This window comes from Lathyrus oleraceus, chromosome 3 (assembly GCF_024323335.1).
Source record: "Lathyrus oleraceus cultivar Zhongwan6 chromosome 3, CAAS_Psat_ZW6_1.0, whole genome shotgun sequence".
Taxonomy (NCBI): Eukaryota; Viridiplantae; Streptophyta; class Magnoliopsida; order Fabales; family Fabaceae; genus Lathyrus; species Lathyrus oleraceus.
In genome coordinates, this window is record NC_066581.1 from 58272296 (window position 1) to 58416474 (window position 144179).

The following is a 144179-nucleotide window of genomic DNA, read 5'->3' on the forward strand; positions in this document are numbered from 1 at the left end:
TGGTTACGACGACCATTATTCCATTTCCAAAAGGTTTTATCGATATTTTCCTATTCCTTCATTGAGATAAATAAAGTTCAGTGGCGACTCTGTTCGAACATTATTTTCTTCCGCGACCATCGCGAGGAATCGTATTTTTCGAGATGCGACACTAGGGTACATAGTGGTTTCAGGTAAAAGGGTGTTATACACCATTATCATCATGAAAATAACTTATGACACTTAGCATAACATTCTATATAGTATTCTCATAGCGGGTCAATCCAGTATAAATATTACTCTAAATATTCATACTTATGTTTAAGACTTGGTAACTCCTTATCCATGATCCATGAGATTGGATCATCAGTCTATATATATAATAATCTTAATGCTTTAATGTTATCCCACTTCGCAACAAAGCTCGACTATGGATACTTTAAGAATAGTGTCCTTATGTTTAATGGGATCTCATGATGTAGTCACACTTGATACATTAAATGGACTAGCTATTCTAGGGACTTTATTAAACAAACATAATAAAGAAAAAGCCTTTTATTATTAATAAATAATTAGTTATAAGTACCAAAAGTATTGGCCTATAGGGCTTACACCAACAATCTCCCACTAGCACTAGAGTCAATCAAGCATACCCTTAATGCCCATAGATCTAGTATGACCATCATTCTTCTGTTGTGCAAGAGGCTTTGTCAGTGGGTCAACAATATTGTCAAGTGTAGGTACTCTGCATATTTCCACATCTCCTCTATCTATTATCTCTCAAATGAGGTGATAACACCTAAGTATGTGTTTGGATCGTTGGTGAAATCTAGGCTCCTTAGCTTGTGTGATAGCACCATTGTTATCACAATAGAGACCAATGGGATCCACAATGCTAGGAACTATGTCAAGTTCACTAATGAACTTTTTGATCCAAACAACTTCCTTTGTTGCACTTGAGGCATCAATTGTATCTTGCTTTGAACTTTTCCAGCTCACAGCGCCATCGTTTAAGTAAAACACATAACCAGATTGCGATCTAAAGTCATCCTTATCTGTCCGGAAGCTAGCATCGGTGTATCCAATTACAACAAACTCTTCCTGACCTCCATATATCAAGAATGAGTCCTTAGTCCTTGTTGGTTCTATGCGTTGGCATCAATTTTGGTAAAACTTAGGGTTATCACAAGTTGTCACGCGTGTTGTCTTGACATGTGATATCAACTTCCTGCAAGATGTTTAAATATGGTTGTGCAGGATTTAGCTAAGATGTCAGACCCGATGTTAAGAAATGTGTATACAGAATATTCAGTCTGAATGTTATGTATCTTGAGATTGCGCTTTTCATGTAAATCTGTGTGTGCTTATGTGGAGATTGAATGCGCTATTCAAGGAGTAATTTGATTTAAAACCAGAATGGTCTATTTTCCAATAAGGGATGATTAGCTGCTGTTTCTTAGAAGATACGCAAGGAAAATAGAATTAGGGTTTTATGCTGCCCAGGCCCATTCAAAAGCTTCTATTTAAAGGCTATGTAAAACCTGTTTTAAAGACACAAGAAACGAACGAAAGAGTGAGAGAGTTTTAGGGTTTTAGTCTTGTGTAAGCTTTTGTATTGTGAGCCATTCATTCATCTTAGTGATGTTTGAATTGGACTGACTTTTGTGTTGTAATTTGTCCACTCTAAGCTTTGAAGCACGAGTGTTTGTTTACTTGGTTGGAGCTTTTAAGCAAGATCAAGTATGTGTCTTTGAAGAGTGTCTTTTTTCTTTGTAATATTTGTTTTTATATCACTGTTGTGATTGAGGGGGAGTGAGTAGGGTCTCATATCTAAGAGTTCTTAGATAGAAGTCACACGGGTAGAGATTAGGTGAAAAGACTGTAACTTGAAGTTGTTTACTGAGAGTCTTTGAACTAATTTTGTTTAGTGGATTTCCTTCCTGGCTTGGTAGCCCCCCAGACGTAGGTGAGTTTGCACCGAACTGGGTTAACAATTGCTTGTGTCACTTGTTCAATTGTTTCTTTGTTTTTATCCTGTTTATATTTTAGTTGTTGTTCAGATATTAGTGTCGTGACATTACCTTAGACATCTCATATCTGATACCCGAATTTCAATTGGTATCAGAGCAGGCATCCTGCTCTAGTTCTGGGTGAGATCTTGGGATGTTACTTTCTGGTACTATGGATAGAGACGGAGGATCTGTACACAGACCACCAATTCTGGATGGATCTAACTATGACTACTAGAAACCTTGAATGGTAGCCTTCTTGAAATCTTTGGATAATAAGGCTTGGAAGGCTGTTCTAACAGGCTGGGAAAATCCCTTCACTACTAAGGAAGGAGAAGTTACAACTGATAAGAAGCCTGAGGAAGAATGGACCAAGGAGGAGGATTAACTAGCTCTTGGAAACTCTAAAGCATTGAATGCTATATTCAATGGGGTTGATAAGAACATCTTCAGACTGGTGAACAACTGTGAGGTGGCTAAAGATGCTTGGAATATTCTAAAAACCACTCATGAAGGTACCTCTAGAGTGAAGATGTCTAGATTGTAGTTGCTTACTACTAAGTTTGAGAATTTGAGGATGAAAGAAGATGAAAGTATTCTTGACTTCCATATGAGTATCCTTGAAATTGATAATGCCTCAAGAGCCCTAGGTAAGAAGATGTCAGATGAAAAGCATGTAAGGAAAATTCTCAGGTCACTTCCCAAGAGATTTACCATGAAAGTGACAGCCATAGAAGAATCTCAAGATATCTGCAAGATGAGAGTGGATGAGCTAATTGGATCCCTCCAAACATTCAAGTTGGGAATGAGTGATGGATCTGAAAAGAAAGTCAAAAGCATAGCCTTTATGTCAAACACTGAAGAGAAAGAGGAAGATAGTAGTCAGGATACTGATGAAGATCTGGCAAATGATGTAGCATTACTTGGGAGACAATTCAACAAACTCCTGAAGAGGATGAATGTAAGGTCAAAGTCTAATGTCAAGAATAACTCATTTGACATCAGTAGGTCCAATGATGCTGGAAGAAGAACAAAATCTGAGGAAAAATCCAAACAGGGCAAAGGAATTCAGTGCCATGAATGTGAAGGGTATGGACACATTAGAGCTGAATGTGAGACCTATCTTAAGAAACAGAAGGAGAGTCTTGCTGCTACTTGGTCTGATGACAATTCTGAAAGTGAAACAGAAGGAGAGTCTGCCAATCTTGTGACTGCCTTGACTGGAAGATGGGATTCTGATGAAGACTCAAGTGATGATGAATTAACCTTTGATGAATTAGCTACTACCTACAGGAAGTTGTGTTTCAGAAGTGAAGAAGTTTGTCAACAAGTGGAGAATCAGAAGAAATTGATAACCCAACTAGAGGATGAGAAGACAAAACACTTAGAAACCATTTCTAAGTTGAAGATCGAAGCCGTGTTCCTGAACTCCAAACTGGATGAGATGGCGAAGCATGTCAGAATGCTAAACAGTGGATCTGACACCTTAGACAAAATCCTCCAGACTGGAAAGATGGCAGGAGACATGACTGGCCTTGGGTTCAATGAATCCTCTCCTGATTGTAGTCCCATTGGTAGCAAACCAAAGATGTCACATCAGGTGTCTCAACATCACAAGGAAAGATAACATAAAGGAAAACACCAAAGATGGAGATGTCATTACTGTGGGAAATTTGGCCACATAAAACCATGCTGCTTTAGGCTGTATGGTTATCCTAGTCCTACTCATCATCAACCTAGACCCAAACAACACATCCCTGTTAACAGAAAATAGTGGGTTCCTAGGGCTGGTGCTACTAACTTGATAGCTCACACCTCCTTCAGAGTCTCAGCCAAAGAAGATTGGTACTTTGACAGTGGATGCTCCAGACACATGACTGGAAGCAAAAACCTGCTAATTAACCTCCAACCTCATGCCACCAGCTATGTAACGTTTGGTGATAGAGAAAAGGGTGAAATCAAGGGGATTGGAAAGATGAACTGTCTTGGAGTCCCTAACCTTGATAATGTGCTGCTTGTTAAAGGATTGACTATAAACCTGATAAGTATCAGTGAACTATGCAACCAAGGTCTAAATATGAACTTCACAAAAACTGAATGCTTGATTACTAATGTAAAAAATGAGGTGATCACGAAAGGAGTCAGGTCTAAGGATAACTGCTATATGTGGAATTCTCAAGAAACTAGCTATTCATCAATGTGTGCTCTAGCTAAAGAAGAAGAAGTGAAACTATGGCATCAAAAACTGGGTCATCTACATCTTAAAGGAATGAAGAGGATTATATCTGTTGAAGCTGTCAGAGGAATCCCAAAATTAATGATTGATGAAGGAAGAGTTTGTGGTGATTGTCAGATTAGAAAGCAGACAAAGATGTCACATCAGAAGATCAAACATGACACCACATCTAGAGTGCTAGAACTTCTCCACATGGACTTGATGGGACCTATGCAGGTGGAAAGTCTTGGTGGGAAAAGGTATGCTTATGTTGTGGTGGACGACTTCTCCAGATATACCTGGGTAAATTTTATAAGGGAAAAATATGATGTGTTTGATGTGTTCAAAGATCTTTGCCAAAGACTTCAAAGAGAAAGAGAGAGTCATCTTATCAAAATCAGAAGTGATCATGGGAAAGAATTTGAGAACATTAAATTTGTTGAATTTTGTTCATCTGAAGGAATTGGTCATGAGTTCTCTTCTCCCATTACCCCTCAGCAAAATGGTGTGATAGAAAGGAAAAATAGAACTCTTCAAGAATCTACTAGAGCTACGATTCATGCTAAGAAGTTTCCATACCACTTCTGGGCCGAAGCTATGGACACGGCCTGCTATGTTCACAAGAGAGTAACCTTAAGGAAGGGACCCCAACCACTTTATATGAAGTCTGGAAGGGAAGAAGACCTACTCTCAAATACTTCCATGTGTTTGGTATTAAATGTTATATCCTGGTTGATCGTGAACAAAGAAGGAAAATGGACCCCAAGATTGATGAAGGAATATTTCTGGGCTACTTAACAAACAACAGAGCTTTTAGAGTTTTTAATTCCAGAATAAAAGTTATGATGGAATCTATCAATGTTGTTATTGATGATCAAGAGACTGATGTCACAGACGATGTTGAAACATTTTTGAATGATGCCCCAGCTGATCTCTTGGACAAAAGTAATGAGAGTGAATTCACTCAAGCTGAACCTGAAGCTGATAAAGTTAATAAGGGACCCTCTATCAGAATTCAGAAGGATCATCCTAAATATCTCATTATAGGAGACCCAAATAAAGGGGTCACCACTAGATCAAGGGAAGTGATCTCACATGCTTGTTTTGTGTCCAAGATTAAGCCTAAGAATGTCAAAGAAGCCTTAACTGATGAATTCTGGATCAATGCCATGCAAGAAGAGTTAGGCCAATTCAAGAGAAATGAAGTGTGGGAATTGGTTCCAAGACCTGAAGGAATAAATGTTATTGGAACAAAGTAGGTTTACAAGAATAAATCTGATGAAAAAGGTGTGGTTACTAAAAATAAAGCAAGATTGATAGCACAAGGATACACTCAAGTTGAAGGAGTTGACTTTGATGAAACATTTGCTCCTGTAGCTCGCCTGGAGTCCATTAGATTACTGCTAGGAGTGGCATGTATTCTGAAGTTTAAACTGTTCCAAATGGATGTGAAAAGTGCCTTCTTAAGTGGCTACTTAAATGAGGAAGTGTGTGTTGAACAACCTAAAGGGTTCACAAACCCAAATCTTCTAAAGCATGTGTATAAGTTGAGGAAAGCCCTCTATGGGTTGAAACAAGCTTCTAGAGCTTGGTATGAGAGACTCACAATGTTTCTCATTGACAATGGATATAGGAAGGGAGGCATTGATAAGACTTTATTTGTCAAAGATGAAGGAGGAAAGCTCATGGTGGTTCAGATATATAGCAGCTGAAAGTAGTTGTTCTCAACTGGTGTGGATGAAACAAATGTTGAATGAATACAATGTCACGCAAGATGTCATGACATTATACTGTGACAACGTGAGTGCTATAAACATTTCTAAGAACCCTATTAAGCACAGCAGGACAAAACATATTGATAACCGTCACCATTTTATTAGAGAACTCATGGAGGATAAGATTGTAACCTTAGAGCATGTTGCTACTGAGATGCAGTTAGCTGATATTTTTACAAAGGCATTGGATGCAAATCAGTTTGAAGTCCTAAGAGGAAAATTAGGGCTTTGCATTTATGAATACTTGTAGCAATTATATATGGAGTGGGAAAAGTAAGCAAAGTAATGTCTATGTGGCTAAAATAAAACGCCCCCATTATGGTAAATCATCACCTAGTTTTGGAAATACCATATATTACCTTTTCACACGCAACCTCACTACCTACTCCAACTCTTCCAACTCCCTGCTTCTTCCTCACACTCCTCTGCTAGGGCAATTGCAATTTTTCCACAGAAACGTCAAAATGTCACAACATCAAACTACTTCTGCTTCAAAAACTACTAAGTCCACTCAAAAGGTTAGCGCTCCTTCCATGGACATTCACGATGATGAGATTTTGGATGTGGTTCCTCTATCAGTTATTCCCTGCGAAGCCCTTGATTTAAACCATCCCATGGATGCCTCAGCTTCTGCATGCCCCAATCAAGGTAACATCTCTAGTATCTCTTCTGGCTCAACTCATGCCACTAGTTCTAAGGAAGATATACACCACACTGATTGTGTCATAAGGAACCTAGTCACTAGAATCCTTAATGAAGGACATTCTGTGAAGGGAGTCTCTACTACCCTGTCTAAAATGTACCCCTCTCTTGAGGTTGCACAACATAGTGAGAAGAATAACAATTCCTCCAGTTCTAAGAAGGACATGGTTGCTGAAGGTTTGTGCTCTCTAGGGCAAACTGTTGTCGCATCCGCGAAAAACAACCGGCGGGCTAAAACAAAAACAAACAGAGCCGCCACCGTGCGTTATTTATCCCAAAGAGGGAAAGGAAACGCTCGAAGTAAACCTGGAAAGGACATGGTCTCGCGACCAAAGAGAATGGGATCGGGAGTCGGTTATGCGAAGGGAAGGTATTAGCACCCCTACGCATTCGTCGTACTCGACGGGATCCACGCTCAGAAGGAAAGAAAAAGGTTGCTAAAACAGAAGTTGCTCACAAACATCACACACACACTGAAAACAACACAGGTGGGGGAAGAGAGGAACGGGCTCGCTAGGATATCGCATCCTATGCCTACGTATCTCATCTGGAATGAGAATCAGAGCTACCGTAGTTCGGCTCACGCACGCCAAACAAAACACACGAGAAACAGGCAAACATGGAAATCGAATGCCAATCGCTGGACTTATATCGGACTCTGAACCAACAAACACCCACAGGAAACCAACTGCCAATCGCTGGACTTATATCGGACTCCAAGCACACAACAATAGGATACGGAATGCCAATCGCTGGGCTTACATCCATCTCCTAACACACAAGAAGGATAACACACAACAAGTTAATAGGGAGTCGGGAACTCGAGCCTAATAACTGTCAAGCAAACACACACAAAAAGAAAAAGGGTGCCCGGAGAGATCTCATACGACCTCCTGCCTACGTACCTCATCTGGTATGAGGATCAGGGCAACGTAGTTCCCCTTAATAGGGGAGAAACTTTCTCCTAACCAGAGACTGGGAAATGACAAACTAAAAGGGAGACTGACTCGAGCCTAATAGTTATCATATAATCCACCATGGTCCTAGGTTGAGGTTTCTATCTAACTTGCACAGGCAGCAAGCTAATCCTAAACAGGCAAAGCAAAGCATGCAAGCATAATCAAAACAAAGCAAACATACACAATTAGCACACACTATATACAGACAAAGTGGGCTCACACAAGGGTTAGGCTGCAAAAGCAAGCTAACTGTATCAGGTGATGTTAGCTCTTAACCCTAACATTGAGAGTTAGGGTGAAGCAGATGAAATGGGAAGTGAGGGGTGTGCCTCACAGCTCTTATCCCTGGTCTGGGAGAGCTTTAGACAAAGGAAGTGTGGGTTCAGAAAGTGGGAACCCTTCTACACTTATGACTGACTCAACATGGATCTTGGGTTAATATCCACAATGCATCAACACCAGTTGTGTGAGCAAAGGGATGACTCAACTGAATATCAGGAGATGGATTGCACATCTCTTGTGTCTTCCAATTGCCTTATTCAAGGTCTTTTCCTGCTTGGCACAAAGATAAACATACACAAGCATTGCCTCTTAAGGAGGACTTCAGACAGGTGCCTGACCAAATAACAGGCCAGGTCTTCCAGACTACATGAAGTCAGTGGGCTGTACCTCAATTGGTTAAGCAACCAAGCAACAGCAAAAGCAAGTTCAAAAGAACTATAGCAACTAATGTATCTGGAAACAATCCAACACAATTAGTATTCAAGTCAAAAAGTCAAACAGACAGTTACAAGTCAACAGTTAACTATACACAAGTAATGCATCAAGCCAAGCACAAGCTCAACTCAAAGGAGCTAAAGCAACCTAAAAAAACCAATCAATGTTAGCCAACATCAAACAAATATCAATCCAAATGAGCAAATGAATCAAACTCCTCAAGGCCATATGCTCTTTGTCCTGAAAACACAACTCAAACATAAGCAAACCCCTAGGACAAGGCCTAGGGTCAAAGAGGGAGAAATAATTCAAAACAGAACATGCAAATTGGCATAAATCAAGTTCAATCAAATGAGAACAATGTCCAATTGGTCTCACATTCATATTATACACCAATTTCATTTCACAAGGCATCTAAGGCAAAGCATGCAATTTCAAAGCTCATTGAACCAAACAGAATGAATCAATCCAAATCCAACCAAAAATAATTCAATAAATCTCAAAAAATATCATGGCTAAGCAGCATTCATCACATGATCATCATATCAAATTTCAAGTCATTTGGACAAGTGGAAGCATGTCAAATAAATCCTATAAGACAAGGTATGCACAAACAAGCTCAAATGAGGCACAAAATCATGCATCAACTTCACACAAGCACAAAATAGAATCCACAAATGATAAATGCATCAAACCAAAGCCATGGTAAACTTTAAAGTGTCTAGAATCAATGTGCAAAATTTCAAGTTCATCCAATAAACATCAAGCATTTCACAAATCTTTTAAATTCAACACTCATCAAAAGTCCAATCATGACCAATCATTAAATAAAATCTCAACCAAATTGGAAATGCATCCAAACATTCCACAAAAATTCATGAGTGATCCTAACATCCAGAAGAATCAACATGCAAAAATTCACATTATTTGGAGTTCATATGGCATGGCAAATAAAATCAGCAAATCAAGCAAGCCATGGTGTGACACAAATTGTCACACCTATATTCATCACATCATATCTCATCAACCAGGAATGGGAAAAATGCAAAATCTATACCAAAATGTCCCTAAGGATGTCTATTTTAAGCATGCAAAGTTTCAAGAATTTTGGATAAAATCTCATCATTTCACAATCAAAATGGCAAAGTAGGTCATGGAAACATACACATACACAATCCCTAAGCCAAAAAAAATTCCATCCAGGCACAAATCATGGAAAAATATTCATTAAATTCTAGACATCATGAGGAGAATGGTGCAAAAAATCCCATGTCATCTGGATAATTATTCAATGAGTTATGGAATTTTGAATGAGGGGAAAAATTAAAAAATCACATGAAGCATGTACATGAACATGTATGAATTAATGGAATAAAATGCCAAGCCAAATTTGAAAGTGTGCTCGCCCGGATTCGAAGGGAGGATGCATTTGAAATTAAGTGCGCTCACTAATGGCCAGGACACGTGGTCCAATTGCATGGCCAGAAACATGGAATTACATGCAAAGCGCGAAAACATGGATCAAAGACACTTTATGGACGCGAAAATTAGGGTTCATATAATGTTCATCATCATTCATCAGCTCAAGAACATTTCATCACCAAAATTCACAAACCTTATATCATTGGAAAGATCTTCTAACAAGCAACACGAATCAATGATCAATGTAACCTAATTCGTCCTAAATTAAAAGATTCGAAGGAAAACATATTCACACATGAAACTTCTAATCAATGTAACTTGTTCATTTCTCAACGAAATTCAATGGTTCAAACTGCAGATTAACCTACACTCAAAGATCTACCAAAAGCATGTAACAATTTTAAGAATCATTAAGGTCGAATCCTAACCTTCTTTGAAGTGCAGAACCGGATTTGATGTTTTCAGGCCTTGGCAATCAAAAACAGAAGCTCTCCAGCTCTCATATGATGCTTTGGATGAAAGTTTTGATGTTAATTGTGCACGATCTAGCTGAAAACTCAAGATGCCATGGATGAACACATGCTTCAACAGTTCCAAATTCAGCATCAAATCCTTCGAATCTTGCTTCTATTCAACTCAATTATGCCTCTTGATGATGATTTGATCAAGGAAATAGCAAGGCTTGTGAAGAAAATTGGAGAAAAGTTGAGAGGAAAAATGAAAAGTTCTTGAGATCTAGATCTAGATTTCCAAATTCTGTTATGCTTAGCAAGAAAACAGTTGCAATTTAGCTTTTATATGTGTTGTTAATGATGTTACTAATCATGATTAGTGCTAATGCAAAAGATTAAGTGATGTCAAGTGTTATGACCAATTTTGCATTTCACCCTCAAGTGCATGAAAACCAATGTAACAGTACCATTTTCTGTCTTGGATCACTTGGAAATGTGGTTTGGAGGCAAATGCATGTGATTGGAAGTGAATTCAAAGCATAATTTTCAAATTGCATTTTCCCTCCAAAATTCCAATGGAAAGTCCAATTTTTTGGTGATGGAAATTCATGGTTTTTGATGCTTGAATTGGATAGCACATGATAAGAGAAGAATGTTGCAAAAGACCCCACTTCATTTGGCCTTTTGATTCAAAAGTTATGCACTTTTGAAGTTCAAATTTCTTGACCAAGATTGATCCATAACTTGCCAACCACACATGATACATTCATGTTCTTGGACTTTTTGGACAGGTGAGAGCAATATCTACAACTTTCATGTTGGACAAAATTTCATTTGAAGCATTTTTGGACATGTAATTTTAAGGAGAAAACCTTTCCATTTTTGGCAATTTTGAATTACAAGTCACTTTCTATTTTTGGAAAGTTTTCATCTGGCTTTATTTTCTTCATTGTTGATGTTTGAAATGTCAAATGAAACTTATTTGGACATGAAGGAAGTATTTCTAACCCTCTCCCACTTCCAAATCCATCATTTGACTTGTGGTTGACTTTTGTTGACTGATAGATGAATTGGCTATGCACAGATGATCTTGAGCCTCAATCTCCTGATGAAATGGCTCAAACATGAAACCCTAGCTTCCATAAGCTCAATAAAACCATATGATGACCTCTCAGCTCAATGAAGACCTCATCTCCTTAACAAGCCCTGATTGGCACAATACAGATGATTAGGGTTGACCAGAGGTCAAAACCCTAATCCCAAGGCATCTGATCAAGCATAATGAACCTCTTGGTGATGACAAGACCATGATGATGATGATATAACACTTCAACCAAGATAATTATCAACCTCCTTGGGGAACCAAGAAACCCTAATTTGAAGCACCAACCCTCAGATGATTAGTGATCAATTCATGAAACCCTCAAGCTTGCATCTCAACCTCTTTATCTTCTGATCAAGACCTAGAAGGATGACTTGCTTAATGTTACCACATGATATGCAAAGATGCAATGCCTAATGACCTAAAAAATGAAATGCAACATGCTAAGCTAGTCCCAAGAGAGGAGGGCAAATTTTGAGGTGTTACAACTGTGTCTGGTAAAGGAAAATTTGTGGCATCTAAAACGGCCAATGCTTCCTATTCTGAGAAGCATGATGTTGCAAACGATGTGATTTACCTAGAGGATGATAGGTATGATGAGCAAGAGGATAACTTACTTCATCATTTAAAGTCAAGTGTGGTTAAGCGTATGAAGACTCGAAAAGGAAGATCTGTGGCTGAAATGCTGTCAGCTAAAACAGCTAAGAAGACTATTGGTGTTGGTCTTTCCAAATCTTGGAGCAAGTTTGAAGTGAAGAAGAGGAAGGTTAGAGAAGTCTCTAAGTCTGGAGAAGGTTGAGGAAGATGTCCTTGATATCTCTCTTGTGAAGAAGACCACTGTGAGGAAGTCCCCTGTGAAAGTTGTTGCTGTGCATTTGGATAATATCTCTTTCCATCTTGAAGATGGAGTTGCCAAATGGAAATTTGTGCTTCATAGAAGGGTGGTTGTGGAAAGGGAGTTAGGAAAGGATGCTATTGAAGTCAAGGAGGTCATGGACCTAATAAAGACTGCTGGGTTGATGAAGATTGTGGTTGGGTTCTCTCAGTGCTATGAGGGTTTGGTTAAGGAATTCATTGTCAACATTCCTGAGGATAATGCTGATAAGAACAGCAAGGAATTTTGCAAAGTATTTGTGAGAGGTAAGTGTATCATATTCTCTCCCACTGTCATTAACAATTTTCTGGGAAGAAGAGTTGAGGGTCCAGGTGAATTGGAAGCTACAGACAATGAGGCATGTAGAGAAATTACAGCAAGGCAGGTGAAAAGGTGGCCTATTAAGAAGCATCTTCCTGCTGGGAAGTTAACTGTCAAGCATGCAATATTGCATAAAATAGGAGCTGCAAATTGGGTGCCTACCAATCACACTTCCATAATTGCTAATACCCTTGGAAGATTTATTTTTCCTGTCGGAACCAAAATGAATTTTGACTATGGTAGATTTATGTTTGAACAAATTATCAAGCATGCATCTACTAATGCAGTTAAGCTGCCTATTGCCTTTCCCTCTATGATTTGTGGGATTATCCTGAATCAACACCCTGGTATTCTTAGTTCTAATGACTTACCAAGTAGAAGAAAACCTGCTCTGTCAGTGCACTATAAATTGTTTGAAGGCAGTCATGTCGAAGACATTGTCATGACATCTGCTATGAAAAATCCAGCCTTAAAAGTTGGAACTATTACTGAGCTGAAGGAGACTTGTAAAGAGTTGGGTGAAGGGATAAGGGTAGCAACAATTAGGAAATAATCATTGGAAGCCCTGATTGCAAGCTTGGAGCAAGTTGAAGGTGAGAATATTGAACATGCTAAGGAAGTTGAAGCCCACACCTTTAGTGAGAGGTCTGTGTAGCGAGGATTTTGTTACCTTATGGTTTATTGACTAAACCAAAAGTAAACATACAATTCGAGTCGTCATCGCACTTTTATTTGATCAAAGGAAGGGCTAAAAAGCGAACAAAAGCCAAGTAAGAAGTTTTATCAAATCAAAAACTAATAAAAATGTCAGAGATCTAGGTAAGGGGTTGGTTATGAAATGGGAAGGTTTTACGCACCCAAAACATCCTTAGTACTCTAAGGGAACCTCTTTTTGAAAATGTGTGTTATAGGTTGGTATTTGTGAAAATATGTGCAAAAGATTGGGGGGATGAGAGGAGAATAAATTATATTTACAATTTTGTTGTTTGAATGGATGAACCCATTGCCTACGTACCATTCACAAAGGTAGGATCAAAACCTCGTAGTTCGGGGTAAAAAACTCAGATTGGTGAATTGATTTGATCAAAAGCCTTAAGGTCTTTTGTTATCAAAGGGAGAAAACTCAACCTAAACCAACATACTAGTGAGGGGTTAACCCTATAATAAGTATGGAAGACTTATAGTCCAATCACTAAGGATAAGGTGAGGTTTACATCAACCACTATGATAACTCAAACCTATGACTAATGTTTATGAAAAGGTTTTAACAAAGGTGGCCATTGGAACCACAAAAACAACTTGAAGTGAGTTGTATTTACAAGTTAGACTTATTTATAAAATGAAGTCAAAGTTGGATTAAGATTTATTCACAATGAGTATTAATGAAAAGAGTTTGAAAAGTCAAAGGCATAAGGCCTAGGTTTCTAATTTGAAAACAATGTCAAAGTTTGAACAAAAGAGTTTGGCTTGGCTTAGAGTGGAGAGAAGAAGAGAAAGGTTAGTCCTAAAGCATACAAAGATAAGAGAAGAGATAAAACCCCTTGGAGTTCCTTTTCTTGAAATCATAGAGATGATTCAAGATGCTCCTTTCCTTTGGACTTAGCAAACAACAAACAATCACACAATATTTAGATTTAAGCTCCTAGGATCTCCATTTGGCTTGTCTCTCTTAGCTTTGCTACTCATGACAATGGTCCTTCTTACTATCTCAAGATGGAATCCCTATCACACAAGAGCAAACATCAAAAAGTTCACAACACAATAAGGGGAACGGACAAAGAATAAGTTTAGATGAGAAGTCCTTTAAAGTCAAATTTGAAATTTAGCATTCTAAAGGCATGAGGCCTAGTTGCTCTTGAACAAGTTTAGCATTCTAAAGGCATGAGACCTAGTTGCTCTTGAACTCTTTTAAGCATAGGTAAGTCCTAATTCTAAGTCCTGTCTCCTTTTTGCATTAGGTTCACACAAAACAAAAGCAAAACCAACACAAGACAACAATATATTTATATACAATAATGAGCTCAAATGAGCAAAAAGGAAAATGGCATAAACATAAAATATGTGCTCAAGTGAGCAAAGGAAGAAGCAATATGAATAAATGAGCAAGAAGTAAATTGCATTAAAGTAAATTGCAAGAAATTAAATGCTCAAATTAAAGTTAGTAATTAGTGGTTATGTTAGTTTGTCATAAGACAATTTAGCGCTATGTTAAGCAATCGTAAGTGGACTAATGTAGTAGTCACACCTATCTGAGGTCGATCAATAAAACTATAGGCAAATAAACACAAATTAGAGATCATGACTAGAAAGCCAAGCTCCTAAAACTTGCCATGCCAAAAGAAAAGAGAAAGGCCTTGTATGGACTTTAGGTTTTTTGTTTGACCAAGAAGCAACCTATCTTGGACACAAAGCAACTCACTTGATCTTGGATCAAGTTGAGTTTGATTTGGATCAAAGAAGGTTAAACCTCTCATATGTCAAGACCAACCATAAGACATTAACTCATTGGCCAAAATAAATAAAAAATGAGATGAAGATGAAATGAATGGAAAAAAAATTCAAGTGTCAAATACAATTGGTCAAAAGTGAATCAAATCATCATCAACCAATGTAAAACATAAGAGAAATGAAGATCACAAGTCAACAAGTCAAACATATTTTTTTGGTATTTTTGAATTAAAAATAAATGCAAAAATAAAATGGACAAAATATGGTCAAACCTCAAATTCAATTCAAATCAACTTCAACAAGTCCAATTAAATTCTCATAGGTCTAACATGCTCAAACAAGCTTTGACAATTTTTTTTAACGATTTTTGAAATCAGAAACTATTTTAAAATAATTAAAAACAACAAAAATAACACAATGTGAATCAAAATATCAAATAAATCTTAAATCAATTAAGAAATTGATGAGACTATTTTTCATTGACTTATCATGATCCATAAGTGTTAAGAAAATATTTTTTGATTTTTCAGATATCAAAAAGTATTTTAAAATGATTTAAAACTATTAAAAACCAAATAATTCATAAAAAAATATTAAATGAAGTCAAAAAAATGATTAAAAATCAAAATATGAAACTAGATTTTTCAAGAATTTTTTTGGCATTGGTCATATTTTTGTGACTTCAAATAAAATATTTATGAATTTTTGAAAATAAAAGGAATTAAATGGAATTAACAAAAAATAAGAAAAATAGCAAAAATGCGTTGCCATTGGATCACTTCATTAATTGACGCGGTCATATGGTATACGCGAGTCAAGCGCATCACACATTGATTTAAAACAAGTCAACCAAATGAAAGGCCGAGATTATAACATTTCATCAAGATCCAATGGACCTGGAGCTCCCACGTGGGGATGGTGGTGGAAAACACCATCTTCTCCGACCAGACAACTGATTCCGGCCACCACGTGCAGGGAATTAAACTTTAACGAAAATGAAAAAGCAAGGTATCAAAATGAAGCTGAGGTGATGTGATGTACATCACACCTGTAACCATGGATTCTCCTCAAAGTTTCTATTTAAAGAAAAACATGAGCTTGAAGATCATGGTGCTTGATCTGAAATGACACGATTTGCAAAATTGAGACCACCACTGGCCTGCCTCATGCTTGAGGACTTTAGAAAACAACAAAAACCAAAGGAATTCACATCATATTGCAAGATCTAGATCAGGAAAAATTGAGGTTCTACCTCTGAAATGCAGCTTCAAACAGCTCGAATTCTCCAAGCTTTTGATCCAATCTTTCTCTGGAAGTGTGATGATGATGCAAGGTTAAGGAATAGATCTGTGAAGATCAACTAAGGATGTTGAAATTCAAGCTTGAAATTGAAAATGAAAACTGAAATTCCTTTAGGTGAGGGTTTGGTTTTCAATCCAGCAGCGTTTCAGATCTTCTTGTGGTTGATTGTTGAATGAGCATGAGCTTTTATTTATAGCTGGAATGGATGCAAAGTGGTGTTTGGCTCATGTGCATTAAACTTGGATCCTTCATGCATGGGCCTGTACAGGTGCGTGCAAAGCCCAAGAATAAATGGAAATGCATGCTAAGATCAAATGTAGTTGAATTGGACGTGTACAAGAGGCTGCACAAGCTTGCATTCCAAGTTATGATGTGAATTGCAAAAATGAGCATAAACATTAAGCTCTTCGAAACTCCCACATGGAAAATCCAAAAATGGTCATGTGAGTAATGGTTGGAAAGCTCTCGGAGTAAGGAATAAAAGTCATGTTGGAAAAAAATTCATTTGGAGTTTGGAAATTTATGAAAACTGGCTGTGAAGTTTTGGGTACAAAACATGTCTAGGTTCCCTTTGAAAATTTTCAACAAAAGCAACCACTTTCGAGCCCTTTTGTTTTAATGATGAAAGCCTCAAATGGAAAAACCTCCAACATAAAAGTTGTAGATATTTTCAATATGATAAATTTAGACTTAAATTTTGCATCATTTTGATGTTTAATGAGAAATTTATGGGCACTTGAAGTTGGACATTTTTCAAATTCAATGACTTAGATCCAAAGTGACCTATAATGTTTTATATTATCATATGTGTTTATTTTAGGATTATGAAATTTTGTCCAACATAACATTTGAATCAGACATCTTAAGCTTTCCAATGCATTTGGTCTAACCTCAAAATCATAAAAATTAAGGAAGTTAGATCCTTGGGAAGCTTACCCAAAATTAGGGTTTCAATCAAAATGACCTATAATGTTTTGAAACGAATGATGACCTTCCAAGATTCAAATGGATTTTTGATGAACATGAAAGTTGTTCATATGGTTCTTAAGAACAGTTTTTATCTTGGGGTCATCTTCATTTAGCAAATACATCAAAAGTTATGTCTCAGTGATCCTCAGTTTAGTCAGATGACTTGACTGGTCAACTTCTCAAGGCCAAACTTCAAATCTTGATGAATGAATGATTGAGGATACTCACATAGGCTCATATATGCATAAAATAATGAATGAAATAACTTCCCTTGATTAAATTTGATCATAGATTGAGATTGCTTCATGGGCAAGGCACAGTCAAAGCATAGTGGAATTAGGGTTTCCTTGGGAAACAATCTTCAAGCCCTTTGGGTTATCTTGATCAAATTGGTAAATTGAGATACTTGGGAGACATATATGATGATTAGGAACTTTGTGGACCATTGTCATGCTTTTTCTCATCTTCATCTAGCCACTTCATTGAGCTTAGGAGCCTCCTAGTAGCATTGGAACACATGATCACTTGAGCTTCAAAACAAAAAAAAGTTAGTGACATATTTTTGTACTTTTGGTTAGTAATAAAAATAAGAAAAGCAATAATATACAATACAAGCATGCTTGGTGGTGTCAAACCACTCGCAGAAGTCCTACCCCTAGGGTTAAGGAGCCACACATGCTATGATCCTTGAGGCAATGCATTGAGCAAATGATTTGATGTCATGAGGGATCTTAGGGTCAAAATTAGGGTCTTACAAATACCCGTATTTAAGGTCATTCTAGTCGGAGATATGAAGGTTAAAATCTTTGTCTCGACGAGGTAGAATGGGCTTAAATAATAACAAAGAGACGAATTTTGGTCCCTAAGAGACCTCATGATGCAAATGTATGTATGCAAAAAGTAAAATCTTCATGGTGAATAATTGCCACAAAGGAAAAGAAATCGGGAGAAACTGAAAAATCCGTAGGAGTAACACACTCACTAGGGAGACAAAAACTCTGGGGAAAAAGGTAAGAATGTGTGAGCAGGTCACGACTTGAAAACTTGCTGGGAGACACAAAGGGATTCCATGAAAATAAATCAATGGAAAGACTCGAGCTGACGCAAAGATGCATGTATTGGGGAATATGCCAATACAACAAAAACTATCCACAAAGGATACCTCGGATAAAAATCCGGACTCAGACGGGGATGTCCACAAAGGACTCAGCTGAGGAAGAAACAATGAGATACTACCGGTTACTGGGTAATAAACTCAAAGAGAGACATGTTATCAAAAAACTGATTACTGGGTAAGAGAATAACACGCTCAGGGAGAAAGAATATCTAAGACTGATATAAAGGTGAGAGATATCGATCATCTGAAACATCTGAGGAGGACCTAAAAGGCACACCTCAACTTAGGAAAATCTGACTCCACAGGGGACAAAAAGTCATAATAGGGAGCAGAGGGAAGGAACACCAGGGATACCGATTACTGGGCATATAATAGGTGACCAACCAGACGTGAATTGAGAAAATATCCAAGACACTCATCATCCGAAAGGAGAGCTGAAAAAGCAAACTCGACTTACAGGATGAGCATTCGATTCCATACGGAAATACGAATCTTACTCGAATAGGGAAGAACAAAGACTTCGATTGAAGAGCGCATGAGATATATTATCTATTACCGTCATAACGTAGATAACATACTCGCATGGAAGATTATCCACAATCGGTTACTGAGTTAATAAAGGATAAATCTACTGAAAAGAAAGGACATCGGGATACCGGTTACTGGTATAAAATGATGACCAATCAAAGGAGAAACAATCATTACCAAACAAAAGGGTAAATGAAAGATAACTCGGCGGGGGATGAATTGCTTGACAAACACAATCATCCAAGAGATATATCACCGGCTACTGGGTGGTATACTCGAAAGCGAAGGAATATCAATACCGAATATTGGATAAAGATAACCAACAAAAAGGGGATTACATCTACCGGTTACTGGGTAGAAAACCACATAAATAGGACTTACAGCTACCAGTTACTGGGTAGAAGGCCACTAAAATCCACTGGGGAAAGGATGAACAATTACTGGTTACTGAGCAATTAAACCATTAAACCACAGGGAACTGCAGGGGAAAAACAAGACGGGAGTCAATCTAGGAACATACTAGAAAAACACAATTAACAAGACTCAACCCGATGAGGATATAACTTAGGGGAGTAATTCCATCCCAATACAGAACTGGGGAGGAAACTGAAACAATAATCATCCACGAGGACATAACTCAGTGGGGAATAAAGAAGGAAAGATAGACACTTTCTGCCTATGGGGCTGACTCTACATGGAGAGATCAGACACAAACATCTGCTTAGGGAAGAATATTTCACCAATATCAGGAGATAATAAGCAAAGATATATGGCAAAGAATGCATCATGAATATCTGAATGCTATGATTATGCATGTATATGAGTGGTTTATGTATGATTGATGCTGACAAACAGACATATCTAACACAAGCAGGTCCGAGAATTAATGGACGGACATCCGGTATAACATCTCAAAAGAGAAAGGCCAGGCCCACAGGAGAAACTCAGCTCTGGCGGGGGTGATCTAATACCAGGAGACACAGACCACCGCTGGGGATAGGCAAAGTCTCAACTGGGGAACATGCAGAGTCACCGCCAGGGATTTTCCAACAATTCTCGGGAATAGGTGACTGGATACTAATAAGATCCGTCATAGAAGAAACTCTACTGGGGAACTTATCGGGAAATGAGATGAAACACCGTGGGGAACAACCGCCAAACAAATACTCATCAATCAAAACACTCCTTTCTAACCGCTGAAGAGACATATCTGCTGAAGGGAGAAGGAACCAATTGCTCCGTTGGGGAAGGAAATAACACATCTTACTCATCACCGTCCAATATTGGAAGGAATCTTCAGACTCAAAGGGGATACGAATTATCAAGCTCGGATCAGGCAACTCCACTGGGGATTGAACTGTAGGCGACCATACTAGGGATAAACTGCCAACATTCTCAAAGGAGATACTTTGGCTGAGGGTATCGGAAACGAATCCTTCGTCAACACGTGCCATGCTGGGGATGAAAAGGGAAACAAGCCCTTCACCAACTGCTCTACACAACTTCATGCTGAGGAAACAACTTATTTGGGAAAGGCAGTTATGCAGGGAACAAATGCTTACTCCGCCGGGGACTTCTACTCATACTGGGGAAAGACAAACTTCCTCGTGAATAGATAACATATCAACTTTTATCAATCTATAAGGGATTTTAGGTCAGTCCGCATAAGGGATGACAACCATATAATTGATAAAACACAAATGCTAGTGTCAGACTTTTGGGAAGTTGATGATGTATCACTCTTCTGCGCTCGCTGGGGGAGACAACCTTGAAAGCTGATGAAGAGGATATAGACATGCCAGAATATGAATAAATTTCTTACCATTTTGGAAATCGTACTATCCTTGAGAGAGCACTGAAGACGTTCCAACTATCATTTTAGTCATCGTGAATGTTCACTTTGTTTAAAACAGTTTATAAAAACTTTATTCGTTTAAAACAATGATATTTATCAATTAAAACATGCAAACATTTGTTAAACAGAAACAAATAAGAGTGCCAAGAATTGGATAAAGGCTCAAATTCATTTAATAGAATGGTAGTCCGCAAATGACGAGACTCCATGGATCTTTACAAATTTGAAATTGGTGATATATATTGGAAAAAGGGCTACATTGAACATAATGACCGTTTCTCCACCAACTCTGAATCCAATGCATTTGAAGCTTCAGTTGATGATGACTGAGCGAGAATCTTTGACATATGACAGTTATAGAACGAAGTCTTGTCAGGATGCAGTTACTTGCCAAATCCCTAATTTTTGCCTAGATTTCCCCAGGGTAAGGTACTCAATCTAGCGGGATATATATATAAATATATATATATATATATATATATATATATATATATATATATATATATATATATATATATATATATATATATTCATATCTCTAACTTTTGCCTGGACCGCCCTTTCGGGTTTTCAGTCCACCGAGACGCTCATTTTTGCCTAAGCCGCCCTTTCGTGTTTTCAACTTAGCGAGCTATTCTGTTTTTAATTTTAGGCGAAGTATTTCTTGTCTGCATCTGAATTCACAGGACGAGTGAAATCCTCCCCATCCGTAGTTGTAAGCAACAAAGCACCGCCTGAAAAGGCTCTCTTAACAACATATGTGTAACACCTCAAAATTTGCCCTCCTCTTCTTGGGACTAGTTTAGCATTGCATTTCATGTTTTAGGACATTAGGCATTGCATTTTGCATATCATATGAAAATAAGAAGATCGTCCTCCAAAGTCTTTTTCAGAAGATGGAGAGGTCACATGATTCAAGCCTGAGGGTCTATGTGAATTGATGATCAGCCATCTGAGGGCATGGACTTCATTTAGGGTTTTCCTGATCCTTCAAAGGTCTTGAGCATTATCTTGTATGCAAGGATATATTATCATCATCATGGTTATGTCATCCTCAAGGGGGTTCATTGTTCATGCTCAGGTTCCTCTGGATTAGGGTTTTGACCTCTGGTCAACCCTAATCAATGGCATTCTTTCAGCCAGGGTTTCTCAAGGAGATGAGGCATTCTATTGAGATGGAGATCACATGGTTATATTATTGAGCTTACATGAGCTAGAGTTTCATTTCTGAGCCATTTCCTCAAGTGGTAAAGGCTCAAGCTGATCAGAGCATGTCAAGGTCATCTGAGGACCTATACAGTCAACTGTGCAAGAACTGAGGGCTTTGAGGTGGGGAAATGAGTTTCAACACTTCAATCATGTTCAAAAGAGGTCCATTTGTCATTTCAAACATCTACCTTGAAGGCTTTGAAGTCAGGGCAAAAGTTTCCCAAAATGGAAAGTGACCTGTAATTGAAAGTTTCCAAAAATGGAAAGTTTTTGGTCCACATTCAACTTGACTTTGCAACATCAAAGAAGGTTCAAATGGATTTTTGGTGAACATGAAAGTTGAAGGTCTTTCTCTCCTCTTTTCAAAAAGTCCAAGATCATGTCCATCTGATGAATGGTTGAGAAGTTATGGCCAAATGATCACAAAGTATACATGGAATTTCAAAGTGGCATAACTTTTGATTCAAAACTCCAAATTGGTCCACTCTTTTTGCAAAATGCTTGTCTTGACCAATACTTTTCAAATAAGCCATTGCATTGCATGAAAAAAAGTTCACATGACCATGTGTTCATTCATATGCATTTTGGAGGGAAAATTGACAATTTAAATTTGGTGAATCACATGAACAAAATACCACTTCCATTGTGTTTATTAGGTGATTTTGAGTGGATTTGGACCATTGCATGGCACTATTCACGTATGGTTTATGCATGCACCCTCATTCTTCATTTTTTTCAAAATACTCCATATTTCCTTAATTTTAATTAACCAAGCCTAATATGGATTAGCAAAGTGATTAGTACATGGTATAAATAGATAATCATAACAGAATTTGCTCATAATCACAATTCTAGATCTAGAATGCATCTTTCCCTCCAAAACTCTCTCTCCTTGGATTTCAAATTTTCTTCACACAACCACAAGATTTCTTCATAGATCCTTCATCCTCATGGAATTTTAAGCAGGAATCATCCATAATTCGTGGCATTTAAGCAAGATTTCATGTAGATTCAAGCACTCACATGTTAATGGAAGTTTGGAATTAAGGCAAATTCAGAAGGTTTCAGCTATTCATTTGTGCACAAAGCTTCACAAGGAGATCATAGGAGAAGAATTGGAGCTTTTGGAGCCTTGAATACGTGACTTTGAACACTGCCATTCCAAGTAAGCTTGAAATTCGACCTTCACTATTTACCATTTCATTGCTATAATCTTGTAGATCTTGTTGTGGTGATGATTCTGATGTAAGTAGAATTAATTTTGGTTGAGAATTGAGTGAGATATATGGATTTAAAGTTTGGTGCATGAAACTTCTTTGCTTCGATCCAGAAAATATATAGTGAATTAGGCTTAGATAATAGCATATTCATGATGTACATGAAAAGACCTTTCCAACGGTATAAAGTTTGTGGAATTCTGCAAAAATTGACGGTGGCGCTCCGCCTGGCTGGCCGGAGAAGACGGTGGAAACCACCGTCCGCCACCGCCTGCAAATGGCCTAGGGCTTCTAGCTCAAAACGGTTGCGTTTTGGCCATAGCACCTTCAACCGAGTGAAAGTGAGTTCGATCCTGGCAGCGCAATGTTTTGCTATTTTATTTGATTTCTTCATGGACCTGGTGCCCTTGAGGTCGATTCCCAGCGAGCGCATGTTCTTGATTTATTTGAGCGCTTATTTTACCATAGCTTCCTGAGTTCGATTTTGGTTAGGTGTTTTGTGAAATTTATTTTGTTGAGCGCCTCTTGTGGACCTTGTGAACCTGTGTTCAACTCCTGGATGATGCATTTTCTATTTTTTGCATGTCAAAATCCATTTGCTATTATTTCATGTTTATTTCAAATATTTTCATCAACTTGCAAAAATCACAAAAAATAGAAAAATGATCCAATTTGATCCTAGTTTTTTTTCATATTCTTGTTGTGATGTCTATTATTTTGTGATGCTAATTTCCTGATTTTTGTGGTTCTGGATTTTTAATGGTGATTTGTCGATTTTGGTTAGGTGATTGTAAAATGCTCATAGTTTGTCCAATTTCCTTGAAATTTGACATGCTTATTCATAACATGTAACATGATCTTTTGGCTTTTGTTTGGCATTTTTACCATTTAATTTCACTGTTTTAGACACATGGACATATGTTGTAACATTTGGTGTCACATTCTTGACCTTATACTTGGGCACTTTTATTCATATGCCATTTGTTGTCTTCTGGACTTAATTTTTGGTATGATTCTTGTTCATAACATGTTAAGTGCACATAAAAATTTTCATGATCATTGGATTCATTTCTGTTTTAATGTGGATTTTCTATGTTTGATATCCAATTGTGATCACATTTTTTGCCTTTGCCTTATCTTGATTAATTGATGGCTTTTCCTTTTGATTTGGCTTTGGTCCTTTTGAGGATACTTTCTTGTTTGTTTAAATGTGCTTCATGTGAAATATTGACTTCTGTTTTGGTCATTTGACTTGCCTTTGACCCTAGTCTTTGTACTAGTGGTTTGTACTCACCAATTGTGTTTGTGTTTCAGGTACTTAGCACTAATGGTTGGTTTGCTCATTATTTGAGATACAAGTTGTTGTTTAATAACTCTTGTTGTGTTGTAGGTCCATTGATATGATGAACTCACTTGAGTGCTTGCATTTGAGACTTGCATTGTGTATAGTTGCATTGGTTCCACTGTGTGTTGTCTGTTTGATTTGTCTGAATACAATACTAACTGGTTAGCTTTTGTACAGGTACATTAGCCGCTTGCTAGCTAGCTTTTGCTTTACTTTGGTGTGTGGTTGATACACCGCTGAGGTAGTTTAGCCTTCTAACTCCATGTAGTCTGGAAGCCCTGTCGCTTTTTTGGCAGGCGTTTGGCTGAAGTCCTCCTTAAGAGGCAATGACTGTGTTTGTTTATATTTGTGCTGAAGACCTCCTTGTTGAGGCATGTTACTTGTTAAGTCCTCCTAAGTGAAGAGGCAATTGACAGATAGAAGGGACTAGCAGCCAGTCCCCTGTTATTCGTTGAGTCGTCCATTATGCTCGCACTACGTGCTGATGCTCTTGGACATGTACCCAAGATCCTGTATAGAGTCAGTCAAGTGGAATAGGGTCCCTCTTTCTGGACCCCCATGCATTCTTTGATTTGAGCTCACCCAGGCCAGGGTTAAGAGCATGAGTTCTAACCCTCATTACCACCTTTCATCTGCTTCACCCTAACTCTCAATGTTAGCGGTTAAGAGCTTCAGCATACCCCTACAGTTTTGGCTTGTTTGTCGAGGTTGATATGACCCCTTGACTAAAGCCTAACCGTTTGTCTGAGCCTCTTGTTTGCATATAGAGTGTGATGATTGCTTGTGTGATTTCTTTTCATACCTGTTGATTTGCTGTTCGTTTTGACTTGCTTCCTGTGCGAGTTAGGTTCTGATTAGATACCTCAACCTAGGGCTATTATGGATTGCATGACAACTATTAGGCTCGAATCAGTCTCCCTTTTAGTTTGTTATTCCCCGGTCTCTGGTTAGGAGAGAGTTTCTCTCCTATTAAGGGGAACTACGTCGCCCTGATTCTCATACCAGATGAGATACGTAGGCAGGAGATCGAGCGAGATCTCTCCGGGCGCCCTTTTCTTTTTTTGTTGTGTTGTGCTTGTCAGCCTTTTGTTTCTTTTGACGTCTCAGTGTCTCTTTTTGTTTGATTGGTAACTATTAGGTTCGAGTTCCAGACTCCCTATTAGTTTGTTGTCTCCTTTCCCCTGTTAAGGGGAACTACGTCGCCCTGATTCTCATACCAGATGAGATACGTAGGCAGGAGATCGAGCGAGATCTCTCCGGGCACCCTTTTTCTTTTTAACCTTTTGCTTTTTTGTGTGTGTTTGTGTGACAACTAGTAGGATCGAGTTCCAGACTCCCTATTAGTTTGTCAATCTGAACCTTTGTCCTTGGTGTTCGCTGGTTAGCGATTGTTACTCGTTTGGAGTCGGATGTAAGTCCAGGTATTGGAATTTTGTTTCCTTTTTGTTGTTTGGAGTCAGATGTAAGTCCAGGTATTGGCATTCTGTTTCCTTTTTGTTGTTTGGAGTCGGAAGTAAGTCCATCTATTGGCATTCTATTTTCTTGTTGAGTTTTTCTTTTGACGTCTCAGCGTCTCTTTTCGATGTTTTGTTTCGGCGTGCGTTAGCCGAGCTACAAGTGCTCTGATTCTTTCTCTGGATATAGAAGATACGTAGGCATAGGATGCGATATCCTAGCGAGCATGTTTCCATTTCCCCGAACTACATTGACTCTGATGTTTGTTTTTGACAAATTACGTAGGCCCAGGATGCGACATCCTGCCGAGTCCACTTCCTCCGTCTTCTTCCACCTGTTTATTATTCCAGTGTGTGCAGATTTCTTTGAGCAGTTATTTAGCAACCTTATTCTATTCTTTTGAGCGTGGATCCCGTCGAGTACGACGGACGTGAGGGGTGCTAATACCTTCCCCTTGCGTAACCGACTCTCGTGCCTTGCAATCTCTGGTCGTAAGACCGTTCCTTTCCCGTTTCTTAGGTTAGTCCAGCGCTTCCTTTCCGTCATAGGATGAATAGCGTCGGTGGCATCTCTGTAAACTTGTTTTTTCCGCCGGTTGTTTTTCGCGTTGCGACAATATGGACCTTCATAGTTTGGAGTCCACTTTCCCCTGAAATCGGGTGCGAAAGACAAGACTTTCTTGAGCACGAGGTCACCTTCTCTGAACACACGAGGCTTGACCTTCTTATCAAAGGCTTTCTTCATCCTTTGTTGATACAACTGACCATGGCACATGGCAGTTAATCTCTTCTCTTCAATTAAATTCAGTTGGTCATAACGACTCTGAACCCATCCAGCCTCAGTCAACTTGGCTTCCATCAAGACTCTCATTGATGAGATCTCAACCTCCAAGGGGAGCACAACCTCCATGCCATATACAAAAGAGAAAGGGGTTGCCCCTGTTGAAGTGCGGACAGATGTACGATAACCATGCAAAGCAAATGGCAACATCTCGTGCCAATCTTTTTATGTAATAACCATCTTCTGGATAATCTTCTTGATGTTCTTGTTAGCAGCTTCAACAACCCCATTCATCTTGGGTCTATAGGGAGAAGAATTATGATGTGCAATCTTGAACTCGCTACACAACTCTTTCATCATCTTGTTGTTCAAGTTAGATCCATTATCAGTAATGATCTTGTCTGGCACACCATAACGGCATATAAGCTGGTTCTTGATAAACTTCACAACCACCTGCCTGGTCACATTCGCATATGATGCCGCTTCAACCCACTTGGTGAAGTAATCAATTGCTACGAGAATAAATCGGTGACCGTTTGACGCCTTCGGTTCAATCATGCCAATCATGTTAATTCCCCACATGGATAAAGGCCATGGTGAGGAAATAACATTCAAAAGTGTCGGGGGAATATGAATCTTATCCGCATAAATCTGACACTTGTGGCATTTCTTCACGTATTTGCAGTAGTCAGACTCCATTGTCAGCTAATAGTAGCCTGCTCTCAACATCTTCTTCGCTATAGCATGTCCATTGGAATGAGTACCAAATGAACCCTCATGGACTTCAGTCATCAACAGGTCTGCTTCGTGTCTATCCATGCATCTGAGCAGAACCATGTCAAAATTCCTCTTGTAAAGCACATCACCATTAAGGTAGAAATTGCCAAATAATCTCCTCAAAGTCTTCTTTATCTTTAACAGATGCCCCAGACGGGTAAGTCTGACTTTGGAGAAAGCACTTGATATCATAATACCATGGCTTATCATCTTTCACCTCTTCAACTGCAAACACATGAGCCGGTATATCCAAGCGCATCACGGTAATATTGGGGACTTCATTCCAAAACTTGACAACAATCATTGAAGCAAGCGTAGCAAGAGCATCTGCCATCCGATTCTCATCTCGAGGAATATGATGGAAGTCAACCTCAGTAAAGAAAGTTGAGATCCTCCTCGTGTAATCTCTATATGGGATTAGGCCAGGCTGATTCGTCTCCCACTCACCCTTAATATGATTAACAACAAGGGCCGAATCACCATAAACATCAAGATGTTTGATCCTAAGATCAATACACTCTTCTAAACCCATGATACAGGCCTCATACTCCGCCATATTATTGGTGAATTTGAAAGTTAGCCTTGCTGTAAAAGGAAAATGTGTGCCCTGAGGAGTAATAATCACTGCCCCAATACCATTTCCATACTGATTAACAACGCCATCGAACACCATGCTCCAACGGGAACCAGGCTCTGGCCCTTCTTCGAGCGTAGGCTCATAACAATATTTCATCTTCAAATACAGAATCTCCTCGTCAGGGAAGTCGTACTGAACATACTGATAATCTTCAATTGGTTGATGTGCTAAGTGGTCAGCCAAGATACTACCTTTAATATCTTTCTGAGCTCGATACTCAATATCATACTCGGATAACAACATCTGCCAACGGGCATTCCTTCCAGTTAAAGCAGGCTTCTCAAAGATATACTTGATTGGATCCATTTTGGATATCAACCAAGTTGTATGATTCAACATATACTGGCGTAAACGCTTAGCATCCCAAGCCAAAGCACAACATGTCTTCTCAAGCATTGAGTACCGAGACTCACAATCAGTGAACTTCTTACTCAAGTAGTATATTGCATACTCTTTCTTCCCTAATTCATCTTGCTGACCCAATACACAACCCATGGAGTCGTCAAGCACAGTCAAGTACATAATCAAGGGTCTCCCTTCAACAGGCGGAGACAAAATTGGAGGCTCGGACAGATACTCTTTGATACTGTCAAAGGCCTTCTAGCAATCCTCGGTCCAATCATGACGTTGATCTTTCCGAAGAAGCTTGAATATAGGCGCACATGTGGTAGTCATATGGGATATAAATCTCGAAATATAATTCAAGCGGCTAAGAAAACCTCGGACTTGCTTCTCAGTTTTGGGCGCAGGCATCTCCTGTATTGCTTTGACCTTGGCAGGATCAACTTCAATACCTCTTTCGTTGATAATAAAGCCCAATAACTTGCCGGAACGGACTCCAAATGTACACTTGTTCGGATTTAGGCGGAGTTTGTACTTCCTCAAATGCTGGAAAAGCTTCAACAAGTGCTCTACATGTTCAACTTCCATTTTCGACTTCGCAATCATATCATCAACATATACCTCAATCTCCTTGTGCATCATATCATGAAACAAGGTAGTCATAGACCGTTGATGCGTGGCTCCGACATTCTTCAAACCGAAGGGCATCGCTCGATAACAGAATGTTCCCCAAGGTGTGATGAATGTTGTCTTCTTCATATCCTCGGGTGCCATTTTAATCTGGTTATAACCGGAAAATCCGTCTATAAATGAGAAGACATTGAATTTAGTTGTATTGTCTACCAACATATCAATGTGTGGTAGAGGAAAATCATCTTTTGGACTAGCTTTATTCAAGTCACGGTAATCCACACACATTCGGACTTTTCCATCTTTCTTAGGCACGGGCACAATATTGGCCACCCATTGAGGATATGTAGAAGTCACTAGAAACCCCGCATCAACTTGCTTCTGAACTTCTTCTTTAATCTTCACATCCATATCAGGATGAGTTCTTCTAAGCTTCTGCTTTACAGGTACACACTCAGGCTTCAATGGCAAGAAATGTTGCACAATATCAGTATCCAGACCAGGCATGTCTTCATACGACCAGGAAAATACGTCGACATATTCTCGTAGCAACTCAATCAACCCCTTCTTAATAGACTCTTCCAGGAGTGCCCCAATCTTCACTTCACGGACGCAGTCTTCAGACCCCAAGTTGACTGTTTCCAGATTCTCAAGATGCAGCTGAATGATCTTCTCCTCGTGCTCAAGCAGACGGGTAATCTCGTCAGGAATCTCTTCAACATCATCTTCTTCTGTCTCAAATACAGGGAACTCAAAGTTGGGAGATGGTGTTGGATCATTATGTTCAATGGGTTTGATCAACCTGCATAATGATTTTGAGTATAAAAGAGATTTCAGAATTCAAGCAAGGCAAATCATTATGCAGATGAAAAGATTGATTTTATTCTCTTTTTAGGGTTTTATGGTGATCACCAATTTCATGCAAAAAGCAAAAATAATTTGGAAAAACAAACATTTAACATGTGATTATTGAATGAATATCATTGTATTAATCAAATTTTGCCAACAATGTCTTCACTTCTCCTTTTGGCATGGGAGAAGGGTTTTCAAACAAAATGAACACATTACGTTGACTTATGGATAACTGTTGGAACATCAACAGCGACCCTATTATTGCAGATTCCGCCAGGTATGACAAATTTACCAAGGTCTTCCTCTTCATCATCTTCAACAATGGCAACAGCTTCCTGATCTTCAACCGTGTGGATGAATCCTCCACTCTGGAACAACCCACGCTCATTGGAAACACCGGAAGAGTACCTTATGCCAGCTCGGGATTTATTATATTCCAACTTGATCATTTCCCCCAAACCAGTAGTTGCACCATGCTCAATGGCCAACTTTGCGTCGTTGTAGGAGACAAATGAAGAAAGTCCTCTCCTCGAAGGCTCAACAATAGATAAGGCTTGGAATGGAGTCCCAACCTCATCCTCAGCATCAATTTAGGAGAAGGAAGATAAATGACTGACCAAGAGAGCCTTCTCTCCCCCTATCACCACCAACTTCTTGTTTTTAACAAACTTCAACTTCTAGTGTAGGGTGGATGTCACGGCGCCTGCCTCGTGAATCCATGGTCTGCCAAGCAAACAGCTATAAGACGGATGAATATCCATGACTTGGAAAGTGATATGGAAATCACTAGGTCCAATCTTGATCGGGAGTTCTAATTCACCGATCACAGTTTTGCGTGATCCATCAAACTCCTTCACAACCACTCCACTCTGCCTCATGGGAGGCCCCTGGTATGATAGTTTAGCCAGAGTAGATTTTGGTAACACATTGAGTGATGATCCTGTGTCCACCAACACATTGGACAAGGCATCATCCTTACAGTTCATTGAAATGTGTAGAGCCAGATTGTGGTCTTTTCCCTCCTCAGGAAGATCAGCATCACAGAAGCTCAAATTGTTACAAGCAGTTATATTTGCAACAATGCTATCAAACTGCTCAATTGTGACATCGTGGTTCACGTATGCCACGTCCAACACCCTCTGCAAAGCTTCACGGTGTGGCTCAGAATTCATCAACAAAGATAAGACAGATATCTTTGATGGAGTTTGCAGAAGTTGATCAATAATGTTGTATTCACTCCTTTTGATGAGCCTTAGCATCTCATCAGCGTCCTATTTTAATATGTCAGACTGGCCAACCAGGATAGGAGTTTTAACAGATTTATCAACAACAGGGTCAACACCCTTAACAACAGGAACGGAATTGTTCGAAGAAGAAGTCCCCACGGGACCGGCGGGATTAACAACAGTTCTTCTCACGACATCTTCATGGGGTTTCGGCTGCACCGAGAAAACACGACCACTACGGGTCACACCATTGACGTCTGAGATGCTCACAATAGAGGTTAAGGGCAACGACACCTCCTTCCCATCTTCTAGCATCACAACGTTGTATCGATAGGGAACATCTTTGTCTGATGAATACGGGACAGGACCCACTGGCTTGATCACAAGAGCCGATGATACTTTCTTCTTGCTGCCATCATACTTGACGACAATAGGCTCAGGAATATTAAACACTGGGGTGATAACATCGACTTCGTCCTCATTACGATTCTGAGGTATTTCAATCATCCCCTGATCAATCATCTCTTGGATGTCCTTTCTAACTTGTCGGCACCTATCATGGTCATGCTCGTAATGATTGTGTTCACACAACAGCTTATGCATCTCGACCAAAGATTGCCTTATATCATTAACATACAGGACTTTGTATTTGCCAGGGAAACCCTGGACCATGTTAACTGCAGCCTTCCCATGCTCGGGCAATGGGTTCTTCTTAACATTATGACCTACGTCCTTGAAAAACAATATACCACTTCTCACAAGGTCTTGCACCTTGGTCTTCAATGGATAACAGTTCTCCACGTCATGTCCGGGAGCACCAAAATGATATACACAATGAAGCTCGGGCTTATACCACCACTGAGGGTTGGTTGGTACAACGGGAGGATCTCGTGGAGTGTCAGTTTTCTATCTATCAAAGAAGGATAGAGTTCAACATATGTCATCAGAATCGGGTCAAAAGTGACCCTCTTCCTCTCGTAGTTGCTGGTGCTGGTGTTGTTGTTGTTTTGAGGCTGGTAGGCATGTTGTTGTGGACGATGTTGTTGTTGTTGTTGATGATGAACTTCTCTAAAAGCAGGTGCTATATGATCCACTTGGTGTTGGTTAATGGCAGGACGCACATTATTCCTCTTTACATAGGGCCTTCTTTTAATATGAGAGGACACATCATATGTCTTTCCCTCCTTCTTCTTAGAAAAGCCCCCATATCTCTTTGCTGAGGATCTGTCTTCTCTGGACAACCGTCCTTCATGGACCCCTTCTTCCAATCTCATCCCCATGTTCACCATTTCGGTGAAGTTTGAGGGAGCACTAGCAATCATCCTTTCATAGTAGAAAGAGATCAAAGTCTTTAAGAAGATCTTTGTCATCTCCTTCTCTTCCAGGGGTGGCACTATCTGAGCTGCCAACTCTCGCCATCTCTGGGTGTACTCCTTGAAGGTCTCCTTGTCCTTTTGCGACATTGCCCTCAACTAGTCCCTATCAGGAGCCATATCCATATTATATTTGTATTGCTTGACGAACGCCTCGCCTAAGTCGTTGAAAGAGCGGATGCTAGCACTCTCCAGCCCCATATACCACCGAAGCGCCGCACCAGTCAAGCTATCCTGAAAGTAGTGGATAAGTAGTTGGTTGTTATCAGTCTGTGTTGACATCTTACGAGCATACATCACAAGATGGCTGAGCGGGCATGTGTTTCCCTTGTATTTCTCAAAGTCAGGTACTTTGAATTTAACAGGGATCTTCACGTTGGGCACTAGGCACAACTCAGCATCATTTTTACCAAAGAGGTCCTTACCCCTCAGAGTCTTCAGTTCCTTGCGCAGCTCAAGGAATTGGTATTTCATCTCGTCCATCTTTTCATAAATATCTGGACCCTCAGATGGCTCAGAATGATAGATGGTGTCCTCGACACGAGGTAAGGTGTACACAACGGGAGGTGGCACAGAAAGGAATGGGCTAGATGTCGGCAAAGAAGCAAGAGTAGGAGAAAAACCCTCTGGCACAAAATTAGCGGGAATTCCCCAAGGGAACCCGGGTGGCATAGACGGAGCAAAATGGGTTGTTGCAGCAGGCACAGTCGAGGCAGCAACCTCAGAAATGACAGTCCTCACGGGAGGAGTTACAGGAGTTGGTGAAGCTTGGCTCTGAGCGGCCAGAACTGACTCCATCATGGCAGTCAGCCTAGCGATCTCTTCCTTCAATTCCCGATTCCCTTGCTCTAAATGCTCCATTATCCTTGGATGATTAGCTCTTGTGTTATACCGGTGCGTCAGCTTGTCTTCAAAATAAATGAAGAGCAAAGAGTTAGACCACTGATCAAGAGCTCAGAATAAAACCTGCTTATGCATATGATGCATGCAATGTTTGTGCATATGGTTTGTTTTTTATTAGAGGAACTTTATAGATATCTATTTGCAAATATTTGAAAATATTGATCTTTTAAGACATATATGGAATACTCATAGCAATAATATTTGGGAAATTTTTTACACCAAAGAAGTAGTACAGTTTTGGTAACCAAATACAATACAAGAGAAAAGGAGAATAAACATCCTATGGAGCCCTAGAAACAATCGTCCAAAGCTCTCGAGATCGGAAGATAAGTTGCACGAAGCCTCTTCACCTCTCTCTCATAAGCTGCTTCCATATCTGTCTTCTCCTTGGCGAGTCGATCATACTTCCTCTTCCAAAACCTGGATGACTGAGGAAGAAGAGAAGTAACCACATCATCAGGCTCATCAATAACCTGATGCTCTAGAAATTATATCACTGCATCCTTATCTATGAGTTGCTGAAGAAGTTCCTCTCGCTCACGAACCCATGCATGCGACCGTTCTCCATCTCTTAACTCCTCTACTCCTTGGTTAGGGAGGGTTGGAGGCCCAACCATAACCATAGGGGTAGGTCTCGGATAATCATAAGGCATACGGTACTCGAGAGCTCTCTTCCTCACCCAAGCGGTGTAGGGTTCCAAAGCGATGCAATTCTTCGGACCAAGCTCCCACCTTCCCTTCCTATGAACCTTGCGCCAGGCGCGGACCATCCTATCCTTCAAGTTCTGGGGATCTTTACCCTCTTGAAAGAATACACCTTCCAACAAAATGTTTTTAGGTTTATCCTTTAAGGAGAACCCAAGCTGACGGCGAGCCAAAACAGGGTTGTAGTTAATCCCACCACATGTACCAAGAAGAGGCACGTTAGAGAATTCACCACAAGAATCAATAATCTGAACGCCATCATACACACGATTATACTAAAAGATATCATCATTATTGACAGACATAAGTCTCGTGGACCACCGTAGACATCCCTTGTTCTCCTTGAAGGCGAGCGTCTGTGGCAAGTGAGAAATAAACCACTTGTACAACAGAGGCAGGCAACACACAATGGATCCACCACCTTTTGCATTCCTCATATGCAAAGAGAAATAAGTGTCACCCAACAGAGTCGGAATGAGATTAAGAGAAGAGAAAATCTTAATAGCATTCACATCCATAAAATTATCGATGTTGGGAAATAACACTAGCCCATAGATAAGAAGTACAAATATAGCTTCAAAGGCGTCCTCACTCATGGCCTTCCCAAACAAAGTAGCCTGGGCAATGAGAAAATCAGATGGGAGACCTTGAATTCCACCTTTGGTAGTCATGTGAGCAACAACATCAGATACATCTATATGAAGCATATCAGCAATCTCTTGGGAAGAAGGAACCCTCTCCAAACCACTGAACGGCAACTGATTCAGGATAGGTATACCCACATGATAAGCATACTCCTCAAGTGTAGGCAAAAGCTGGAAATCCGGAAAAGTGAAGCACCAATACAGATGATCGTAGAACTGCACCAACACACTCATCAGACCTTCATCCACCTTGGTAGAAAGAATAGACAGAAGCTTCCCATGGCGAGCTTTGAACTCCAAAGGCTCTAATACATAAGATGTCAAACTCCTTAACTCTTTCAAGTCGGGTTGTCTAAAACTGTACTTCTTCGTATTCCTTCTTTGCTTATCCATGTCTGAAAATTTTCAAATAGACCTCTTAAGTTCCTTGAAATTTTCATTGTTGATGATATGGATGCATATGAATGCATGAATGCATGGATGCAACAATCACACTCAAGGATCAAGCAAGTCACACCATACAAAGGTCACGGGATGGCTCACGTCATCCTCAATATCAATCATCCATTTTGGTGGATTATGGTTTACACCTTATTGACACCAAAGTTCCATTGATATTGAGGATATATGAGAACGGATAAACCACGAATCAAGGGTTTGTTGTAAGTCACGAGCATGGAGTCTCGGTTAAGAACCACCCAAAGGGAGTGTACTATGGTTAAACCTGACAATCATGTTCTAAAAAGGTCCTCATAGTCGTCATCTCATCTTTCGGATATTATCAGATAAAACGACTACTCGTATTCCAAAAATATTCTCAAGAGAGACTCTTATGAGTGTAGTATCGCGTAACAAACGTATCAAATCTTACACTTGAACGACCTTTGCACTACGTCCTAAAATAGGCTAAGATGGGCTAGGTATCTAAGGTCCTTGGCTTCTAAGGTTTATATTGGAAAGAGTAATGCCTAACCACGACTACTCATGTGACATTATTGAACCCAATAAGACCTCCACCAAGTGAATGGGCTTGCAAGTCAACTTGCTAAGGAATAACTCCACACAAGTCAACAAGACTATGCCATTCTCCTATCATAAGTGCACTCGAGTTCGGGTATAGAACTCTTCTCACAAAAAACCACCAAGCATACAAGCAATTGAGTATATCAAGCAATTCATACATTGCAAACAATACAGTCATCCCAAATTTGCACAAAAAATATGCCACAAATAAATATAAATATACAACACACACAAGCAAAAAGTAGGCTAAACCTACTGGCAATTTCTTCCCTAGCAGAGTCGCCACTTTTCTGTAGCGGGGATTTCGTTACCTTATGGTTTATTGACTAAACCAAAAGTAAACATACAATTCGAGTCGCCACCGCACTTTTATTTATCCAAAGGAAAGGCTAAAAATCGAACAAAAGCCAAGTAAGAAGTTTTATCAAATAAAAAACTAATAAAAATGTCAGAGATCTAGGTAAGGGGGTTGGTTATGAAATGGGAAGGTTTTACAAACCCAAAACATCCTTAGTACTTTAAGGGAACCTCTTTTTGCAAATGTGTGTTATAGGTTTGTATTTGTGAAAATATGTGCAAAAGATTGGAGGGATGAGAGGAGAATAAATTATATTTACAATTTTGTTGTTTGAATGGATGAACCCATTACCTATGTACCATTCACAAAGGTAGGATCAAAACCTCGTAGTTCGGGGTAAAAGTCTCAAAGATTGGTGAATTGATTTGATCAAAAGCCTTAAGGTCTTTTATTATCAAAGGGAGAAAACTCAACCTAAACCAACAATCCACCATGTGAGGAGAGCTTCAACATACTAGTGAGGGGTTAACCCTATAATAAGTATGGAAGACTTATAGTCCAATCACTAAGGATAAGGTGAGGTTTATATCAACCACTATGATAACTCAAACCTATGACTAATGTTTATGAAAAGGTTTTAACAAAGGTGGCCATTGGAACCACAAAAACAACTTGAAGTGAGTTGTATTTACAAGTTAGACTTATTTACAAAATGAAGTCAAAGTTGGATTAAGATTTATTCACAATGAGTATTAATGAAAAGAGTTTGAAAAGTCAAAGGCATAAGGCCTATGTTTCTAATTTGAAAACAATGTCAAAGTTTGCACAAAAGAATTTGGCTTGGGTTAGAGTGGAGAGAAGAAGAGAAGGACTAGTCCTAAATCATACAAAGATAAGAGAAGAGATAAAACCCCTTGGAGTTCCTTTTCTTGAAATCATAGAGATGATTCAAGATGCTCTTTTCCTTTGGACTTAGCAAACAACAAGCAATCACACAATATTTAGATTCAAGCTCCTAGGATCTCCATTTGGCTTGTCTCTCTTAGCTTGGCTACTCATGACAATGGTCATTCTTACTATCTCAAGATGGAATCCCTATCACACAAGAGAAAACATCAAAAAGTTCACAACACAATAAGGGGAATGGAGAAAGAATAAGTTTAGATGAGAAGTCCTTTAAAGTCAAATTTGAAATTTAGCATTCTAAAGGCATGAGGCCTAGTTGCTCTTCAACAAGTTTAGCATTCTAAAGGCATGAGGCCTAGTTGCTCTAGAACTCCTTTAAGCATAGGTAAGTCCTAATTCTAAGTCCTTTCTCCTTTTTGCATTAGGTTCACACAAAACAAAAGCAAAACCAACACAAGACAACAATATATTTATATACAATAATGAGCTCAAATGAGCAAAAGGAAAATGACATAAACATAAAATATATGCTCAAATGAGCAAAGGAAAAAGCAATATGAATAAATGAGCAAGAAGTAAATTGCATTAAAGTAAATTGCAAGAAATTAAATGCTCAAATTAAAGTTAGTAATTAGTGGTTATGTTAGTTTGTCATAAGACAATTTAGCGCTATGTTAAGCAATCGTAAGTGGACTAATATAGTAGTCACACCTATCTGAGGCCGATCAATAAAACTATAGGCAAATAAGCACAAGTTAGAGATCATGACTAGTAAGCCAAGCTCCTAAAACTTGCCATGCCAAAAGAAAAGAGAAAAACCTTGTATGGACTTTAGGTTTTTTGCTTGACCAAGAAGCAACCTATCTTGGACACAGAGCAACTCACTTGATCTTGGATCAAGTTGAGTTTGATTTGGATCAAAGAAGGTTAAACCTCTCATATGTCAAGACCAACCATAAGACATTAACTCATTGGCCAAAATTAAAAAAAAATGAGATGAAGATGAAATGAATGGAAAAAAAATTCAAGTGTCAAATAGAATTGGTCAAAAGTGAATCAAATCATCATCAACCAATGTAAAACATAAGAGAAATGAAGATCACAAGTCAACAAGTCAAACATTTTTTTTGGTATTTTTGAATTAAAAATAAATGCAAAAATAAAATGGTCAAAATATGGTCAAACCTCAAATTCAATTCAAATCAACTTCAACAAGTCCAATTAAATTCTCATAGGTCTAACATGGTCAAACAAGTTTTGACAAAAAATTTCAATGATTTTTGAAATCAGAAACTATTTTAAAACAATTAAAAACAACAAAAATAACACAATGTGAATTAAAATCTCAAATAAATCTCAAATCAATTAAGAAATTGATGAGACTATTTTTCATTGACTTATGATCCATGAGTGTTAAAAAAATATTTTTTGATTTTTCAGATATCAAAAAGTATTTTAAAATGAATTAAAACTATTAAAAATCAAATAATTCACAAAAAATATTAAATGAAGTCACAAAAATGATTAAAAATCAAAATATGAAACTAGATTTTTCAAGAAATTTGGTCTCATATTTTTGTGACTTCAAATAAAATATTTATGAATTTTTGAAAATAAAAGGAATTAAATGGAATTAACAAAAAATAGGAAAAATAGCAAAAATGCGCTGCCATTGGATCACTTCATTAATTGACGTGGCAATGATCTGAGGGTTCAGAGGCGCGGTCATATGGTATACGTGAGTCAAGCGCATCACACATTGATTTAAAACAAGTCAACTAAATGAAAGGCCAAGATTATAACATTTCATCAAGATCCAATGGACCTGAAGCTCCCACGTGGGGATGGTGGTGGAAACCACCATCTTCTCCAGCCAGACAACTGATTCCGTCCACCACGCGCAGGGAATAAACTTTAATGAAAATGAAAATGAAAAAGCAAGATATCAAAATGAAGCTGAGGTGATGTACATCACCCCTGTAACCATGGATTCTCCTCAAAGTTTCTATTTAGAGAAAACATGAGCTTGGAGATCATGGTGCTTGATCTGAAATGGCACGATTTGCAAAATTGAGACCACCACTGGCCTGCCTCATGCTTGAGGACTTCAGAAAACAACAAAAACCAAAGGAATTCACATCATATTGCAAGATCTAGATCACGAAAAATTGAGGTTCTACCTCTGAAATGCAGCTTCAAACAGCTCGAATTCTCCAAGCTTTTGATCCAATCTTGCTCTGGAAGTGTGATGATGATGCAAGGTTAAGGAATAGATCTGTGAAGATCAACTAAGGATATTCAAATTCAAGCTTGAAATTGAAAATGAAAACTGAAATTCCTTTAGGTGAGGGTTTAATTTTCAATCCAGCAGCATTTTAGATCTCCTTGTGGTTGATTGTTGAATGAGCATGAGCTTCTATTTATAGCTGGAATGGATGCAAAGTGGTGTTTGGCTCGTGTGCATGAAACTTGGATCCTTCATGCATGGGCCTGTACAGGTGCGTGCAAAGCCCAAGAATAAATGGAAATGCATGCTAAGATCAAATGTAGTTGAATTGGACGTGTACAAGAGGCTGCACAAGCTTGCATTCCAAGTTATGATGTGAATTGCAAAAATGAGCATAAACATTAAGCTCTTCGAAACTCCCACATGGAAAATCCAAAAATGGTCATGTGAGTAATGGTTGGAAAGCTCTTGGAGTAAGAAATAAAATTCATGTTGGAAAAAAATTCATTTGGAGTTTGGAAATTTATGAAAACTGGCTGTGAAGTTTTGGGTACAAAACATGTCTAGGTTTCCTTTGAAAATTTTCAACAAAAGCAACCACTTTCGAGCCCTTCTGTTTCATTGATGCAAGCCTCAAATGGAAAAACCTCCAACATAAAGGTTGTAGATATTTTCAATATGATAAATTTAGAATTAAATTTTTCATCATTTGGGTGTTTAATGAGAAATTTATGGGCACTTGAAGTTGGACATTTTTCAAATTCAATGACTTAGGTCCAAAGTGACCTATAACGTTTTGTATTATCACATGTGTTTATTTTAGGATTATGAAATTTTGTCCAACATAACATTTGAATCATACATATTAAGCTTTCCAATGAATTTGGTCTAACCTCAAAATAATAAAAATTAAGGAAGTTAGGTCCTTGGGAAGTTGACCTAAAATTAGGGTTTCAATCAAAATGACCTATAATGTTTTGAAATGAATGATGACCTTAAAAGCTTCAAATGGATTTTTGATGAACATGAAAGTTGTTCATATGGTTCTTAAGAACAGTTTTTATCTTGGGGTCATCTTCATTTGGCAAAAACATCAAAAGTTGTGTCTCAGTGATCCTCAGTTTAGTCAGATGACTTGACTGGTCAACTTCTCAAGTCCAAACTTCAAATATTGATGAATGAATGATTGAGGATACTCATATAGGCTCATATATGCATAAAATAATGAATGAAATAACTTCCCTTGATTAAATTTGATCAGAGATTGAGATTGCTTCATGGGCAAGGCACAGTCAAAGCATAGTGGAATTAGGGTTTCCTTGGGAAGCAATCTTCAAGCCCTTTGGGTTATCTTGATCAAATTGGTAAATTGAGATACTTGGGAGACATATATGATGATTAGTAACTTTGTGGACCATTGTTATGCTTTTTCTCATCTTCATCTAGCCACTTCATTGAGCTTAGGAGCCTCCTAGGAGCATTGAACACATGATCACTTGAGCTTCAAAACAAAAAAAAGTTAGTGACATATTTTTGTGCTTTTGGTTAGTAATAAAAATAAGAAAAACAATAATATACAATAAAAGCATGCTTGGTGGTCTCAAACCACTCACACAAGTCCCACCCTTAGGGTTAAGGAGCTACACATGCTATGATCCTTGAGACAATGCATTGAGAAAATGATATGATGCCATGAGGGATCTTAGGGTCAAAATTAGGGTCTTACAATCTGCAAATAATGATGAAACAAGTGGCAATTCTATTTCTGGTGCTGATGAAGCTGCAAGCTAAAGCTCCTCTGATTAGCTCCTTTGACTTTGGTCCCTAGTGATGAGATTGTGTTTATTGATGTGATGGTTTTTGTTGCTATTTTGATAGATTTTCTTGATTTTGGAAATTCTGTTTTGCTGTATTCATGTTTTGTTGGTTTGTATCTCAGCTTGCTTATAGCTGAATATGTACTTGGTTTTGTAACCCTTAACTTTTGACATTTTGGTTTATGACTGAATAGACATTTATTTTGTCTCTTTGGTCTCTTTTGGCTAAAAAGGGGGAGAAGTATCTATAGCTATAGATGATGTTGTATGTTTGTGTAAGACCCCAATTTTGACCCTAAGATCCCTCGTGTAATTTCATCATAAGCACTAGCATTGGGATCACACCTTGGCATCCTCCTTACCCCTCCTTCATTGGGTTTGTTTTGGGAGAGATCACCAAGCACTTTGTGATTATATCATACTTTTATTTTATCATTTCACTAACAAAAATACCAAAAATATTTCTTTGCATTTGTCTAACTCTTTTGTAGAAAGGGCATGATTCCATTTATTCATCAAGTTCACATCTAGGGTTTGAGACCCTCATGAACAAAGAGCATAACCAAGAATTGATTCAATAATGGTCATGAACATCATATATGAATCCCAATGTTCTCTACATGTTATATTGATCAAGTTTTCTTCAAGAGTTTGAGGGTGATTTGCCTTGGAAACCCTAGTTTGACTAGGTATCTTGAGTAACTTCTCCAACAAGCAATATCATCAATTGATCAAATTTCTAAAGGGAAACTTCAAAATTCATCATCTTATGCATATATCATCTACCATGAGCCAAGAAAGTCAAGAGGATTGGAAGTTATCAAGTTGGTTGATGATGGTTGGCCAGATGGATTCATCTGATCAAAACTGGGTCTCCCTAGACCCTATATCCTATAATTTTCACCATATGAAAATTATTCCAAGAGAAAACTTACTCTAAATGATATTCCAAACAACTTTGATGTTGAGACCTAGATCTAGTTTTTCTTGGAAAATCATTTTCTATGTTGAAACATTATAGGTCATTTTGTCTAAACCCTAATTTGAAAGTCAACTTCCCAAGGCCATAACTTGCTCAATTTTTATAAGATGAAAGATTTCCAAGTTGAACAATCAAATTCAATATGCCTATTTCAACTTTGATGTTTGGAGTGGAAGCTAATTCAACTTTTTTGAGCATGTGATATGAGGTTACATTATAGGTCACTTTTGACCTATACCATTGACCAAGTGATTTTTCCAAACTTCAAAAATGCATAACTCTATCATTTCAAATCCAAATGACATGAAGTTGGTGACGATTTTGAAGGTCTTTGAGAGAGATACAACTTTGATAAAGACACTTTTCTCATTTGAAGCTCATACAAAAAGTTAAGCAAGGTGGAATATTGAGACATATGGCTTGACACTTAGAAAAAATTTGATATGTCAAAAATTTCCAAACTTCCACCTCAAATTTCTCCGAGTTCCAAGATCCAAATAAAAAAGTGTTGAACATGAAAGTTGTTCCTCTTGATCTCACCTTTCCAAAGAGCTCAAATTCATTCATTCTGGACAAGGAATGCATAGGCTGTGCATGGCATGAACATGGTGTCATCACTTGGCAAGGATCAAACTTCAAATCCAAATGCACACTTGCCTTGCAATCCAAGCTGAATTCAGACTATCTAACATTCATTTGTGGACTTATTGCAATGATTTTGTGGGCATATGCGCATCCATGCACCCATGCATCATCAATGACCAAATTTGGAAAGTGATTTCAAGTGTGCAAATATCAATGGTTTCAGCTATAAATAGAGCCTCATATGCTCAGCAATCAACACACACTCGCGCCAGCTTTGATCCCCTATCTCTAACCCTCACTTTGCAAAGGATAAACCTGAGAAATTCATTTGAATTTGAGGTTGAATTTCCACTGTTTTGAAATTCAAATCTCCAGAAATCCACAGTCTTGTAAGTATCCAATCCTTCTTCTGCAAGCAAGTGGAGTGAGATCAAGCACAAGCAAGATCAAGATCAGTTGAATCTAGACCTCCATTGAAGGTATTTTCCAGAAATTTTGATCTCTTCGATTCTCTCAAATTCTTGCTCAATTCTATTGATTCTTTGGTTGTCTGAAGTCCTACCAATGTAGGCAAGAAGATTGAGTTGCTTTGAGGCCAAATCGAAGCAACTTAGTTCATGTACCTCAAATTTCAACTCCATGTATCTCTCAATATACTTGGAGTTAGAGTGAATTGAGGTCAGATTCGAGCTCAGTGCCATTTTTATTTTGAAATCATGTCCTTGTTTTTAATTTTGGTGATGGTTGATGGTGGACCAGTCCGGTGAGGTCCACCGGAGAAGAAGACCGGAGCTACAGCTTCGGCGATGTGTTGGCATCTCTCATAGCCATAAGATCCATCTTATTTGTTTTAATCACGATCGTCCCTTTTAAATACCAATGTTATGGTGCGCTGACTCATGTCAATCGCGGATAGCGCGTTTCTGGCCACTTGATCTGCCACCTCAATTAATGAGGGAGATCAAGTGGTCCACGTTTTTTCTGATATTTTAATTTTCATTTTTATTGCATTATTTTCAATAATTCATATTAAATTCAATATTGATCCAAAAAATATGGGACTTTCACCAAAAAAATTCAAATATTTTTCTCTTTCATATTCTGAATTAAAATTATTTTTTGGATCATTATTAATATTTTTCATGAATTAATTGATTTAGAATTTGTTTTTAATTGTTTAAAAATATTTTTAAATGTCCAAAAATTATGAATTTTTTCTCCAAGGTCCTTTGACCTTGTTTGACCTATGATAAATCTCATGGCCCTTTCTTTGGTGTTTTGATGAGATTTTAGGAATTGGACAAACCATATTTAATTTAAATGCACTATTTTAGTATTTTAATTTGAATAAAATGCCAAATAAATTTGTTGACCAATTGTGATGACTTGTTTATATTTAACTCTTGTTGTTGGGCCTTGGTCAAAGTTGATTTGACTTTGTCAAATTAATATCATTGGATTTAGGGGATTGATGGAATGTACATTCCATCTCCCAAAATGAATGGATGATATTAATTTGGTAAAAGTCCTCCTTTGACCAATTTGTGTTTTGATCCATTCCCCTCCCACTTCATCTTATTCCCTTTCTTCATTCATTCATTCCATTTGGCCTATGACATCTCAAAGTCCTAATGCTAGTTGATTGAAAAATTGACATGAGTATGGATGAGATTAGGCCACACCTTTTGCATATTCTTTTTGTGTGTGGTATGTTTCATGAGCATAGTCCATTATACTATGTCTCTAACATGCATTAACACCAAAATTCTATTGCTCGACCTCAAATAGTTGTGACTTTTACATAAGTCCAATTACGATTGCTTAACATAGCGCTAAATTTATGACATAAAAGGCATAAGCATTCTAGTTAGTGAGATTGTAAGTCTCCCCTCTTTCATGGTATTGTGTGGAAACTTGGCCTTCTTTCCTTCCTTTGGAAGATGTTTTAGCTCAAGGATTCATGCTTGTGATAAGTGGGTTGAGTGTTCTCCAAAGAATGTCTTGAAATGAAAAGCAAAAGCAAAATAAATACTAACTTCTAACTAATTAACTACTAAGTTTTAATTTCAAGCTTTTACTTTAATGCAATTTACTTTTAGCACTCTATTTCATTTGCCATTATTCATATCATTCTAATTGTTTATGTTAATGCAATTTTTACTTTGTCCATTTGGACCGTATTGTGTGATATATTTTGTTTTTGTATACTTTGCTTGTTTGTGTGGTCTTTGACCATTAATGTACATAATAATAACAAAAACCCTAAAAAACTTTTGAGTGGACTGTTGGCTTGATCTTGGACAAATGGACTTAGAATCTAGGAAACCTTCCTAAGCTAAAGGACTTGGTCAATGCCAACTTGCTGAGAAATCAAGTGCTTGTAATTTGAACTTCATCTGACACATCTTTAAAGACATCCCTAAGTTCATCTACAACATGATCATTGTGAAGCTGTTATTTTGAACCTGTGACTTGTGGAATTCATCTGTTACATGGGCTATTTTGCAGAAGATCATGGAATGGATAAGCTTGGATGTGGCCATCTTTATTTGATGCCTTGCTTTTCAAGATAATATAGTTGTGCATTTGTGTGTTGCTTGATTCTAAAAGTCCAAGGGAATTCTGGGTTTCTATTGACATTCTTGTCTATTGGATTGCTACCCACTTGGTCAGATCTTTTCAACTCTTAACTTTTAATTTGGTGCATAGGATAGTCTCTTCATCTTCTCCCCATTTCTTTAATTTCAAAATCTCTCCCTCCATTTTTCAAAATCTTCTTTGTGTGAACTACTTTTGTTCTAAACTTTGACCAATTTTGCAAAAAGATAGAAACTTTGGCCTTATGCCATTGCATTTTCAAACTTCTTTTCTTAATCAAACTTGTAAATAAACTTAACTATACTTGACTTAAACTTTCAAAAAGCAAAAAAAAAGAACTAACACATTCAAACCATTTTTAGGCCTTTGTGCCTTTCAAACTTAATTTTTGTTAAAAGTAATGCATCTACTTTGAAATTTGTATCGCGAACTACGAGGTTTTGATCCCTCATTTTTATGTTGGTACGTAGGCACAAGACCTAAGGTCTTGTCAAACACAAAAAATATAATTAATAAATTCTTTTCTCATCCCCCCATTCTATTTGTTTGTAAACATCACTTTATACCAAGTACATATGCACACAAAAAGGGCTCCCTAGGAGTACCTAGGACACTTTGGGTGCTAACACCTTCCCTCTGTGTAACCAACCCCCTTACCCATGATCTCTGACTTTTTATTAGTTTTGATTTGAAAACTTCTTACTTTTGGGTTTTGTTCGTACTTTTTACCTTTTCCCTTGAAACAATAAAAGCGCGGTTGCGACTCTTGTTATTTGATCTCTAGCTTGTAAATAGCTTAATGATCATGAATTTCCTACTATAGTTTGGTACAGAGAGGGAGAAAAGGGGGAAGTGTTCTGTCTGTGTGAAGCAGATTGGTGCTTGGTGTGGACTAGCTGAAGGGGTGATGTGGTGTGTTCTGAGCACAAGCGCGTGTGTGTTTACTAGTTGCTATTTTTGCTAGTATTGTGTGTATGTTTACTTCTGCTGCTGAACTGATACTTTATTTGATTTCTTGTGAATGTATGATCTGATGTATGTTTTAGCCAAAATTTGCCAAAGGGGGAGTTTGTTGGTTCTATGTGTTGGCATCAATTTTGGCAAAACTTAGGGTTATCACAAGTTGTCACACGTGTTGTCTTGACATGTGATATCAGCTTCCTGCAGGATGTTTAAATATGGCTGTGCAGGATTTAGCTAAGATGTCAGCCCGATGTTAAGACATGTGTATACAGAACATTCAGTCTGAATGTTATGGATCTTGAGATTGCGCTTTTCATGCAAATCTGTGTGTGCTTATATGGAGAATGAATGCACTATTCAAGGAGTAATTTGATTTAAAACCAGAATGATCTATTTTCCAATAAGGGATGATTAGTTGCTGTTTCTTAGAAGATACGCAAGGAAAATAGAATTAGGGTTTTATGATGCCTAGGCCAATTCAAAAGCTTCTATTTAAAGGCCATGTAAAACCTGTTTTAAAGACACAAGAAACGAACGAAAGAGTGAGAGAGTTTTAGGGTTTTAGTCTTGTGTAAGCTTGTGTATTGTGAGCCATTCATTCATCTTAGTGATGTTTGAGTTTGACTGACTTTTGTGTTATAATTTTTCCACTCTAAGCTTTGAAGCACGAGTGTTTGTTTACTTGGTTGAAGCTTTTAAGCAAGATCAAGCATGTGTCCTTGAAGAGTGTCTTCTTTCTTTGTAATATTTATTTTTATATCACTGTTGTGATTGAGGGGGAGTGAGTAGGGTCTCATATCTAAGAGTTCTTATATAGAAGTCACACGGGTAGAGATTAGGTGAAAAGACTGTAAGTTAAAGTTGTTTACTGAGAGCCTTTGAACTAATTCTGTTTAGTGGATTTCCTTCCTGGCTTGGTAGCCCCCAGACGTAGGTGAGTTTGCACCGAACTGGGTTAACAATTGCTTGTGTCACTTGTTCAATTGTTTCTTTGTTTTTATCCTGTTTATATTTTAGTTGTTGTTCAAATATTAGTGTCGTGACATTACCTTCGACATCTCATATCTGATACCAGAATTTCAGTCCTTCTCAAATACTTAAGGATATTCTTGACAGCTACCCAATGAGCATCACCGGGATCAGATTGGTACCCACTCGTTGCACATAAAGCATACGAGACATCTGGTCGAGTACATAACATGGCATACATGATAGATCCTATTGCAGATGCATATGGAATCTTATTCATGTGATCACTCTCTTCCTTTGTTGAAGGGGATTGTGTTTTTGATAGACACAAGCCATGTTGCATAGGTATGAATCCTTTCTTGGAATCATGCAATTAAAGCGTCTCAGCACTTTGTCTATGTATGTATTCTGACTCAGGCCAAGCAGTTTTTGTTATCTATCTCTATAGATCCTTATTCCTAATATATAGGTTGCTTCATCTAGGTCCTTCATAGAAAAGCATTTCCCCAACCAAGACTTTACTTGTTGCAGGGTAGGGACATCGTTTCCAATGAGTAATATGTCATCTACATATAATACCAGGAAAACGATCATGCTCCCACTAACCTTCTTGTATACACAAGGCTCGTCTTCGTTCTTGATGAATCCATATTGTTTTATTGTTTCATAAAAACGAAGATTCTAGCTTCTGGAAGCTTGCTTCAATCCATAGATTGATCTTTGTAACTTACATATCTTTTGGGCTTCTTCTGGTATGTCAAATCCTTCAGGTCGTGTCATGTACATATCCTCAAGAAGATTCCCATTAAGGAAAGCAGTTTTGACATCCATCTGCCATATTTCATAATCATGATATGCAGCGATAGCAAGTAAAATCCGAACAGATTTAAGCATTGCAACTAGTGAAAAGGTTTCATCATAGTCAACCCCATGAATTTTTTTATATCCTTTTGCAACCAGTCTTGCCATATAGGTATGTACCTTACCATCCATGTCGGTCTTCTTTTTGAAGACCCACTTGCATCCTATAGGGTTAACTCCTACAGGAGGCTCTACCAAGGTCCAAACTTGGTTTGTGTACATGGAATCCATTTCAGATTTCATGGCTTCTAGCCACTTCTTAAACTCTGGACCATTTATGGCCTCTTGGTAGGTCGCAGGCTCATATTGATCCATGAGTAATACATCACCTTGATCAGTTATGAGATATCCATATCTCTCAGGTAGGTGACATATCCTACTTGACCTACGATGGTCTTGTTCTACTTGAGCAGGTTGCTCTTCCACAACTACTTGTGTTTCCTGTTCTAATTCCTCCATAGGTGTATTAATGCTTTGTGATTCTTGAATTTCTTCAAGCTCTACTTTCCTCCCACTGATTCCTTTGGAAATAAAATCCTTTTCTAGGAAAACTCCAGTTCGAGCGACATACACTTTGCCCTCAGAAGGATTGTAGAAGTAATACCCTCTTGTTTCTTTAGGATACCCCAAAAATAAGCATTTGTCAAATTTGGGCTCAAGCTTAGTTAAAATTTGTCGTTTCACATAAACTTCGCAACCCCAAATCTTCATGTAAGACATATGTGGTTTCTTACCACTCCATATCTCATGTGATGTCTTCTCAACCTTTTTGGATGGAACACAGTTAAGTGTGCAAGCTGTTGTCAATAGTGCATGTCCCTAAAAGGAGTTTGGAAGATCGGCGTGACTCATCATGGATCGGACCATGTCTAACAAGGTTCTAAGATACACCATTCCATTGGGGTGTTCCAGGAGGAGTAAGTTGGGATAGGATCCCACACTCTTTCAGATGGTCATCAAACTATAGGCTTAAATACTCACCACCTCGATCTAATCGAAGAGTTTTAATATTCTTACCTAGTTGGTTTTGTAATTCATTCTTGAATTCCTTGAACTTTTTAAAGGACTCTGATTTGTGTTTCATTAAATACACATAACCATATCTACTGAAATCATCAGTAAATGTGACGAAGTACTAAAAACCTCCTCTGGATGGTATGTTTAGTGGTCCACATACATCAGTATGTATGAGGGCCAAAAGATCATTAGCTCTTTCACCTTTTCATGTGAATGGATACTTTGTCATCTTTCCAATTAAACAAGATCTACATGTCTCATATGATTCATAATCAAAAGAGTCCAATAGTCCATCTTTATGGAGTTTGGAAATGTGTTTCTCATTTATGTGGCCTAATCGACAATGTCAAAGGTAAGTTGGATTTAACTCATTAGGTTATATCCTTTTAGTATTAATGTTATAAATAGGCATTTCAAGATCAAGGTCATATAGTCAATTGTTCATTTGTGCAGTAGCATAGAATATATCATTCAAATAAATGGAGCAACAACTGTTCTTTATTATAAATGAAAACCAAACTTGTCTAAACAAGAAACAGAAATGATATTCCTGCTAATTTCAGGTACATAATAAAAATTCTCTAACTGAACTATTAAACCACTAGGTAAAGTCAATACATAAGTCCCACGACTAAAGCATCAACCTTTGCTTCATTGCCAACTCGTAGGTCAACTTCACCTTTTGCCAAATCTCTACTCCTTTTTAGCCCATGCACATTGGTACAAATGTGAGAACCACATCCAGTATCTAATACCCATGATGCAGAAGTAGATAAATTAATTTCAATAACAAAAATACCTGAAGATGAAGTCTCTACTTCATTCTTCTTATCTTCCAGGTACTTTGGGCGTTTCTCTTCCAGTGTTCGATCTTACCGCAATGGAAGCAGGTGCCTTCCTTTGCTATGCCTCCACTAGGCTTCAAAGCAGGAGCAGTGGGTTTAGGTTTGGCAACTTCCTTGCCTTTCCCTTTATCACCCTGCTTGGTGGGTCTTTTGTTCAGTCGCTTTCCATTTCCGATCATCAGAATGGACTTCCCTTTTGACTTCAGATTCTGCTCAGCAGTTCTTAACATGGCTAGCAATTCAGGAAGAGATTTGTCCATATCATTCATATTGAAATTAAGGACAAATTGACTGAATCTATTTGACAACGATTGCAAGATCAAATCAGTCGCAAGTTCCTTTCCAAGGGGAAAACCCAACCTCTCAAGGTTCTCCACATACCCAATCATCTTGAGCAGATGGGGACCTACAGAAGCTCCCCCAGCTAACTTGCCTTGAAAAGGGATTTTAAAACTTCAAACCTTTCATGCCTTGCTTGCTCTTGATAGAGCATCTTCAGGTGTTCGATCATATCGAACACTGCCATGTTCTCATGTTGCTTTTGCAACTCTGAGTTCATGGTAACTAGCATGAGGCAAGCAGGTTCATTGGCATCATCGACATGCTTCTTATAAACATCTCTTTCTACCTTAGGTGCAGAACTAGGAGGTTCCTATTCAGGAACAGGTTTCTCCAAGACATATAGCTTTCTATCATGTTTGAGGAGAATCCTCAGATTTCGGTGCCAATCCAGAAAATTTGTCCCAGACAATTTTTCCTTGTCAAGGATTGATCGCAAAATGTTGTTAGAGGTGTTTGTTGTCATGGTAATCTACATGAAAATAATGAAAATATAAGTATCAATAACATATTTAATTAGGCCTTTAATTAAATATGCTCCCACTATTTTACTCAAAACAAATGACCCTCACCATTTGATTCGGAAAATCCCGTTGGAAGATTTTTTAGTGGGTCGAGATCCACATTTCACTTTTTTTTAGGCGGATTACACAAAACTATGTTATTTAGGTAGGAACTCCTTCCAATTGTATCTAATACAACTCTCAAATATTTTTGTTGGGTGAATAACTCCTTATTCCAATCCATCACATGGATCATTTCCAACTCTTGCTTCTACACATATATAATCTTATTATAATTTGTTTAGTTAAGTTCGACCCATTGTTTTATCAATTGGATATTACAATTATCCCATCACACCTTACTAATATAGAATATGCACCTCGCGTAGGCGAAACCTACATTATTCGATACTAGTCTTGATGAGTGCTAAAACTTGGAAAGCATAAACTTAATATTTAATTTGAGGGAATTTGCAATTATTCTGATCTCATCGGCTTATTTATCATATAAATCATCTCTCACATGCATCAGCATACATTCACATGCATCAACATACATAATGAAACAATTATGGCCCCTAGCGCAATTGTTCTCCCAGGCCAATGAGAGAACCTAAGCTAACCTAATAACAATCTAAGTTGTCCTCCTTTGATATTGTATTCTTCTCTTTCTTCATAACATTACATAAAAGAAACTCGTTTTACATACGAGGGAGTGAGATGAGAAAATAAGTTACATTAAGAGATTAAAAGAGAGGCACGACACGCAAGTCGTATTTTAAAATCCCAAAACAAAATAAAGGAAAACTAAGGCCATAACCGATCACCACAAGACAATAATAATAAACACATTATTATTATTAATTTAAATTATGTTAATTAATTAAAACCAAATTAAATTTCGACGATCGATCACACTACGCAGAGTTAGCCGGGGGTTCCGCTGCCCGGTTAGCAGACGGGGGTCAAAGGGGCAGCGCCCCCTGCTGGGTTGCAGGGGCAGTGCCCCGACGCAAAATTTTAATGAACAATTCATTTGAAATCCACATCGTTTTTTGCATCAACACTTGATACTTTAAAGCACAACTCTTGCGCAGTCACAATCCTAATTGCATGACTCTTTGACAGCACAATCCTTGTGCTGTCATGAACCCTAATGCATCAATTTCAGACTGTCAAACACACCTCAATTGTTAATTCAATATGATTGATCAACATGTCATTGCTTCACCATACTAATGTCAGATCAAGAAGCAAATGACCATTGACCGCTCAAAGGAAAACAACTATTAAGTGTTTGAATGAATGAAACAGAAACAGTATATCATATATATATCGTATTTTACATCAGGATTACTTCAATCTCAGTGCTAGCTGCTAAGAATGAAGGTTTTGAGTGAGTGAGAGAGAGAGAGAGAGAGAGAGAGAGAGAGAAATGAAATTGCAACTACACAAATGCTTCTTCACAGGGGTTCTATTTATAGAACCACTTGTGTGGGCTGCAAGTTAAAAAGCCCACTCAAGTGTATGTGGCCCATATCTTATGATATGCCAAAATTACTTAAGCGTGTGGTACCTTACCATATTTCGTATTCTACTTAAGTACACTGTACCTTATGATGTTCTACAATTCACTTAAATGCACCATACCTTACGGTGTTCCTTAGTTACTCTATCTCTCATCAATCCGTCCTTTTGTGTGTGACCTTGTAGGTTTTCGTGACATTAGCAATTATATTAAATCATGTATTTAACATAATAAACAGTGAGCGGTATCTAGAAACACATCAATGCTACCCAAGACACGAAAATGTCATGTGATCTGACAAATCCTTTTGTGATAATTCTTATGTGTATAATTACCCTTTTACCCTTATGTCTATATTGAACACAGGGCATAGACCGTGTCACCCTTGTCCAGTTCAATATTGGGCCCGTAGACATTTATCCTATTACGCAGGATGGGCAAATTCCATCTAGGTCACTCATGTCCCTCAGCATGCTTCGTGGAGTACCCATCAACTGTCTTTATGGTCATCCAGAACAATGTTTGATCAGCAATAAGGCACTCGACTCTACATCTAGGGTACATAGTGGTTTCAGGTGAAAGGGTGGTATACACCATTATCACCATGAGAATAACTTATGACACTTAGCATAACATTCTATATAGTATTCTCATAGCGGGTCAATCCAGTATAAATATTACTCTAAATATTCATACTTATGTTTAAGACTTGATAACTCCTAATCCATGATCCATGAGATGTGATCATCAGTTTATATACATAATAGTCTTAATGCTTTAATGTTATCCCACTTCACAACAAAGCTCGACTACGGATACTTTAAGAATAATGTCCTTATGTTTAATGGGATCTCATGATTAAGTCACACTTGATACATTAAACGGACTAGCTATTCTAGGGACTTTATTAAACAAGCATAATAAATAAAAAGCCTTTTATTATTAATAAATAATTCGATACAAGTACCAAAAGTATTGGCCTCTAGGGCTTACACCAACAATATATTCTCTCTTTGGTCTTCTACCAAATTTCAGGTAGTTATAAATCCTATTTTGCTTCATTTTTCCCCAGTATGTTATTCTTACCCTGTAACCGGTAATGAATATTCCTCTTTTTTCCTCAGCGAGTCATCCTTGATATGTTTACCTTAACCGGTAACAGATGTCCCTCTTCCCGAGTGTATTATCTTCCTACCCAGTAACAGGTGGCAGATAATATATCTCTTTTACTCCTATGTTGAAGATTTTTCTTCCACAGTTGAGTTTGGATTCATATTTCTTTATGAAATAGAATTTCCTTTTGTTTGTTTGGGTACTTCAACTTCGTTTTAATTTACTCTCTTCCCCAAGCGAATGTTTCTTGTTGTGTTGGTGTTATCCTGATACATGCAGATTTCCCCCAATCTCAGTCTTTCTATTTATTTATTTTCATGGAAATTCCCTCGTGTCTCCAGCAGTTTTTAAGTCGTAGCTGTCGCATCTCGAAAAATATGATTCCTCGCGATGATCGCGGAAAAAATTTATGTTCGAATAGAGTCGCCACCAAACTTTATTTATCCCAATGAAGGGATAGGAAAATATCAATAAAACCTTTAGGAAACGGAATAATGGTCGTCGCAACCATATTCGGGTTCGGGAGTGGATTACGTAAGGGGAAGGTATTAGCACCCCTTACGTCCGTTGTACTCAATGGGAACCTTTTAGTTCTAATGTGCGTTTAGAGTGTTAATTTATGTTTGTTTGTTATCTTTGGGTTATAAAATATTGAGAATAAAAATGGATGAGAACCTCAGAAAGGGGAAAGGAGAGGTTTTTTATTAGTGTGCTCGCGAAGATACAGCAATCTCCTGCCTACGTATCCTTATGGTATAATAAGGAAGTCAGAGCATTCGTAGTTCGGGGACTACGGTTGGTTGGTGTTTTTTAATGAACAATTGTTTAGATCGCATCCTAAAGGTTAAACGTTGGCTTGTCTACTTGTTCGCTGTGAATTTTGGCGAACAACCTCTGGTTTACCAAAACTTGTAGAATTGGGTTACTTGCAGGACCAACCACACAAATCCTAGGACATGTGCAGATCTAGATGACCTTGAAGATATCTAGAACAACTTTTGTATCTTTCATTTTGGTTCTCTGAGTATTTTACGTCGAAAGATGTTGATTAAAACGTTTAAATAGATGTAAATTTGACAAGATAAGGTAAATGGCAAAAAATAACTGACGAAATATAAAGTGTCGAAAAGAAAGTGCAGAAAGATAATTGACTGGAAAACGTAAAGGAAATTTGTAAAGAACTTTAAACTTTGTAAAATAATAACTTTGAAAGAATTGGTGTTTGTTTACACATACATGTTCCAAATATGACTCTTTTCTCTCACACGGGTACTTTGAGTATTTTCAGGAATTTTGTACAAGTAAATTTTCACACACCTTCTTTAGATAACAACTACCCTATTTATATACAAATAACATAACTGTTACTAACGACCAAATCCTAAAACTGTGACACATGGCTTTCTTCCTTTCGCCAGATGCTTCCACGCGTTTTCTGCCAAACGTCACAACTCTTTTGAATTTGAAATTTACACTTTACGTCGAAATGACGTCTTTCTCCAGGCTTTGTTGAATTGTTGAAATACTACAAGATCCTCCATGTCTGTCAAAGGTGCCTTTCCAGCTGCAGATATCTTGTCGAAATGTCGAAGCTTCAATTTTGTCGAAGTGTCGAACAACACTTATCAACCAAACCGTTTATCCCATGTCGTCATTTGTCGAAAGAACCATTCTGCATATCAAATCTCATGGCGTCGAAAACGCATGTATACAAATTACCCCCCAGCAAAGACGTTTCGACTGTTTTTCTGGAGAAACAGTCATTTGTTGTCAACCAGTGTTTTGATGCCATGTCATTTAATCTTTATCAAATCCCAGTCTGATAATCTCAATTTCCAACACAGATTCGTCATTACACTTTCTCCAAAATGTCACGTCTAGCCCACGTTCAGAGTCTACCTCCATCATTTCCTCACATCATGGTCTCTTTTCAACTTCCACCTCTTTAACATTCCCATCAGAATCGGCCACGTGTCCCACTATCATCATTACCATTCTAAAGCGTTTCATCATCTTCTTCCTATAAATACCCATAAACCTTTTTTCCTTAAACCCTTTTCCGTTTCAGAGCATTTTTTCTTCATACCCATTTCTTAAGCTTTCACATTTCTCTGAGAAATCTTCTTAAATCCCTCCTAACAATGGCGCCTCAAAAACCCTCAAGCAGCAAACATTCCAAGAAGAAACAAGACTCAACTTTCTCTCCAGTGCACGATTTAAAAGGACCAATAACTATTGGAAATCAACAGTATGTTCCAGAACCTCCAAATGAGAAAGAAAAGGAATGCATATATAAATCCCAGGTACTAATCCCTGCTCTTATTTCTGGAAACTGTCATGCTATGTTAGGTCCCCTTACAAATCCATAGATTAAACCAGAACGTTTAAGAGAATTTTTTCCATCTTACTTCCACACAAAACCCATAGGCGCTGGAAGAAAACCTCAGCCTAGAGAGGACGTTGTAGAACAAAATGACCCATCAGATGCTGGAGAGTTGAACTTAGCTTATCTAAATCACAATAGGATATTTAGAACCTGTCCATGGTCGAAAGACCCCTCTGACTACGTATCTTGGTTAGATAAAATCGAAAAGGTTAAAGGAACTTTTTGGAAAGAAGTAGGCATTTTCGACCTTATTCAGTTGTCGAGAGTAGGACCCAATATCTGTCCAAATATGCTTTTGGCTTCTCTCTACTTTTGGGATAGTACTTACAACACCTTTCATCTCCCTTGTGGGATGGTTACGCCTACCCTTTTCGACGCGGCAGCCATTGTTGGCCTTCATCCCAATGGTGTAGATTTCGACCCTACTGTCCTTAATGAAGATACCATTGCTTTCGAGACTAGCCTTGCTCCCTATTCTTTATTTACGTCCCATTATCATGACAAGAGCACCACTGAAGTTTCAGATGTCGAACACATAGCTTTTCTGACTTTATGGTTGTCCAAATATGTGTTCTGCTCTCGCTCTCTTCAAGTTGCCAAGAGATTTATCACCATAGCCAATCAGCTTCATGCAGGCACGAAACTATGTTTGAGCGAAATGATTCTGGCGAACCTTTACGAATCTTTAAGTGAGAGCGTACATTTTTTGAAAAACACCAAAGCCCAAGGTAAAATCAACTTATCAGGACCTTTCTGGATCTTGCAATTATGGCTTAATGCCACTTTTGAGGCTTCTCTCCCTATAGAGCCAGAGATAGATGAAGAAGAAGTGAGAAATAGAGTTGTCGAATGGCCAAGGTTGATGCAAATAACGCCAACTGATGAAGGGATTAGCCTTCGACAAGCTTTCAAAAGCTACGTCATGATGTTTGCCAAGAGGTATCAATTTACTTCGACCATGGCACCTTTTGCTGATAGAAGAATTGGACCTAAGTGGTTCACCCAACAACTGCCTTTGGAAATGCAGAAAGATGAAAATACATTTCTGAATGTTTGGGAATCATTCTTAACCCCTAGGCTCCTTTTTTCTTACCGTAACACCACTAAAACTCAAATTGCTTTGATAGTTTATCAACCCAACCTTGTTTCTAGATAGTTTGGTCTAATCCAAATCAAACCTCGACCTATATTCCCCAAGAAAGGGTCTATCATCTTTTATAATTCCCTTCATACTGAGGATGAGGGCAGAGAACTGTCGAAGAAACTGACTGATGACTCTCTCGACATTCGACCAGTTATATTTTGACCATCATTCCTATGTACTTCTGAGTTTGATGAATGGTGGAAAGATTATTATTCCAACAGATTTTTCGACGTAGCTGCCTTTGCTACACACTTGACAAACGCTTTCGCTTTTGTGCAGGATCGAACGAAAAAAGGTATTCAAAGACACGTTAGAGAGATACAGAAATTTCAAAAATATTTCGAAACTGTGTATAGACCTGATGATCTTAGTCGAACCATACACGAAGCAGCAGCAGAATTAAAACGTAAACTGACGGAGAAGTTTGAAAAACTGTCATTGCCCTCAAATCTTCGACCAGAGGCGCGCTATGCCCTGGCTTTCAGTTGTCATCCACCAAAGTTTCCTCCTTTGCCAACTGCTGACTTTGGGGTGGCATTTAGTTTTCCACTTCCAGATTGGTCCCTTTGTGGGGATTTTATGAAAATTCTTCGTCAAAAGTGCAAAAAACCTGCTGAGCGTGTGGTTCCGACTAAGTATCATCTGGACGAATACCTAGGACACCTTCATATTGGAATAGAACACGTTCGCGTGGAAGATCCCAGTTTTGAAGGTGTTCACAGAAAACATGACTTTTTCTTTTGTTATTCTAACTGTATTATCATGTATCTCTTACATTCGTTTTTAATCTCCTTTCTTTCCTTAGCCGTGAAGATCCCTACTAAGAAAGCTTCTGTCGAAGCATCACCCAGTGTTGCCAAGAAACTTTCGACAAAGGTACAAACTTTTATTCTTCTTATTTATTTTCTCTTTTCTAACACTAACTGGATTTGGTCTGCATGACTAGGTAAGTCAAAAACCCGCAATAGTCCAAAAGAGAAAGGGTGAAGAGGAGCAAGAAAAAGATCATGTTCCTAATGAAGAATCTGGTGACGAATCTCCGGAGCTAATCCCCCCTCCTCCTCAGAAGAAGAAACTTACAAAGGTCTCTTCCCAAAGATCTATAGTTAAATCAACCAGGAAAGATTCCGCAAGTACTCCCACTACTAAACTTCAGTCGAAAGACACGGAAAGTGGGAGATCCAGCTTTAATACTGAGATTCCTGAGGTAAGTTTCCTATTTCGACAGTATATATTCACCTTCCCTGCATCTTTTCTTCTAAATCTTGGAATTATTTTCAGGAACAAGTGGATGTCGAAAAAACACCTGAGAGAATTCTGGTAGAAACAGTCCCAGAAGAAGATAACCCCGCAAGTGATCCAATCAGGCAAACTGTAGCAGACTTCGACGCTACAGTGGGTGAAACTTCTGAGGATGACTCTCCTCCTCATCCAGGATTAGATGTTGCCACTCATGGTGATGACGCTGACATGGAGGCTAGGGTCGAAGATGATCATGAAGACGAAGCTGCCAAAGATGGGGACGACCAGTCGAAACATACAGAGGTTGAGCAAACCTTAGAGCGAAACATTCCACCTGCTCCTGGCCAGACCCAAGGGAGTGGCAAATCAACTGGTTCGACTAGCTTCTCTCGCGAGGAGCTCGAAAATCTCAAAGTGAAAAGACCCTTAGAGTATCTGAAGGCAATGCTTAGCGCCCGTTTTAATTTCCAAGATTCTTCTCAGAGCAGTTCGACTACTTCTGGGGCCACTTCTGAAGCACCATCACTTGGCAACATCTTGACCAAAATTAAGACGAAAATCCTTGATGTTGATTTGTTCAAAATTTTGGAAGAGAATTCCCTTGCTCACTTTGAACTTAAAAAACTTTTGAAACAAGTTAATGTCTTGGAAGCTTCTGCTGAAGTTGGAAGTTTTGTGATGGCGCTGATGACCCTTATTGACCTGGCTACTGCAGATCTTCTTCGTCAGAGGGATCTTACCAATCAAATCTCCTCAAAGTCTGAAACTCAAACTGCTGAATGGGATGCCGTTTCGACTTCGACTGACAAAGTTTCAAGGTTGCAACAGCTTTCTGAAACTTATGTCAAAGAAGTTGCTGCTTGTGATGACAACATCCAAAAATGGGAGAAACAGATAGCAGCACTTTAAGAAAAGATCTCCCAAGAGAAAAAACATAAGGCATCCATACAGCAACCTAGGCAGAACGAGATTGACGACGAGTTGAGGGTGGGTATTCGACATGCAGAGAAGGCCCAGCAACTTAGTCAAGAGATTGAGACTCTCTCTACTCACAAGAGTCTTTGTGATCATCGAATCCAGTTTCAGAGGCAGAAGTTCGCCACTTTGAAGGACACTTTTGCCAGTCTTAATTTGTAGTCGAATTAATTTTAACAGCTCTCAGCCCTTTGAGGTTTTCTTTGTAATAACTTTGATGCCATTTTTATTTGGCAAATCTTATCACAATTATATTTGCAATTATTCTATTATTATTTTTACTTCCTGCAATATTGGCTTATATTTTTTCAAATACTTGCCATTTATCCTTAGGATTCTCTCGTCCTTTCCTATTTCTTCTATCTCATACGCGCCATTTGAAAATATATTCAAAATCTGGAAAGGTCCTTCCCACTTAGGAGACCACTTTCCCATTAACTTATCCTTTCGATCCATAGGAAGGATTACTTTCCACACAAGGTCACCAATTAAGAAGGTCTTGAATTTACTTTTTTATTGTAAAACCTTTCGACTCTCTCCTTTTGTCTTCTTATTAGATCTAGCGCACGCAGCCTTTCTTCGTCTAGATCAACTAATTCATCCATCATCATACTCCAATATATATCTGATGGGATTTCATGATGCCTTTGCACTCTGACTGACTGCAGATATATTTCGACTGGTAAAACTGCATCATGCCCGTACGTCAACTTAAATGGAGTCGAATTCGTTGCTTCTTTAGGAGACGTTCGACAAGCCCACAAGACTTGATCTAAAGTCTAATGCCAATTTCTAGGTTTTTTCCCTACATGCTTCTTAATCAAATTTATCACTACCTTGTTGGCTGCTTCAACCTGCCCATTTGCTTGAGCATAGTAAGGTGTCGAAGTAAGGAGTTTAAAACCTGTTTCTTGTGCAAATTTCTGCATGTTTTTGCCAGTGAACACAGATCCTTGATCTGTTGTTATTGTTTTAGGTATCCCAAATCTGTAAATTATGTACTTTTGGATAAAGTCTATGACTGCTTCTTGATCCACGTTTACCAATGGTATGGCTTCAATCCATTTAGTGAAATAGTCTATCCCAACCAAAACGTACCTTTGTCCTTTTGAAGAGGCTGGTCGAATTTCCCCAATCAAGTCCAAAGCCCATCCTCTAAATGGCCACGGCTTTATAATTGAATGCAACTCACTTGCAGGGACATGAGGTATGCCTGCATGTACTTGACATTCCTGACACCCTTTTGCAAATTCGACACAGTCTTTCAGCATTGTTGGCCAATACATTCCTTGTCGAAATAATAGCCACTTCTTTTTGTGACCTGCCTGGTGTGCGCCACACGCTCCACTGTGTACATTCGACAAAGCTATGTAGGCTTCGTCTTCACCTAAGCATTTCAACAAAACTTCTTCTGCAGTCTTTTTGAACAATTCGTTTCCAAACAATACATAACTCAAAGCTCTGTATTTTATCTTTCTTTCTGCTTTCTGATTTGGGTCTTGTAGATAACTCTTGATAGACTTTCTCCAGTCTGTAACTCCTGAATCATCTATGTTGAATATCTCAAAGTTTTGTTCCTCCCCGTATCCTAATTTTATTGACTCCAGATCTGATGGGGACAACTTGGTGGACACGACTCTTCCTCTGACTTCAATAGCTTCTTCTAACTTTCCCTTCGACACTTTATATCCAGATGCTAGTTGAGCAAGATCGTTCGCCTCTTGATTCTCCAGCCTGGGAATGTGCCTGAGGGCCACATTGTCGAATTCCTTGAGAAGTCTATTGGCTATTACAAAGTACATGATTAAATTTTCTTTCACGCATTTATACTCTTTCATCAACTGCTTTATCACCAGTTCAGAGTCACCCATTATTTCGACTCTTGTTGCCCCCAATTTCAACAAGATTTCAAGTCCAGTGATCAAAGCTTCATATTCTGCTTCATTATTTGAACACGGATTTTCAACTTTGTACTTGAATTTTGTTGGAATTCTGTCAGGAGAAATAATCAGCACCCCAACGCCAGTTCCATTTTTGTGACTGGAACCGTCGAAATACAGTTTCCAAGGTTCTAATTCGACATATTCCACATCTTCGTCTATAGAGTGGTCGGCTATGAAATCAGCGACCACTTGTCCTTTCACAGCTTTTAAAGGCAGATATTTTAAGGAATATTCTGTTAATGCTAAAGCCCATTTTCCAATTCGACTATGTAAAATAGATTTAAATAACATGTACTTTATTACGTCGAAATGGGAGGAAATGTATACATCAACAGGTTTTATATAATGCTTCAATTTCATACAAGAGAAATATACACATAGACATAGTTTTTCTATAACACTATATCTAGTTTCAGCATCATTCAGGACTCTACTGAGATAATAAATGGCTCTTTCGACGCCATTTTCATCTTCTTGACACAACATACTTCCTAATGTTTTGTCTGATGCCGAAACGTACAATCTCATACTTCTTTTTCTGCAAGGAGACATCAAGATTGGGGGACTAGCCAAGTATTCCTTGATTTTGTCGAAGGCCGCTTGCTATTCCTGCCCCCATGTGAAGTCTTCCTTCTTTAGTCGAAGTAGTGGAGAGAAAGCTTGCGTCTTCCCACTGAGATTGGAGATGAATCTTCTGAGAAAGTTGATTTTCCCTAGCAGAGACTACAACCCCTTTTTGGTTGATGGCGCTGTCGCCTCCATTATAGCTTTGGCTTTGTTTTCGTTTATTTCGATCCCCTTCTTGTGGACCACAAAGCCTAAGAAATCACCCGCCTGCACACCAAAAGCACATTTAAGTGGGTTCATTTTCAAACCAAACTTCCTCATCCTTTCAAAGGATTGTCGAAGATGATCTATATGACTTTTCCCTGAAACAGACTTAATCACAATGTCATCAATATACACTTGCATGAAAGTTTCAATGAAGTCATGAAAAATGGAATTCATAGCCCGTTGGTAAGTTGCTTCAGCGTTCTTTAAACCGAAGGGCATTACTACCCATTCGTATGTTCCTATTGCTCCAGGACAACGGAACGCCGTTTTAGGAACATCTTCCTCTACGATAAAAATTTGATTATAGCCAGAGTATCCATCTAACATACTTAAGTACTCATGGCCGGCTGCAGAATCTATAAGGATTTCTGCCACTGGCATAGGATATTCATCCTTTGGGGTAGCCGAGTTTAAGTCTCGAAAATCAATGCATACCCAAAGTTTGCCATTTTTCTTAATTACTGGAACAATATTTGCAATCCATTCGACATACCTAGTTGTGCGGATGAACTTGCATTTTAGAAGTCTTTCGACCTCTTCTTTTATTTTCGACAGAATCTCTGGTGCGAAGCGTCTTGGAATCTGCTTTACTGGCTTCTTTCCTTCCATTATTGGCAACTGCAATTCGACCAGGCTTCTGTCTAGACCAGGCATTTCGTCGTAGTCCCACGCGAAACAGTCTTTGAATTCTTTCAGCAACTGGACTATTTCGACTTTGAACTGGGGGTCCATTCGCGCGCTTATGTAGGTTGGTCTATGCTCCGCCCCCACTCCTAAGTTTATTTCTTCCAACGGATCCTGCGCCACCATCTTCTCGTTAGTTGACACTGGATCTTTTTCGAACCCTAAAGGTTCCTCGTCGTAAATGGCGTCAAGCTTTTGGTGTTGCCATTCGCCTATTTGGTTGTTATCATGATCTTCTGCAACGTCTCTTTGGGGACATTGTTTGTCGGAGTTTTCTTTCTTGGCTTCGACAGCCATGTATTTTACTTCAGCCTCAAGGGCCTCTTTGAGTTTGTTTTCGGCTATGTAAGCCGTAATTTTTTCGAGCGCCGATTCTTCACTCGTCATCGTCAAACTCGCTTCCCCATCTTGTTGGCGCTATGTGAGTAGTTCCCCACATGTAGGTTTCGCCAATCACTTCTTTATCCCACTGGAAACCATGCGTAGGATGAAGGTACATGGAGCAGTAGGCATTGTCTGTCGCCTTTAAATCAAATTCGGCTGGACTGCATGGAGGTATGTGAGCCAGGTTTTTGTCGAAGCTTTGGCTGTTGACATTGTTTATCTCTGTCATGAAGTAGCTTTAATCTTCCTCAATGTTTTCGACGATCCCGTCTGGCCTCCATATGGCTATTCGCTGATGCATCGAAGAGGGTACGGCTCCTATGCCATGAATCCACTCCCTTCCCAGCAGTAGGTTGTAGTTTGCCCTCGAAGCGATAACCATAAACATCGTTGGCCTCGTTATGGTTCCGACCGTCAGATTTACCTGGATAACTCCCATGGTGGTTCCTACTTTTCCTTCATAATTTGACAGCACCATGTTGTGAGGTTTCGCGTCTGAATCGTCTTTTCCAATCTTCTTCAGCATGTAATGGGGCATCAAATTCACTGCTGCTCCCCCATCCACCAGTATCTTATTCACACCGACATTCTCCACCTTTCCTTTTATGAACAAAGGTTTCAAATGCGCTTTCATGGAGTCGTCTGGTCTTTCGAAGAAAGCATTCTACTCTTCGACGCACCCGTTATTCATCACGTAGTAACAGACGGGCTTGTGTGCCATTGTTTCCTCTTCCATCTCGTCTTCTTCGTCTTCGACCTCCATGACTCTATCATAGTCTCTAGGGAGAACAGAGACCACGTTACAGATCACGTTGAAGGATGATTCTGAGTCAGAGTCAAAATTGTCGGTTACTTCGTCATCTTCCTGCATCTTCGCCTTCGACGCCACTGGTTCGACAGTGCTGCCCGGATTGATCTGGAGGGGAGTCTCTTTTCTGCTCCTTGTCTGACGATTGTTGTTAGATTCTGCTTCATCTTTTCCATTCATGTTCTTTTCTGCAGCCTCTATTTCCGCCCTCTTCTGCCTCTGGAACCTCCTCCATTGGGATCTGGACATGGGGTTTTTGCCTTTGTAATTCTCTGAAGGATATGGTCTCGGCTTGTGCTTTTCCGTTTCCTTCTTGCATTCCATTGAAGCGCCTCTTTGAACCTCAAATTTTCCCCATTTTTTCTGCCCTTGGGCATCTCTAATGGGTTGAACCCATTTGTCGTCCGTTGCTTTGTTAGACGGTTTATAGGTGTTGTGGCGTCTTTCTCCATGCCTCCACTGGTGGTGATCACTTCTCCTTGGGTCGTATCTTACTGTTCCCCAATTCTCTTTCCTCTTGGTTTTATCCACTGCTTCCAGGTTGGTCGCTGCCTTCCTGTCGAAGACTGCACTATAGCGTGGGCATAGCATTACTTCGGTTTTCATCCTTTGGCACCTCTTGATGAATTCTATTAAGTTTTCCTCCTCTTTCGGATACGCCAGCCTTTGGTACTCCTTTCGACGATGATCTTCGCCCACTTCGGCCTGGTCCTTCTGAGATATTTCCACCATATTTACCCCAACGCTTCATTCGTCAGCGATGCTTAATTCCTTCATCTTCCTAATGAGTCTCTCTTCTTCGCCTTCGACGCCTTTTGGTGTTTGGTCGAACTCTTTCTCTGGGCAGCAGCACCAAGATATGTTCTTGGGACCATGTTTGCAACAACATTTGTTCCAGTTTCTTCTGGGGTCTTCCATTGTCCTACGAAGAATCCCACTGACCACAGGCTTCGAAGGACCGTTAGCAGCTTCCGCTTTGATTTTTGTGACTTCTTTACTGAAAGGCCCCATAGTGCTGATGCAGTTTGCGACACCACCTTTCTTCGTTTTGTCATAATCAAGGCCTTCAGCAGCCTTGTTTTCAATAATGAGGTCTTCAGTAACCTTCTTTTCCTCAACTGTTTCTTCATTGTTGTCTGAAGAAACATCTCCCCAACCGCTTGGTTGGATTGTGTTGATGTCGATCTGAGAGCTTGCGGGCACATTGTACTTCACAAGATAATCATACTTCCCACTTGGCTGTCCCAAGCGGTCCCAGTTCTCTTCTTGTCGAAACTTCACATCTTCGACAGTATCATCATTATCCTTCTTATCGAAACCTTCAGTAGTTTCCATCCTTTTCTGGTTGTCGAAGCCTTCAGTAACTCCCACTTTGTTCTGGCTTGTGAGATCATCAGTAATCTCGACCATGTTGATGTTTGTGTCGAAACTTCCGGGAGCCTCCACCATCTCCAAATTGCCATCAGGAGCAACTTCGATCTCCACCATGTTCACGATGGATGGTTCAGCATAGTGGGCTTCGACTGGCTGCATGGGGTTTGAATCGACCCTCATCTGCTGTTTTGGTTTGTCACCAAACTTCAGCCTTCCGTCACGGATAGCATTTTGAACGAGATCCCTGAAAAGGAAACAACGAGACGTTTTATGGCCCAGAAAATTATGGTATTTACAAAAACCTCTCTTTTTCTATTGTTCCATAGGCGGTTCTTTAGCGCCTGGAGGTTTTATTAATTGACCATCTTTAACCAATAGATCGAAAATTTCGTCACATTTGGTGATGTCGAATGTATAAGTCCTTTTGGGGAACTTATCGTTGGTTTCGACTGGGTTTCCATTCGACGGAGTTAGTACTTTGCACGAATAAGGTGGGCCTTGCTTCAGTTCTGCTAGGTCAATCTCTTGTTCGTCGAAGTTACTTGGTTCGTTTTCGTCGTACTCATTATCTTGGCGAACCCCTACGTAGGCCACCCTTTCCTTTTTATTCTTATTTACTCTGACTTTTTCGTCCCTTAACCTTTCTACCTGTCTCACTCTATCTGTTAATTGTGCCATATCCCTCAGATACTGGGTATCTAGTTTCTTCCTTATAGAATAATCTAGTCCCCCTGCGGCCATTTCGACTAACTCATGTTCCGGCACCGGAGTGAAACATCTAGCCTTTAGTAATCTGAACCTATTTAAATAATCGTCTATTGGTTCTGAGTGTTTTCTCTTAACACTGGCTAATTCTTTCAGACTTATTTTCGTTTGTCCCATGTAGAATTATTCATGGAACAACCTCTCTAATTGGGTCCACGTATATACTGAGTTTGCAGGCAAAGATGTAAACCATGTAAACGCGTTTTTTGTCAAAGAACTGGGGAAATATTTTATTTTCAAATTTTCGTTACGGGCTATTTCTCCCGCTTCGATCAGATAACGTGCCACATGTTCTATGGTGGACTCACTAGTGTCTCCTGAGAATTTTGTGAACTTGGGGACTTTCCATCTTGGTGGCAGTTCTTCTTGCAGAATATATTCCGACAACGGGGAAGCGTAACTGGGCCTTTGTAGTCCCATGTTCATCCCATTTTGTGCCATTATCGTTTCGACCATGGCTACCAAGTTGTTTTCGACAGGCGGATTATTATACCGTATCCGTTGTTGCAACACAGCATCCGCGTCTTGGCCTCTCTGGATTACTATCCTTCTAGGCTCTTGTGGAATAGGGATTTCGACACGAGGCTGTTCGACTACATCCTCTTGGTTCCTGACGTTTATCTGAGGATTGTCTAACGGTATTTGGTTTATCGTAGGCTCTTCTTGGACCGCTACCCCTGGGTTATGAACCCCTGGTTCCCTGTGTCGAGTTTGAGGGACTCCGAAAAAGTCAGCAATGTGCGTCATTTGCGCTGCCAACAATTGGTTTGTTTGGGTGGTGTTTTGTATTAGGGGGTTAAACACCGCTCCCATTTGTTGTGTCAACATTTGGACCATATCATGATTACTCTTGTCCATTTGTTGTCTAATTACTTGCGCCGAATTATTTGTTATCGGCGGCACGTAAAGTGGTTGTTGATTTAGTCTACTCATGTTCCCTCCATATCCTGACCCTTGTAAAGGTGAAGACATATTGGCCATAGAATCAGAATACACTACTGGGGAATTGTGTAGATTTGCCATTACTGAAGTTGGCATTCCAAATGGTTGTTCCCTACCAGGCAGAGGCATGGTGAAATTTGTCATAAAGGGCCTAGAAGTATTTCCCACAGGAGGGGGTGTCCCAACGGGCATTTGTTGTGCCATGAAGGACGAACTAGGCGCATTTTGCGATATTGAAACCGCTGGTATTGATCTTGTTGACGAAGGTATAGCCTCTGACACCGGGACTGATCCTACGTTGCCTCCTGTCGAAGGGACCGGGTTGGATACTGGGACGACTTCATTTGGATTAAAATTATTTGGATTATTTGGCTGACTCGCCATTTTCCTTACTCTTGTTCTTTTAGGTATTTCTACGTCGGATACGGCCAATTACCGCTTCTTAGTCTCATACAACGAATAAACACTTTGACTAACGGTTATCTAAGTTTCTAGATTTCTGCACAGTCCCACTGGGCGTGCCAATTTGTTCGCTGTGAATTTTGGCGAACAACCTCTGGTTTACCAAAACTTATAGAATTGGGTTACTTGCAGGACCAACCACACAAATCCTAGGACATGTGCAGATCTAGATGACCTTGAAGATATCTAGAACAACTTTTGTATCTTTCATTTTGGTTCTCGGAGTATTTTACGTCGAAAGATGTTGATTAAAACGTTTAAATAGATGTAAATTTGACAAGATAAGGTAAATGGCAAAAAATAACTGACGAAATATAAAGTGTCGAAAAGAAAGTGCAGAAAGATAATTGACTGGAAAACGTAAAGGAAATTTGTAAAGAACTTTAAACTTTGTAAAATAATAACTTTGAAAGAATTGGTGTTTGTTTACACATACATGTTCCAAATATGACTCTTTTCTCTCACACGGGTACTTTGAGTATTTTCAGGAATTTTGTACAAGTAAATTTTCACACACCTTTTTTAGATAACAACTACCCTATTTATATACAAATAACATAACTGTTACTAACGACCAAATCCTAAAACTGTGACACATGGCTTTCTTCCTTTCGCCAGATGCTTCCACGCGTTTTCTGCCAAACGTCACAACTCTTTTGAATTTGAAATTTACACTTTACGTCGAAATGACGTCTTTCTCCAGGCTTTGTTGAATTGTCGAAATACTACAACATCCTCCATGTCTGTCAAAGGTGCCTTTCCAGCTGCAGATATCTTGTCGAAATGTCGAAGCTTCAATTTTGTCGAAGTGTCGAACAACACTTATCAACCAAACCGTTTATCCCATATCGTCATTTGTCGAAAGAACCATTTTGCATACCAAATCTTATGGCGTCGAAAACGCATGTATACACTACTCTCTGCGGAGGCTTAAGCACTGGTTTGTTATGCGCATTAGAAAGGATTAAATAGTGTTCTTTTTGAAAGGAGTTTTGATCACGCAAGGGTGACAAGCTGGATTAATATGTTGGATATTTTGTTTAACTGGTTTCAATCGCACGAGGGCGAGGACATATAAATTTGATGTGTTGAGACATTTTTGTTGGATGACAATTACTCGGATAGTCGAGTAAGACAACTCGTATCCTAATAATCGGGAAAGGGAATAGAAGACTCTAGACCACCTTCTTTTCATCCTTTTGAAGGATTTGGTAATAATTAAGGTGTTTTGAATGGATGACGAATACTCGGATAATCGAGTAAGACAACTCGTATCCTAATAATCGAGAAAAGGAATAGAAGACTCTAGACCGCTTTCCGTTTCATCTGAGTGATTATGAAAATAGGTTCGTGTACGGTTAACGTTTTTTTTAGAATAAACAACAAGTGCTCGAATGGCTGAGTAAGACAACTCATATCCAAGCATTTGAGGAGAGGAATTGAAGACTCAAGACCATCTCCCTTTTCATATAGTTTATTATGAAATGATTTGACTAATTTATTAATTTGCGGAAAAATGACAATTGTTCGACTGACCGGGTAAGAGAGCTCGTATTCAAACAATTGAGGAGAGAAGTTGAAAACTCAAAGTCATCTCCCTTTTCATTTAGCTTATCATAAAAGTATTTTGCTTTAATCGGGTTTAAATTTTTTTTAAGAGAAATGACAATTATTTGACTAACCGAGTAAGAGAACTCATATTCAAATAATCGAGGAGAGGAGTTGAAAACTCAAAGTCATCTCCCTTTTCATTTCCAAATTATGAAAATAATTTGATTAGGTTAAGTTTGGGCGAGATAGAAATGACGATTAATTGACTAACCGAGTAAGAAAATCCGTATTCAAATAATCGAGGAGAGGAGTTGAAAACTCAAAACCATCCCCCTTTTGATTTCTAAATGAAATAATATTTGATTGTGATTGGGTATTTTAATTGAGTGTGAATAAAAATGCTCGATATTAGATCGAGGTTTGAATTGGTGTTTGTGAATAAATTGTATTTTATTGAGTGAATCAATCATCTACTCGATTAAAATCGAATAGGTCTCATTGTAAGAAAGCCCAAGAGTAAGCTATGTGAGGTTGATGGCGATGCTTTTAAAAGCGATCGTCTTACAAGGGTGTCTAAAAATGGACTCGTTATTAAATCGAGAATTGTATGATTTATTTGTGGTTTGAAGTTGTTTTGAATTGATGAGATTGAAATGGTTTAGTTTAAGGAAATTGAAATGGTAGTGAAATAAATTGATCAATATTTAATTAACAAAATTAATTGATTAAAATTCGATTAAATCGTCTAATTAAGGTAATTAAAATTAATTATCAAAATTGTTTGATTAAAAATTAATATAATCAAATGATTAAGTTAATTAAAATTAGTTAACAAAATTATCTAATTTAATTCAAACTTTAATTAATTAACTTTAAAAGAAATAAGTGACAATATTGAATATAAAATATTAAATTGAATCGGCCACCATGTGCTCATAAACCGGTTTGTACATAGCGACAACGGAGTTGAAATGTCGTATGCAAGAACCGAAACGCGGTGAAATAGTCTGTTAATTTATTGAAATTTAGGCAGCATAACGGCATGAAATTGCCGAATCCAACGATTGAAATTTCGATTAAAAATGCAATGGAATTAAACAATAGCAATACACATTTATTTACAGCATCGTATAGTCATTACAATATTTAAATATTTAAATGTAATACATAATTTACAAGTACACAAACTCAACACCAAAACTGAAACGAAATAAAACTTGTATATGATGTGCATATGAGAATAAAATATAAGAATTATATTACTATCATATGATTAAGTTCCAAATTTTGAAAGAAAAAAAAAGTGACTAGTTTATTCTATATGAAATTTCTACTTTATACTAGCATATTATATGATCTGTATATATAATACCAAAAGCACTACACAACCACTTTGTAATTAAAGAAAAATGTATATACCTTTTTTAAAAGAAAACAATAGACAATTAAAACTATTAATATTCAAAAGTTTAAAAATAAATAAAATAATTTGAAAGAAAAGAAGAAGAAAAAGTTACACGGTGGATCTGAGTTGTGATATGGTTTTGCGTCACAGCGGGAATATGTTCAGCAGTGGTCTTGGTGGTTTCGTCGGTGAGGGAGCAAGGAGATTTGGTGCGTGTGGAGACGAAGAAGATGTTGTTGTCGATGAATGGTATTGATGAACGGAGGACGGGATGTGTTTTGGATGGAGGTTGTGACGGTTTGAACGGAGGAGCACGGTGGTGTCGTGGTGTTTTCGGTTGTGGAAGAGCAGATGGAGGCGGATGAGATGCTTTTAGGAGGCGGAGGAAACGATTTTCGGCTGGATTTAGAGAGGAAGATGGATGTGGTCTTGGTGTGTAGTGAGGAAGAAGAATGTGTGGTTGTGTTTGTTGTTGTTGCTGTTGACGGTGGTTTTGTGTTGAGTGAGAGAGTTTCTTTTAATTTTTCTTTTCTTTCTGTTTTCTAGAGAGAGTCTGTATGTGGAGAGTCAGTGGTTATGGGTGAGAATTATGAGTGAGTTCTTTTATTTCATTTTTTTTCTTTGTTACCGTTGGAGACTTTATTTATTTCTTTTACATCTTACCGTTGGAAGCTATGTATGAGAGAGAGAGAGAGAAATTTCTTTTACTTATTTTCAAATTTTCTTAAATAATAGTATTAACTAAATCCTAATTTTGATTGGATAAATTGGATAAATGTGGATTGCTAATAATGACCACTGATTAATTTGAACCGATGGCTTGGATTGAATCAAAGAAACACATCTTTTTAAATAAATTAAAATGCCTATAATATTGTTTTTATATGATTTAATCGTTTTAAAATAATTTAAATCAATTGAATCAAATAAAATTCACAACTTTTTAAATAATCATGATAAAATTAAAATAATAACATGGAAAATTTTATTTATTCAATTTGACTATTTTGACGAAAGAACAAAATTAAAACGACAAAAAATGAATAAAAGTCGGGCAAAAATTTGCTCAAAAAATTAAATCGGATGCATGAAAATGATCAGTGCAAAATATACTTATTGAAAAAATACAGCGTTCCTTCAAATTTTGAAATAAGTTTGCACCGGTTAAAAGGCTCAGGCGGGTCAAAACGCAACTGAAACAGCTGCTGGAAATACAACGAGCACACCAGGTTAAACTACATGAACTGTAGATTAATAATACTGGGGCCTGCAATTTTAATTTCGAAACTTTTTATCCGCTGATTTTGTTCGTACATGAGGAAATGATTCAACCGATTTGTCTGTATTTTCAATAAATTTATTTTGACTGATATTTTAGTTATTATTCATGATGGAATGCATGTCATGCTGTGCATATGATGCAAATTAAAAATGAAATCGATTTTACAAAAATTTAAATATGCCCGGACAAAATTGGGGTATGACAGCTGCCCCTATTTCATTATCTTGAACTAGAAGGTAAGAATGACAACAGTCTTCGTACATTCGTAGTGGAAGGTAATTAAATATGAAAAGACCCAAATTTTGTCCTTGGAAATGCAAGGAAGAAAATATAGGAAGAAAATGCAGTGAGAAATAGTGAGAGACGTTATCCTAAAGTAACATGGAACAGCCAACACTTTTTGGGAGTCGTCAGAATAGTATTTTGGACGTCATAGTCGAGATATGTTAGTAATGCAATGACATCCCTAGCTAAATCTCAAGATTTTTTAGGATGCTAGACCAGTATAAAGAAAATCTGGCATGAGACTCTTCATATTGATGAAGCAGCATCTCAACAGTAAAAGTGAGATTCTCTGTATCGAGTCGAAACAACATCTTATATGATAGAATTAAGATGTTCCAGCAAGGGAAAGATACCTTAATTGAATCTAAGACTCTCCGAGGATATTAGAGCAGTATCTCTAAAAAAATCTGAAATGAGACTCTTCATATTGATGAAGCAGCATCTCAAATAGTAAAAATGAGATTCTCTGTATCGGGTCGAAACAGCATCTTATATGATAGAATTAAGATATTCCAGCAAGGGAAAAATACCTTGATTGAATCTAAGACTCTCCGAGGATATTAGAGCAGTATCTCTAAAAAGAATCTAAAATGAGACTCTTCATATTGATGAAGCAGCATCTCAAACAGTAAAAATGAGATTCTCTGTATCGGGTCGAAGCAGCATCTTATATGATAGAATTAAGATATTCCGAACAAGGGGAATGATACCTTAATTGAATCTAAGACTCTCCGAGGATATTAGAGCAGTATCTCTAAAAAAATATGAAATGAGACTCTTCATATTGATGAAGCAGCATCTCAAACAGTAAAAATGAGATTCTTTGTATCGATTCGAAACAGCATCTTATATGATAGAATTAAAATATTCCAGCAAGGGAAAAATACTTTAATTGAACCTAAGACTCTCCGAGGATACTTAGAGTAGCATCTCTAAAAAAATCTGAAATGAGACTCTTCATATTGATGAAGCAGCATCTCAAACAGTAAAAGTGAGATTCTCTGTATCGAGTCAAAACAGCATCTTATATGATAGAATTAAGATATTCCAGCAAGGGAAAGATACCTTAATTGAATCTAAAACTCTCCGAGGATATTAGAGCAGTATCTCTAAAAAAATCTGAAATGAGACTTCATATTGATGAAGCAGCATCTCAAACAGTAAAAGTGAGATTCTATGTATCGAGTCGAAACAGCATCTTATATGATAGAATTGAGATATTCCAGCAAGGGAAAGATACCTTAATTGAATCTAAGACTCTCCGAGGATATTAGAGCAGTATCTCTAAAAAAATCTGAAATGAGACTCTTCATATTGATGAAGCAGCATCTCAAACAGTAAAAGTGAGATTCTCTATATCGAGTCGAAGCAGCATCTTATACGATTGAATTAAGATGTTCCAGCAAGGGAAAAATACCTTAATTAAATCTAAGACTCTCCGGGGATATTAGAGCAGTATCTCTAAAAAAATATGAAATGAGACTCTTCACATTGATGAAGCAGCATCTCAAACAGTAAAAATGAGATTCTCTGTATCGAGTCGAAGCGGCATCTTATATGATAGAATTAAGATATTCCAAACAAGGGAATGATACCTTAATTGAATCTAAGACTCTCCGAGGATACTTAGAGCAGTATCTCTAGAAAACAAATGAGATTCTCTGTATCGAGTCGAAGCAGCATCTTATATGATAGAATTAAGATATTCCAAACAAGGGAATGATACCTTAATTGAATCTAAGACTCTCTGAGGATACTTAGAGCAGTATCTCTAGAAAACAAATGAGATTCTTCAAATTGATGAAGCAGTATCTCAAACAGAGAGATGAGATTCTTCAGATAAATGAAGTAGTATCTCGAATATTCGTCTGTTGGGGGAACTTTAAGAAAAGACTCCTTTTGAGGGAGACGTACTGGAAATGCTCTACAGGGGAAAAAGCTCATAAGAGACTTTTTAGGGTAACCTCTGCTTGGGGAGCAATGTTTGTAAAGAAAAATGCTGGGAATATCATTTTTAATCATAAAGTTGAACAATGACTTACTGAGAAATAATTCTACGAGCACATGCAGGGAAATAACTTTATTTGGAAATGAGAAATATCCAAGATATACATGAATGACCTTGGATCCTGATATTTTAGTGTGATTTTTGTATGATGTTCCACTTTAGGTGGGAATACCATGCATGGGATGATGCATGAGATGCATGTAAGTATGCAATTGCTGGGGATATTTGGCTGTGCATGCAGGAATGCGAATGATTTTTGTTTTGTTGAAATTCCCATTTTGTGGGAGTATTATGCATGAGTATGCTGATGATTGATATGACTGTGTTTTTTTGAATTTTCTGTTTGGTAAGAAAACCATGTATGGATGATTCGTGTGATGCATGTGGGAATGCAACTAGGTAATTGGATTTTTTTGTAGGGTTTAATTCTTGATTGCCAATGAGGTTGGACTTTAAATGGGAACTGCCAGATGAGAACTGGTCAAGGAGATTGAACTGCTAGATGAGGACAACACTCGAAGGGTATGTTACTAGACACGAACTGGTGAAAATAATTGAAATGTCAGACGGGACTGAATTTGTTTTTGTTTATCAGACAGGAACTGATTTTTAAAGTAGGCTACCATATGAGAACTGGTGAAAATAATTGACTACCAGACGAGAACTGGTATTGAAATAAGTGACCTACCAGACGAGAACTGGTATTAAGAGATAATTTACCAGACGAGAACTGGTATTAAGAGATAATTTACCAGACGAGAATTGGTATTAAGAGATAATTTACCAGACGAGAACTGGTATTAAGAGATAATTTACCAGACGAGAACTGGTATTTGGTAAATGATTTGTCATGCAAGAACTGATTTTTGATATAGTTCGCCAGACGAGAACTGGACTTTGGAAATAAATCACCAGATGAGAACTGGACTTTGGAAATAAATTTCCAGACGGGAACTGGGCTTTGAAATGAATTGCCAGACGGGAACTGGGTTTTGAAATAAATTTCCAGGCGAGAACTGGACTTTGAAAAAGGTTTCCAGACGGGAACTGGGCTTTTGAAATAAGTTTCCAGACGGGAACTGGGCTTTGAAATAAATCCCCAGACGAGAACTGGACTTTTGAAATAAATTGCCAGACGGGAACTGGGCTTTGAAATAATTTGCCAAACGAGAATTGGACTTTGGCGTCAGATTTTGGGTTTCAAGGCTTTTTGATGTCAGGTTCATGTTATGGGTGATGCCTGATAAATGATATGATATGCATGGCTTTATGCTAGAGCAAAGTGACATGACTAATGCATGATGATGATTTATCTGATGATTGGAAGGTTTCCAAAATGCCCCTGCGCGGGTATTGGAAGAGAAGGTTTTTTTTGCAGAAAGGCTTTTGTCTGTCAAAAGGTTATTTTATGGGGTGATAGCGTGACTCCCCGACACTCATCTTGAACTCTGCAGTTGATGACGTGTGAAAAAGCTTTCGCTTGAACAGCTTGAAGTCAGGGAGATGACTTGCTCCTGTATGGCTCATCTTGCCCCAATGTGATGGGTCTATGCAAAATGTTTACCTCGAAAAGATTTTGAAAGCAATTGTACCATAATTTGGAGATGGATTGCCCCAGAATTTTGATCCATGAAAGGATTTATCCTTGGTTAACCGACTCTTGAAGTGGTTGACTTTCTGTGCTCTTGAGGTAGTTTGCCCCGGTATGAGCATTGAAGCGACTTAACTCACCCTAACTGAACATTGAAGGGGTCTGCCGCTGGCCACAAGAACCTCTAGGTGATCTGCCCCTAGTTAATAGAGTCCTGAGATGATTTGCTCTGGATCAATTGATTCTTGAAATGATTCACACATTTATTAACAGATGTTGGAGACTGTTTAAGACATACCAATTCTTGGAGTAATCATCCTCCGATCAACTGCTGTTTTTGGGTGTCATGTCCTTGATTCATGGGTTATGAGGTAGTCTTGATTCAGCACCAACGAATGTCCAAGTTACTCTGATTGCTCCTTATTGTTGGAATTTTCCTGACGTCAAGTACTGACTTGTAGTTAAAATTGTTTATTCATAAATGGTAATTTTAATGCGATATTCATGCAAGTTTTGAAAAAGAATCATTTATTGGAATGATGTGATAGTGTGTGACGAGTGGACCATGAGTCCAAATGTAATGTTGATTTAGCAATTTAAAGTGTGAAAAACATAGCGAGAATAATGACATTGATGTTGAAGATTAGCAAATCTTTAGGAGTCAGTGTACGCAACCTTGATGTATTATGCTTTCGGAATAAACCCTACTTCAATTAGGTCTTTTAAGGATTGTAACGTGGCTTGGTTCATGGTTATTGAAACAAAAGGATATAAGGCTCAAAGTTTATTTTAACCCACCCCTTCTTCATGATGATCTCCAATCCTACGTTCAATTAATTCGACACACACTTACTCTTACGAGACTTCAGCAGTGTAAGATCTTTTTGAAATGACAGTCACTTATTTCGCTCTTTATGGATGTTGGTGACCTTTTGATTTGGATATGGTGGTCACTAAATCTTGTTTTTATTTTGTTGAGGGCTTTGATTTTTGTTTTGATCCCTAACTTTTGCATGGACCGCTTTTTGAAGCTTTAGTCCATCGGGATTGCCCCGGTTTTTGCCTAAGTCTCCTTTTGGGGTATCGACTTAGCGGGCTTTTCTTTGATTCTTTTTTGAAAATTTGTGACTGCCAATTCAATGGTCATTTGGAGAACAACCAACATAACTTTTGGATTTTGCAAGGTTCCTTCGACACTTCAGGATGTGTGCGAAGAATATCATGTGGTTGATCCTCAAACAGGATATTTCGTCTTGTAATCCGAATGTGTAGTTAGATTAACTGAACACTACCCTGCCCCAGGTTTAGTGTAAGGTTTTTTAGATCTGAAAGAAACTCCTACTTCTAGGCTCGAAGTGGTTGACTAGGGATTAACTCCTTATTTCTCCAGTGTTTGGGGATTTGAAACAATGCATGTATATCATCAGTAGGATTTTATCCAAAAGCATACTATTAGCAATTATGGGTATTTCATTTTTGTCATCCTCCCTCAAATATTCGCTAAAACAAAAGTTATGAAAAAGAAAAGTGAATGGGAGAAACAACTGATGCATTTTTGTTTTTGATATAAGAGAAAAAAAATGAGCGAATGCGAGATGATAAATTCAAAGCATGCATCATTAATTCATCAATATTACCATTAAAAACAAACAATGTTTAAACACAAGAAGCTTTTAACAACAAAGAAACTACAAATGCAAAAATAGAAACAAATCAGTCCAAGGATTGCCAGTGTTGAGGATGTCTTCCTGTCTGAACTACTGGCATTAGGAGATACTCTATGAAATCTTTGAACTTATTCTAACGAGAGGTTAACGTGCACCAACAGGCTTCCTTCTGAAAAGGATATGTACCTTTTGTCGATCAATTGTTGCACTTTAGCCTTGAAAGCATTGCAGTCTTCAGTTGAATGCCCTATTGTTTCGACATGATATCCACATTGCACATCAGGATCATATCCAGGTGGGTAGAGATTGGGTAGGACCATTTACTGGATCTGAAATAACATTCTCTACGACTGCAGTCTGTTGAATGTTGTCCTCCCTGTTTAAAGATATCATAGCCTCCACAAGTTGGTCTACCTGGTTTTTTCATCGAGTCAACATCTCCTCCTAATGTGATATGACTTTGCTCCAACGGATCCATGATCTTTCAAGAGCTACTTCAAGTCTGATATAAGTATCGGGAAATCAACTACAGGTTATGGACGAAGGGTGGATGAGTTTTTTTGTATATATTTTGTATGAAAGGTGATATGCAATGCATGACGATTGCAGATGCAATGATATGTGTATGAGTTGTAGTGACATGTTCAGAATCGCAGGTTCAAAGTGTTTTCAGATGGATCAGAATAACGGGTAAATGATAGGTATCTTTGATTAATGGAACCCCATGGGTAGGCTCTACAGTTGGTAGGTTCCCAGAGTCATGGATATTTCTTGAGGATGTCACTGTTGTGACGAAGACTCGTCGAACAATAGTATCCTTAAGAAGATCTCGTCTAGGTGAGGTCTTTGTATTATCCCAACAAGGAAGGCTCCATGGGGATTCTACTACACAACTCTCGAGTCCAGGGTTCTAACAAGGTTCTCAGAATCATAGATCGAGGTTGGAAATATTATTGTAAGATAGTAATACATCCAAGGGATCTCATCTGATTGGGGCTTTCGTATTAACCCAACAAGTCTGAAACTTTGTAGGTTAATACTACATAACCGCCGGATATAGTGGGTTAAAAGGTCCCTAGAGTCATTGATCCAACTTGAAAATACTATCGTCGTGACGAAGACTCGTCGGGCAACAATATCTCAAGAGAATCTCCTCTAGGCGGGGTCTTCGTTTCTTCCCAACAAGGAAGACTCCTTGCGGGCGCCCACTATGCAACCACCAACTTAATCTTATGGTTTTTCTCAGACTCGGGTGGAGAGCCTATCTCACAAAGCACCACTAACTAGAGAGCCCCAAATAAGACATAATAAATAAATCACAATACAATAATTATGACAGAATAATAATAACAAAATAAAAATAACAAACAAACAAACAAGATTAACACACAGTACAGAAACTGAACTAAATTAGGCTTCACTCTCTTTTGCTTGGAGCTAGTCCCCAGCAGAGTCGCCATCTGTCGCATCTCGAAAAATACGATTCCTCGCGATGATCGCGGAAAAAATTTATGTTCGAACAGAGTCGCCACCGAACTTTATTTATCCCAATGAAGGGATAGGAAAATATCAATAAAACCTTTAGGAAACGGAATAATGGTCGTCGCAACCATATTCGGGTTCGGGAGTGGATTACGTAAGGGGAAGGTATTAGCACCCCTTACGTCCGTTGTACTCAATGGGAACCTTTTAGTTCTAATGTGTGTTTCGAGTGTTAATTTATGTTTGTTTGTTATCTTTGGGTTATAAAATATTGAGAATAAAAATGGATGAGAACCTCAGAAAGGGGAAAGGAGAGGTTTTTTATTAGTGTGCTCGCGAAGATACAGCAATCTCCTGCCTATGTATCCTTATGGTATAATAAGGAAGTCAGAGCATTCGTAGTTCGGGGACTACGGTTGGTTGGTGTTTTTTAATGAACAACTGTTTAGATCGCATCCTAAAGGTTAAACGTTGGCTTGTCTACTCTCGGCGGAGGCTTAAGCACTGGTTTGTTATGCACATTAGAAAGGATTAAATAGTGTTCTTTTTGAAAGGAGTTTTGATCATGCGAGGGTGACAAGATGGATTAATGTGTTGGACATTTTGTTTAACTGGTTTCGATCGCACGAGGGCGAGGACAGATAAATTTGATGTGTTGAGACATTTTTGTTGGATGACAATTACTCGGATAGTCGAGTAAGACAACTCGTATCCTAATAATCGGGAAAGGGAATAGAAGACTCTAGACCACCTTCTTTTCATCCTTTTGAAGGATTTGGTAATAATTAAGGTGTTTTGAATGGATGACGAATACTCGGATAATCGAGTAAGACAACTCGTATCCTAATAATCGAGAAAAGGAATAGAAGACTCTAGACCGCTTTCCGTTTCATCTGAGTGATTATGAAAATAGGTTTGTGTACGATTAACGTTTTTGTAGAATAAACGACAAGTGCTCGAATGGCTGAGTAAGACAACTCATATCCAAGCATTTGAGGAGAGGAATTGAAGACTCAAGACCATCTCCCTTTTCATATAGTTTATTATGAAATGATTTGATTAATTTATTAATTTGCGGAAAAATGACAATTGTTCGACTGACCGGGTAAGAGAACTCGTATTCAAACAATTGAGGAGAGAAGTTGAAAACTCAAAGTCATCTCCCTTTTCATTTAGCTTATCATAAAAGTATTTTGCTTTAATCGGGTTTAAATTTTTTTTAAGAGAAATGACAATTATTTGACTAACCGAGTAAGAGAACTCATATTCAAATAATCGAGGAGAGGAGTTGAAAACTCAAAGCCATCTCCCTTTTCATTTCCAAATTATGAAAATAATTTGATTAGGTTAAGTTTGGGCGAGATAGAAATGACGATTAATTGACTAACCGAGTAAGAAAATTCGTATTCAAATAATCGAGGAGAGGAGTTGAAAACTCAAAACCATCCCCCTTTTGATTTCTAAATGAAATAATATTCGATTGTGATTGGGTATTTTAATTGAGTGTGAATAAAAATGCTCGATATTAGATCGAGGTTTGAATTGGTGTTTGTGAATAAATTGTATTTTATTGAGTGAATCAATCATCAATTCGATTAAAATCGAATAAGTCTCATTGTAAGAAAGCCCAAGAGTAAGCTATGTGAGGTTGATGGCGATGCTTTTAAAAGCGATCGTCTTACAAGGGTCTCTAAAAATGGACTCGATATTAAATCGAGAATTGTATGATTTATTTGTGGTTTGAAGTTGTTTTGAATTGATGAGATTGAAATGGTTTAGTTTAAGGAAATTGAAATGGTAGTGAAATAAATTGATCAATATTTAATTAACAAAATTAATTGATTAAAATTCGATTAAATCGTCTAATTAAGGTAATTAAAATTAATTATCAAAATTGTTTGATTAAAAATTAATATAATCAAATGATTAAGTTAATTAAAATTAGTTAACAAAATTATCTAATTTAATTCAAACTTTAATTAATTAACTTTAAAAGAAATAAGTGACAATATTGAATATAAAATATTAAATTAAATCGGCCACCATGTGCTCATAAACCAGTTTGTACATAGCGACAACGGAGTTGAAATGTCGTATGCAAGAACCGAAACGCGGTGAAATATTCTGTTAATTTATTGAAATTTAGGCAGCATAACGACATGAAATTGCCGAATCCACCGATTGAAATTTCGATTAAAAATGCAATGGAATTAAACAATAGCAATACATTTATTTACAGCATCGTATAGTCATTACAATATTTAAATATTTAAATGTAATACATAATTTACAAGTACACAAACTCAACACCAAAACTGAAACGAAATAAAACTTGTATATGATGTGCATATGAGAATAAAATATAAGAATTATATTACTATCATATGATTAAGTTCCAAATTTTGAAAGAAAAAAAAAGTGACTAGTTTATTCTATATGAAATTTCTACTTTATACTAGCATATTATATGATCTGTATATATAATACCAAAAGCACTACACAACCACTTTGTAATTAAAGAAAAATGTATATACCTTTTTTAAAAGAAAACAATAGACAATTAAAACTATTAATATTCAAAAGTTTAAAAATAAATAAAATAATTTGAAAGAAAAGAAAGAAGAAAAAGTTACACGGTGGATCTGAGTTGTGATATGGTTTTGCGTCACAGCGGGAATATGTTCAGCAGTGGTCTTGGTGGTTCCGCCGGTGAGGGAGCAAGGAGATTTGGTGCGTGTGGAGACGAAGAAGATGTTGTTGTCGATGAATGGTATTGATGAACGGAGGACGGGATGTGTTTTGGATGGAGGTTGTGATGGTTTGAATGGAGGAGCACAGTGGTATCGTGGTGTTTTCGGTTGTGGAAGAGCAGATGGAGGCGGATGAGATGCTTTTAGGAGGCGGAGGAAACGATTTTCGGCTGGATTTAGAGAGGAAGATGGAGGTGGTCTTGGTGTGTAGTGAGGAAGAAGAATGTGTGGTTGTGTTTGTTGTTGTGGCTGTTGAAGGTGGTTTTGTGTTAAGTGAGAGAGCTTCTTTTAATTTTTCTTTTCTTTCTGTTTTCTAGAGAGAGTCTGTATGTGGAGAGTCAGTGGTTATGGGTGAGAATTATGAGTGAGTTCTTTTATTTCATTTTTTTTCTTTGTTACCGTTGGATACTTTATTTATTTCTTTTACATCTTACCGTTGGAAGCTATGTATGAGAGAGAGAGAGAGAGAGAGAGAGAGAGAGAGAGAGAGAGAGAGAGAGAGAGAGAGAGAGAGAGAGAGAGAGAGAGAGAGAGAGAGAGAGAGAGAGAGAGAGAGAGAGAGAGAGAGAGAGAGAGAAGAGAGAGGAGAAGAGAGAGAGAGAGAGAGAGAGAGAGAGAGAGAGAGAGAAGAGAGAGAAATTTCTTTTACTTATTTTCAAATTTTCTTAAATAATAGTATTAACTAAATCCTAATTTTGATTGGATAAATTGGATAAATGTGGATTGCTAATAATGACCACTGATTAATTTGAACCGATGGCTTGGATTGAATCAAAGAAACACATCTTTTTAAATAAATTAAAATGCCTATAATGTTTTTTTATATGATTTAATCATTTTAAAATAATTTAAATCAATTGAATCAAATAAAATTCACAACTTTTTAAATAATCATGATAAAATTAAAATAATAACATGGAAAAATTTATTTATTCAATCTGACTATTTTGACGAAAGAACAAAATTAAAACGACAAAAAATGAATAAAAGTCGGGCAAAAATTTGCTCAAAAAATTAAATCGGATGCATGAAAATGATCAGTGCAAAATATACTTATTGAAAAAATACAGCGTTCCTTCAAATTTTGAAATAAGTTTGCACCGGTTAAAAGGCTCAGGCGGGTCAAAACGCAACTGAAACAGCTGCTGGAAAATACAACGAGCACACCAGGTTAAACTACATGAACTGTAGATTAATAATACTGGCGTCTGCAATTTTAATTTCGAAACTTTTTATCCGCTGATTTTGTTCGTACATGAGGAAATGATTCAACCGATTTGTCTGTATTTTCAATAAATTTATTTTGACTGATATTTTAGTTATTATTCATGATGGAATGCATGTCATGCTGTCCATATGATGTAAATTAAAAATGAAATCGATTTTACAAAAATTTAAATATGCCCGGACAAAATTGGGGTATGATAGTAGCCTGGCCTACACATAGCTTTTTATCCCCCAGAGTTTCTGTCTCCTTAGTGAGTTTTCCTTATGGAATGCATTGTGCTCCTATGAACTTTCAGTCTCTCCTGGATTCTTTTCCTTTGTGGCAATATATTCCCCACAAAGATTATTTTTGCATTCATATCATATGCATCATGAGGTCTCTTAGGGACCAAAATTTGTTTCTTGATGTTGTTATTTAAGTCCATTCTACCGAGTTGATACGAAGATTTTAACATTCACATCCTCAAATAGAATGACCTTAAATAGGGGCAGCTATAAGACCCCAATTTTGACCCTAAGATCCCTCATGTCACCTCATGACTTGCATTGGCATTGGGATCACACCTTTGTGTCCTCCTCACTTATCATTCATTAGGTTTGCATTGGGAGAGATCACCAAGCATTTGTGATTGTATCATACTTTATCTTTCTTGTTTTACTAACCAATACCAAATAAATATGTCTATGTGTAGTTTTATTTCTTTTGTAGGTAGTGTGTGCATCCACTTGTGCCTCATCAAGCTCACATATAGGGTTTGAGACCCTCAATGCAATGGATCAAGTTAGCAAAGTTCTACATTGGTTAAAAGTGTCGCGTCTCAAAAAATATGATTCCTCGTGATGGTCGCGGAAAAAATTACGTTTGAACAGAGTCGCTACCGAACTTTATTTATCCTAATAAAGGAATAGGAAAATATCGATAAAACCTTTAGGAAATGGAATAATGATCGTCGCAACCATATTCGGTTCGAGAGTGTAACACCTCAAAATTTGCCCTCCTCTCTTGGGACTAGCTTAGCATATTGCATCTCATTTTTAGGACATTAGGCATTACATCTTTGCATATCATGTGAAATAAGCAAGTCATCCTCCTAGGTCTTTCTCAGAAGATGGAGAGGTTAAGAGATTCAAGCTTGAGGGTCTCATGAATTGATCACTAATCATCTGAGGTTTGTGCTTCAATTAGGGTTTGGTTCCTCAAGGAGGTTGGGTATTATCTTGGTTGAAATGGTACATCATCATCATCATGATTCATTATTCCTGATCAGATTCCTTGGGATTAGGGTTTTGACCTCTGGTCAACCCTAATCAGTTGCATTCTACCAGTCAGGGTTTTTCAAGGAGATGAGGTCTTTATTGAAATGGAGATCATCATATGATTTTATGGAGCTTGTATAAGCTAGGGTTTCATTTTCGTGCTATTTCATCAAGTGGTTGAGGCTCAAAATCATCTATGCATGTTCAAGTCATCAATCAACCATAAAAGTCAACAGAAAGTCAACTGAGGGCTAGGAGGTGGAGAAATGAGTTTCAACATCTCATTCATGTTCAAAGGGGGCTTATTCATCATGACAAATGCATATCTTGAAGAGTTTGAGGTCAAGTCAAAAGTTTCCAAAAATGGAAAGTGACCTATAATTGAAAGTTTCCAGAAATGGAAAGTTTTGGTTCAAATTCAACTTGATCTTACGTCATCAAAGAAGCTTCAAATGAATTTTTGTCCAACTTGAAAGTTGAAAATCTCTCTCTCCCATTTCCGAAAAGTCCAATATCATGAATTTATGATGTGTGGTTGAGGAGATATGATTCAATCATTGCCAAGTGTGCATGGGATTTCAAATGAGCATAACTTTTGACTCATAATTCCAAATTGAGTGCTCCTTTTTGCCAAGTTCTTGTCATGACATATATTTTCCAAATCATTCATGGCATTGCATGAAATTTCATCATGTGATCATGTGCTAATTCAAGTGCATTTTGGAGGGAAATGGAGAAATTCAAATTTGGTGCATTGCATGAGTGAAAGTCCACTTGCATTATGTTTATGAGTTGGGTTTAAGTGAATGTGAGCATTTGCATGCTACTATTCACGTGGTGCATGGCCATGATACATCTTTTTTTCATTTTTGCATTTCATTCCAATTATCACTAATCCTAATTAACCATTACAAATTAGGATTAGCATGGTAATTAACATGGCATATAAATAGTAAATTATAACAGAATTTCAAGAGGTTAATCACTTTTTCACCATTTTTGGATCTAGAAACTTTTTCCCTCCAAAATTTTCTCTCAATCAAAACTTGAAAATTCTCCACATAGCATAGCATTTTTCTTCCATATTCTGGTTTATTGAGTGTAGTGGATGAAGAATCAAGCATTGGATCATTGAATTCGAGCAGAAATCAAGCATACTCCAAGCAAATTCATGAAGATGGAAGTGGAAAATTAATCAAGATCTAAGCCATTACAAGCTCCAATTTCGTCATAAAGCTTCAAGTCATCAACATAGGAGTGGATCTGGACACTTTAGGAGCTTGAATCGCTGGTTTTATTGTTCTGCTCTTCAAGAGGTAAAAACTCGAGCCTCTTAATTCTTCAATCCATTGCCATGTTTAGGTAGAGCTTTTCACGCTGATTAATCTGATATAAAATTCGTGTGAAATGGATGAGAAATGAATGAGTTATGCTTGATTAAAGTTTGACATGTCAAAATATTTTTGCTCGTTTCTCTTTGATCTTGATGAATTAGGATTAGATGTTGATTGATCTGTAATCTCCATTGGAAGAGCTTTCTGTTGATATCATTTTTTTGCAAAATTCTGGAAAATTTTCTGAACACATGCACTGTAGCTCCGCCGTCTTCGCGAAGAAGATGGTGGAAACCACCACGTACCATACGCGTATCACTGTGCACCATACGCGTATCACATGCTGCATATTTTCAAACTTAAATTCATTTAATCTTTCCCTCCAATTTCCATATGCATTGTCCATTTTATTTCAACATTGTTTTCCAAACTTCAAAAATTCATATTAAATTGAAAATTGATCCAAAAAATACCCAATTTTTTGCCGCTTGTTCCTTTGTTTGTCTATTATTTTTTAATCATAATTTCCAAAATTATGCGTGGCTGAAAAAATATTTTGTGCTAGGATGTTTGAACACATATGCATGTGTGATATTGTCTTGATCTTTCCCTCATAAAATGCTCAAAAATGATCCAATGACACTAAAATTTTGCATGCTAATTCTAGACACTTTTCTGGACATTTTGGCTTTGGTTTGACATTATTCCCATGCACCAATTCTGTTTTATGCTTATGTTAGCATGGTGTGACAATTTGTGTCACACCTTTTGATGTTCAACTTGTACAATGTGATTGCCATGCCAAATGACTTTCAATTGTCCTGATTTTTTGTATGATACATGTTATGAATGTTGTGATTGCTCATGAATTTTCCCAGATTTATTTGAAGCATTTCTGATTTAATTGAGATTTTTCATTCTGGTTGGTCACATTTGAGCTTTAAAATTGCCTTGAGCTTCAATTGATCATGAAATGGATTTGGTAATTGATATTGAGATGAGACCTTTTGGATTGTTTCAAGATGTGTTTGAAGTTGATTCATGTTAATTTTCAGCTTTTGTTTTGAATTTTTTCTCCATCTTTGACCCTAGGCTTTGACCTAGTGGTTTGCCTCTCACATTTGAGCTTTGATTTCAGGTTGAACATCCAAGCTCCATAGTTGTTGATGCTCCATCACTTGAGCATTGACATTTGCCTTTGATTACTAATCTTTGTGTGTTTTGTAGGTTGATGTTGACTCATTTGAGTTTGACCTTTGGCTTACACATTTGTGTACATTGGGATTGTTTGTTGCTTATTGACTGTTGTTTGATTGTCTGAACTTTGTACTGATTTGTTTGATGTTTCCACAGGTACATAAGTTGCTTTAAGTTCACTTGAACTTTGCTTTTGTTTGGTTGCTTAACCACGTAGGTATAACCTCTCATCTTCATGTAGTCTGGAAGACATGTCCTGTTATGTGGGCAGGCACCTGTCTGAAGCCCTCCTTAAGAGGCAATGCTTGTGTTTGTTTATTTTTGTGCCAAGCAGGAAAAGCCCTCTTATGAGGCAATTGGCAGATAAAAGAGATGTGTAATCCATCTCCTGTTAGTCAGTGTGTCATCCACTTTGCTCACACAATGTGTTGATGCATTGTAGATACTAACCCAAGATCCATGTTGTGTCAGTCTTGTGGAGAAGAGTTCCTACTTTCTGAACTCCCACGCCTTCTATTGTTTAAAAGCTCTCCCAGGCCAGGGATAAGAGCTATGAGGCACACCCCTCATCTCCATTTCATCTGCTTCACCCTAACTCTCAATGTTAGGGTTAAGAGCTAACATCACCCTGTTACAGTGGCTTGTTTGTCGAGGTTGACATGACCCCTTGACTAAAGCCTAACCTTGTGTGAGCCCATCTGTTTGTATATAGTGTGTGTGCTTGCTCTTGTGCTTGTATGACTTTGCTTGTGTTGTTTAGGATAGCTTGCTGCCTGTGCAAGTTAGATAGAAACCTCAACCTAGGACCATTGTGGATTGCATGATAACTATTAGGCTCGAGTCAGTCTCCCTTCTAGTTTGTCATTTCCCGGTATCTGTTTTAGAAGAAAGTTTCTCCCCTGTTAAGGGGAACTACGTTGCCCTGATCCTCATTCCAGATGAGGTACGTAGGCAGGAGATCTTACGAGATCTCTCCGGGCACCCTTTTTTCCTTTTGTGTGTGTGTTTGCTTGACAGTTATTAGGCTCGAGTTCCAGACTCCCTATTAACTTGTTTGTTCGTTAACCTTCTTGTCTGTGTTAGGAGATGGATGTAAGACCAGCGATTGGCATTCCGTATCCTATTGGTGTTGGTGTTTGTCTGTGTGGAGTCCGACGTAAGTCCAGCGATTGGCAGTTGGTTTCCTGTGTGTGTTTGTTGGTTCGGAGTCTGATGTAAGTCCAGTGTTTGGCATTCGGTTTCCATGTTTGCCTGTTTGTTTGGAGTCTGACGTAAGTCCATCGATTGGCAGTCGGTTTCCATTTGCGTGTTTCTTTTGACGTCTCAGCGTCTGTGCGTGTGTTTTGTTTCGGTGTGCATGAGCCGAACTACGGTAGCTCTGATTCTCATTCCAGATGAGATACGTAGCCATAGGATGTGATATCCTAGCGAGCCCGTTCCCCTCTTCTTCCATCTGTGTCTTATTTCAGCGTGTGTGCATTTCTTTGAGCAGTTTTAGCAACCTTATTCTATCTTTCTGAGCGTGGATCCCGTCGAGTACGACGGATGCGTAGGGGTACTAATACCTTCCCTTCGCATAACCGACTCCCGATCCTTGCATCTCCGGTCGCGAGACCATTTCCTTTCCAGGTTTACTTCGAGCGTTTCCTTTCCCTCTTTGGGATAAATAACGCACGGTGGCGGCTCTGTGTTGAAAAGTATAATTTCGGCAAATATTTTTGTATCGTATCCACAGAGATTGGTTGATATTACCGCCGTTCTATAATCCAAATGTTATAAGTTTAGAAAATAACAAGGTTGTTTTGTTTGTAAAATTATCTTGTGAGTAAATGTTAATAAAAACTGTAAAATGGTTTTAGTCAAATATAAAAGCTTGGCAAGATTGGAGTTCACTATTTCAAGTGTTTATGATTCCTTATGATAAATGCATAGATTCAAGATTATTGATGATGTTCAAGTATCCTCTCAAAATCATTTATGTCTAAATGATATTGTGATAATCACTATATTGATCCTTAGACGATCTCTCCACCTAACTATCAATATAGCAATCTTTAATGTTTAATACCAAAGAAGAGTACTGAATAAATCTATCTCTACAACCTATTCACTACTTGAAAATCTGTTTTATGTCTAAACTCAAGTAATCTCTCTCGACAACTACTCAAATCTGGTTTTCAACTTAGAGCAAAAACAGTATTCAATACATCAACAATCTTTATCATATATATAAATCAAAGTGAATACATAAACAGATGAGAATAGCTACTACCTCCAATCTTGACAAAAGGGAGTTTAGCTCCTCATCACCATTGTTACAAAGCAGAAAGTTTTTAAGAAGAAAAACTCTGTTTTTCTCTCTTACCAAAAGCTCTCAATATCAATGTGTGAATGATAATGAATGAATCCCTAGAATAATGTATTTTTCTCTACAAAAAGGGTTGACATTTCCTTAATTGGTCATTCTCATCCAATGCAGAAAAGCTATTCCAAGGCAGACCCAAAATGGCAAAAACAGCTGGCCTTCAAAACAGCACTTTTGACCCAAAAAACAGTTTGCTGGATTCGCAGGGTTCGCGGGGCGAACCTTGTTCGCGGGGCAAACTGATGCTGTCTCATTCAGTTCGCGGGGCGAACTGAAGCTGCCTCAGTTTCCTTGCTTTGAAAGCTTCATCCAAAATCTTCCATATTATGATGCTGCAATCCAAAGCTTTCTCATCCAAAAATTCTACAAAACTAACAAATATGTGAAATAACTATTCAAAACAAAATAAATTAAACCTAATTGCATTTATACAAAATAATGAGAATAAAAGTGTGTAATTACATCAAAACTTGGTAAAAGGGACCAATAAAATGATATAAAAAGTAGTACCAATTGGTCCCTAACAACTCTCCCCAACTTAGCATTTTGTTTGTCCCTAAACAAAAGTTTCCACCCTTACAACCAAAGCAATGACACAAAAGATTGAAACAAGGATTTACCAAGGACATTCAAATGGTTCAAAAGCGTTCGGCATTTTCTCAATTCACCTATCTCAATTCTAGACAAAACATGAATAAGGGAAATGGTAAAGTGCAAAAATCATTCCAAGGAATTCAAAGCCATATATGTCAAAATTGAATCAAACTTACACACACATCATAATATTGATGAATAACATGAAGGGTTACTTTCACTCATCCAAGCAATTAAATCAACAACAACTCAAATCATGTGGTTATCACAACAAGTACCAAATCATGTGAAAAATGAGAATCAAGAGGTCTTTCAAAGGTTGTAATGTGGCTTAGGTTACAAGAAAGGATATGATTAAGAGAATTCAACCAAATTGCCTATCCTAAGGGAGCATTCCCAAAGATTCACTCTACACAATTTCCCTTTCTTTGATCCCTATCTTTTTCTTTTTCTTTTTCAAATCCACACAACCATGAGCATTTCCTTTGCTTTTCTTTTTCTAATTTTTTTTCTATGCTCTATGGTTTCAAGGGTGATTTCTTTTTCTTGTTTCTTTTCATATTTTTACCCTTTCATAGAAACTCACTTTTCCAAGTTTCTAATCAACTTTTCACTTTACTCTCCCCAACTTTAGATTCCAAAACCAAATTTATTCAATAATGCTCCCTACTTAGACATAAGCAAAAGGCAAAATTTTGCAAACAACTCGGTTTGAGGTTTCAACTGATACAAAAGAAATTAGGATTCATTTATTCCACAATTTTCAATTGATTTTACAATGATCAATCAAATGAATCCTAAAATAAGCTCAAAGGGGTTTAACTAAGGATTATTCCTCACAAGGTTAGTTGATTCAAACTTTTTGGTCAAGTGGTTTTTCTCACAAACAATGCCTCTATCTTTTTCAAAATTTTCACACAAAATAGATTGATGCATGATTTAGCATGATAAGAATGAGTTAAAATAATGCTCGATTTCCCGCTTTTTAGTGTACAATGGAAAGTCTCCTCACAATTGGTTAAGTCCTAATTTGATTCAAAACTGACATATACTTCAATGAATTTATGAAATGGAATTTGCACACACCATCAAACTACTCATGTTAAGTCTAGAAAGCGATAAAGTGTACCTTGAAATGCCGACACTAATTCTTATCATCACCACTCGAAGTGTCCTATGCTTCTTTCTTTGCGATCATTTCTCGGTTGCTTAAAGCTTGACTTAAGAATAAGAACAATTAAACAAAAATGTTGGTAAACCAATTTGATTGTAGCACACTTAAATCTCAAAAAGTATTCATGCAATTATCAAGACAAACTCTAAAGTTCAACAAACTCCTCAATCTTCCTTCAACTCATCGCCATGGGTTACACCACCTCCTGCACCCCCAAAAAAAAAATTGGCCTGCCCTCAGGCCACTTAGCATAATCAACAAAATCCTCTTAGGAAGGGAATAGAGAGGGGAAGTTTTGAAATTTGGAGGTTTGGACGTGGAGTAGCGAGCTTGTTGAAAGAATCTCCTAAGTTCGTGAAAATAGGAATGAAACGAAAATGACATAAAACAAAAGTTTTTTTTTTTTTCAGTTCGCGAGGCGAACTATGTTCGCGGGGCGAACTGAAGGAAATTTCAAAAAAAAATGGTTCTGCCATTCACTGTTCGCGGGGCGAACCTTATTCGCGGCGCGAACTGAAGCTATGAATTCAGTCCGCGGGGCGAACGGTGTTCGCGAGGCGAACTGTAAAAAACAGAACCCAATTTTTTCAAAATTTAACACAGCAGAAACTCAACTTATCAGAAAAAAATAAAATGCAGACTTACAACGTTGGGTTGCCTCCCAACAAACGCTTTATTTAACGTCATTTAGAGCTCGACGGTCCACTGATTAGCCCGGTTTAAATAGAGACACGACACCAACATCACGATCTACGTCGCCACTATGGTAAACTTTGAGTTTTTGACCATTTACAGTCCAACTCTCTTGTGACTTTGGATCCTCGATCACAATGGCTCCATAATTGCGCACCTCTTTGACAATGAACGGTCCTGACCATTTTGACTTCGACTTACCAGGGAATAACTTCAACCTTGATTTGAAAAGCAATACCATTTGTCCGACATGAAACTCCTTGTGACAGACCTTTCCATCATGGTATTTCTCTTCAATTGCACCATTTCGGGAAGAATCATGCTTATCATTTGGATGCTTCATAGCTTCAAAAAGATTAAAGGTCACCTCTTCGTCTTGCACTCTCACCTTCATTAGTCCATCATCTACGTCAATCATCATCCGGGCTGTTTTCATGAATGGTCTTCCAAGAATTAGAGGAACATCATGATCCTCATCCATCTCTACTATCACGAAATCTATCGGAAACAAGAATTTGTCCACTTTCACTAACATGTCTTTAGCAATTCCGTATGGTGAAGTGGTAGACTTGTCGGCCTGTTGTAACGTCATCCTTGTCGATTTGATCTCAATATTTCCCAATCTTTTAACAATGGAGAGGGGGATTAAATTGATGCTAGACCCCAAGTCAATCAAACCATTACCAATGTATGTGCTTCCAATGGTTACCGGTAAGACGACTCGGCCCGGATCAGATTCCTTCCTTGGGAGGGTCTTTTGAATGATGGCACTACAACGTGCATCAAGCAAGATGGTTTCGTCTTCCACGTGTCTCCTCTTCTTTGTAAGAATGTCCTTCATGAACTTAGCATACCGTGGCATTTGTTCTAATGCATCAGCAAATGGAATGTTGATTTGGAGTTGCTTGAAGATGTCCATGAACCGTGCATAATGTCTAGCATTATCCTTCTTTGATGGTGCGTGCGGATAGGGTAGATGTTGAACTGGAATGACATTCACTCCTTTGTCTCTTGTTTTCTTTTCTCTTGGTTTAATTTCCTTCCTCATTTCCGCTTCACACTGCTGTTCTTCCATCAATTGCTGATTCTGCTGTTTTTGCGGCGCGAAGGGAGGTCGCGGCGCGAACTGAGCAATTTCTGCCACTTTCTCCTTCCCACAAGCCACATCCCCATTTTCCAGCATAGCATCCATATCATTCTCAACTGTAATTTCCTCACCTTTTTTACTTGTCAACTCTCTACCGCTTCTAGTAAAAATTGCTTTACAATGCTCCTTTGGATTGGGTTGAGTGTTAGCGGAGAAAGAAGATCCTGCATTTTGTTTCGACAGTTGCTTTGCAAGTTGGCCTACTTGAGTTTCCAGATTTTTAATTGCTGCTTCGTTACTCTTCTGATTTGCCATGGAAGCTTGCATGAATTGTTGAAGAGTATCCTCTAGCTTGGAACTTCCTCCTTGCGACTGCTGTCCTTGAGAATTTGGATGTTGGTAAGGACTTTGCTGCTGAAAATTTTGATTGTTGAACCTTGATGGTTGATAACCTTGATTGTTCCTTTGATAACCTTGATTTTGATTGTCCACATAGCTTACTTATTCTAGTGGAGGACAAAAACCAGTAGGGTGATCTCCTTGACATAATTCGCAACATGCTACTTGATGTCGAACTTGAGACCCTTGAATTTCCTTCATTTGCTGTGGAAGCTTGGCCATTTGTTGAGTAAGCAACTCCACTTGTTGAGATAGTAGCTTGTTTTGAGCAAGAATGGCGTCATTGGTATTTAACTCAAGAACTCCCGGTTTACGTTGTGAAGGGCTACGGTCATGTTGACTTTGGCGATCATTGAGTGCCATCCGATCAATAATGACTTTAGCTTCTTCCGCATTCTTTGACATAAGAGAGCCACCCGCGGTAGCATCCAAAAGTGTTCTGTGAGTTGATTGGAGCCCATTTGAAAAAATATGGATTTGAGTGAGCTCATCAAAACCATGTCCCTTGCATTTTCTCAACATTGACTTGAATCTTTCCCAAGCTTCATTTAGAGACTCGTTGCCTCCTTGAGTGAATACCGCAATAGCCGTTTTGGCTTCCATGAATCGGAATTGAGGAAAATATCTTTCTAAGAACTTTTCTTCTAGCAAATTCCAATCCGTCATCACTCTCGGTACTTGATCAAGGTACCACTCTTTTGTCTTTCCTACTAAGGAGTGTGGGAACATCCTCTTGAATAATGCTTCTTCACCCGCTTCGTCTATTCCCGTAGAACCCGTAATCTCATAAAATTTAATGAGATGGGTATACGGATCTTCATGATCCATTCCGGTGAATGGATTTGCATAGAGAAGTTGGAGGATTCCGGTCTTCATCTCCGTATTTCTTCCTCCACGGGCAAATTGAGCATTTCTTCTTGGACTATTAGCGGACATTTCGGTACGATTGTCATCCGCCATGTTTCTGTCACAAGCCTCTACAACCACTTCTTCGATTGGAACAAGTGCGGAAGTAGATGCTTCTTCTCTCTGGTTCCTCTCTTCGGCTAGTTTCCTTCTTCTTCGTGTTTTGCTATTGAGCTTCCGAAGTGTTCTTTCAATTTCAGGATCGAATTGAAGTTGCTCCTCGGTTGCTTTTCCTCGCATGCACTAGAATCTACAAAACTAACAAACCAAGTGAAACAAAAGAGGGATAACAATAAAAGTAACAAAACTTAAAACAATGAATTATTGCAATGCTTGTAATATCGACACCAATCCCCGGCAACGGCGCCAATTTGTTGAAAAGTATAATTTCGGCAAATATTTTTGTATCGTATCTACAGAGATTGGTTGATATTACCGCCGTTCTATAATCCAAATGTTATAAGTTTAGAAAATAACAAGGTTGTTTTGTTTGTAAAATTATCTTGTGAGTAAATGTTAATAAAAACTGTAAAATGGTTTTAGTCAAATATAAAAGCTTGGCAAGATTGGAGTTCACTATTTCAAGTGTTTATGATTCCTTATGATAAATGCATAGATTCAAGATTATTGATGATGTTCAAGTATCCTCTCAAAATCATTTATGTCTAAATGATATTGTGATAATCACTATATTGATCCTTAGACGATCTCTCCACCTAACTATCAATATAGCAATCTTTAATGTTTAATACCAAAGAAGAGTACTGAATAAATCTATCTCTACAACTTATTCACTACTTGAAAATCTGTTTTATGTCTAAACTCAAGTAATCTCTCTCGACAACTACTCAAATCTGGTTTTCAACTTAGAGCAAAAACAGTATTCAATACATCAACAATCTTTATCATATATATAAATCAAAGTGAATACATAAACAGATGAGAATAGCTACTACCTCCAATCTTGACAAAAGGGAGTTTAGCTCTTCATCACCATTGTTACAAAGCAGAAAGTTTTTAAGAAGAAAACCTATGTTTTTCTCTCTTACCAAAAGCTCTCAATATCAATGTGTGAATGATAATGAATGAATCCCTAGAATAATGTATTTTTCTCTATAAAAAGGGTTGACATTTCCTTAATTGGTCATTCTCATCCAATGCAGAAAAGCTATTCCAAGGCAGACCCAAAATGGCAAAAACAGTTGTCCTTCAAAACAGCACTTTTGACCCAAAAATCAGTTTGCTGGATTCGCAGGGTTCGCGGGGCGAACCTTGTTCGCGGGGCAAACTGATGCTGTCTCATTCAGTTCGCGGGGTGAACTTTGTTCGCGGGGCGAACTGAAGCTGCCTCAGTTTCCTTGCTTTGCAAGCTTCATCCAAAATCTTCCATAGTATGATGTTGCAATCCAAAGCTTTCTCATCCAAAAATTCTACAAAACTAACAAATATGTGAAATAACTATTCAAAACAAAATAAATTAAACCTAATTGCATTTATACAAAATAGTGAGAATAAAAGTGTGTAATTACATCAAAACTTGGTAAAAGGGACCAATAAAATGATATAAAAAGTAGTACCAATTGGCCCCTAACACTCTGTTTGTTTTGTTTTTCCCGTCGGTTGTGTTTCGCGGATGCGACAGAGAGTGGATTACGTAACAGGAAGGTACGTCCGTTGTACTCAACGGGACCTTTTAGTTCTAATTTGTGTTTCGAGTGTTAATCTATGTTTGTTTGTTATCTTTGGGTTAAAATATTGAAAATAGAAATGGATGAGAACCTTAGAAAGGAGAAAGGGAGGTTTTTTATTAGTGTGCTCGTGAAGATACAACAATATCCTGCCTATGTATCCTTATGGTATAATAAGGAAATCAGAGCATTCGTAGTTCGGGGAACTACGGTTGGTTGGTGTTTTTTTAATGAACAACTGTTTAGATCGCATCCTAAAGGCTAAACGTTGGCTTGTCTACTCTCGGCGGATGCTTAAGCATTGGTTTGTTATGCGCGTTAGAAAGGATTAAATGGTGTTCTTTTTGAAAATAGTTTTTGTCACACGAGGGTGATAGGTTGGATTAATATGTTTGGTGTTTTTGATTGGTTGAGATGTTTTCGGTTGGATGACGATCACTCGGATGGTCGAGTAAGACAACTCATATCCTAACAGTCGGGAAAGGGAGTAGAAGACTCTAGACCACTTTCTCTTTCATCCTTAACTATAGAAAGGATTTGATAATAGTTAAAGTGTTTTGAACGGATGACGAATACTCGGATGATCGAGTAAGACAACTCGTATCCTAATAATAGGGAAAAGGAATAGAAGACTCTAAACCGCTTTCTGTTTCATCTGAATATTTTTGAAAATAAGGTTGTATATGATTGACGTATTTTAGAATGAATGACAAGTACTTGAATGGCTGAGTAAGACGACTCATATCCAAGCATTTGAGAAGAGGAGTTGAAAGCTCAAAACCATCTCCTTTTTCGTACAATTTGTTATGAAAATGATTTGATTAAGGTATATGTTTGTGAGAAAATGACAATGGTTCGACTGACCGAGTAAGAGAACTCGTATTCAACCTATTGAGGAGAGAAGTTGAAGACTCACGGTCATCTCCTTTTTCATTTTGTTATTATGAAAGTGTTTTGATTCAATCGGGGTTTGGAAGTTTGTAGAGGAACGACAATTATTTGACTAACCAAGTAAGAAAACTTGTATTCAAATAATCAAGGAGAAAAATTGAAGACTCAAAGTTATCTCCCTTTTCGTTTCTTATTATAAGATGATTCGATTTGTTTGTGCTTAGGTGGGTTAGAAATGACGATTATTTGACTAACCGAGTAAGAGAACTCGTATTCAAATAATCGAGGAGAGGAGTTGAAAACTCAAAGCCACCCCCCTTTTCATTTCCTAAGTGAAAGGGTATTTGATTGTGATTGGGTATTTTAATTAATTTGAATGAAAATATACTCGACATTGGATCGAGGTTTTGAATTTGTGTTTAAGAATGAAATGAATTTTATTTAGTGTATTGTTCTTCTATTCGATTAATTAATAACCGAATAGGTCTCATTGTAAGAAAGCCCAAGAGAAAGCTACGTGAGGTTGATGGCGATGCTTAAAAGCAATCGACTTACAAAGGTATTTGAAAAAATGGCTCGACATTTAAATCGATAATTGTGTGATTTTAATGACCATTTAAAGTGGTTTAGAATTGAGTTTGTATTATGAAATAATAGTGGAAAATGATTGTTTTAAGAATGATTGAAATGATATTAAAATAAATTAATCAATATTTAATTAAGAAACTTAATTTATTAAAATTCGATTAAATCAGTTAATTACGTTAATTAAGATTTATCATCAAAATTATTTAATTAAATAAAATAATCAAGTTAATTAAAATTAATTAATCAAAAATAAATTAATTAAGCAAAATTTTAATTAATTGATTAATTTAATTAAAAGAGATAGACATAATTGACGACGTTGATTTAGAAAATGATCGGATTAAATTAGTCACAATGTGCTCAAGAACCGGTTTGTACATAGCGACAACGGGGTTAGAGTGTCGTATGTAAGGATCGAAACGCGGTGAAAATTCTCAATCAATGTATAGAAACTTGGGTGACATAACGACATAAAGTTGTCGAATCCGCAGGTCAAATTCCGATCTATTCAACTCAATAAAATTAATTAGTAGCAAACCCATTATTTTCAATAATACAAAATTATGTAGGGAGATTTAGAACTTAACTAAAAGTTGGATATGAACCATAACATAGAATTCTCAGCAAACTATAACACAAAAATGTGAAGTGTTTATTAAACTACAATATACTAGTAAAAACCAAATTGAAATATAAACTCACATGCTACATAATCATTTTTTAAAAAGCAAAAAGAACTTTTAGTGCAATGTAAAAAGTGTTATACAAGGCATTAGTATCCAAATAACAAGTGAGAAGTTGCAGTAATAAGAAAACCCGGTAAAAGCCAAAATTCCTGCTACATTAATTAAAAAAATAACTAGCGGCACTCCCAAAACAAAGCCTACCCTATATTTATATCAAAACAAACCGAGGAATTTGCAAACTAAACACCAGAGTAAAACACGCATTTTGAATACTCTACGTGATATCACTCAATTACAATGGGCACCTAACATAAAATAAATTCACAACATTACCAATTCCAACCGGTGAACAGAAATGATATGGAATAATTAATGAAAGGAAACAAATCTCATACTTAAATAATTATAAAACCAATATGCAACATACAATTAATTGGAGTAAGTTTCAAGAATTTCCTGACCAAATTTAAACCAGAAACATTCAAAACAGCATCAACATATTAAATTGCAAAGGTTTCGATAATGTTACACAATTCGAACATGAAACAAATTTGTACGAGCATGATGCTTGATCCGAAACCGATCACATTCAACAACGTAAAAATAAGAAAAAAAACTGCGTAACGGCATATGAACGAATATGAACCTAGTTAACATAAGTAAAAACAGAAATGGAAACAGCAGTATATACCCTCTTCATCACTTCCGACAATTTTACAAAATCGATTGCATCGTCTTTATCACAAACGAAAACAAGAGATAGCAAACAGAAAATCAAGGCATAATGACATGAAAACAAACATGCATAATCCAAATCAAAATAGAATCAAAATGAAAAAGACCAACCGGCGAGAATGTGGTCGTGTGGCCTTGGTACTGCTTCTGTAAATCCAACGACACAATCAATTAGGAAGCGAAGTTGAAACCAAAGTTCGGATTTGCGGTTGTGTTGTCCGCTACTGTCACGAACCTTGTTGTTGTTCAAGCCATTGTATGACGCGGGATTCTGGTGTGAGCTCTTAATGAACCTAAAAGCTTCACACTCCGAATCGAAGCTAGCAGCGGCCATTAAAACCGCACCCGCAACCTGGCCATCATCCTTGGGAGATCAAGTTGAAAAGCCTGTACTTCTCCAAAGTTTTTCAGTAGCAGCACCTTGCTGTGTTTGGTGACAATGGAGAAGGTTTTTCAGTGGTGAATCGTATGGGGTTAAGTTGGTTTTTTTTGTCGGTGATGGAGGATGGTTGTTAGCAAAGATGTCGATGAAGGGGGCATTGAGAAGAAGAAGGTGGGTGAACAGAGTGTCGCGGCGAGATGAAGAGTTTGAAAGAGGGTTCTGTAGCACCTCAAATTTGCACCCTACATTTCATACATTCTCATATTAGGTCAGAACATTAACATAGTCCACTGCATAACATTGCATTGTCCCTTTTGCCCAAGTGCAAGCCATTCAGAAGAATTAGGTCAAACTGGTCAGGAGATCAGTCAATCAAGCAAGTCAGTGCATTTTCCTTTGAGGCAAGGCCCTAGGGTTGGTCCAACATGTTCACATGACCTAGGGGTCCTTTTGAAGTATTTTGGTCAAAGATTGGGTGCCCAGAAGTCATCAGTCATGGCTCAGTTCACCAGAAACCCTAAAAAGTCAACCATGGTCAACTGTGGTCAACTGTGCCTGATTTTATGGATTTCAAGGTGGGAAATGGTTTGAAGGGGTTCATTCATGTCCATATAGGCCTCATATAACATGTCAAACATCATCATGGAAGAATTTGAAGTCAAACAAGAAATTTCCAAAAATAGAAAGTTGACCTGTATTTGGAATTTGCCAAAAATCGAAAGTCTTGATCCTCAAAACTACATCATGATACAAGCTTCAAATGAATTTTTTCCCAACATGAAAGTTGAAGATCTTGTTCTCCCATTTTCAAAAAGTCCAAGAACACTCAATTCCCATGAATGGTTGGCAAGTTATGATCAAATCATTCTCAAAAAAATTTGAACTTCAAAGTGGCATATCTTCCAAACCATTTGGCCAAATTGGGTGGGGTTTTTTGCTACAAGTCACATTTGATGCCCTCTTTCCAAATATGTCATCACAATTTACCAAAAACTCACCAATCAAAATGGCACTTTTTGAAGTGACTTGAATTATTTCAAGTGAGGTGAAAAAGTGATTTTGCAATTTAAGCCTTTCCAATATATTTTGCCAATTGAAATTGCTAAGAAATCATATTTGGAGTGTGTACAAGGCCACTTTCGCAACTGTAACCACAAACCTTGCCATTTGAGTGAAAATTGACAAATTAGCAAAACACCTTCATTTTACAAAATTGCAATTACCACCAAAACTAACCAAGCTTAAGGACACTAAAGCATAGTATATATTCTTCATTTTCTGCAGAAGAAACCCTAGCAGCCACTATTCTAAAACAGACCAAAATCATTCTTCTCAAAAAAAAACTCTCTCACTTTTCCATTGAAACTTTTTCTGAAAAATTGCAAAGCACACGAGCTTGGTTTGGTTTTGTCATCATATACCAACATCTTGGAAGCACTTGGCAGCCCTGTATCACAACTGTAGCATCATTTCTACCTCCGTTGCATCAAAGGGCATGTCCATGGCAACTTTGATTTTGAGCTATTTCCAACATTGCTAAGCCAAAACCCTTCATCCATTCATCAATACCAACACCATAGTGCATCTGTTTCAACAATACACAAGGAAACAACCACTGTTCCAGTTCTGTGCTCCAAATTTGGTCAGGTATCGAATCTCTCCATTTCCAAAATTATGAGATGCTTATTGTAGACTTTTTTATGCTGAGTACAGTGAAGTTTAAATCGTGTGAATTGGCTAGGTATTGAGAGAGAAATATGAAATTCAAGTTTGATAATCAAATATGTTTTTGCATGTTTTGTTTTTCTCAACTCGAATTATTGAAAATGATGGTTAGATTATGAATGTGTGTTGATTGATGAGTTAAATGGTGTGCTTAGATTCGAGTTACCAGGAATTTGTTCTTGGACCTGGGATTTTCGTGGATGAAGCTTGCTGTGCGCTGCCCAGATTTCTTTTCATTTTTTCGTTTTTACTGTAGACGTAGGGTAGGGTTTGCATGAAGAAGGAGACCGGCGATTGGTTGTTGGTGTGGGCCATGCAAGCACGCGATTGGCCCGTGCTTTGGTTGACTGGGGCGTTGACCCCATCCTTTAATGAAACGCTGAGTTTCATACTCAGCAAGGATGGCACGTTGGTCATTTGCTTCAATATTCTTTAATTAATCCATTAATCATTTTATCTTGCAATATTTATTCCATTTGCCATGACCAACTTACAAAATTCATAAGTCAACCATTGTTAATCCAAAATTCATGAGGCTTTTTGCATTTTGTTCATCTCAATCTCTACTTATTTATCATGATTTTTCCTGATTTTTTTGATGAATGAATTTTAAATGGTGCTAGGGTTTTGTTCATGTGCTCATATTTTGTACACTTTGCCAAAACATTTGTGAAATGATGATGCTTTATCCAATGGCCTCCAAATTTTTTGTGCTTAAACTAGACACACTCATGGTGATTTTGGTATAGAGTTTATGAATTTATCATCTCTGGTTTGTGAGTTATGATTTTTTGAATTAGGGTGTGACAATTTGTGTCACACCATTGATGTCTAACTTCATGATTTTCTTTACCATGCTTCTTGACTCAAATTGCTTTGAATTTTTGCATGAATGTACTCTTGTATGTCTAGTTTACATATGATTTTTCTTGGAATTATTTGTGGCATTTCCCAATTGTTTGAGATTTTTCTCCCCTGTTTGATCATATGTTCACTTTTTGTGACACATCATGCCATATGCTTTGTGAAATTCTCATACCTAATTGGATGAACATGAAATTTGACATATGATTAGTAGACATCTTAAGCTTTGTCATGGTGTTGATCCCATTCATTTCTCATATGTTATCACTGATTTATGATTTTTTGAAGTTGATACAGGTTTGGTTGACTTCTTTGAGCATGCTTAAACTTGCCTTGCCTTTCTGATTTTCATTGACCAACTTCCCTTGATCCAAATGAGCTGAAATTTGATATGCATGTCATGTTATGGATTTTGATTGATCATGAATTATTTGATGATTTTCTGAAATGTTTATGATTGGTTTTGACTTAAGTCTTGCTGTTGACTTCTATGAGCTTCCATATGCCATGCTTTGACCTAATTTGTTCATGAAATGATGATGATGAATGATATGATTGTGGAACCAATTGAGTTTTGTTTCTTGATTGTTTGAATTTGATTTTGGACACTTGCCACTTGCTGTTTTGACTTTCTTATCCCTTTTTGACCCTAGGCTTGTCCTAGTGGTCCTGTTGCTCATGTTTGAGTTCATTTTTTCAGGATGAGAAGCAGTTGCCTTAGAGAGATCAATACAAATTGATTGATGCTTGATTGATTATCATGATTAACTTGTTTGTTTTGTAGGTTGCTTGGCTCATATGCTTGAGCCTTGTGCATTTCACAGTTAACTGATTGTGTAGACTGTTGATCCTTATCTCATTTTGCTTTAACTTTGAGTTGTGTACTGATTCTGTTTGACTGGTTTCAGGTACCTTTAGTTGCTTTTAGTTCCTTGTGAACTTTGCTTTTCTTTGCTTAAGAGCAATTTGCATTGAGGTATATTTTCTTATCTTCATGTAGTCTGGAAGACCTGGCCTGTTACTTGGCCAGGCAACTGTCTGAAGTCCTCCTTAAGAGGCGATGTTTGTGACTGTTTACATTTGTCCTTGTATAGAGTCAAAGACCTCCTAAGTGAAGAGGCAATTGGCAGAACCCAAGGGATATGCAATCTATCCCCTGCTATTCTGTGTGTCATCTGCTTTGCTCACACCACTGTGTTGATGCATTGCAGATACAAACCCAAGATCTTGTACAATTGTACAGTTGAGTCAGTATCAAATGTGTAGAAGGGTTCCTACCTTCTGAACCCACACATTCTTGTCTTAAGCTCTCCCAGGCCAGGGATAAGAGCTGTGAAGTCTTATCTTCACTCACCTTTCATCTGCTTCACCTTAGCCCCTCAATGGCAAGGTTAAGAGCTAACACTACCCAGTTCCAGTGGTTTGTTTGTTGAGGTTGATATGACCCCTCGACTAAAACCTAACCTTTGTATGAGCCCATTGCTTGCATATAGTGTGTGCTACTTGTGCTTGTGTGTTTGCTTTAGCTTGCTTCCTGTGCAAGTTAGGTTTAGTTTAGCTTGCTTCCTGTGCAAGTTAGGTTTGGTTTGGCTTGCTTCCCGTGCAAGTCATGTTTAGGATAGGCTTGCTTCCTGTGCAAGTTAGCTAGAAACCTTAACTTAGGGATGATTTGACATGACAACATCTAGGCTCGAGTCGTAGTCTCCCTAGTGTTGTGTCTCCCTCTGTTATCTGGTTAGGCTAGTCCTTTAACCCCTATGAAGGGGGAACTACGTCGCCCTGATTCTCATACCAGATGAGGTACGTAGGCAGGAGACCGTGCGAGGTCTCTCCGGGCCCCCTTTTTCTTTTTCAACCTTTGTGTCTCAACCCCTTCTGTGTGTGTTGTTGTGTGCTTGGAAGCTGATGTAAGCCCATCGAGTGGCATTCGGGTTCCAGTGTGGGTTTGTTTTGGGTTCGGATGCTGACATAAGTCCAGTGATTGGCAGTCAGGCTCCACGTTTGCCTCTTTGTGTGTGTTTTGGTTCGGATGCTGATGTAAGTCCAGTGATTGGCAGTCAGGCTCCACGTTTGCCTGTGTTTGTTTGCGTGCGTGAGCCGAACTACGGCAACTCTGATTCTCATATTCAAATGAGATACGTAGGCACAAGATGCGATGTCTTGCCGAGTTTGACTAACGACTAACAACTAATCCTTGTTTGCCTTCGCCCTCGTTGCGATCCTTTCTCTCGCCCTCGTTGCGATCAAGACCTTCCCTTTCTCTTGCCCTAGCTGCAATCGAGACCTTTGTTCCCGTAGTTAGCTGAACTACGTTTGCTCTGATTCTCATTCCCGATGAGATACGTAGGCATAAGACGCGATGTCTTAGCGAGCACACTTATCCTTAACCCTTAGGTACCCGAGCTACGAAGACTCTGATTCTCATATTCAAATGAGATACGTATGTAGTGGATGCGACATCCGTGTGAGTCACTTTTCTCTTGACCCTTTTAGTAAATAGTACATTAGATAAACACACACCCTTTAGACAAGAAACAACAAGAGTGGATCCCGTAGAGTACTACGGATGCGTAGGGGTGCTAATACCTTCCCTTCGCATAATCGACTCCCGAACCCAAGATTTGGTTGCGAGACCTTGTCTTTTCCTTTCCTTCTCTTCAGGTTTACTTCGAGTGTTTCCTTTCCCTCCTTTGGGATAAATAACGTACGGTGGCGACTCTTCTGTCATTTCTTTCTCGCCGGTTGTTCTTTCGCACCACCGTATTTTTCGGGTTGCGACAGGTTCGTGGCGCAGATTAACGGCGGGTTGATGTGCATCGTTGGAAGTGATGCCGGCGATGGAAACGGTGGGGAGTGCGTGTCGAGATGTGTTGAAGAAAGAGAGAGACAGAGGCGCGGAGGGTTTCCGACGGACGCGGCGGAAATGCTGGATGTGAGAGCAGGTTCACGGTGAAACAGAGGTGGGCTGTGGCGTGTGTTTTGGTTCGCCGGTGATTTGTGGTCTGAAAGTTGTTGGGTGAAGAAGAGGAACAATAGTCCTCTCGTTTCTTTTTGTTTATTTCAAAGTTTTTCTTAGTGAGAGGGAGATTGAAGAGATGAGTGGGGTGAGGTGTCTTTCTCTTTTTTCTTTTTTTGGTTACTGTTTCGTGAGAGCTTCAGGAGAGTGAGTTGGGGTATTGGTCTCACCTCCCTTTACTTTCCTTCCTCTTAACGTTTTTTTTTCTTTTGTGAGAGAGTATATGAAGAGTGTCCGTAGGGTTATGTCAGTGGGAGCATTTTTATTTTCCTTTTTTTTTATTCTTTTATTTTTAATCCTTTGTAGTATTATTATTTGATTGGGTGAATCTAAGTGGACAAGGATTGCAACTAGGACCCATTGATTAATCTTGATCTAACAATCAAGATTAATTCAAAGAAGCACACATTATTAAATAAATTAAAATGCCTATTATGCCCTTTTTATATGATTTAATCGTTTTAAAATAATTTAAATCAATTGAATCAAATAAAAATTCCAACTTCTAAAATGAGTATGATAAAAATAAAATAAGGACATGGAAAATTCTATTTATTTAATCCGAATATTTTGGCGAAAGAATAAAATTAAAACGACTAAAAATGAATAAAAGTCAGGCAAAAATTTGCTCGGAAAATTAAATCGGATACATTAAAATGATCAGTGTGAAATATACTTATTGAAAAATATAGAGTTTCTTTTAATTTTGAAATAAATTTTTACCGGTTAAGAGACTTAGACGGATTAAAATGCAGCTGAAGAAGTCGTCAAAAAATATAACGAGCATATCCGATTAAACTATGTGAACCGTAGATTAATAATACTGACGTCTGCAAGTTTGATTTCGAAACTTTTTATCCGCTGATTTTTTTCGTACTTGAGGAACGATTTAACCAACTTGTCTGTATTTTCAAGAATTTATTCCGACTGATATTTTATGTGTTATTCATGATGAAATGCGTATTATGTTGTACATATGATGTAGACTGAAAATTAAATCGAATTTATGAAAATTTAAAATGCCCAAACTAAATTGGGGTATGACACAAAGCATCATATATTGATCCCATTGTTCTTTATTTGTTACTTTGATTAAGAAATCATCAAGAGTTTAAAGCTTGTTTATCATGGAAGCCCTAATTAATTTGGGTATCTTGTGTGCCTTCCTAGTCAAGTTTCTTCAATAAGGGATACTCCATTGTACCTCATAATAAGCATATATTATCCTCCATGAGCCCCAAAGAGCAAGAGAACTTCAAGTTTGCAAGTTGGTTCAAGGAGGTTGACCAAAAAAGTCAACTGGTCAAATCTAGGGTTCCCTAGACCCTATCTCCTACAATTTTTATCATATGAAAATTATTATAAGAGAAAAGTTATTCTTTATGACATTGAAAATAACTTTCATGTTGGCATCAAAGGCTAACTTTCTTGTAAAGTCATTTTTATGGTGAAAGATTATAAGTCATTTTGTTTGTGCCCTAGATAGGAGGTCAACTTCCAACAACCATAACTTGCTAAATTTTTGTGATATGAAGGTCATCCAAGTTTCATGATCAATTTAAAGATGTATTCTCTAACTTTTATTCTTTGAGAAAGGTAAAATTTCACTTGCAAAGGCATGTACAAAGAGGAAACATTATAGGTCCATCTGGGTTATCATCATTGAACAAACAATTTTCCTCAACTTCTAAAATCTATAACTCCATCATGCAAGATCTAAATGGTGTCAAACTTGTGACTAAATTGAAGATGATTGAAATAGATACAACTTTGAAGAAGGAACCAAATTCATTTTAAGCTCATAACAAAAGTTATTCAAGGTGGAAGAATAGGTCATTTGGCAAACTTCAACACTAAAATTCATCATGATCCAAGATTAAAATGGAAAAAGTTCCAACAGAAAAGTTGTTCCCCTTGATGGTAGCTTCCTAAAGAGTCTAAGATATTAAATTTAGATCAATACTTAGGGACTTGCGCATGGTTACTTTGCATGGCCCTATTTGGAAACATTTGAACTCATTTGCTATACACCTTTGCATGTTTCTATGTTATGACTTCAACATTAAGTGTACGTGAATTGGAAGTGGATTGCATCACTATTTGACCTAATTCCATGCCCATGCACAACATTTCTATTTTTGGCCAATTTTTGAATGGTGTGAAAATCACTTTGCAATGCCTATATAATGAGCTCACTGGCCTCGGAAATGAGAAGGACCCTTGACCAAGCTTTGATCAACAATCCCTAACCTCCATTGAAAGAATACCTTGAAGGTTTCATTTGAAATCGAGCTTCTAGTTCACTTTCTGTTTTTGAACTAGAACTCCATGGATTCACATCCATTATTGTTCTAATCATCTCCTGCAAGCAAGAGGAAGCAAAGCCAAGAAGAATTGCATTGAGATCAAGCAAAATCACTGCAACCCGAAGGTTATTTTTCTAGATTTTCAAGTCTTCGATTCTCTCTCATTTCTCCATAATTTTGATTGATTTATGGTTGGCTGAAGTCCTACCATTGTAGGCAACAAGATTGAGTTGCTTTGAGGTTGAATCGAAGTAACTCAGTTTGCATACCTCGTTTTTCAATTCCACATATCTTTCTATATAGTTAGAATTGGAGAAATGGAGGTCAGATTCGAGACCCTAGCATTTTTCTCTTCATAATAGTGTATGGCATTTTTATGAACATTTTGGTTGGACCAGTCCAGTGAGGGTGACTGGAGAAGATGACAGGAGATAGGGCTTCGGTGGTGCGCTGGCAGTGTCCAGGCCATTTGATTTGGTTCCCACGTTTTAATCTCAGCCTTTGATCCTGATTACTATTGGTGTAAGCGCGTTGACTAATGACCGTGGTAGATGATACGCGCTTGACCATCAAATATGTCACCTCAATTAATGAGGGAGATCTGATGACCCTCGTTCTTTCTATTTTCTTTTATTTTTTTATTAATATTTTAAATACCATTTTCTTATTTAATTCACTATAAATTCAATTTTAATCCAAAAAAATCCTCTTCTGTATTTTGAATTAAAATCATTTTTGGATTGGATTTGACATTTTTTGTGAATTTAATGATTTTTGACTTGTTTTTAATTGATTTTAAATACTTCTGACTTTTCAAAAATTTCCCCAAAAAAAATTCTAAGGTCCTTTGACCTTGTTTGACCTATGATAAATCCCTTGGCCATTTCTTTGGTGATTTGAAGGGACTTGAGGTTTTTCATCTTTTAAAATGAATTTTTATTCATTTAAAAATTGAAATTAAATTGTTTAATTGCTTGAATATTATATTGAGCTATTTGATTAATGTTGTGTTGTTTCATCTTCTATTTGGCCTTGATCTTTGTTGATTTGAGCTCCAATTTCATCAATACTATTGGATTTAGGGGATTGATGAAGTGTAAACTTCATCCCTTAAGATGAATGGGTAATATTGATCATATAAAGTTCCTCCCTTGATCAATTTGGGATTCTATTTCACTTCATACTCTCATCTTCATCTTATTCTTCCCCATTCCTCCATGGCCAATGATTTCTCAATAAATCAAAATGCTAGTTGATTCATTAATGACCTTGTGTCAGATGAATCAACATGAGCTTGATTGAGATAGGTTCATCCCATTTTATTTTTGTGTGTGGTATGCTTTAGGAGCTTGGTTCTTTGTACCTTGTCTCTAACATCCATTAACACCAATATTTTTATTGTCCGACCTCAAATAGTTGTGACTTCTACATTATTTTAATTACAATTGCTTAACATAGAGCTAAATTTGTCCCACCTGCATAACATTTTTTAAAATGAGATTGTAAGTCTCCCATTCCTCATGGTATTGTGTGAAGATTTAAACTTTTTTCCATTTGTGGGAGTTGTGGCATACTTGTTGATTTATCCAAGTTGGAGCCCTTCTCATGGATGATGTCTTTTGGTTCATGTCTTCATGCTTGTGAGTGGATGATTGAGTGTTCTCCAAAAAATGACTTAAACAATTGTATTCTTCACTAACATCTCTTTATTATTGCTTTACTTTCAATGTAATTTACCTTTAATGAAATTTAAATTCTAGTACCTTATCATTCATTGTCATTTACATTTCATGCAAGATGTTTATGTTTCAGTCATTTTGACTTTGCTCACTTGAGCCATTGTATTGTGCTTGTAATATATTGTGTGCTTGTGACTTTGTTTTGTTTGTGGTCTTAATACCTTAAAACACCTAATAAAAACAAAAACCCTAAAAATATATTGGTGGACTGTTAGACCTCTGCCTGAGACTTGGTTTGAGCTTTTGGACCTAGAGTAGGCAACATCCATATGCTTTGAAGGAAGCTTGGCCAATGCCATTATTTGAGACTGAGTTATCTTGGCCAATGCCATTCATATGATATAATCCTTGAGAACTCCATGGGTTTATCTTTTACTTTGTCTCTGTGATTAAGTTGTTATTTTGATCTTATTGTTTCTATATGATGATTGTCTCTATGAGTTTGCTACAAGGAATATTTTATCTAACACATTTCAAGACATTGAAGGCCGGTTGCTTTTGGAGTGCTTGCTTGGATGTTTATCTATCTTTATTTGATGCCATTTGGTCTTCTTATTGCTTGCTTGGATGATTATGCTTGTTGCTTACTTAATAGTCCAAAGGAAATTGGTTTCTATCTGACACTCTTGTCTTGTGGATGCATCATATTGGTTAGATCTTTTCAACTCTAAACTTTTAAATCTTTTCTAGGATAGTCCCTTCATCTCCTCCCACTTCTTTAATTTCAAAATATCCCCCTCATTTCAAAACCTTTTTTATTGGTGTTTTCAACTTAGACTTGTATAAATTAGTAGAAACTTTGGCCTTATGCCATTGATTTTAAAACATTTCCTTAAATCAAATTTGTAAATAAACTTAATCATATTGACTTTGATTTCAAAAGACAAAAATAACTAACAACCTCATCTAATCCTTTTGGCCATTTTATGCCTTCTTCTTTTAAAACTTTTCAAAAGAAAGCATTTAGGTTTAAGTTATCTTTAGTTGAGATATAGTTCTCCTATTCTATGACATATTGATTATAAGTCTTTCCATTTATTAGGGGTTAGTGGCATACTTGTTGATTGAATCCAAGTTGGATCCCTCCCTCTTAAATGTTCTAAAGCCATCATTATCGATGGATGATTGGTTGAGTATTTTCCCATTAATAACAAAAGATCTTTAGACTTTTCTTAAATCAAGCCACCAATATTTGAAATTTTTACCACGAATTATGAGGTTTTGATCCCTCATTTTCATGTTGGTACATAGGCATAAAATCAAAGGTCTTGTCAAACACACAAATATAATAAATGAATTCTTTTCCCATCCCCCCATTCTATTTGTAGCAAATATCTTTTCAACCAAAAACACTTACATACAAAAAAAGGCTCCCTAGGAGTACCTAAGACACTTTGGGTGCTAATACCTTCCCTCTGTGTAACTAACCCCCTTACATGTAATCTCTGACATTTTATTAGTTTTGATTTGAAAATTTCTTATCCTTGGGTTTTTTTCATACTTTTTCCCTTTTCCGTTGGAAACAATAAAAGTGTGGTGGCGACTCTGGTTTTATTGACATTGAGTTAACCAATAGCTCAATGGTCATGAGTTTACCGCTACATTATGGTTCACATCAATATTTGGATTTCTTTTTGAATAACCACTTTTTTCAAAATAAATCTTAAAATAATCACATTTTCAAAAGAAATACTACCAAACTATTCATTTTTCAAACAAAAAAATTGTTCCTAGAGGATGTGTCACTGCTTGTGGTGCATGTATTCCTTTTTTTTTTACCTTAGACGCCACTGTTTGTGGCGCATGCTCATGTGTCACGTCAATGATAGTGGCACATGCGTGCAAACTTTAGGAGCATGCGTGATTGCATATGCCTATTATGTTGTTAAAATAATTATATCAAAAAAATAACATAATAGCCACAAGCAATGACGCATACTCCTAAAAGTTGCATGCATGTGCCACCGTCATTGGCATGACACATGAGCATGCGCCACAGATATTGACGCCTAAGGAAAAAAAATGAATGCATGTGCCATAGGCAGTGACACATCCTTTTATGTTAACTTGATCAAAGCTTTGATCCAAATTGAGTGTGATTTCTCTTGTCCCCTTCTTCTTCATCTCTTTCTTTTCCTCTTGATCAATTGGATGGTTTGTGTCCATCTTGTTCATGATGTATGAATTGGTGCTTGATGAACTTTAATCATTTCAAATCTACCTCCTAATTGGTCATGGATCATTTAAGGTCTTTGGATTGATGCATAAGTTTGTCCTAAGTGTCATGAAGTATTGATTGATGTAATGGACCCCTCTCATAGCCTTGGTGCTTAATCCTTTCTCTTCTTTGTTGTATGGCATAACTTTAGGAGAATGATTTGCATATCATTTCTCTATCATGTATTAACATAAACATTATTATTTACCGGCCTCAGATAGTTGTGACTTCTACATAAGTCCAATTACGATTGCTCAACATAACTCTAAGTTTGTCCCGAAAGCAAGTCATTTTCATAAGTGAGATTGTAAGTCTCTTACTCCTCATGGTATTGTGTGAAAAATATTGTCTTCTTTTCACTTATGAGAGTTAGTGACATACTTGTTGATTTTATCCAACTTAGACCCCTTCTCATTGGTGATGTAAAGGTCCATATTTTCATACTTGTGGGTGAATAGTTGAGTGTTCTCCAAAAAATGATAAATCATCTTTCTCTTTTTGATCACTAATATCACATACTAACATATTATTGTATTAATTTTACTTCAATGCCATTAATATTATGCTCTTTATTCTTTTATAATTTAATTTATACTTTTATTTTTAGCATCTCATATCATATTGTTTGTGCTTATGTTATTTGTTCTTTATCCATTTGGACTTTCATTTTCTTTTAAAGACATTGATAAAGGAAAAACCCCTAAAAAAATTTATTCTCGAGATTCATTGGACTTGAGGTTACTATTCTTAGCAATGTTATGGAGTTATGGACTTAGAATTAGGATCTTGACCTTTGCTTTGGGAAGTTGTGATTTGAGACCTTGAGATTCATCTAGTACCTTTGACTTTGGACTTCTTCTGAAGACTTCATTTGGTTATCTTTGGTTTCATCTGATACATGAATTATTCTTTTCTTTTTTGACTTGCTTGAGGCTTAATCCAAAGGAGAAAATTCTTGCTTGACTTATGTCACAAAGCTTGTTATCTCTTGGTTAGATCTTTCCTCCCTAGCTTTTACTTTATGCTCTAGGATAGTCTCTTATTCTCCTCTCCTTCTTTAATTTTCAAAATCTTCTCTCTTTTTCAAAACCTTCTTGTTTTCAAACTTCAACCATTTTCTTAATAAACCTTGACTTTTGTCAAGTGATTTTCAAAATCTTTTTCTTAATAAAATGCCAATACATCTTAAGCATATTCAAACCAATTTCAAAAGACTTAAAAAATACATAACTCATTCAAACTATTTTGTGCCATTTCTGCACTTTTTCTTTTAAAACGTTTCTCAAAGTTTAGATATGAGTCATTTCCATATTGAGATGTAATTCTCCTATCCCCATAGCATTGATAATAATTCTTTTCCACTTAAGAGAGCTAGTGACATACTTGTTGATCATTATCAAAGTTGGAGTCCTTCTTACGGTGATGCAAAGTTCTTATACTTATAGGTGGTTAGTTGAGTGTTCTCGTTGAAATGAAGAAATGTTTTTTTCACTAAAAATGAATCAAAAATAAACATCTTTGTCATTTTTACCACTAACTACGAGGTTTTGATCCTCCATTGCACTTTGTTGGTACGTAGGCATGAGACTCAAAAAGTCTTGGCAAACACAAAAAATATGAAAAACATTCCCTTTCTCATCTCCCTAATCTTTTGCAAACAACACCATTTTTAAAGGCAAAGTATATAAATTTTTAAAGAGGTTCCTATAGAGTACTATAAATATTTAGGGTGCTAATATCTTCCCTTTTGCATAACCAACCTTCGAACCCTTATCTTTGTTTTTATTAGTTTTATTTTAAAACTTCTTTAGATTTTGTTAGTTATTTTTTTCTTTCCTTTGTAAATAATAAAAGTGCGGTGGTGACTCTTGCTCTATGAGTTAAGTTAATCAATAACTTAATCTCAAAAAATTTACTGCTACAGTAAGCTTGTCCATATCTTTTTGCAAGACGGGCTCAGGTTCGGGCATCAAGGTAAATGATGAAAGATTATAAAGGAAGGGCATCTTGGCTATTAGAGTCCTCTCATTAAAAGTAAGGTTCCTTTGCTAAGATATTATTTTTCCCCACTCTTGGTCAATTCATATCATGCTTGTCCAAGCTTTCTTCACTCTCTTCACGCTGAATTGAATGGATCCATTGAGTTGGCAATGAAAGGTACGAAGTCTCGATCTTTAGGAGGACTCAACATAGTATACCCAAATTTTCTTTTAAGTAGCACATGATTGTAGTTGATGCAACCACGTGTTCCTATGAGGGGGACATTTGGGAATCCTCCACATCTAGGTTCGACCAGAATCTAGACTTAGTGAAATTTTCAGATGTTGCAAGAGACATTTCGACTATGTGATAGCATCGACCGCATAGGTCTTACGACAATGGTAAATAGGTTGACAAAGCGGTTATTTGGGCACACAATGTTACGTTCGAATATCAATAACTACCCGTGGGTTTTCTTCCAAAGAGACATGTGGAGAAATCACAAAGACATACTACATGCGGAGCTTTACATGGAGAACTATGAAAATAGAAACGTTAGGGGTAGTTATTTCATACTTGTATATATAGGAGTTCATTACGTTGAATTCGGGGTGTTCATTGTATTACAAAAATCTCACTGAAAACTCAAAGTATCGGCGTATAGAGAAACATGTGAATGACTGAGAGAATGTAAGAACTAATGAATTACCAACCTTTTACTTTCAATGCAAAGTTTCTAGTCTTATTGTTTCACTTTGCCTTATTTCATTTATTTTAAGTATTATCCAAGCAATTTCATTCAGCATTTCCGGTCATTATCTTTTCTTTTATACATTTTTGAAGTATTTAACGTCTTTCGTTCTTATGGTCGCCTAAGACCCGGGTTTTTGACCAAGTCGAAAACAATCATTTTAACATAAGAGAATAAAAACAAAGTGGTTGTCTGACACTATGTCCTAGGATTCACTGGTCGATCCTGCAAGTAACCCTTAATTTGGAGACCAACAATTGTTTACCATTTTTCAGCATAAACACATACATGATCCATAATCCATGTATCTAACAACCACTCAGAGTTATCAACAACATTAAGATTATGAAGGGAATGAGTACTTGATTTGGGAGAGGCACTGAAGTGAAGGTGTTGAATACATGGTCCAAACGTTACATCCGTTTGTTGAAGAAGGGCGAGTAAATCACATTGTTGTTCAGTAGTGAATCCAACATTGTCTTGTGAGTCTTCAAGTCGACCAGATGGAGAATTGTCAAGCCCTTGATCATCATTAGTAGTCTGAGCCAGATTAGCCTTTTTAAGACATGGTTGAAGCCCGTATTATTTTAAGCATACCTCAATGGTATGACCCGATTTGTTGCAATAGGTACACCTTTTGAGGCGTTTGGATTTGGAAGGATATGTAGGTTTGTTGCCATAATCTGTAGGACAACCTCTTATATAAGGCTTGTGAACTTGAGAAATGATCTTATCTTCAGGGATGGGTGTAGATAGTTGTCTCTCTTGTTTAATCAAAAGCAAAAAAACTTTGTTAACAATGAGAAGAGGGTTCATTAACATAATATGTACCCTAACTCCAACATATTGGTCATTAAGAGCCTTCAAGAAACAAATAACATAGTTATTGTCTCTGTATGTTTTGATTGTAGGAATGAGTTGGCATTGACATACACGATCACAAATACAGCTGAGAAGGGAAGGGGCCTGAAATTATCAAATTCTTTCATAGTTTCTTTAAAGTTGTAAAATATTTAGTGATACTTTGATCTCCTTGTTTATGGACATAAACTTCTTCTGATCAATTAATTAAGTCCAAATTTTAAGTTTTCTTATGCCTTGTTTTTAAAAAACCAAAAATATCTAGAAAAGATTTATAGAAAATTATAATTGAAATTTAAAATTGGTAATTGAAAGTTTATAGTATCATATTTGCATTCTCTTTTGTGAAGATAAGAATTTATTCTTGGAAAGGGCTGATTCCACCCAAGTGTTTACCATCTAGCTTATGAAGCCACCTAATCTGTCCCATCGCCATTTTCATCTCCGACCGCCGGTAACAGAAACAATTTCCACTCCTTCAATCACCATGTTGAAGTTCAATACATGGCCCAACACAACCCCAACCGTAACCCTATTCAATCTCAAGTGCTTAACCTCCCCACAACCATCACCATCACCATCACCATCCTCTGTGCATTTCGATTCAACCCCATTCCTCTTCCAAGTCTCCTACCTCATCAACAATTTCAATTTCTCCCCAGAATCCGCCTCCAAACTTTGCTCCACCAACCGTCTTTATTTCAAAACCGCCCAAAACCCTGACTCCGTTATCAACTTTTTTAGAAACTACGGTTTCTCTAATTCCCAGTTATGCGACATCATTACCAGGTCACCATGGTTACTTTCCTGCAGCCTCTCCAAAAGGGTGTTGCCAAAGTTTGAGTTTCTTCTCTCCAAAGGTGCTTCTAACTCTGACATTGTTAACCTTGTCAGTAAGAACTCTAGAGTCTTGGCTCCTAGCTTGGAGAATCATATAGTCCCAACCTATGAATTGCTTTATAGATTCTTGCAATCAGACAAGGAAGTTATTGCTTATGCAATTCACACTCCAGATTTACTCACTCACCGTCTTGTGCCGGGTAACATTACAATGCTGGTTCAGAATGGAGTGTCTGACTCAAATATTCGGAGAATTCTTCGAATCAGGAGTCGGTCAATGGATGCGCGCGACATGGGGGGTTTAGTCCAGGAATTGACGGATTTGGGGTTTAATCCTTCAAAATATGTTTTTGCTGTAGCATTGATTGCCAAAACATCAGTACCCAAAACTAGGTGGAAGGAGAAAGTCGATGCCTTTAAGAACTGGGGTTGGTCTGATGAAGATGTTATTGAAGCATTTAAAAAGCAACCTTATTGTATGTTAACATCCATTGAGAAAATTAACTTAGTGATGGATTTCTGGGTAAACCAATTGGGCTGGGATGCTATGGCTCTCGCCAAACAACCCAACGTTTTGTGCTTTAGTTTCGAAAAAAGGATCATTCCAAGGGCCTCGGTTATGCAATTTCTTTTGATGAATGGTTTGAGAAATAAGAACGTGAGCTTGACTTCTCCGTTTGTACCACCTGAGAAGGTGTTTCGTGATAGGTTTATAAAACGTTTTGAGAATGAGTCTTCATATCTATTAAACTTGTACGAGGAGAAACTCAAGCTTGCATACACCGGGGACGAAAATTGCGTGTCGTGATTAGATTTTCAGGTATTGTTGTTCCATGTTTGATTTGAAATTTCTAGTGCCATGTTTGTTTAGCCCAATAATCTATTTTGCACAAATTTAGCTAAACCAGAATATATTGTTGGACTTGAAGTGGTTTTAAGCTGTGTTTGTAATCATGGACAGACAGAGCCATAGTTGCATATGTTTAGACTTCTGATACATCAATATTGAAGCTACACTTCTGGTTTTGGATTTGTAGAGCACAACACAACTATTTAGATTGGTGTTATTTCTAAGTACTCTTCTTTTGGTTTTCTGAACTTCAGTGATTCATTCCAAGGGAAGACTTGTGTAGTTTCTATTACTGATGTGCAACAAGTTTCAACATATTTGTTGTCTTTTTGAGCCAAGAAATTTCATGGAGTTATTTCATTTTTTCATTTAGGAAAATATCTTATCCACCTCTTAAATGTAGTTTGTCTCTTTTCTTTTGAATACTATATTCTCATTTTATGAAGAAATGAAATAGAAGGGGAATCATTGAAAGAATATTTCTCAGATTTAACTACTGTTTTAGATCAATTTTTATACTCTCTTTATGTTTAGAGGAGTCGTGTATTCTTTTTATGAACCAGGGCTTTCTTTGATTTAATTTTTGCTCAAAGAGTGTGCTCATGATTTACTTTAATTAAAGTTGAATTATACTTGTTACTGTGTGTTTTGTTTCCCGTTTGGAGTAGCCAAACTTGGTTATGGATGTGTAGAATTGGTTTTGACATGTTTGGTTGTCTTGGAGTAAAATTGATTTTGGTTGAAGATAGAATTTATAGCTTTTGAGTTAAAATGTGATTTTTATACTGAAATTTATAGTTCAATTCATTTTTGTTGAAATTTATTCAAACATATATCATTTTATCTTCAACTCACTTTTAGGCAAAAACAATTTTACATAATCAATTCATCAAAATCACTGTTGTTTGGTTTATTTTTTGGAAGAGTCAAATGCAATTCTAGAGGTGTAGAATTGATTTTGAAATGATTTTTAAGTGTTTGATTTTTTTAAAGTAGAATTGATTTCTGTCTTCAAAATGCATTCTACTTTAAGCTTGAATTTATAGTTTTTGAATTTAAAAATGATTTTTATATTGAAATTTCATGTTCAACTAACTTTTACATAAATTTATCCAAATATAAAGTATTTTATTTTCAATTCACTTTTAAGTAAAATTAATTTTATATAATCAATTCATTTAAAATCAATTATTTTTTTCACTTTTGGGTTATGTCTGGATATCATAAAATAAACGGAGTGGAGTGGAGTGGAGTGGAGTGGAGTGGAGCGGAGCGGAGCGAAACTGATCTCATTCCATTGTTTGGAAATTTTAGAACGAAATAAGACAAGTTGTTCATTCTTTCCAAATTGAAAGGGAAGAAATATGGTGATAAGTGATGAAATGGAATGAAATTCATATCGCTTCATTCTGCTCAGCTCCATCAAAATTTAAATGATCCAAACAATGGAATATCATTCCATTTCATCTCATTATGCTCTGTTTCATCCGATTTTATTAATCCAAACAAAATCTTAGTGTATCTTTGGTTTAACTTTTGTAAGAGTCAAAAGCATTTATAGTGGCGTAGAATTGATTTTGGAATGACTTTGAGGTGTTTGGTTCTTTTAAAATAAAATTGATTATGCCTCAAGAATTGGTTTTTGAGTTTAAACCTTCAGAATTGGTTTTTGAGTTTAAACGTAATTTTTACATTGAAATTTAATGTTGAACTCAAATCTAAATAAATTTATTCAAACATAAGTCACTTTACTTTCAACTTACTTTTATCTAGAATCAATTTATTCAGAATCAATGAGAAATAGTTTTATCTAAGATGGGAAATTTAACATATGGTTTAAAGGTAATCCATACCTATATATCACACGTGTATATATTCATATTTCATTGAACAATTGGGAATTTTTACGGTGACTTACAAGTGCTGTCAGGGTCAAAATTTAAAAAAATGTGTTTATTAAAAAGATGTAGAACAACCCCGAGAAATTAAAAAAAATGTGTTTATTAAAAAGATGTAGAACAACCCCGAGGAGGTAGCGGCAGTCAATTACACAAATATTTGTTTAATTCTTAAGGTTTGAATTTGTTAATCAATTTTGCGATTTTTTTACAAAAATAACTCAATTTCTTAAAGAAATTTTCAAAATATCTTTGGTTTAAAAAAAAATCCAAAAATACCTCACTTTTAGGAGGAGGCGCCAATTCAATTGGCGACTCCTCTTAAATGCTTGAATGGAGGCGCCAATTGGATTGCCTAGGGCACGTGTCAATCCAATTGGCGCCCTTGTGTATTACTTGATAGGAGGTGCCAATTGGATTGACACCTCAGTGTAAAATGTAATTTTTTTTTGTAAATGGTCTACGTGATACATAAATTTGAAATAGGATCAATTGATATTAATAAAATTTTCTGTTTACACAAAAAAGCCTAATGGTGATGATCGGGATCACCTAACCGACCTCCGGTCCCACATCCCCTAGCTACCCTAACCCATGGCCCTAACCCACGTTGATGATTCACTACCGGTGTTTGAGCATCTGAGGGGCCATGAGCGTCACTACCAACTACAGGAGAAGATCTGTTGAGGTAGTCAGACAAGTCGGCATAGTCTTCAGTATGCATCGATGGTGTACTGCCGTAGCTGAGTTCATGACCCATGCCAGAGTAGTTGGGTTGTGGTTGACTCATTGATGAGCGACCAAGACGGTTGAAGGGAGACATGAGTGTGAATGATGCGTCGAGGAAAGGTTGGAAAGGTTGTTGGGGTGTTTGGTAGAGATAGGGTTGTTGGATGTTTTGGTTTTGTGAGGTTTGAGCTTCTTGGCTATGGTAGGAGGAGGGGCGGTTGGTGTTGAATGATCATTGGGTATTCTGGCTAAGGCGGCTTTGGTAGGGTGATGGGGTGAGTGCGAAGCGATGTTGGGTCTCAGGTTGATGGTCAATTTGTTGGTGGTGGTATGAGGTATGCTCTTAGTATTGTGGTTGAGTGTATGACATGTTTTGGTTGTATGTTTGTGTGTTGGTTGAACGAAATATTTGACGGACAAGGGGTTGTGTGTATCCGGTCTGACACTGTTGTTGGGGGTTTGATGTTGAGGTATCAGGTGTGTAAGTCATCTGGCGTGGGTGGTACAGGTACATATCCTTGGCGATGAACTGAAAATTAACCGATTTGTACCACACCATATAAGTACGACTTGGTTTTTCTTCATTTGGCATGACTGCGTCAGTTAAGACATGGTCATGGCGGTGCTTCCATTTGCGACACTCCGATCTTGCGAAGCTTTTCCATGGATTGAAGTTCCATTAGTCATTAACTTTGCACAAATGCCATTCTCCTAGGCTAGCTGGGGGATCTGGGATATTTTGGGGCACACCGAACTGCAACTTCACACGATCACTGTTGTGCATCTCCATAGTTGTGAACCGTATTATCGGTATGCATGCAGTCCATACGGTCGCCTCTTTAGCGTTGACCTCATGGTCATGATTCAAATTAAGGTATGGACGCCAAATGAATTGAAATGTGAAAGAATATATGATTATAATCTAGGTAGAAGAAGTTAACAAATTATAAGGAAATAATTAAGTTATTATCCTTACATATGTCGGTCGAAGGTGATCCAACAGATTGCGATACTGAGTAATACGGTGTCTTGGATATCTGTTATAACTCATACCACGTGCAGACCATCTACACCAAAAAGGTAAAAATATTAGTTAGAGATAATAATCTTTAAAGAAGTAAGTAAAGATATAACAATTTAAATAACTTACTTTTGTGCATACGGGAATGTGAAAGGGTTGTTGTTGACGGGTGCTAGGGACGGTAGTCTTGACCAACCCCATGTTTGTAGCAAAACAGCACATCCAAAAAATGTAGATGTGTCTTTGTGTGAGTTTTTGCCCAAGGAGCTATAGAGATAGGCTAGACAAGCAGATCCCCAACTGTAACTTCCTATTCTATCTACATGTCTAAGTAAAGGTAAATACATAATATGCATGCTAGAACCACTACCTTCGGGAAATAAAAACGAGCCAATTAACAACATAATGTAACATCTAGTTTTTATTATTCGAGCATCTTCGGTAGAATACTCATCTAAGTATAAACTATTATAGTATGACTTAAGCCGTGAAAGGAGTATACCTTGACCTCTTGAGTTATCATCTAACAAATCAATCTCCAAGAGGTCCATGCAAATTGAATTTGCATAGTTGGTTTTACCATTAACAGCCTTACCTTTAATGGGCAGTACCAAAAGCATGTAGGCGTCTTCTAACGTCACGGTACACTCACCGGTTGGGAACCAAAATATGCGTGTCTCTCGACGCCATCTTTCGCATAAAGCAAGAATGAATTTGATATCTACGGACCAAGACAAAATCTTGCTTATATGACCAAAACCGGCGAGTTCAACATAAGGTTGAATCATTGGGTCCATATGGACATATTCGTGGACCCGAGTCCGGAACCTTGATACATCCTATAAAAGAAAGAACAAAAACCTTGACTAAGTTGGTATGTTAAAAAAAAAGGGGGTTGGTGCAGATGAAACTACAAGAAGTTGTTGCAGGTGAAAGAAAAAAACTTAACAAAAAAAAACTTACATAAGTTGCGATGTTTGCAACCGTTCCTCAATTCGATTCGTCCATTGTGAGGATAGACATTTTGTCGGGGATGACAACGGTTGGTGCAGATGAAACTACAAGAAGTTATTGCAGATGAAATTGTAGAAGAAGTATTGTAGAAGAAGTAGTGAGAGTGATGGTGTGGAAGAAGTGTTGATGGTGTGGATGTATTTATAGGCAAATGAATGGGAGCATGAAAAGTTGTGCTTGCATGTTGTCTCCAATTGAATTGGCGCCCATATGCTTTTTGTACATGGTGTCGCCATTCAACTTGGCGACTCCATAGGGACATGCATGCAAGACCTAGGTCTGATTGCTTGGTTTCGAGGTCTGCATGCATGCAAGACAAGGTGTCTCCAAATCGATTGGCGCCCATGTGCAAGGAATGAATGGGCGCCAATTCAATTGGAGTGTGTGTCGGCATGTCGGACACGTGGTTGTCCTCTCTCTTGCATGTTGAACATGTCACTTCTTAGTAGCTTGCATGGTTGACACATCATTTCGGACTAGCTTGCATGTGCGACACATCATTTCAGACTAGCTAGCAATTGAGACACTTCACTCCCATATTTAAGTGTCTTACTATCAACATCCAAGACACATCATTCACATTCATCTGCAGCAAGGAAATAGTTTTCATCTGCACAATATCATCTTCACCAATATACAATGTCAACGTTTACTGCAACGGTAAAACATACGAGTCTGAGTTATATGGTTTTTGTTTTTGAAACACTGATACCATTAGACTCACGATCAAGAGAAATACAACCTTCTTGCATTTGAAAAAAAGAATACAATCCTGTATAGGATCGGGTATTGTGTCAAAGATCACGTATCAAAATCCAATATTTTTTGAGATGACGTCAACCCATAAGCAGAAGCAGAAGTGGACGTCGTTGATGAAGAAGAAGAGGAGACCGAGATACATGTTGATCACATGCTGAACAATGACATTGAAGATGATGATCAACCACCACCAATACCTCTTAGTCATATCTACAATCTGCCTCAACATATGACAAATATGGATCCGCACGACAATGAAACATCCAACAGTGTTTTCTATAACCCGTATCCAAGATCAGAAGGCGAATTAAAGGTGGGGGGCATGTTTCGTACCAAAGAAGAATGTGTTCTAGCTATCAAAAAATTCCACATGAACAACTCTACTGATTTTACAGTGAAACGCACTGATTCTAGAAGGTATGTTATTAAATGTCGTAACATCCTTTGTAAGTTTCAGTTGGCTGCGTCTTACAAAAAGAAAAACGACTCTTGGGAGACCGCTTCAATAGACCCACCTCACAGTTGCATTGCAACTAACGTTGAACAAGATCACCGTAAACTAAGTGCTGCATTGATATGTCAAGACATTCTATCGTTGGTTAATAAAAACCCATTAGTGAAGGTGAGTATAATTATATCCCATATCAGAGCAACATATAATTATACTTCATCTTACAAGAAAGCCTGGATTGCGAGGACAAAGGTTGTTGAACAGGTATTCGGCAACTGGGAGGATTCATACAAAGAATTGCCACGGTTTTTATGGGCACTAAAAACATATGTCCCAGGAACTGTGGCAATTATGGAGACATTGCCAGCAATAATGCCAGACAGAACCTATGTTATAGGTAATAGAATCTTTCACCGTCTCTTTTGGTCGTTTGACCCATGCATCAAAGGTTTCGCATTCTGCAAACCTATTATTCAAATTGATGGCACTTGGTTATGTTGTTAGACTAAACAAAAGTTGGTGCGACTGTGGAAAATTCCAAGCCTTCCGCATTCCTTTCTCGCATGTCATTGCAGCATGCGCACATACTCTTCAAGACGCTTACAACCATTTATCTGATGTGTACAAGGTCGTCACCGTCATGAATGTATATAATCAAAGCTTCTCGGTACTACCAATGGAGGAATAATGGCCTCCATATGAAGGTGATATAGTTTGGCACAACGACGAGATACGTAGAAAGAAAAAAGGAAGGCCAAACAACACACGTATCAGGACAGAAATGGATTCTACAGATAAAATGATAAGATTATGTAATATCTGTCGTCAACCAGGACACAACAAGAACAATTGTCCCAATCGAGGAGCATCATCTGAGTCTTAAGCTTTTTGTAACAATGTATTTCTGTAACCTTCAATCATTATATATCATTAAGTTTTTGTTACAATGAGGTTCACAACAAACATCAGTACAAAATAAGCTAACTGAAAACCGAAATATTTCTAACTGATTACAACAATCAAATTGATGTCATCTCGACCGAACATCATTTCCCTAGCATCCTTATCAGTCTTCATTCGCATCCAACCAAAGATACTGTCGAGTCTCTCAATACTTCTAATTTTTTCCCCTTCTGGTATTTTCTCATCTAACCAACGAACCAACTCCCTCTTCATTTGCTCGAATGTAGTGATGTTCCAGAAGAGCATCAACATCTGAGGTTTGTCTCTCGCATAAATTACCTTCCCGTATCGACGACGAACACCAAACATGATTTCTAAATGATTAAATGAGATGTGGAACAATGACTCACACAATACATCTATTTATAACAAAAAAAAATGCATTTTGCACTGAGGTGCCAATCCAATTGGCGCTTCTTATAAAGTAATACACACGGACGCCAATTAGATTGGCTAGTGCATGTGCCCTAGCCAATCCAATTGGTGCCTCCATTAAATTTTTAAGAGGAGTCGCCAATTGAATTGGCGCCTCCTCCTAAAAGTGGCGTAGTTTGGGATTTTTTTTGAAATCAGGGGTATTTTGAGAATTTCCTTGAAAAAGTGGGTTAATTTTGTAAAAAATTCCAATTTCGTCACATATCTCTTTGAAATACACTCTAAAAGATTAAAATCACCGAGAAAATTGGATATTTTACAATTAAAGTGGACTAGTAAAAGCTTACGATAGATTGAGTTGGCGATTTATTTCGGATACGCTTAAGTTAGGATGACAAATGACTTAATCAATATCATTATGTACATGATTAATTTGGTTTAGACGAATATGAAATGGAATAGCGTGCATGGAAATTGTTTTCTAACAAAGAAATGATTGAGGAAATGTTGAGACAACCTATGTCCCATTAGTGAAATTCTAATTAAAATTTAGAAATCTTTATTAAAAAAAACAGAAATTTTGAAACTTTTAGATAACAAGACTGAATTAAGTAAAACATACTACTTCACATATATATGCTTCTAATATATTTTACATAGAACTTGACACCGTTAAGATTAGTAGCCTTGCCACATATATAAAACTTAAAATAAAAGCACATGAAGAAAACCAAAAGAAAGCATAATAAAATGACCTCTTAAGTCCAACAGGACTGACACTTATACTGATTGTACATAATATTACATAGTAATAACGATGTGATCAGCATTTGATAAAACACTAGCAACCTTCGGCCTTGACGTTATTGTAATATGTCACTCCGTAGTCTTCCCTCCTAAACGGTCTAGCTCGTTGCCTGATAATCATAGATCAATAAAAAAATGCAAGACAAAAAGAATACAGGGCTAAGATTTACGTACAAGTTTAAAAGTGGGAATAAGGTGTAAAATAGTAATAAATATGACAACCATAATTATTCAAACAATCGTATCTTTATCTCATATTTACCTCTACTTTATATATGTTTATTCTAATGCATCCCTGAACTATATGCTGACTCGGGCCACTAAACATTGTCAAGGATATCTATCCCATTTACCAAGATCAGATATCACAAGACCACATGCCACCAACATACTCCCGATTACCAAGAGTTACGCCACCTAACTTCACGTGGAGTCCAGGTGTTATAAGTCGATCGTCCTTGAGGATTTAGGCCAAGAACCTCGTCTTGCCTAGCATGCATAAATAATAATCCCCGTCGGGATTGTAGGCGACCGATCAACCTCGTGCTTCCCATACCGCATGGCAATGGACTTACACATTCCTCAATGCAAGTCTGTATGATCACTTAATCATCTTGTGGCAACTCTCAACCATAAGTATTAAGTTAATATTTGGGAAATATCGTATCAACCTTTTAGGTTATACTTATTATCTAGATACTTAGGTTGAATGTCAAATCCATCAAATATTTTGTCTATTTCTTCTTGGCATGATCCTTATCTCTATATAATTGGTTCAGTTTATACAACGAATAATGTATGGTTAGCTTCCCAGGTAAGAGAGGTGGACCGTAAAGGACATAGTCAACGAAGTCTTTCCTTAGCCAAAATCCAACCGAATACAACTACTCAATATATATAACTTTCCTTCTTTTATTGGAGATCTAAGATTTAATATCTAACAATTTTGTTGTTTCTCTCCTTAATGGATCATTTTCTTAGTCTATCAATCACAATCATTCAAGTATAAATAAAATAAATAATTAGGCAATTAATCAAACAATGCAAGTACAATACAACCTCAAATTATCATAGATCATTCTTATGATAATAATTAAGGCCGACGTAACCTCGCTTAGTGTTTTGGGAAAATCATTATTCGAGAATATGCCCTCCTTACTTATTTATCACTAATAGGGCTTAGGTCACCAATATATATATATATATATATATATAATATATATATTATATATATATATATATATATATTATAATATATAATATATATTATATATATTATTATATATATAATATATATATATATATATACACACACGCTAACCGTCCCAATTTCTCTGATGTTTGTCCAGAACCTAATTTACGATAATTGTTGAATTTTGTACGAAATTTATAAAATAATTAGAATATAATTTACGATTAATTAAACATAATTCCGTCACAAATGAAAATATTTATTTTTTAAAATATTTAATAGTAAACTCCACTATATTTAAATAATTATTAAATTCAAGTATAAATTAGACTATACTCCCATTTGAATTTGTTCGTTTTAGAAAATTATCAAGAGTATATTTCTAATAACATTTTAGTTTTATAATAATACTTGGGTATTATAACAACTTAAAATGATAAAATTTATCTTGGACTTTATAAGTTCAATATCTCGACGTCTGAATGAAAATTTTCTTCTTGCACCCCAAGTTTACATCGTTGGCTGATAACCAATCCATTCCTAAGATGACATCTAGGTTTTGTAGCGGGTGTACCATAAGATCTACTAAGGATCTTCTATTTTCTATACAGGGCAATCTGTATAGACTGAATAAGTTACCAATCTTTCTCCCGAGGGAGTTGTAATGGTTAACTTATAGTTGAGATCAACAATTTTAAATCCCAAAATTTCTGCATAATATGCAGATATAAATGAATGTGTAGCTCATGAATCGAATAATACTGATACCAACTTATCTCCAATTAAACATATACCTTGTATTAACCCAAATGACTTTGAGATCTTAGTTCCTCTAACTGTGAATACTCCTCCCGTGGTTGGCTTATTCTGATTATGAGGTCTTTGACCAACATTTGGGACTCCGTTCCTTGCTCTCCCTACATTGTTATTGTTTATCATGATGCTCTTCTGGCTTGTTGGTTGATTTTGTCGTTGGGGACAATATTTGAGAAAATGGCCCTTCTGACCATAGCGAAAACAAGCTCCAATATTTCTATTTGGACAATCTTTGTTAAGATGTACCCCTCCACAACTGTAACACTTGAACATTAACCTCTTAGAATCCTGGTTATGATATGGTGTAGGCCTTTGATATGGCCTACCCCTTTGTTGGGTCCTTCCTCTGTGGCCTCAGTTAAAATGGCCTTTATGATTGTTGTTTCAGGTTGGTCCTCCTAATCCATGTTGATCTTCCTATTATCAATTCCTTCCAACTTCAAACACCTTTCTATCAGCTCACCAAAACGCATAACATGCATAGGTAGAACCACCATCTGGATATCATATTTCAATCCATCTTGATACTTCTCACACATCCATTCTTCCCTTGGATGCAAGCGGTAAAATTCAGAATACTCTAGCAAGGATTTGAACTTCCTAGTATACTCTTCCACTATCATCATACCTTGATGTAGGTTCTGTAATTCTCTCTCATTCTCTTTCCTACATAACTTTGGAAAATACTTCCCCAAAAATTCTTCTTTGAACAAGATCCAGTTGATCTCCCTTCCTTCCTCTTCCAACAATCTATGTTTTCCTCTCCACCATGCTTCAACATCGCCTATTAGCATGAATGTTGCATAACCGACTTTCTATTCTCTCTACAGTGAGTGAAAGGAATATTTTTTCTATCTCTTGCAACCATATCTCAGCACCCTCTGGATTAAAGTCACCACTAAACTGTGGTGGTTTACCTTTCAAAAACAAGTTCAATCATGTATCTTCATGCACGATTTCTCTTTGTTGTTGCTGAAATTTTTGATGATCTTGAGTGATTTGCAGGATTTGAGCATTTTGTTGTGTTTGAACTAACACATCTGCAGCAAGTTCACGAACATCTCGAGTTCCAGTTTGGGAATGATCTTCTCATCCCGTGGGGATATTATCTGCCCCTTCGGGAGTAGCTTCACCACTCACATTCCTACCTATACCTTTATTAGCGCCTCTACCAACACTCCTACCACGCCTCACGTTTCTGACATTCTAAACCATAACTTCCTGAAAAGGATAAGTTATTAGGTTCAATCATTCACAATACATAAAGAACATAACAAATATGTATATTTATATCCCAATGAATGATTCATCGATAAGGATTTTGTTAATTCTCTCACATGCAAGGGATGGTTATGTTTAAAATGTTGAATTAATGCTTAACGTTAGATATGATTCTATCTAGAATTCGGGCAAACATAATCAACATTTAATGTATAAACAAAAATATATCAATTTATTCAATAACAACGATTCCAAAAACCATGACCATGTTTCATTTAAAAACCTCTATTAATAAACCAAGCTAAGACTAGTAATGATAAAACTATAATTATCATTATTGCTACAAAATATTTACCTAATTCTTTATGCTTGATAATACCAATAAGAAACAAGATAATGACAAGAAGATGATGAATATAAGAAAACATTTATCCATTTGAAAGATATGGATAAGTACTTTGAAACTGATATGAAAATAACGAATGGTTGTGTAGTATTTATAGAGTGAATTTTGTGAAGTGTTCGTTACGTTACCGTTGGATTTGTGACTGTTGGGGGTAAGAATATGTTAAGTGTGTTAAAGATGCTTCCTAGATCAGTATATTAGAAGGATCTCAAGAGGAAGACTCAACACACAAAAGAAAAGTTATCATCTAGTTTGGAATCCAACTTGATACAGTCAGTATAACTCTAGACACTTACGATCCGAGCTGAATCGACCAGCTCTGATACCATTAAATGAGACCGTCTATGTCCCATTAATGAAATTCTAATTAAAATTTAGAAATTTTTATAAAAAAATACAAAAAATTTGAAATTTTTAAATAATAAGACTGAATTAATTAAAACATACTACTTCACATATACATGCTTCTAATATATTTTACATAGAGCCTGACACCGTTAAGACTAGTGGCTTTGCCACATATATAAAACTTAAAATAAAATTACATGAAGAAAACTAAAAGAAAGCATAATAAAAGGACCTCGTAAGTCCAACGAGACTGACACTTATATTGGTTGTACATAATATTACGTAGTAGTAGCGATGTAATCAACATTTGACAAAACGCTAGCAACCTTCAGCCTTGACGTTATCGTAATACATCACTCCATAACCTTCCCTCCTAAACGGTCTAGCTAGTCGCCTAAGTTAGTGAAACAAGAACCATAGGTGATATCAATTCAAGTCATATGTAAAGTAAAATCTAAAACTATTTTGAAAAACTTGAAAAATTTAGATTTATTGTGTGTGATTCGAATATTGAATACCTTGTGTAACGTAACGAATCCACTTCGAATAACCATAATACACCTGATTGGAATCCAACGAAGTGTGTGATTCAATGTTAATTCTAACATCGAAAAATTTAGATTTATTGATAGAGTGAATTTTGTGAAGTGTTCGTTACGCTACCGTTGGATTTGTGACTGTTGGGGGGAAGAATATGTTAAGTGTATCATTAACATTGAATCACACACAATAAATCTAAATTTTTCAAGTGGAGGAAAAACAAAATGAGAGAGAAAATTTCAATATTCGATGTTAGAATTACACACTTCGTTGGATTTGATGTTAGAATTCATTAACATTGAATCATTGTATAAATACATTTCGTGAATTATACAACTGAATCAATTGAATACCTTGTGTATCATCATATATTCACCTTTGGTGTTTGTGAATCAATTTAATGTTAACGTGATCAAGTTTCAAAAAGCATAATTTTCATATTTTCGCTTCAAACCTTCTACGCGCCCTTTTGAAAAATCTCGGATACTCAATTTTTGAAAAAGAGATTGATTTTTTAAGGGTCTATTCACCCCCTTTAGACACTTTTATATTCACACCCAACAGGGGAGACGAGCCTCTCGAGGAATTCCATCATCGTTTGACCATACTCTTAGCCCTAGTAGAATCCGTCTGTATGCCAAAAGACAAACTTCCACAACTCTGGTAAGCGGATCTTCAATCACACCTCCCTTGACCAGGGAGAATACCCAAAACAAAATGAGAGAGAAACTGAGGGGTTGCTGGCCCGTTGGTCAGAATGCACGACGCTGGAATATCCCAAAAAAGAAATTTTGTGGCTCCAGAGTTTTAACAGTTCCCTTAAAGCTATGCCCACAACGAAGTTGACCATCCTGTGGTATTCGTCGGCTACGAAGTCTCGAAGGCGTCTAAAGTGGACCATCACCCCTCTAGGCGGATGAAGATAAGGCCTAATACACTGACGCTCCGATCAATAGAAGATAATATGATAGAAAAAAGGACACCATATCCTTACCTATGCATTTATTAGTTAGATACTCTGTAAAGTTATTGCACAATTTTGATAATTGATACTCTAATTGTTAAATGCTAAAACTACAAAGAATATTTGTGTTCCCTACAAGAAGGTGCGAGTCAGTCTTTTAAGTTAGGCTTCACGTTCAAGGAACACTTTCCTCAGCGTAGCTGGCACATTAATATTGGATATAGCAAATCCAAGGGAATTAGACGGTGGATCCCAAAGACGTCAACCTCGATCCGAGTCATACCATGGGGAAAGGGAAGATGATCCTACACGGTCCTTTCTGATATGGAGCACAACACAAAGATGTGACCTGACCTTCCCGGGTCCAGATCCTACCTCGGGGAAGTTGAATACACACTAATTCAGTGATTTCTAACTACATCATACAAATACACACCGATCTAGTGATTGCTAACAACAACATATAAACACATATTTATTTAGTGATTGTTAAGTACAAAATACAAATACGCACTAAATTAGCAGACACTCATTGCAGCGAACAAACACAACAACTAAAAGTGGTGGCAAGCGACGTCTAATGCGCTAAACCGCAAGTTACAAGAGGTCATCATCAAGCAAGTCCAAAGGCACTTCAAAGTACTTCGACATGACAAGGCACCTCTTTTCCTCCTGAAAGCAAGTCATAGAGGTTCTCACATCCAAAACAGCTGCAAAATACCGAGGCGAAGCCTGCCGATATCGCCCCTAAAGCAAACAAACTTTACATTGCAGAAATCACACTCAAACCTTAATGATGCAACAACTTGCCAACAATCAGAAATGCATCACAACAACAATATAGTGAAGACAAATACAACACTCAGAATTATATAACGCGCTACCGATTCAGGTACAAATGTTTTATTATCTAAATATTATGATTACACCAAGACACAAAGTCTATGAAATGTTACATGAAAAAGAATAAATACAATGAAGAAGTACTCAGGTTATCCTTCAATTTTTAAAATCGTCAGTTCGTCGTTTTATATCCGTTTTAGCCCAATTATCACGGGTTAAATAGTTTAACCGACCCAACAATTAAATCAAATCAATGATCCCTTCAATTTTCGATCCAACCGATTCAACCGACCAATTCTATCTAGGTTTTAAAACAATAGTTGTGTTGTGCTTTTGTACTTTTGTAGACCTAGTTAATGTGAAAGACGACTTTCATAAAATTGAGAGCCGAATAAGTGAAGCAAATATAACCGTAGAAAGTAACTCTCACCAAACTATTGCTCCTTATAAACTTTCCCGATCTAGTATGAATTCACTTTATCTACAAAATAAGCTCACAATCTGAAAGATCCAGCATCGTAATAATCCGGGTATATTAAACCCGACCCGATCCAAAATATCTAAATTATCATGGTTTCATCCATAACAACGCTATAGGGCGAGTTGGAGGTTTAAAAGGCCATACATTCATTTGTCTTGTCTCCTTTCCCCTTATCTTTATCTTTTTTTCTTCATTCTTCTTCTTGTGAAAGAAGAAGTAACAAAAAATGGCTTCCATAACCGTAATTGGCGCTTCTTCCACATGCAAACTCCCCTCTCTTGAACTCTATAAAAAGCATAAATTAACTTCCATTTCCACTTCCTCCTCCACCGTTAAACTCCACTCCTTCGACGCTAAAAACTCCCGCCACGTCGGTAACAACCTCCTCCTTAGACATAACCGTCTCGCCAATTTCAATTCCTCCGATAGGTTTCTTCCTTCCGCCGTCGCTACTCCTAATTCTTCCTCTTCCTCACTCCTCAGCGACGAAGCATTCCAAGGATTAGGCTCTGGTTTCGACGGCGAAGAAGATGACGATTTCCCTTCCCGAACTGCTTCTCTTAACGCTGATGAACTCGACATTTCCAAACTTGATTTGCCTTCGCAACTTGTTGATTCGCTCCGTGAGCGTGGGATTACGCAACTTTTTCCTATTCAGGTGCGTCACTGAAACCTAGTATGCTAATTTGCCTAATATTAGTTTCGTAAATAGTTACTGATTTTTTGTTTGTTGTGTAATCAGAGAGCGGTGTTAGTGCCTGCACTACAAGGTAGAGATATCATTGCTCGTGCAAAGACTGGAACAGGGAAAACACTGGCTTTTGGAATTCCTATTATTAATGGTCTCGAAGATGGCGATCATTCGGCTCGTTACAGTAGCAGGTAATCCTCATTCATTCATTATGACTCCATATCATATGCAATAGCTACGGGATACAAGGTTTGGTTTTGATAAACACCTCTCATACAAGTACTTAATAGTATAAGTTATTTCTAGAAAGATAGATAAACTAAAGTAAAATCATTTTTATATAAGTTATTAGTGGTTTGTTTTCATAAGTTATTCTACTAAGTTTATGAAAATAAGCTGAAAACAACTTATAAATATCTCATAAGCTATCCCTAACATTCTTACAAGTGCTTATGTGAGTAGATAGTAGATAAATTCAAATAAGTCAATACAAACCGACCCTCATTAATATTTATTTTATGTTTTTAGAATCTAGTTTAGCTAATTCTTGTGTTTTTTATGATTGGTATAATTCTCCTGTTAACTGTTTAAAGCCGATGTAACATTCCCGTTTCTCTTTTTGTAAGGGTGTTAAGTACCCCCCTGTACTCCTTTTGATAATTCCATTGCCTAACAATTTTTTTTTATGTCATGTGCAATAGGGAAACTATTCTACTAGTTCTGATTATATGTATGTTTCATATGTATATGTTTGTTTCTTTGTTGTTAGGCGTCTTCCTAGAGCTTTGGTACTTGCACCTACCAGGGAGTTAGCAAAGCAAGTGGAGAAGGAGATAAAAGAATCTGCACCTCATCTCAAAACAGTTTGTATATATGGAGGTGTTTCTTATGTTAGTCAGCAGGGTGCACTTTCACGTGGTGTTGATGTGGTTGTTGGAACGCCCGGTAGGCTGATTGACCTCATCAATGGGAACACACTTAATTTGAGTGAAGTTGAGTATTTGGTACTCGATGAAGCTGATCAAATGCTTGCTGTTGGGTTTGAGGAGGCCGTGGAAGTCATTTTGGAAAAGCTTCCAGCTAAGAGACAGAGCATGCTTTTTTCTGCAACCATGCCTAGTTGGGTGAAGAAATTGGCCAGGAAATATCTGGACAATCCGTTGACAATTGATTTGGTATGTTGTTCTTACTTCAGGGTTCAGCCTTCTATTCTCCAAATATACATAGAATATAGCAAATTGATAGCTGTTTGTTGTTAGATGCATCTCCCTTTTTTTTTTGTCTACCGTAGCCTTAATTACTTGTAGATTTCACGACCCTATCATCAAACTATTTGTGCCATAATTGTGCATTACATTTATGGTGTTTTAGAATAAAAATTGAATCATAATTATGATGCATTTTTAACCAGAAGCAATCAATTATAATCATGATGCTTTCCTTTTTCTTTTGAAAAGGTTGGTGATGAAGAAGAAAAGCTTGCCGAAGGGATAAAACTTTATGCTATATCAGCCACTACCACTTCTAAGAGAACAATTCTTTCTGATCTTATTACAGTAAGTTGCTAGTTAATTTTTTCATAGTTTGATGTTCTTAACCTCCACATCTGTATTTTGTGGGTTCTGTATAGTCATTATATTGAGTAATATTGCATTATTGTTTTTACTAGTTCTCGTGACCAAAAATTTTAATATTCCGTAACAATTAAAATTATACCAATTAAGATTCAATGTTACTGTTGAAGTATATTTATTTACATAGCTGATATAATTTATTTTTGTAACACTAGTTAAATCTTTCATTGTCATCTTGTGTTTATTTTAAAATTATATAATGCATTCTTAAGTAACCATCAAGCTCTCTTAACTTTTGTATTTTACACACACACATAGCCATTTCTTCCTACATACAAGCTTATGGGCGTGTATTCTTCTACAACTCACGTAGCTGTTGGAAACCGTGAATATATTAAATCAATTAGTTTTATAAATGTGTTTCAAGCTATTATTTTTTATTACGTTCCATTTGCTTCAAGGTACTGATCTCACTAATTTTATTTAATGTTATGTTACTATGTCTTTTAGGTTTACGCAAAGGGCGGGAAGACTATAGTTTTTACACAGACAAAAAGAGATGCCGATGAAGTATCATTGGCATTGACAAATAATATCCCTTCTGAAGCACTGCATGGCGATATATCTCAGCATCAGAGAGAGAGAACATTGAATGGTTTCAGACAAGGAAAGTTTACAGTGCTTGTTGCCACTGATGTGGCATCTCGCGGACTTGATATTCCCAATGTTGATTTGGTACGTTCATAGGTTGCTTTAACTTGATATTCTCAATGTTGATTTAGTACATTCAGTTGCTTTAACTTGATATTCCACAATCTACCACTCCATTCCTGGTGTTAGTTCTATATGCATCTGTCCATTCAGTTTTATACCAGGGCTGAGTTAATAGAGTGAACCACTTGAGTTATTTTAGTTTGGAGAGTGGGGTTTATTAGTTGGGGATTCCAGATCTAACTTCCAATTTTTTGGAATAGGGTTTAATAGTTTGAATTATTTTGGTTATCACGTGGGCTGATTAGGATTGGGTTTGGCCAAATTCAATACCCAATCCATATAGGACACTCCGGTTTGGGTGAGGTAAAATAACCACCCTTTACACCAATGAGCCGGTTCGGACAAATCCACTAATTTCGAGTTGGGTTGGGCTGGGTAGTGGAATGCCCAAATAATTTTTCTGTTTTATTAATATTAAATGACTTAATGATGAGTCATCATATTTTTTTCATAAAAATTACTAACATTTTTATCTTTTTAAAAAAAATAGATAATCTATTTTTACTATTTTTTAACATCTAAAATAATAAATGATATCATAAACTAATAAAAATTATCATAAAATACTAGCAACAAATTAAAGTTGCATGACATAAAATTATATTAGCATCAAAATAACTAGAGTGATAGATTCAAAATTAGTTAAAGTCACGGTTCACTAAAATAATAAATGTTAAGAGACTAAAATTGCAACAATTAAGTTAGTATTCATAAAATTATTAAAATTATAATAATAAATGTTTGATTAGTGGGTCTATGGGTTTTTTGGATTTGGGTTTGGGTTCGGTTTTACCCGAAACCTGATTTTTTAATGGTTTTTTTATAAAGTTTTTAAACCCATATCCACCCAATTACCCGACTCTAACCACTTTTTTGGATTTTTTTTGTGTTTAATCGGGTTTTGTGGGCTTATCCAATCTATGTACACCTTACACTCAATTGAGTTGGGACTTTATTGCCTACTCTTGAAGTATGATTTGTTGGCTTTTGAGAGTTTGGTTTGCTTGTCGTAGTAGAATTGAGGTTGCCTGTTTTGTTGAGCAGATGTTTTCTACGCAATTCAACATTTTCTTCAATTTATTTTTGGTGTACACCGTCTCATCTGACATGAAAGTTTGGATTTTATATTTCAATAAATTGTGAAGTGTGCACATAAATATATGTGAATTTTAAGGTCATTGTTAATTGTTTTATCTCAATCTCTTGATAGTGTTATTTAAGATTTATATTTCATTCGTAAGAGTCTTATTTATGCTTGGTCAAGTATTGAAATGGAAATGAAATCTGGGATGAACTTATTGGTCTTGTATGTTTCCTTCAGATTATCCATTATGAACTTCCCAATGATCCCGAGACTTTTGTACATCGCTCTGGTCGTACTGGCCGTGCAGGAAAGCTAGGTTCTGCCATTCTGATGTACACAGGTAACCAGAGAAGAACAGTTCGATCCCTTGAGCGCGATGTAGGATGCAAATTTGAATTTGTTAACGTACCGTCTATGGAGGATGTTTTGGAGGCATCTGCCGAGCAAGTTGTTGTCACACTTAATGGAGTCCATCCCGAGTCTATTGCATTTTTCACCCCAACTGCACAGAAACTGATTGAAGAAAAAGGAACAGATGCCCTTGCAGCTGCACTGGCACAGCTGAGTGGATTCTCCAAACCTCCGTCTTCCCGGTCTCTTATCACCCATGAACAGGTATTGGAAGCTTGCATTTCTAATTAAAGTTATCCAGTTTAAATTTTTTTCTATCTGTATCCTCAGTTTTAATTAAATTAGAAGAATCACTTTAAAAAAAAGACTTTTTAAATGTTTTCATTTGTTTAATACAACTTTTGAAAAGATAGATTCTAAAACATGATTAAGAAGGGTAGCTATTTTGAATAGCTTCTCAAAAAAGTCACTTGGGATAGATGAGAGAGAATATAAGTTTGAAAAGGAGGAGAGTTACCTTTATGACATATAGGCCCTAATTGAAATTCTAATATTTCAAACATTTGATCGGATGATGCCCTATCTTCCCCCATTTGTTTATGGCAACTGCACAGAACCACTAAAGGCCATTTTCCGACAGCCTCCTCATGCGCTACTCTCTCGCAGGAAACATGTCTCCTTTCTTTAGTTTCTCTTCGTCTCTCCTATTATCCACTGTTTTTTTTTCTTCTTTCATGTGTGTCCGTTTTGTTTTTTTCTAAATTTTCTTTCTTTTAGTTAACCCGTGTGTGCGGTTGTAAACCTAATTAAAAATGTATGGTATTGCAGGGATGGGTTACATTGCAATTAACTCGAGATTCAGAAAATTCCCAAAGATATTTTTCAGCAAGATCAGTCACAGGGTTTCTTGCTGATGTATATTCCAAAGCTGCCGATGAAGTTGGAAAAATACATTTAATTGCAGATGAAATGGTTTGTATCTGAGTAAAATTCGTTTCTGTGCACGTCTTTCTTGGAACTTAAGTGCTTTTGGGAATCCACCTACACTGTTCACAAATTGTTTGACAGTTTTACATTGCCAATGCCTATTATCAGGTTCAAGGAGCTGTTTTTGATCTTCCAGACGACATTGCTAAAGCGTTACTTGAGAAGGACATACCATCTGGAAACACTATTTCCAAAGTCGCTAAGGTGAATTACAATTTACAACATTTGCTAATATTTTATTTTGTAAATCTTTATGGATTTCATGTGTCATAACTGTTTTATTCCCAACCAAAATGTCATAATTTGGCATCGATTCATTGTATTACTGATTATATTAAAATGCGTTATGCATGTTACTTTGTATCGGCAGTTACCTCCTTTGCAAGATGATGGACCTCCAAGTGATTTCTATGGGAAGTTTTCCGATAGAGAACGAAGTAACCGAAGAGGTTCAAGGGATGGTAGAGGTTTCAGATCCTCAAGGGGACGGGATGGAGGCCGTGGCTCTAATGATGACTTTGGTGATTCAAGGAGGGGTGGCAGAGATGACTTTGGTGACTCAAGAAGGAGGGGTGGCAGAGATGACTTTGGTGATTCAAGGAGGGGTGGCCGAAGTAGTTTTAAATCTGGCAACAGTTGGTCCAATTCCGAAAGAAGCAGCCGGGATGATTGGCTAATTGGAGGCAGACAATCAAGCCGGTCTCCATCATCACCTAACAGGTTATAATAAATAATAATAATGATTACTTTTAGTTATCTGTTAATTTTCTACCTATTCAAGTTACATAATGAGCCTTATCTGCTTGATATCATCAAGTTCATGTTTAACTGATATTACATTTGAATGTGCATTGTAGAAGCTTTGGAGGTGCCTGTTTTAGTTGTGGGGAATCTGGGCATCGGGCGTCGGATTGCCCAAACAGGCTAGGCGGCTCTTTTTAATCCCCTCATCAATTTATTTTTGGGCACTTCTTTGTCCAATGATGTGAGCTGAGGTCATTGCTGTTGGGGCCTATTAGGGTCAGGAAAATTCAAAGATGCATCCCAGAATTCTAACAGAACTGATATTTATCTGCATCTCATGTTTTAGCGGAATCTCCTCTGGCGTCTCGTTTTTCAGTCCCTGTGTGTTTAAGTCTTGATATAGAATTAGTAGTGTTCTATAAGAACAGTTAAAGTCATGGTTTTGTATTCTTTTTCGGGAAGAAAGAAAGGGAGGGAGGGGGTTGTATACGTGTATGATCGTGTAATCTACTTAACAATGCTATGTAATTTCTTTTCAATCTTAGCTGTTTAGAGACAGATAGACAGTAATACCTTTAAATGAATGCAAAATTGTAATTCCTACTAGTTTATTTATGCTAATATTTGTGTCTTTCTTAGTGTTAGTATAAAACATCATGCTTTTGGTTTTATCCTATTTCAAACTTTTTTGTTTCTGCGAGCTTAGTCGGAGTATAAGTAAAATGTATTAACTGCTTGAGTTTAATTATCTGATTTTATCTATCTAAATCTTTGATTATTTCATAAAGAAAGAAAGAGCGTTTGCTTTACAGCAATCTGCCTCCATCCCCACTTCATTTAAAACGTCATAAAAACTTACAAAATTAAATTAATTTTCAATAATGATGTCCTCATTTTTTTTATAAAGAATTTGCAGGATTTTAATCATGAAATGACAACTAATACATAATTTCAATGTGATTTTATTAAACTCCTACATGGCTCGTGTGTTTTATATATATTCTAATTAAAGTATATTGATGTATTCTAATTATTAGTAATATAAATTAATATAAAGTGAAATAATAATAAATATAAAGTGTATAATTAAGAGATAAAAGTTAAAATTATATTAAAAATTAAAAGTGTTATGTATTTTAAAATAAATAATTTTTGTAAATATAATGGAACAGAAAGAGGAAGGAGTATTATTTATAATTTACATTTTTCTTTTTTTCTTTTGGCATTGATTGTTGTTCTAACTTGTAATGGTCACCATACCATTGCATTTTAATATCAATTCCTCCCCCGTGTTTTCGTTCATACAGATTCGTCAAGTTAATAACATCTTTCCTACCAACTTAGCAATTTTTAAACCAAAAAAATGTCAAATTGGTCCAAAGATTGAGAAAATGACCAAAGGCCACGATGTGAATACAAACTAGTTTACGTTCTTCACATCATCCCCACACATACAAATAACTAGATACTAAGTACTTCTTTTGTCTCTCTTTTGAATTTCTTCTAGTATTATCATCGCATTAAAACCCATTTACATTTTGAATCCAAGTTTAATTCCAAAATCTATGATATATATGATATGAAATGAAACATCTACAAGTGTTATCTTTTGTTAGAAGATGGAGTTCATGGGCTTTATCTATTAAAAAAGCCTCTTCATCATCACCAACAAAAGCTATTCATCTCTATTCCAAAATGCATAGAAATGGTGTTCCTTTTGACTCTTTCTGCATTCTCTTCGCCTTAAAATCTTCCACCAATTTACATAACTTGCCCATCATTCATCACCTTCATACACATATCATCAAACTCGGTTTCATATCTCAGATTCACGTGGCGAATTGTCTTTTAAATGGTTATGTTCTTCTCTCTTTCATTGATGCATGTGTACTGTTTGACGAAATGCCACAGAAGAATGCTGTCACGTGGAACACTATGATTTTGGGGTATTCGAGATCAGGGGATATGAATAAAGCACGCGAGTTGTTTGAAGAAATGCCGCAGAGAGATGGTGTTTCATGGTCTTCTGTGATTTCGGGTTATACTAATGTTGGGAGTTATATGCAAAGTTTGTATCTTTTTAGACGGATGTTGTTTTTTGAAGGAACCAAGCCGGATCAGGTGACTTGTGGTGCGGTTTTATCGGGTTTAGCTCACATGGGGTCTCGTGGATTGTTAGGTGGAAAATCAGTTCATGGTTTTATAGTGAGAAATGGGTGGGAGTTGAATGTTGAGATAGGTGCTGCTTTGGTTAACATGTATGCTAAAGGTGGAGTTTTGAGAAATGCTGCAATGGTTTTTGAGTTGATGGATGAAAGAGATGTCATGTCTTGGACAGTGATGATTTGTGGAGCTGTGCGATGTGGGTTTAATAAAGAAGCATTGGTTGTGTTTGAGAAGATGCAAATGGTTGGAATAAAACCCAATGAGCTGACTTTCACTGGGGTGCTCACTGCTTGTGCTCATGGGGGGTTTCTTGAGGAGGGAAGAAGATATTTCAAGATGATTGAAGAATGTGGTCTGGAACCAAGAGTTCAACATTATGCATGTTTGGTTTATTTGATTGGGAAAAGTGGGAAACTAGAGGAAGCTTATGAGATTATAAAAACAATGAGAGTGGAACCAAATGTTGTTGTCTTGGGTTCTTTCTTGTCAGCTTGTAAGGAGCACAAGCAATTTGAGATTTCTGAGAGGGTGATTGAGCAGGTCCTGAGGATGGCAAATCCAGAAAATGATAGAGGGCTTTATAACCTTATTGCTGATTTGTATGTCATTGGTGAGAAGTTGGAAGAGGCTGAAAGGTTGAAGAAATTGATGGTTAATGAGCATGTGAGACAAGCAAAGGGGTTAAATTTTGACAGAAATGTATTTAGATAATCCTATCATATATTTGTATTCTTTCATTTACAAATCATGGTTCTTTTATTGATATTGACAGTGTCTTTGGAGGTAGAGAAAGTTCTGTTATAAGCCTATTCTCTTTATGTTTGTATATTGTAATTCTTTCATTTACAATCATTTAGATGGAAGGAATATTAGAGAGTGTTGAGTTTAGACAACCAAACTTTATCAATGTTCAATAAGTTTTGGTTCAGAAGTGTATGATAAATCTGAGGCCTGGCAGTGACACTGCATCATTATGAGTTCAAACAGCTGCTGTGTTCCAATTTTTACCAGAGCAGCATTTGTATGATTATCACTTGGTCTCTTAGGTGATTAGGATGTTACACACTTGTATACCACTGAATGGATTTGTGACTATGGTAGACATTAAATTACCAAGCTTGGTTCATTATTTGTACACTCTTTTTTGGGTATGAATTACCAAAGTTATATTGGACCTTAACTAATTCAAGTCCAGACAACTGGACTCAAAGCACCTGCAGCAGATGATATATTTTTCCATATATTATATAGAGATTCGGTATCTCATTGCTCAAAGCCGGTTATGTCAGTCATCCGGTCTACAAAGTTGTTCACAAAATAAAATCTTTCTAAAAACCTCTTTGAATTTCAGTAAGTGTTTGTATGCTTCAATTAAAGCACTTTCATCAAATGAAATATCTCTTAAACTTGAAACAACATTTTCTTTATTTATCTCGAAGTTACATGGAATCTTCGATTGGAACCCATAGTTTACTTCTTCGTCATCAGAATGATATCAAAAATCTTCCAGAATGCATGCGGTTATCTGGTTCAACAATTTTTTCTTTTTGTTTAGCTACCAGAGTTGGAGTCTCTAGTTGAAATCCATAATTTACTTCTTCCTCTTCGATATGGCATCCAAAATCTCCAAGAGTATGATTATTTGGTTCAACCATCTTTTCTTTTTCTTGTTTAACTACTTGAGTAGCTTGTCGGGTTGCTCTTATGGTTTTTTTCTATTTTGAATCAAATTGCAAATCTTCTAAACCTACACTCTGCATAAACTAAACAAGTGGATACCTTCATTAGCATATTTTAAACAAAATAAAAAATTAAATTGCGCTAAAAACTCACGTGCAATTGTTTATTATTGTCTTGTTGAAGTTATCAACAATCCCTGACATCATTTTGTTGGATGAAAAATTATGGTCATAGTAATTGTGCCAACAAAAGTCATAATGTGGTGAATTTTACTATCTATCCACAAGAATTGTGTATATCCTCGCACAAGAACAATGTGAATTCACTTGTGATGACATGTCATGTGTGGGTAACAGAACGGGAGGTTTGTTGAGCGCAATTGATTGTTATGTGTTAATAGTAAACTAAATGATAATAACGATCGACAAATATGATTAAAATCGAATAGTTTGCCCTTTCGAATCATCTACTCTTATATGTGGGAATTCCTATGACTAGTCCTATAATAATCCTAATTTATTATGACCATTTACAAAATAACGTCATTGCAACTTCCCAGGTGTTGGGAGTCTCTAATCACAAAGCAATCTGCTTCATCAAAGTAATCTCCCATGTATTGGAAGTCTCCAATGGCTAAGATGAATGTTTTATGCCACAAAAATAAAAAGTTAGTTTTACAAAACATAAAATTACACCTACAATCTCCCAGGTACCAAGAGTTTCTAATTGCAAGGATACCCGCTTCGTCAAAGAAATTTAACAAGTAATAAGAGTCTCCAATGTATAAGAGAAAGTATTATACCGCATAAAATTATACTAATGGTGAGGATAAATCCTGACATAACCCGAACGATCATTACAATCTCATACTTCTACCAATTAAATAGACAAATTACTGGAGAGTCTCATTTCCCTCTAGATGAATTCTCCAAATCCTATAGACGTTAGTAAACACTAAACATAAATATAACTATATAATTAATATCAGAGAGTTTGTCATAGAAAATTACATAGAATCACGTGTTTAAACTAGAATCATCTAAAGAGAACCTAATATAAATGCAATATCCACTCACCTCTAAGAAATTCATGATTTTTACTATTAAATTTTTTTATTAAGACTTACAATGAAGAAGAATGAACTCTTATTCTTATTCATCTTCTCCATCTTCTTATAACTCATAAAAACACCCTAAACAATATAAAATTAGACCACTAATAAAGAAACATGATTTGTTAGTTTTAATTAAAATTCTAAATCAACGCAATCGCATCACGCGATTTCCATGCAATGTCACATTTTACATTTAAAAAGTTGTCATGTCTCAGTTGAGAGTTGAAATAGGGCCGTTGTGTCTTAAACATGCCGCTTTGATCTTTTGACAGTGAATCACATCACTGTCACTTATAGATGTGTTGCAATTTACATGATTCTTTTAGTATTTTCAAAATTTTCATTTGTTCTTTTTATTTCATTCCTTCCCTGGCTTATTCATCAGTAAAACACTATGAAATTTGTCTAGTTAAAATGATTTATGCATAGTTCGATCTTTTTCACACTTATTTGGATTATTTATTAAAATCAACAAAGTGAGAACTTGTTAATTGTAAAAATATTTTAAAATATACAAAGCATGACAGATTGTCATCAACTCTCTAGATCTTGAGGAAAACAATGCTCAGAATCTTCTTAATCATGCTCACCACCTTCATTACCAATTTGTGTATATCTCTTTTCACCATTCACAACAATTGTGTCCTTTCTGATCTCATTGAGAGGTTTATACCTCATCTCATCACTAATACAAATAATGAATTCCTTACTAGAGTGCCTCTTTATGCAAAGATCAAAGACCACTCTTTTCAACATGGATGAATCTCCCTTTCTAGGTTATGATAGTTTTGGAGGATGTTTTTTTCAAGCTTATTGAGATATAGTTGGAGATGATGTCATTTCCTGAATCAACATCTCCATTTATGCTAACAAGTCCAGCTATAGCAGATAGTCCAATAAACTAAGCTTCAAGTTATGCTTAGAATCCAGCTGTACCCACAAGTTTTATGAATTTACATTAAATATTTATTGTTCAAAATCTAACATATAAGAATTATTATATTAAAGGACAAAAATTATTTTTGTGAATAATTTTTTATTTTTAATTTTTTTTTAAAATTATGAAAAAATATTGTAATAAAATTTTCATTTATTGCTTAAAAAATTCTTTTATAAAAAAGTTATAACAAAAAAATAAAATGTTTCAAAAATATTTTTCTAATATACACAGTTTCATGTTTTCTCAAACGAAGTTATCCATTTATTTGAAAAAATAAAAGTATCCAACAGTGGCAAGGTAGCATCGATCCGATCCTCTCAGTCTCAGTCAGGTTCCCTCCTTCTCTCTCTCTCTCTCTCTCTCTCTCTCTCTCTCTCTCTCTCTCTCATAGCATTATCTGCAATTATTATTTTCAACCGTTAGTTCTTTTGAAACCTAATTTCAGCATTTTCTCCGATAAATCCATAAATCTATGAGATATAACAAACTACTAACAAATCCATAATAACCTTTCGCGTGTATGTTTAAATCAGAATCAGAATTTTGATTTATTTATTTTTTAGAATTGCATTGTTTATGTCAAATGTTAATACTGAATAGGAAATACAGTGTGGTGGCAAAGCTAAGAAATGGCAGATCTGAGTTTGGGAGTACTAATTGATATTGTTGATGAGGATTGGATGAGAGACACTCTCCCTGATGATGGTATTTTTTTTCTTTTACCTTTTTTTTGTTTTGTTTTAATTTATTTAATTTATGTAGATAGGTTTTAGCTGTAGTTGGATATTCAAGATGAATCTTTTGTGGATTTTGTTTAAGAAAGATCTCGAGATTAGCGATTTGGATATAAGTATGGTCTTGGATCTTAAATAGAATATTACGATAGAAGTTGATTCATGTAGTCGGTCCCACTTAATGAGATAAGACTTGGGTGTTGTTGTTGCAAGTATAAACAAAATAACAATCGCGTCTTATCCCAGTTATAGGGATAAGGCTCGATTGTTGCGGTGAATATGTTAAAATGATTTTATTTTATTTTTCATTTTGTTTATATTGAAAATATAAACAAAATAAGAAGTTGAATTATATATTGAGAATCTTTTGTTCTTTGAGTTTAAGAGGCATACACTATCAAATTGTTGATTTTGAGTTCTTGTTATGAGGGGTTCATTAGAGTAGGAAGAGAATGTAAGTTTTTAGGATCAAAATTGGTCACATATGTTCTTTTGACTTGATATTCATTAGGAAATATGAATCTGATTTGCTGTTTTTACAGATCTTCCACTGCCTCCAACTTTGGTTGTTCGAACCGATGATACTGAGGATTCAAGTATGTGTCTCAACTCACTTGCACAATCAATTTGGTTTTGTGGAGAATATCTTTTTCGAGCTTAGTTTATTTGAACGTTGTTTTATTAATCATTCATTGATTGGTTGTTGGATGGATAACTAACTTCACAGCTGATTAAAACTTAATAATACTACTTGTGAAGTTGCAATTTAGTGGAATTGCT

The 144179-nt window shown here is 37.1% G+C and overlaps 5 protein-coding genes across 8 annotated transcripts in view; all 5 read left to right on the forward strand.

The window, feature by feature from the left end:
• Positions 1-6442: 6442 nt before the first annotated feature.
• On the forward strand, positions 6443-59096 carry LOC127129647 (uncharacterized). The gene is made up of 7 exons (XM_051058797.1): positions 6443-6626; positions 11836-12126; positions 12236-12766; positions 57751-57821; positions 57892-58152; positions 58227-58628; positions 59016-59096. Exons 1-7 carry the CDS (start codon positions 6443-6445, stop codon positions 59094-59096), a joined length of 1821 nt encoding a protein of 606 aa, XP_050914754.1.
• A 55270-nt stretch (positions 59097-114366) lies between these two features.
• On the forward strand, positions 114367-116211 carry LOC127132511 (uncharacterized). Its single transcript, XM_051061469.1, has 2 exons — positions 114367-115702; positions 115987-116211. Exon 1 carries the CDS (start codon positions 114449-114451, stop codon positions 115688-115690), a length of 1242 nt encoding a protein of 413 aa, XP_050917426.1. The 5' UTR covers positions 114367-114448; the 3' UTR covers positions 115691-115702; positions 115987-116211.
• Positions 116212-130674: 14463 nt separating this feature from the next.
• LOC127132513 (DEAD-box ATP-dependent RNA helicase 3, chloroplastic) lies at positions 130675-137396 on the forward strand. The gene is made up of 10 exons (XM_051061470.1): positions 130675-131218; positions 131303-131442; positions 132021-132426; positions 132709-132807; positions 133336-133560; positions 134921-135298; positions 135863-136006; positions 136130-136225; positions 136392-136741; positions 136879-137396. The coding sequence occupies exons 1-10, from the start codon at positions 130787-130789 to the stop codon at positions 136961-136963; spliced, it is 2355 nt and encodes a 784-aa protein (XP_050917427.1). The 5' UTR covers positions 130675-130786; the 3' UTR covers positions 136964-137396.
• Positions 137397-138001: 605 nt separating this feature from the next.
• Positions 138002-139696, forward strand: LOC127132514 (pentatricopeptide repeat-containing protein At5g08305). The gene has a single exon (XM_051061471.1). The coding sequence runs from the start codon at positions 138350-138352 to the stop codon at positions 139640-139642; it is 1293 nt and encodes a 430-aa protein (XP_050917428.1). The 5' UTR covers positions 138002-138349; the 3' UTR covers positions 139643-139696.
• A 3141-nt stretch (positions 139697-142837) lies between these two features.
• Positions 142838-144179, forward strand: part of LOC127132515 (anaphase-promoting complex subunit 13) — a 1911-nt gene continuing 569 nt past the window's right edge. The window contains exons 1-3 of one of the 4 annotated variants that reach the window (XM_051061472.1): positions 142838-142996; positions 143266-143370; positions 143942-143995. In XM_051061472.1, coding sequence (XP_050917429.1) covers positions 143295-143370; positions 143942-143995 — 130 coding nt within the window. In that variant the 5' untranslated portion in view covers positions 142838-142996; positions 143266-143294. Of the gene's footprint in view, positions 142997-143029; positions 143184-143265; positions 143371-143941; positions 143996-144179 lie in introns of those variants that run through there. The other 3 variants (XM_051061473.1, XM_051061475.1, XM_051061476.1) reach the window with 3 other exon arrangements.

Coding starts and splice junctions, on each gene's coding strand:
- LOC127132513 (XM_051061470.1), top strand. CDS start 130,787: ATGGCTTCCATAACCGTAATTGGCGCTTCTTCCACATGCAAACTCCCC. Junction 135,299..135,862: donor CTCTTATCACCCATGAACAG/GTATTGGAAGCT, acceptor ATGGTATTGCAG/GGATGGGTTACATTGCAATT. Junction 136,226..136,391: donor CTATTTCCAAAGTCGCTAAG/GTGAATTACAAT, acceptor TTGTATCGGCAG/TTACCTCCTTTGCAAGATGA.
- LOC127129647 (XM_051058797.1), top strand. CDS start 6,443: ATGTCACAACATCAAACTACTTCTGCTTCAAAAACTACTAAGTCCACT. Junction 6,627..11,835: donor TTCTGCATGCCCCAATCAAG/GTAACATCTCTA, acceptor TGTCTGGTAAAG/GAAAATTTGTGGCATCTAAA. Junction 58,629..59,015: donor GACCCTTAGAGTATCTGAAG/GCAATGCTTAGC, acceptor AGGTTGCAACAG/CTTTCTGAAACTTATGTCAA.
- LOC127132514 (XM_051061471.1), top strand. CDS start 138,350: ATGAAACATCTACAAGTGTTATCTTTTGTTAGAAGATGGAGTTCATGG.
- LOC127132511 (XM_051061469.1), top strand. CDS start 114,449: ATGAAGCCACCTAATCTGTCCCATCGCCATTTTCATCTCCGACCGCCG.